Here is a 140443-nt window from a genome sequence, read left to right on the forward strand (position 1 = left end):
CGGCCTCGCTGGCCCCAGCACCGGCCTAGCCCCTTGGCAGGCTCTTATCCTGGCCTCGGAGGCCCCAGTACCGGACTTGCCTCACGGCAGGCTCCTATGCCGGCCTCGCTGGCCCCAGCACCGGCCTAACCCCTCGGCATGCTCCGATCCCGGCCTCGGAGGCCCCAGCACTGGTCATGCCTCACGGCAGGCTCCGCTGCCGGCCTCGTTGGCCCCAGCACCGGCCTAACCCCTCGGCAAGCTCTTATCCTGGCCTCGGAGGCCCCAGTACCGGCCTTGCCTCACGGCAGGCTCCGATGCCGGCCTCACTGGCCCCAGCAGCGGCCTAACCCCTCGGCAGGCTCCGATCCCGGCCTCAGAGGCCCCAGTACCGGCCTTGCCTCAAGGCAGGCTCCGATGCCGGCCTCGCTGGCCCCAGCACCGGCCTAGCCCCTTGGCAGGCTCTTATCCTGGCCTCGGAGGCCCCAGTACCGGCCTTGCCTCACGGCAGGCTCCGATGCCGGCCTCGCTGGCCCCAGCACCGGCCTAACCCCTCGGCATGCTCCGATCCCGGCCTCGGAGGCCCCAGGACTGGTCATGCCTCACGGCAGGCTCCGCTGCCGGCCTCGTTGGCCCCAGCACCGGCCTAACCTCTCGGCAAGCTCTTATCCTGGCCTCGGAGGCCCCAGTACCGGCCTTGCCTCACGGCAGGCTCCGATGCCGGCCTCACTGGCCCCAGCAGCGGCCTAACCCCTCGGCAGGCTCCGATCCCAGCCTCAGAGGCCCCAGTACCGGCCTTGCCTCAAGGCAGGCTCCGATGCCGGCCTCGCTGGCCCCAGCAGCGGCCTAACCCCTTGGCAGGCTCTTATCCTGGCCTCGGAGGCCCCAGTACTGGCCTTGCCTCACGGCAGGCTCCGATGCCGGCCTCGCTGGCCCCAGCAGCGGCCTAACCCCTCGGCATGCTCCGATCCCGGCCTCGGAGGCCCCAGCACTGGTCATGCCTCACGGCAGGCTCCGCTGCCGGCCTCGTTGGCCCCAGCACCGGCCTAACCCCTCGGCAAGCTCTTATCCTGGCCTCGGAGGCCCCAGTACCGGCCTTGCCTCACGGCAGGCTCCGATGCCGGCCTCGCTGGCCCCAGCACCGGCCTAACCCCTCGGCAGGCTCTTGTCCTGGCCTCGGAGGCCCCAGTACCGGCCTTGCCTCACGGCAGGCTCCGATGCTGGCCTCGCTGGCCCCAGCACCGGCCTAACCCCTCGGCAGGCTCCGATCCCGGCCTCGGAGGCCCCAGTACCGGCCTTGCCTCAAGGCAGGCTCCGATGCCGGCCTCGCTGGCCCCAGCACCTGCCTAACCCCTTGGCAGGCTCTTATCCTGGCCTCGGAGGCCCCAGCACTGGTCATGCCTCATGGCAGGCTCCGCTGCCGGCCTCGTTGGCCCCAGCACCGGCCTAACCCCTCGGCAAGCTCTTATCCTGGCCTCGGAGGCCCCAGTACAGGCCTTGCCTCAAGGCAGGCTCCGATGCCGGCCTCGCTGTCCCCAGCACCGGCCTAACCCCTCGGCAGGCTCTTATCCTGGCCTAGAGGCCCCAGTACCGGCCTTGCCTCAAGGCAGGCTCCGATGCCGGCCTCACTGGCCCCAGCACTGGCCTAACCCCTCGGCAGGCTCTTATCCTGGCCTCGGAGGCCCCAGTACCGGCCTTGCCTCACGGCAGGCTCCGATGCCGGCCTCACTGGCCCCAGCACTGGCCTAACCCCTCGGCAGGCTCCGATCCCGGCCTCAGAGGCCCCAGTACCGGCCTTGCCTCACGGCAGGCTCCGATTCCGGCCTCGCTGGCCCCAGCAGCGGCCTAACCCCTCGGCAGGCTCCGATCCCAGCCTCGGAGGCCCCAGCACTGGTCATGCCTCAAGGCAGGCTCCGATGCCGGCCTAGCTGGCCCCAGCACCGGCCTAGCCCCTTGGCAGGCTCTTATCCTGGCCTCGGAGGCCCCAGTACCGGCCTTGCCTCACGGCAGGCTCCGATGCCGGCCTCGCTGGCCCCAGCAGCGGCCTAACCCCTCGGCATGCTCCGATCCCGGCCTCGGAGGCCCCAGCACTGGTCATGCCTCACGGCAGGCTCCGCTGCCGGCCTCGTTGGCCCCAGCACCGGCCTAACCCCTCGGCAAGCTCTTATCCTGGCCTCGGAGGCCCCAGTACCGGCCTTGCCTCACGGCAGGCTCCGATGCCGGCCTCACTGGCCCCAGCAGCGGCCTAACCCCTCGGCAGGCTCCGATCCCGGCCTCAGAGGCCCCAGTACCGGCCTTGCCTCACGGCAGGCTCCGATGCCGGCCTCGCTGGCCCCAGCACCGGCCTAACCCCTCGGCAGGCTCCGATCCCGGCCTCGGAGGCCCCAGCACTGGTCATGCCTCAAGGCAGGCTCCGATGGCGGCCTCGCTGGCCCCAGCACCGGCCTAACCCCTTGGCAGGCTCTTATCCTGGTCTCGGAGGCCCCAGTACTGGCCTTGCCTCACGGCAGGCTCCGCTGCCGGCCTCGCTGTCCCCAGCACCGGCCTAACCCCTCGGCAGGCTCTTATCCTGGCCTAGAGGCCCCAGTACCGGCCTTGCCTCAAGGCAGGCTCCGATGCCGGCCTCACTGGCCCCAGCACTGGCCTAACCCCTCGGCAGGCTCTTATCCTGGCCTCGGAGGCCCCAGTACCGGCCTTGCCTCACGGCAGGCTCCGATGCCGGCCTCGCTGGCCCCAGCAGCGGCCTAACCCCTCGGCAGGCTCCGATCCCAGCCTCGGAGGCCCCAGCACTGGTCATGCCTCAAGGCAGGCTCCGATGCCGGCCTCGCTGGCCCCAGCACCGGCCTAGCCCCTTGGCAGGCTCTTATCCTGGCCTCGGAGGCCCCAGTACCGGACTTGCCTCACGGCAGGCTCCTATGCCGGCCTCGCTGGCCCCAGCACCGGCCTAACCCCTCGGCATGCTCCGATCCCGGCCTCGGAGGCCCCAGCACTGGTCATGCCTCACGGCAGGCTCCGCTGCCGGCCTCGTTGGCCCCAGCACCGGCCTAACCCCTCGGCAAGCTCTTATCCTGGCCTCGGAGGCCCCAGTACCGGCCTTGCCTCACGGCAGGCTCCGATGCCGGCCTCACTGGCCCCAGCAGCGGCCTAACCCCTCGGCAGGCTCCGATCCCGGCCTCAGAGGCCCCAGTACCGGCCTTGCCTCACGGCAGGCTCCGATGCCGGCCTCGCTGGCCCCAGCACCAGCCTAACCCCTCGGCAGGCTCCGATCCCGGCCTCGGAGGCCCCAGCACTGGTCATGCCTCAAGGCAGGCTCCGATGCCGGCCTCGCTGGCCCCAGCACCGGCCTAGCCCCTTGGCAGGCTCTTATCCTGGCCTCGGAGGCCCCAGTACCGGCCTTGCCTCACGGCAGGCTCCGATGCCGGCCTCGCTGGCCCCAGCAGTGGCCTAACCCCTCGGCATGCTCCGATCCCGGCCTCGGAGGCCCCAGCACTGGTCATGCCTCACGGCAGGCTCTGCTGCCGGCCTCGTTGGCCCCAGCACCGGCCTAACCCCTCGGCAAGCTCTTATCCTGGCCTCGGAGGCCCCAGTACCGGCCTTGCCTCACGGCAGGCTCCGATGCCGGCCTCGCTGGCCCCAGCACCGGCCTAACCCCTCAGCAGGCTCTTATCCTGGCCTCGAGGCCCCAGTACCGGCCTTGCCTCAAGGCAGGCTCCGATGCCGGCCTCGCTGGCCCCAGCACCGGCCTAACCCCTCAGCAGGCTCTTATCCTGGCCTCGGAGGCCCCATTACCGGCCTTGCCTCACGGCAGGCTCCGATGCCGGCCTCACTGGCCCCAGCAGCGGCCTAACCCCTCGGCAGGCTCCGATCCCGGCCTCAGAGGCCCCAGTACCGGCCTTGCCTCAAGGCAGGCTCCGATGCCGGCCTCGCTGGCCCCAGCAGCGGCCTAACCCCTCGGCAGGCTCCGATCCCGGCCTCGGAGGCCCCAGCACTGGTCATGCCTCAAGGCAGGCTCCGATGGCGGCCTCGCTGGCCCCAGCACCGGCCTAACCCCTCGGCAGGCTCTTGTCCTGGCCTCGGAGGCCCCAGTACCGGCCTTGCCTCAAGGCAGGCTCCGATGCCGGCCTCGCTGGCCCCAGCACCGGCCTAACCCCTCAGCAGGCTCTTATTCTGCCCTGGAGGCCCCAGCACTGGCCTAACCCCTCGGCAGGCTCTTATCCTGGCCTCGGAGGCCCAAGTACCGGCCTTGCCTCATGGCAGGCTCTGATGCCAGCCTCGCTGGCCCCAGCACCGGCCTAACCCCTCAGCAGGCTCCGGTCCCATCCTCGGGGGCCCCAACACTGGCCTTGCCTCACGGCAGGTTCCGATGCCGGCCTCGCTGACCCCAGCACCGGCCTAACCCCTCAGCAAGTTCCGGACCCGACCTCGGAGGCCCTAGCACAAGCCTTGCATCATGGCAGGCTCCAATGCCGGCCTCGCTGGCCCCAGCATCGGTCTAACCCCTCTGCAGGTTCCAATCCCGGCCACGGAGGCCTCAGTAGTGGCCCTGCCTCACAGCAAGCTCCGATGTCGGCCACTGGCCCCGGCGCCCGCCTAACCCCTCAGCAGGTTCCGATCACAGTCTCTGTGGTTAGTATTTCAAAGGTTCCAGTTGTAATGTATCAGATCTCTGCCTCCCCCGAATATTGGCCACTGGCATTGCCACTGCCTCCACCGTTTCAAATCCTTCCCAGGCTCTTTTTCCACTCTGAATGTTGTCCAGTGTTCCTAAGCATGCGTGATGGTAGCATTCGACATTTGGTGTAATTTCTCCAAAAAAATAAAGTTGGTAAGATCCGGTTTCTGCTTCTCCTGAATACAAGTCTCTACCACCATCGCGAAGAACTCTTTCAGCACCGCATTTCTCCTTGGTCTCCGCTAAACTCTCTCCTTATATGTGATGTCTGAGATTCTTAACAATATAGAGAAATAGCAGTCCTCTTTCACGGCGAATTTTTCCATAAGTTCCAGTGCATTTAGATAAGTTTTGTCTGCATCTCCAGTGTCCTGGCATCCATAACGGCTTTCTTACCACCTCTCCGATATTTTTCTTTATCTTTTTCTGTTCTGGGCCCGGTTTCTCCAGGGGTCTGGCGTGCTACTCGCAGTTCTGCCTGGGGCCCAGAGTCCCGCAACCCGGGCCCCATCTGGCGTGCCCAGCCCGCGACCCCTGCCCAGAACCCAGCGTCTTACTGGGTCTGGTTTCTCCAGGGGTCTGGCGTGCTACGCGCAGTTCGGCAGGGGCCCAGAGTCCCGCGACCCGGGCCCCATCTGGCGTGCCCAGCCCGCGACCCCCGCCCAGAACCCAGCGTCTTACTGGGTCTGGTTTCTCCAGGGGTCTGGCATGCTACGCGCAGTTCGGCAGGGGCCCAGAGTCCCGCGACCCGGGCCCCATTAGGCGTGCCCCGCCCACGACCCCCGCCCAGAACCCAGCGTCTTACTGGGCCTGGTTTCTCCAGGGGTCTGGCGTGCTACACGCAGTTCGGCCCGGGGCCCAGGGTCCCGCGACCCAGGCCCCGGCTTTTGTGCGCCGCGCGCGACCCCTGCCCAGAACCCAGCGTCTTACTGGGCCTGGTTTCTCCAGGGATCTGGCGTGCTACTCGCAGTTCTGCCTGGGGCCCAGAGTCCCGCGACCCGGGCCCCATCTGGCGTGCCCAGCCCGCGACCCCTGCCCAGAACCCAGCGTCTTACTTGGCCTGGTTTCTCCAGGGGTCTGGCGTGCTATGCGCAGTTCAGTCTGGGGCCCAGAGTCCCGCGACCCGGGCCCCATCTGGCGTGCCCAGCCCGCGACCCCCGCCCAGAACCCAGCGTCTTACTGGGTCCGGTTTCTCCAGGGGTCTGGCATGCTACGCGCAGTTCGGCCCTAAATATAAATCTTAAGACTATAAACTTTTAGGAGAAAATCTGGGTCATAAAACCTCACAACATTGAAATTGCCAGTGATTTCTTGGATATGATTTCAATGGCACAGGCAACAGAAGAATATACAAACTCCCTAAAAAATAAAAGAAAATATTGTATATCCAAAGACAATGTAGACAGAGTTAAAAGTTACTAATAGAATTGGATAAAATATTTCCAAATGCTATATCTGAAGGTATATTAATATTCCAACTAGAAATCCTAAAAATTAACAACAATAAAGGCAAACAATACAACTTAGAGATAGGTAAAAGACTAACATAAATAATGAATCTCCACAGATAACCAATCTTAGTTGTCTGTTGAATGGAAACTCTTGTTTCTCTGGTTCTGGTGAGTGTTACCTATTTCTTCTTTGTAGTTAATCTCTTTGAGTATTTTCTCTAGCGCTGGTTTTGAAGACATAAATTCCTTCCGTTTCTGTTTGTCATGGAAGCTTCTTATTTCTCCATCTAATTTGATAGAAAGTTTTGCTGGATAGGAAATTTTTGGCTGGAAGTTGTTTTCTTTCAGAGTTTGGAATATGTTACTCCAAGCCCTTCTGGCTCTCATGACTTGGTTTGGGAAGTCTGGAGTGATTCTAATTGGTTTGCCTCTGAATGTCAGTTGGCCCTTTGTTTTTGTTGCCTTTAAGATTCTCTGCTTGGCTTCCACATTGGTCATTTTGACAATTATATGGCGTGAGGATCCTCTTCTCCGATCCTGTCTAAAGGGAGTTCTATAGGTTTCCTGGATCTGTGTATCAACCTCTTGCTCTATATTTGGAAAATTTTCTGCTATTACTTCCTTGAAGAGATTGTTGATCCCTTTGGTATCACTTTCTTTTCCCTCCTCTATTCCAATTATTCTTAGGTTAGCTCTCTTAAGATGGGCCCATATTTCTTCAATGTCAGATTCCTGCTGTTGGATATTTTTTTCTAGATTAGAAACTATGCATTCATTTTTGGATTGCTCATCTTCTAAGAGCGAGATTCTGTTCTCCATGTGGTCTAATCGGTTGTTTGTGCTTTGAATTGAGGCCTTTACTTCATTAATTGCATCCTTTATCTCTTTTTGGCTCTCTCTGAGTTCTTTTCGAAGCACCTCTATTATTTCTACAGTTATTTTCCTGATTTGATCTTCTAGAAATCTCTGATTTTCTGTTTTATCAGGTTCTGATGTTGTGGGGTTGTGCACATTCATTACTCCAGTGTTATTCCTCTTTCCCATGATTTCGGAGGTTTGTGCCTTCTCTGGGTTCTTCCCTTGGGTCACTATGGCTTCACTTAAGGTGCTCTGGATCTTGAGTCTGTATTATCTCAGACCCCACTACTCCTTTACTGGGTTTTATCACAGAGTCTCCGACCCAGGGAGTCGATAGAGGCTGCTTTAAACTATGGGGGGTGCCAGGTTGCACGTTCTCCTATGGTGTGATATCTCTGCCACCACCACTCCCTCACTGGGTCAAGTCCCAGGAGGCCCAATACTGCGATTTCTCCTCTGTGGCCCGCAATTTGACTCACTGTTCTTGAGTACGCAGATGTAGCTGTACTGGACTCGGTGAATTCACTGCTGCTGCCACCGCCGGTGGCAATATGGCGCCTCTGCCACGCCCTCGGCCATGAGGCTGGCGTATTTTTTCTTCTCTGGTTTTGATTTCCACTCTGAATTCCTGCAGTGTGCTGAGCTCAGCCACTGGGAGCTTTAAATGCTGTCTGTGCCGAAAGGTCCCGCCTGGCTGTTCCGCAGCGGCTCACCTGGCTTGCTGTAGCCGTCCCTTGAGTTTGCCGCTGCCGCCGGCAGTATGGCGCTGCTGCCGCGTCCTCGGGCTCGTGTGTCTCCTCTGTAGCCCTGAGCTCTGTTCTCAGTCCACTTTCTCTCTGGAGCTTGGTGGTTTTTTTTGTTTTTCTGGTGATGGTGTTTTCTGGCTATGAAAGGCGCTCTTTTTGTGGTAATGGAGATTGGTTGTTAGCGGGAGTCTTAAGCCCCGCTTTTCTCGGTCGCCATCTTCCCGGAAGTCTTCATGTTTGTTTATTTCTTTCCCCATTCCTTTTAAAACTTTCTCATTCTAGCCTATCTACTCTCTTCTCTCAAATTTTCCTTTTTTCTCTTACTGTATCTCCTTGTTTAATATCTTACAAATTTTATCTCTTCAAACTTAAGTACTCTACTAACTATGAGAATCCTAGCAGCAAACCTTTTCTCATTCTGAACAAAATACTGCCTTACTATACTCAATGCTTAATCAACCTATTCTTATCCTCTACTTTACCCAACTTCTGTAACCATCACCACATCCCATACCTCTTTACCCAACCCTCAACATTGAATAAAAACACTGCTTACCAAATTACTAAACTAAGATTGGATCAGACATAAGATCCACAAAAGACAAGATGCCAAGGCATTAGAAAAACAAGCCTGAGGACCAACGAAAATATGAAAATTAGGATCAGTGAAGAAATAATAAAAATCACAAATACTGACCTAAAGGAAAAGCTAAAAGGAGAATTCCAAATCCTGGTCTTCAATAAAGGCCTCACAGAAAATGTACAGAAAATGAATGAGGAAATGGAAACACTAAGAATGAATCAAAAGAGGTCTGGAATGAAATGAAAAATTCAATAAGTGAAATGAAGGCAGCAATAGAAAGAAATTCTGGAAGATTAGATGAAATGGAAAATAGAATGTCACTGATAGAAGACAGTTCATTCAAAACCAAAAGCACTATCGACAGCTTACAGAATTCATTACAGCAACAAAACCTATTGGCATGGGTCGATTCTTCTTGATCTTGTCACAATGTTGTTTAGGAATAACTGAGTGGTGGCCCTGAAAATGTACAGAGAAATTTGTTAGGAGGAAATGTCCTCTTCAACACATCCAACAACTATAGGACAAAATGAAATTTCCTAACTTACAGATAAAAGGCACTGAAGAAGCAACAGAGGTACAGACCAAGGTTATTCATAATCTTTTCGGAAAATAATTTCAGGAGATTTTCCAAACATGGAAAGAGACTTAAGCTTAAATGATCAGGAGACATACAAAACAGACAGCATCAAGAAGAATCGACCGCCAATAATCAAAATGACCAACATAGAGGCCAATGAAAGAATCTTTAAATCAGTAAGAATAAAGTGTGACATATAGGAGCAAAACAATAAAAACCACCCCAGACTATACAATCTAAGTAACGAATGCCAGGAGAGGCTGATATGATGTGATCCAGACCCTGAAAGAAAACAACGTCCAACCAAAATGTTATATGTATCAAAGTTATTCAAATTGATGAAGAAATAAAAGGGTTTCAAGATAAGCAGAATCTCAAAAAAAAATCATGAATACAAAGCCAACACTAGATAAATTACTTAAATAAACCATAAAAGTGTAAGAAGAAACAAATTTCATCACCAGGGAAGATATAAAGATGATCAGCAGGGTATCAAATTAAAGAAGAAATTTCATTATACCAAACAGAAGATGGAACACAAAATGGCAGGAAACAAAAATCATATTTTAATAATAACACTGAATATCGAAGGACTTAATAATCAAAAGACATAGACTGGCAATGTGAATTAAAAACATAATCCAAATATATAGATTTTAAAACCATAATCCAAATACATGTAAGAAACTCACCTTATAGACAAAGACATTCATAGACTGAAAGTGAAAGCATGAAAAAAGATATATCATGCTAATGGAGACAAAAAACAACCAGAGGTAGCAACAATGATACCCAACAAAACACACTTTAGGCTAAAACACATCAGAAGAGACAAAGCAAGGCGCTTCCATTTATTAAAAGGAACAATCCACGAAAAAGATATAGTGATAGTCAATGTTCATGCCCCAAATGTAGGTGCACCCACATTTGTAAAATGAACCCCTTCAGGAAATCAGATGTCAACTAGACCCAAATAGAATAATATTTGAAGGCTTCAACATACCTCTTATGCCAATAGATCCATCTTCAAGAACTGAGTAAAATTATAAATCAAATGGCCCTAATAGACATATACAGAATATTTCAATCAGAGACACCAGGATACACATTCTTCTCATCAGCATATGGAACCTTCTCCAAAAAATATCACATCCTGAGCCACAGATAAAGTACCAGAAAATTTAAAACATATAATTCCCTATATCTTTGCAGGCCACAATGGAATGAAAATAGAAATCACAACAGAAAGACCAAATTAAACTATTTTGTATTTTTTTATTGGTGCATTGTATTTGTACATCATAATGGGATATAAATCTTGTGTAGACATACATACATGCATCACCCAGTTATCCCCTACCCAATCCCCACTCCATTCCCTCTTCAACCCTCCTTACCATGCTTGGCTTAGTGGTTACCATCAATATTTTTACATAGATCATGTGCTTCAGTGTTTCCTTTGTTCCCACTTCCATCTCCTCACTTAGGTTGCCTTATTTGCTCCTCCATAGTGTCTCCTTTTTCACCTAGAATTCCTCCTATGACCCACTTCTCCTTAGCTTTCACATATTAGGGAATGCATCTGACTTCTTAATTTTTGTGACTGACTAATCTCACTTAGTATAATGTCCTAATTTCCCTGAAAAATGATGTAATTGTGGTTTTTTATGTCTGAGTAAAATTTCACTGTGCACATATCTGTTTTGTAATCCATTCATCTGTTAATGGACATCTTGGCTGTTTCCATAGTTTGGTTATGGTGAATTGTCCCACTATGAACATAGATATGTATGCAGTAGTTATTTGGTTTGGAACAAATTTACCATTTAATTCAGCAAAATGAATTATTTAAATACAGAATTTGAATGATATACCAGTGAATGATGAGTGGGTAAGATCTGAAATAAAGACATACTTGGAATTAAATAAAAATAAAGATACAACTTACCAAAATCTATGAGACACTTTGAAGGCAGTGCTAAGAGGAAAGTTTATAGCACTGAGTGCCCACATGAGAACAGAGAGTTGCCAAGAAAACACCCTAATGACACATCTCAAGAACCTAGAAAAACTGCAACAGTCTAATCTCAAAGCCAACAGAAGACAGAAAATTATTAAAATCAGAGCAGAAATAAATGAAAGAGAAAACAAAAAATTAAAGAATCAACAAACAAAAAGCTGGTTTTTTGAAAGCATGAATAATATTGACAAATGCCTGGCCAAACTAACCAAAATAAAGAGAATCAACTCAAATTATTAAAATTAGCAATAAAAAGAAGACATCAACAGATACAGTGGGCAAATTCAAAGGATTATCAGAAACTATCTTGAAAATTTGTACTTCAATAGACTGGAAAACATGAGAGAAATGGATAAATTTTTAGGTTATATAAACTACCTAAATTGAAACAAGAAGACATAGAAAGTCTAAACCAACCAATAACAAGCAAAGAAATGGAAACAGAAATAAAAATTCTGCCATTAAAGAAAATTCCAAACCTAGAAGTGTTTCCAGCTGAATTCTACAAAACCTTCAGTGAAGAAACACTCATTTATGTTAAAAACTGCAGAAAACTGGAAGAGAAGGGAGGCGTTTTAATATCATTAAGGCAATATACAATAAACACATGGCCAACATCATATTGAATGGGGAAAAACTGCAAGAATTTTCTCTAAAGTCAGGAACAAGACAAAGATGCCAAGTATCACCACTCCTTTTCAACATAGTCCTTGAGACACTTGTCACAATGATAAGGCAAGACACATTCAAATAGGAAGAGAAAAATTAAAACTATCCTTATTTGCAGATGACATGATCCTTTATCTCAAAGGCCAAAAAATCTCAACCAAAAGACTACTGGGGATGATTAATTAATTTAGCAAAGTTTCAAAATACAAAAATAATATTAAAAATCAGTTGCTTTTCTATATGCTAACTCACACAATGAAATAAAGAAAACAATTCCATTCACTATAACCTCAAAATCAATTAAGTACCTAAGAGTAAACCTAACCAAAGACTTAAAAGACCTCTATGTTAAAAACTGTAAAACAGTAAAGAAAGAAATTGAAAATTGCCTTGGAAGATGGAGAGATCTCCCTTGATCATGGATAGGCAGAATAAATATAAAAATGGCCATTCTGTCAAATGTGATCTACAGATTCAATGCAATTCTATCAAAAATATGAATGACATTCTTTATAGACCTAGATAAATTACTCATAAATTTTATATGGAGAAAAAAAAGACCCAGAATAGCCAAAACAATCCTCAGCAATAAGAACAATGCAGGAGGCATCACAATCCCTGACTTCAAATTATACTACAGAGCAATAGTAATAAAAACAGCATGGTGTTGGCACAGCAACAGGCACACAGACCAGTGGAACCGAATAAACAATACAGAAATAAACCCACACACCTATAGTGAATGATTCTTTGACAAAGTAGCCAAACTCATACGCTGGAGAAAAAAGTCTTTAAAAATATGGTGCTGGGAGAACTGATTATCCATTTGTAGAAAGATGTAACTAAATTCTTACCTTTCATCATTCACAGGAATAAACTAAAAATGAATCAAAGCCTTTGAAATTAGACCTGACACTGTGAAGTTATTACAGAAGGGCATAGGCTCAACACTCCAACATATAGGCATAGGTAGTAACTTTCTCAACAAACCAGAAAATTAAATAAAAAATTAACTAGTGGGATGCCATCAAACTAAAAAGTTTCTGTTCATCAAAGGAAACCATTAAGGCCCTACAGAGAAAGCCTACAGAATGGGAGATCTTTACAAGCCAACACTCAGATAGAGGGCTAAAATCCAGAGTATACAAGCTCAAAAGACTTTACACTAGAAAAACATATAAACAAATAAAAAATGGCCAAGTGAACTGAATAAACACTTCACAAAAATCAGATACAAATGGAAAAGAGATACATGAAAAGATGTTCAACATCATTAGCCATCAGTGAGATGGAAATCAAAATTACACTGAGATTCCATCCCATTCCAATCAGAGTGGCAAGCATAAAGAAATAAAATAACTTCTGGGTGTGGTGGTGCATGTTTGTAACCCAGCATTCTGGGGTATAGACTGGAGGATCATGGTTGTTGGACAACCTCTGCTACTAAGTGAGACCCTTCACAACTCAGTGAGAACATGATTCAAAAAATAAAGAAAAAAATTAGGGCTTGGGGTATAGCTCAGAGATAGAATGCCCCTGGGTTCTATACACAGAACTGAAAAAAATAAAAATCAAATAACAAAAAATGCTGGCAAGGATGTGTGGAAAGAACTCTTTTACACTCTTGGTGAGAGGGAAGCAAAACTATGCAGATCAGTGAGAAGGTTCCTTAGAAAGGTGGGAATAGATCCACTATATGATCCAACCATCCCACTCATGGGTATCGTTCAAGAAGTATTGAAATCAGAGAAATACAGTAACGTACGCATACCCATGTTCATAGCAGCACAATTTGTAATAGCCCAGATTTAGAAAACCTAGATTGAAGGAGATATTTCATGCAAATTAATATAAAAACCAAGGGTAGAAATTTCATACCCACCAAACCAGACTTTAATCCAAAACCTTTCAGAAGAGAAAAGTACATCATCTCTTTCCAATAGAGAAACAACTCAACAAGAAGATATAGTAATAGTCAACATTTCTGCTCAAACATGGGCAAACCAACTTATAAAGCAAACTCTCTGGAACATTAAGACTCAATAATACTGGAAGACTTCCACATACCCCAGACATCACTAGAATAATCTTGCCTCAAATATGGGCAAATCAACTTTTATAAAACAACCTTTTCAGGACATTAACACTCAGACCCAATACAATAATACAGAAGAATTAACTCTACTCTGACATCACTAGAATGATCTTCCAGACAAGAGATCAGTAAATACTCTTCTGATTAAAGAACCCTGTAAACCGAATATACCTAATACACATATACAGTATATTCCAATCAACAGCAGCTGAATACTTATTCTTCTAAGCTGCTCATTGATGTATTTCAAAAATAGACCATATTTTTAGCCACAAAGAGAATGCCAGCAAATTTTTTGAAAATATAACTCTATGCATCTTTTAAAATCATATTAGATGAAAGTAGAAATCAACAAAAGTAAGATAAAAATATACATAAATGCATGCAGATTGAGTAATACTATTATTATTATTATTATTATTATTATTATTATTATTATTATTATTATTATTATTATTATTATTATTATTGTGGCACTGGGGTTCCTGAAAATCCTTCTGCCTCCGGACTACACTCTCAGACCTATTTTATATTTTTTATTTTATTTTTTTTATTTTTTTTTTATTTTTTGGTGGTACTGGGGTTCCTGGAAGCCCTTCTACCTCCGGGCTACACTCCCAGACCGATTTTATTTTTGGAAACAGGGTCTCTTAAGCCAGCACGGCTGGCTTCGAACCTGCGCGATCCTCCTGTCTCCGCCTCCCAAGAGCAGGGATTACAAGCATGCGCCACCACGCCCTATATTTTTTATTTTGAAACAGGGTCTCTTAGCCAGCGAGGCTGGCTTCGAACTAGCGTGATCCTCCTGTCTCCAACTCCCAAGGGCAGGAATTACAAACGTGCGCCACTATGCCCATCAGGTGATACTCTTTTAAATGAGGACTGGATCATAGAAAAAATTAGGAAAGGAAGAAATTACTAAAATTAAGCAAAAATAGAGTAAAAGCTTACCAAAATTAATGGGACATTTTGAAAGAACTTTTAAGTTTTAAGAGAAAAATTCATAACCCTTGTGTGTTCACATACAAAATGCAGAAAGAAACCAAATCCTTTACCTTATGCCCCTCAAAAATAAAAACAGATTAATCCCATTGCCAGTGTAATGCAGGAAATCATTGAAATAAAAAATTAAGGACAGAAACCAGAAGCCAAAGTTGGCATTCTAAAAGTGAGTATACTCGCCAGGTTTGGTGGCAAATGCTTTTGTAATCCCTGCGCTTGGGAGGAGGACTCAGCAGAAATGAGCAGGTTCAAACCAGCCTGGCTGGCTTTAGAGACCCTGTTTCCAAATTTAAAATATATATAAAATAGGTCTGAGAGTGTAGCCCGAAGGTAGAAGGGTTTCCAGAATTCCCAGTACCACCAAAGGAAAAAAAAAAAGTGAGTACAAAAAATCATATTTGGGCATAAATGTTTAATAGTATCATATCTTCTTGTGGAATGTTGAATTAGAATCAGAGATTAAGAGGATAAATCAATGAAATAGAGAATAAACACTACAAAATATAAAAATCTTTTTTGTTGCAAAGACAAAGATTGTAAAACACTTATCCATATAAGCAAAAAAGAGAGAATCAACCCAAATTACTTAAATTATCCATATAATAAAGACATAGTCATCAACATGTGGGAAACAGAGGGTCAACAAAAACAATTTTAAAGATATAGTAAACTCAATACATTAAAAGACACAAAAAACTGGAAAAAAAAGACAGAGACAAACAACCAATAGCAATAAGGAGACAAAAAATAGCAATTAAATACATTCCATCAAATTAAAATCCAGGTTCAGCAAGATTTACAGCTGAATTCTATGTAAGCCTTTATAGAACTAAAGCAAATATTTCACAATTTGTTGAATGAAGAGAAGACAAACAAGTCTACCCTTAGCTGTGAAGAACTGAGCCTCCTACACTGAGTTTGGTCAAGTAGGCATATGCCACCAATGGAGGCAGAGAAGAAGACTCCAAATCTGAGAAAAGCATGAAGGGTGACCTGTGCTTAACACTAAATCCAGCCCCATTGATACTGACCATCTGCATAGACTGAGAAAGACACAGAGAACCAGACTCAAGCAGGAAAGATGCCAGTGGAACTCAGTATCTGCACAGAGAGAGACCAAAAAGGCTCAGTCTGCTGAATACTCATTTATTTTTAGAGTTGCACTGATTTGTTGTTGAGGTTGTTTTAATTTTTTGTTATTTTTGTGTGTGTGAGTGTATATGCCTGTGGTTTTTTACCCTCTTTCCAAACCCTCTCCCAAACTTCTTCCCTCAAACATACCTACACCCTTTTCTTGATACCTTTTCTATCTTTTTTTATCTCTCCCTTTTCTTGTATGAAACCTAAATAGGGAAATAAAAATCTTCTGTGACAAACAGAAGCTGAAGGAACTTATGTCTTCAAAACCAGTGCTAGAGAAAATACCCAAAAAGATTAGCTGCAAAGAAGAAATAAGTCATACTTGCCAGAACACAAAGAATTTTCATCCAGCAGACAGCAAAGCAAAGAAGAACAAACAATACTTCAAACAAAAGTAAAATCTCAGCTTGTTAGGAATTAAAAATTATCTCTCAATAATCACATTAAATGTAAATAGTCTCAACTTCCCAATAAAAAGACATAAAATGGCAAAATGGATTGAAATCCAGAATTTATTAGTCTGCTGCTTGCAAAAACAAACTTTACAAGTAAAGATAGTAACAAACTTAAGATAAAGGGCAGGAGCAAGGTAAACCATGCCAATGAAATTCGAAGTAAAGCAGAAGTAGCAACTATGATATCATACAAGTTACACTTCAAACCCAAGATTATTAGAAGAGACAAAGAAGGTCATTTTTACTGAAAAAAGGAATGATCCAGCAATAATAATAACAATAATCAACATTTATACCCCAAACTTAGATGCAGCTACTTTCATAAAACAAACTCTTTGTGACATAAAGTCACACATAATTCTCAATTAAATAATTCTGAAAGACTTCAACTCCCCTCTCACACCATTAGACCTATTTTCTACACAAAAGGTTAGCAAAGATGCCTCAGACCAAAAAAAAAAATACCATTAATCAAATTGAATTGATAGACATATAAAAAATATTTCACCCAACTACAGCAGAGTTCATATTTTTCTCAGCTACTCATGGAACCTTCTCCAAAATAGAACACACCCTAGGCCACAAAATGAGCAATATCAAATTCAAAAAAATGTGACATACTTCCATGTGTCTTTTCAGACCCTATTGGAATGAAACTAGAAATCAACTACAAGAAGACTCAGCAAAACCACATAAACATGTGGAGACTGAACCCCACACTGCTGTATGAATAATGGGTCATAGAAGAAGTAAGGGTGAAGTCAAGAGATTTCTATAAACTAACAAAAATAGAGTTCAACATATCAAAACATCTGAGACACATTGAAGTCAGTATTAAGAGGAAAATTTACAGCACTCAGTGTTTACGTAAAAAAACAGAAAATTATCAAATAAATAACCTAATAACACCTCACAGCCCTTTAAAAACAGGTATAATCTACTGGACATGGTGGCAAATGCTTGTAATCCCCACACTTGGGAGGTGGAGACACGAGTTTTGCACAGGTTTGGTGCCAGCCGCACTGGCTTAGGAGACCTTGTTTCCAAATAAAAAAGTATAAAATAGGTCTGGGAGTGTGGCCTAGAATAGAGGGGTTTCCAGAAACCCCAATACCACCAAAAATAAACACCCCCAAAAACCAGGTGCAATCTAACCCCAAAGACAGTAGAAGACAGAAAATTATTAAAACCAGAGTAGAAATTGACAAAGTTGAAAATAAAAAAAATACAGAAAATTATAAAACCAAAAGCTACTTTCTGGAAAATTAAAAATTAGACAAACCAATAACCAAACAAAACAAAAAAATAGAGAATCAATGAAAATTATGAAGATAAGAGATGAAAAAAGAGATATTACTACTGATAATGTAGAAATTCAGAGGATTAACAGAAACTACTTTGAAAAACTATACTTTAACAAAATGGAAAATCTGAAAGATATTGACAATTTTCTAGATAAATACAACCTGTGTCAACTGAGTCAAGAATATAGAGAAATTTAAAACAACCAATAGCAATCAAAGATATGGAAACAACAATAAAGAGCTCACCATCAAAGAAAAACCCATGACCAGATGGTTTCACAAGTAAATTTTATAAAACCTTTATAGAAGCGCTTATCCCAATACTCCTCAATCTATTTCATGAAATAGAAGAGAAAAAAATGGGATTCTCCCAAATAAATCCCATAAAGCCAACATCTCATTAATACCAAAACCAAATACAGACAGTTTAAGAAAGGAGATCAACAGGCCTTTATATTTGATTAACATGGCTGCAAAACTGCTAAACAAAATACTAGCAACATGCACTCAAAACCACATCAAGAAAATTATACACCATTACCAGGTAGGGTTCACTCCAGGAATGCAAGTCTGCTTCAACGTATGAAAATCAATTCATGGAATTCATCATATAAAGAACCAAACTACAAGGACTTCCGTGAAGATGGTGATGGAGAAAAGTGGGGCTTAAGAGTCCCACTAACAATCAATATGTTTTACCACAAAATCAGCACCTTTCATAGTCAGAAAACACCATCAGAAGAGAAACAAAAACTGTAAATATAAGGGACAGAGAAAAGGGGGCTGGAAAAATGAGATACCAGAAAGAAACGAGGCCACAGTGCTGTGGCCAGACCCGCAGTGTGAAGCCACGCAGACGCCATCTTCCCTTACAACACCAGGCTCCAGAGAGGACGGGACCCAGAACGGAGCTCAGAACCAGAGAGGAGATGTGCCGGCCTCACGGCGAGGATGCAGCAGCAGTGCCTTACTAGCATTGGCAGCGGCAAATTCACCGGGCGGCTCCAGACCAACGCACTTAACAACACACCAGGCTCCATAGAGGAGGGGTACAGCAAGCTGAGCACACCCTGCAGGGACTCAGAGCAGAGCTCAAAGCCAGAGAAGAAATAATCCAGCCTCACAGCCGAGGACAATGAAGTGGTGACATATTGACAGAGGCAGCAGCAGTGAATTCACTGAGTCCACTACAGCTCCATCAGCACACTCAACAAACGTGAGTCAAATTGTGACCACTAAAGGAGAAATCCCAGTACGGCACTCCCAGGGACTTGCACAGACAGTCTTCCTGTGTCAGAGATTTTTTGCAGTCCAACCGAGTGGGGGAGTGGTGGTGGCAAAGATATCACAATATAGTCACAATTCCCTGCAGAATAATGCCAAGCCTGAAACCGCCATGGTCTAAAGCAGCCTCGATTGACTCCCTGGATCTGAGACTTTGCGATACAACCCAGTAAAGGAGTAGTGATGACTGAGATACCACAGACTCAAGATCCAGAGCACCCTAAGTGAAGCCATCGTGACCCAGGGAAGAACCCAGAGAAGGCACAAACTTCCAAAATCATGGGGAAAAGGAATAACAATGGAGCAATGAATGCCCACAACCCCACAACATCAGAACCTGATAACACAGAAATTCAGAGATCTCTAGAAGATCAAATCAGGAAAATAACTGGAGAAATAATAGAGGACTTTTGAAAAGAATTCAGAGGGTAAAAAAGAGATAAAGAATGCAATCATTGAAATAATGGCTTCAATTCAAAGTATAAACAACAGATTAGACCACATGGAGAATAGAATCTCGCTCCTAGAAGATGATCACTCCAAAAATGAACGCATAGTTTCTAATTTAGAAAAAAAAAATCTGACATCAGGAATCTGACATTGAAGAAATATGGGCCCATTTTAATAGAGCTAACCTAAGAATAATTGGAATAGAGGATGGAAAAGAAGGTGAAACAAAGGGATCAATAATCTCTTCAAGGAAGTAATAGCAGAAAAATTTCCAAACATAGAGCAAGAGGTCGATACACAGGTACAGGAAACTTATAGAACTCCCTTTAGACAGGATCAGAGAAGAGGATCCCCATGCCATGTAATTGTCAAAATGACAAATGTGGAAGCCAAGGTGAGAATCTTAAAGGCAACAAAAACAAAAGGCCAAGTGACATTCAGAGGCAAACCAATTAGAATTACTCCAGACTTCTCAAACCAAATGATGAAAGCCAGAAGGATATGGAGTAACATATTCCAAACTTTGAAAGAAAACAACTTCCAGCCAAAAATTTTCTACACAGCAAAACTATGTATCAAATTAGATGGGGAAATAAGAAGCTTTCATGACAAACAGAAACTGAAGGAATTTATGTCTTCAAAACCAGTGCTAGAGAAAATACTCAAGGAGATTAACTACAAAGAAGAAATAGGTAATACACGCTAGAACCAAAGAAACAAGATTTCCCATCCAGCAAAAAACTAAGCAAAGAAGAATAAACAGCATCTCAAACAGAAATAAAATCTTAACATGTTAGGAATTAAAAATTATCCTCTATAATCACATTGAATGTAAACAGCCTCAACTCCCCAATAAAAAGACATAAAGTGGCAAAATGGATTAAAAACCAGAATCTATCCATCTGCTGCTTACAAGACACACACCTTACAAATAAAGATAGGAACAAGCTCAAGTAAAGGGCTGGAGCAAGGTAATCCATGCTAATGGAACTCTAAGACAAGCAGGAGTAGCAACTATGATATCAGACAAGTTAGACTTCAAATCCAAACTTATTAGAAGAGACAAAGAAGGTCATATTTTACTGGTAAAAGGAATAATCCAGCAAGAGGAAATAACAATAATCAACATCTATGCCCCAAACATAGGTGCAGCTACTTTCATAAATCAAACCCTTTGTGACATGAAGTCACACATAATTTCCAACACAATAATACTGGGAGACTTCAACACACCTCTCACAACACTAGACCGATCTTCCAGACAAAGGGTCAGTAAAGATGTCTCAGAACTAAAGAACACCATTAACCAAATAGACCTGTTGGACACATATAGAATATTTCACCCAACTACAGCAGAGTTTACATTTTTCTCAGCTGCTCACGGAAACTTCTCCAAAATATATCACATCCTGGGACACAAAATGAACACTAGCAAATTTTAAAAATGTTACATACTTCTCTGTGTCATTTCAGACCATAATGGAATGAAACTAGAAATCAACTATAAGACCCAGAGAAACAACATAAACATGTGGAGACTGAACACCACACTTCTGAATGAAGAATGGATCATACAAGATGTAACAGGTGAATTCTAGAAATCGCTAGAAACAAATGAAAATAAAGATACAACATATCAAAACTTCTGGGGCACTATGAAGGCAGTATTAAGAGGAAAATTTATAGCACTGAGTGCTCACATAAGGAAAACAGAAAATCTTCAAAGAAATAACCTAATGACACACCGCAAAGCCCTTGAAAAGCAGCAAAAATTGAACCCCAAAGCCAGTAGAAGACAGGAAATTTTAAAATTAGAGCAGAAATTAACGAAATATAGAATAAAAAACAATACGGAAAATCAACAAAACCAAAAGCTGGTTTCTTGAAAAAATTAACAAGATAGATAAACCACTAGCCATCCTAACTAAAAAAAGAGAATCAACCCAAATTATGAAGATAAGGGATGAAAAAGGAGAAATTACTACTGACAGTGTAGAAATCCAGAGGATTAACAGAGACTACTTTGAAAAACTATACTCCAACAAAATGGAAAATCTGGCGGAAATCGACAACTTCCTAGATAAATACAACCTTCCTAAACTGAGTCAAGAAGATATAAACACTTAAACCAACCCATAACAATCAAAGAGATTGAAACAGCAATAAAAAGCTTACCATCAAAGAAAAGCCCAGCACCAGATGGTTTCCCAAGTGAATTTTATAAAACCTTTATAGAAGAGCTAACCCCAATACTCCTCAAACTATTTCACAAAATAGAAAAAACCAGGACTCTCCCAAATACATTCTATGAAGCCAACATCACACTAATACCCAAACCTAATAAAGATAGTTCAAGGAAGGAAAACTACAGGCCTATATCTCTGATGAACTTGGATGCAAAACTATTAAACAAAATACTAGCAACACGCATTCAAAACCACATCAAGAAAAATCATACAAGGTGACCAGGTAGGGTTCATCCCAGGGATGCAAGGCTGGTTCAATATACAAAAATCAATTCATGTAATTCATCATATAAACAGAATCAAAGACAAAAATCACATGATCTTTTCAATAGATGCTGAAAAAGCATTTGATAAAATTCAACATCCATTTATGATTTAAAAAAAACACTGCAGAGAATTGGAATAGAAGGAACATATTTCAACATTATTAAGGCAATCTATAATAAGCCCGCTGCAAACATCATATTAAATGGGGAGAAACTTCAAGAATTCCCCCTAAAAACCGGAACGAGACAAGGATGTCCATTATCATCACTTCTCTTCAATATAGTACTAGAGACTCTAGCCAGAGCAATAAGGCAAGAAAAGGAAATCAAAGGAGTACAAATAGGAAAAGAAGAACTTAAGCATTCACTATTTGCAGATGACATGATACTATATTTAGAATACCCAACAAACTCAACCAAAAGGCTATAGAACTGATGAACAACTTCAGCAAAGTATCTGGATACAAAATCAATCTTAAAAAATCAGAAGCTCTCCTGTACACCAATCATAAATCCACTGAGAAAGAAATCCAGAAAACACTTCCACTCAGGATCTCCCACAAAAAAAAAATACTTATGAATAAGCTTAACCAAGAAGGTAAAACACCTCTATAAAGAAAATTATAACACATTGTAAAAAGAAACTGAGGAAAACCTTAGAAGGTGGAAAGATCTTCCATGTTCATGAATAGGCAGAATAAATATCATCAAAATTCCCATCCTTCCAAAAGTAATCTACAGATTCAATGCAATACCCATTAAATTACCAAGATCATTCCTCACAGACATAGAACAATCACTCCTTAAATTCACTTGGAACAACAAAATCTCTGAATAACCAAAGTAATTCTCAGCAACAAAAACCATGCAGGCGGATTTATAATACCTAACTTAAATGATACTACAAAGTCATAGTAATAAAAATAAAAAAACAGCATGGTACTGGCACAAAACATATACATAGACCAGTTGATCAGAATAGAAGACTCAGAAACAAAGCTACACACAGCCAATTGATTTTTGACAAAGAGGCCAAAAATATACACTGGAAAAAAGATAGCCTGTTCAATGAATGGTGTTGGTAAAATTGGTTAACCATATGCAGAAAAATGGAAATCAATCCCAATTTCTATTAGTGCCAATCTTTTAACACATGGGCCTTTGTGGAACAAATAAAATTCAACATGTAGCAGTGACTAATTGTCATAAAAACACAAATGAAAACCATAATGAAATATTACCTTATACCCATCCATATGACCATGAACAAAAAAGTATATATGTTATGGAAAAGGTTCAAAGAAAATCTTTGTACAAAGTAGAAATATTGTTACTTAAAATTTTCAAATCTGAACTACCATATAATGTAGCTATTCTGCTACTGAGTATATCCACAGGAACTAAAATCAATATATCAAAGACAGTTATGCACTCTCATGTTGACTATAGAATTGCTCAAGATATAAAAGAAAATCATCTCTGAGTGAATAAAATGTTATATAAAGAGAGATATGTGTAATTACACATATCTATGTATACAATATATAGGTAAAATATGTAATAAAAATTATATATATATCATATATATACTTATAAGTTATAAGTATATGGCTTATAAAATCTCATTTGTTGTGACAGTAGAACATCCTAGAAACCATATACTTAGTGTAATAAATCAGACACAGATAAAAAAAATTACAATATACTTCTAGGTGGGTTTTAAAAAGCTATCTCATAGAAGTAAAGTGTACAATTACATTTAATATAGCCTAGTAAAGAGAGAAATGAAAAAGAAAGGGATGATTTTCAAGTTTTTATTTTTATTTATTTATTTTATCTTTTTATTGATGAATGCAGTCATAAATCTTAATGAAGTACAAGACAGTAGAGGCATACATGCACACATCACCCAAAGAGCCCTTAACCAATCCCCACCGTTTTCCCTCCCACTCCCTCCTTCTCATGTTTTGCTTAGTGATTGACTTTGATATGTTTGTTAATTTACATCATGAACATTAGATAATTTCCCTCTTCCTCCTCACGTCCCTCAGGTCACCTTACTTGCTCACCTATAGTATCTCCTTCTTCATCTAGAGTTCCTCCTATTTCCAATTTTTCCCTATCTTCCACATATTAGGGAAAGCATCTGATTTCTTATTTTTTGTGACTGACTAATCTCACTTAGCATAATGTTATCCAGTTACATCCATTTCCCTGTAAATGATGTAATTGTGTTTTTCTTTATGGCTGAGTAAAATTCCATTGTGTACATATCTTATAGTTTTGTAATCCATTAATCTGTTGAAGGACATCTTGGCTGGTTCAGTAGTCTAGCAATGGTGAATTATGCAGCTGTGAACATAGATACGCATGCATTCGTTTGGTAGTTTGGTTTCCATTATTTTGGGTAGATACCCAGAAGTGGTATTGCTGGATCATATGTTAAGTTCACTCCCATTCTTCTGAGGATCCTCCATACTGTTTTCTAAAGTGGTTGTATTAATTTGCAATCCCACCAACAATATAGTAGAGTTCCTACTTCTCTACATCCTTGTCAGCATTTTTTGTTGTTTGAATGATTGCCATTTTAGTTGGAGTTAGGTGAAATCTTGGGATAGTTTTGATTTGCATCTCTCTGATTGCCAATGATGCTGAGCATTTTTTCATGCATTTACTGGTCATTTGAATTTCTTCTTTTGTGAAATGTATTTAGTTCCCTTGCCCACTTTTTGATTAGGTTATTTTCTTAGTGCTGAGTTTCTTCAGTTCTCGGTATATTCTTCATGTTAGTCCTCTATCAGAGGAGTAGTTGACAAAAATCTTCTCCCATTCTGTTGGCTCTCAGTTGAGGTTTTTGGTAGTTTCCTTTGCTGTAAAGAAGCTTTACAGTTTAATGCAATCCCGTGTGTTGATAATTTAGTTTCTTGTGTCTTTGGGGTCTTGTTGGGATCATTTTTATCTGAGCTTTGGATTGCAGTGTTGGACCTATGTCCTCTTCAAGGAGACTCAAGGTCTCTGGTCTAATTTCCAAGTATTTGATTCATCTTGATTTGACCTTTCTGCCAGGCAATAAAGTGGAGTTTATTTCCATTTTTCTGCATATTGTTAACCAGTTTTTCCAACACAATTTGTTGAACAGGCTATCTTTTTTCCAGTGTATATTTTTTCGACCTTTGTCAAAAATCATTGCAGATATATTTCTGGGTTTTCTATTCTGCTCCATTGGTCCATGTATCTGTTTTTGTTCCAGTGCCATGCTGTTTTTATTACTATGGCTTTGTAGTATAGTTTAAAGTCAGGTGTTGTGATTCTTCCTGCGTTTTTTTGTTGCTGAGAACTACTTTGGCTATTTTGGGTTGTTTGTTGCTTCAAATAAATTTAAGGACTAATTTTTCTATGTCTGTGAGAAATAATCTTGATAATCTAATGGGTCTTGCATTGAATCTGTAGATCACTTTTGGGACTATGAGAATTTTTTATTATATTTATTCTGCCTATTCATGAACATGGAAGATCTTTCCATATTTTAAGGTCTTTGATTTTTTTTTCAATGTTTTATAATATTTTTTGTAGAGGTGTTTTACTTTGTTGGTTAAGTTTATTCCTAAGTATTTTATTTTTTGAGGGATATCCTGAGTGGAAGTTTTTTCTGGATTGCTCCCTCGGTGGATTTATGGCTATTATACAGAAAAACTTCCAATTTTTAAGAGTGATTTTGTATCCAGACACCATGCTGAATTTGTTAATCAATTCTATAAGCCTTTTGGTTGAGTTTGTTGGATTTTCTAAATATAGTGTAATGTCATCAGCAAATAGTGAAAATTTGAGTTCTTCATTTCCTAATTATACTCCTTTGGTTTCCTTTTCTTGCCTTATTCCTTGTCTTGTTCTTGTTTTTAGGGGGAATTCTTAGTTTTTTCCCATTTAATATGATGTTGACTGTAGACCTATTGTAGATTACCTTTATGATGTTGAGATATGTTTCTTATATTCCAATTCTCTGCAGTGTTTTTAGCATAAATGGATATCAAATTTTGTCAAATATATTTTCAGCCTTTATTGAGATGTTCATATAATTTTTGTCTTTAGTTCTTTGTTTTTAGATATTAACAAGCTGATTTGTTTTGTTTTGAAGAAATTTTTTAAATTTTTAATATATATTTTTATTGGTACATTGTAGTCATACATCACAATGGAATACAAGACTTGTGAGAATATTACAAGCACATTATCCAATTAGCCTTTATCCAATCCCCATCCCATTCCCTCCCCCCCTTGATCCCAAGCTTCATTGGTGATTAACTTTTGATACATTTGTTTACATACTTCATGAGTCTTAAAGAGATTACATCCACCCCCATCCCATCCCCTCTACTTGGACACCTTAATTGCTCCTCTATAGTGCCCTTTCTTCAACAAGATCTCCTATTACCCATTTCTTCTTCGTTTTTGCATATTAGGGAAAGCATCTGGGTTTTTTTGTTTTCTGTGATATTTCTCTGTGTATGACGCATTGCAAGTTCTGATCCCACTCCTTACAGCCCCGGCACTGGCCTAGCCACCCAGCAGACTATGATCCCGGCCTCGCTGGCTCCATCACCAGCCTTGCCTCATGGCAGGCCCTGATCCTGGCATTGCTGGGCCTGGCACTAGCCTAACCCCCTGGCAGGCTCTGATCCTGGCCTCAGATGCCCCAGCACCGGCCTTGCCTCAAGGCAGGCTCTGATCTGGCCTCACTGGTTCCAGCATGGGCCTATCCCCTCGGCAGGCTCCAACCTCAGATGCCAGCACCAGCCTTGCCTCGAGGCAGGCTCTGATCCTGGCCTCACTGGTTCCAGCATGGGCCTAACCCCTTGCCAGGCTTCAATCCCGGCCTCAGAGGCCCCAGCACCGGCTTTGCCTCAGGGCAAGCTCCAACCCTGGCCTCGGTGGCCCAGGCACCAGCCTAACCCCTTGGCAGGCTCCAATTCCAGCCTTGGAGGCCCCAGAACTGGTCTTGCCTCACAGCAGACTCCAATCCTGGCCTAGATGGCCCCAGCACTGGTCAAACCCCTTGGCAGGCTTCAATACTGGCCTCGAAGGTCCCAGCACCAGCCTTGCCTCACGGCGGGCTCCATTCCTGGCCTCTCTGGTTCCAGCACTGGCCTAACCCCTTGGTAGACACTGATACTGGCCTTGGAGGCCCCAACACTGACAGAGCCTCATGGCAGGCTCTAATCCTGGCCTTGGAGACCCCAGCACCGGCCTGCCTCAGGGCAGGCTCTGATCCTGGCCTTGGAGGACCCAACACCAGCCTTGCCTCACAGCAGGCCCCAATCCTGACCAGGCTGGCCCCTCTAACAGCCTCACCCCTCAACAGGCTCCAATCCCAGCCGTGAAGGCCCCTCCACTGGCCTTGCCTCACGACAGGCTCCAATCCCAGCCTCACTGTCCCTGGAACTGCCCTCACCCCTCAGCAGGTTCTGATCTGAGTACCCTCATCACACAACATGTTGTCTCAAGTTCCCAAATATGCACGTTGATAGCATTCTGCCTCTGCGGTTGTTTCTTCAAAAGATCCAGGTGTGCTGCATCAGATCTCTGCCTCTCCTAAGTACTGGCTGCTGCCATTGCTGCTGCCTCCACCATCTCAATTCTTTCCCAAACTCTTTTCCCACACTGCATGTTGTCCAGTATTCCTGAGCACAAGCAATGGTAGCATTCCACCTTTGGGGCAATTTCTTCAGAAGATCAGGGTCGGTTGGATCAGATCTCTGCCTCTCCCAAATACAAGCCTCCACCATCACTGCAGCTGCCTCTGACAACACTGCCTTCCTCCTAGGTCTCTGCTGAGCTCCCTTCTTACAGATGATGTCCAGGATTCTTAAGCATGTAAGGAAGAAGCAGTCACCCTTCATGGGGAATTTTTCCAAAAGTTCCAGGTCAGTTGGATATGTTTTGTCTGCATCTCCAGAATCTTGGCTGCTGCCATGCCATCTTGACCTCTCCCCAATATTTTTTTTAATAAGAGAAGACTGTATGTGTGGTTTGAAGAGCTTGTGGGATCAGGCACTAAGTAGCAATGAATTTTTTCTCCCTTTCAAGAGTGGAGTCCCACAGCCTCCCCGTGCAGAGCAGGATCTGCTGTTCTAAGTGCAACATGGCCGGGTGCAGCACAGCAGTGTTGAGTTCCTCGGTATGCACAGCTCAGCCTCCTGCCCAGCACTGGGCTTTCCCGGGAGCAGTTTGGGCCACCCAACCCCATCCAGCACCAGGCCTTCCTGAAAGTGGGCTCTTTAGTTCTTTTTATGTGATGAATTACATGGATTGATTTCTATATGTTGAACCAGCCATGCATCCCTCCGAAGAACCCTACTTGGCCATGGTGTATGATTTTCTTGGTGTGGTTTTGAATGCATGTTACTAGTATTTTGTTTAGCAGTTTTGCATCCAAGTTCATCAAAGATATAGGCCTGTAGTTTTTCTTTCTTGAGATGTCTTTATTTGGTTTTGGTATTAATGTAATGTTGGCTTCATATAATGTATTTGGGAGAGACCTGCTTATTTCTATTTGATAAAATAGATTGAGAAGTACTGGGATTGGCTCTTCTATAAAGGTTTTATAAAATTCACTTGGGAAACCATCTGGTTGTGGGCCCTTCTTTGATGGTAAATTCTTTATTGCTATTTTAATTTTTTAATTGCTATTGGTTGGTTTAAGTTTTCTACATATTCTTGACTCAGTTTAGGAAGGTTGTATGTATCTAAAATTTTGTCAATTTGTTCTAGAGTTTTCATTTTGTTGCAGTATAGTTTTATCAAAATAGTTTCTTATATCCCCTGGATTTCTACAAAGTTGGTTGTAATATCTCCTTTTCATCTCTTATCCTCATAATTTAGGTTGATTCTCTTCTTTTTTGGTTAAGTTGGCTAGTTGTTTATCTATCTTGTTAATTTTTTTTTAGAAACTAGCTTTCAGTTTTGTTGGTTTTCTATACTTTTTTATTCTCTATTTCATTGATTTCTGCTCTGATTTTAATAATTTTTCATCTTCTACTGGCTTTGGAGTTGGACTGTTTCTGTTTTTCAAAGACTTTGAGGTGTGTCACTAGGTTATTTATTTGGAGATTTTCTGTTCTTACGTGGGCACCTAGTCCTATGAATTTTCCTCTTAATACTGACTTCAAAGTGGCCAAGAGGTTTTGGTATGTTGTATCTCTATTTTCATTTGTTTCTAAAATCTTCTTGATTTCATTTCTTATTTCTTTTATGACCTATTCTTCATTCAACAGTGGGGTTCAGTATTCACATATTTTTGTAGTTTCTCTGGGTCTTCTTATAGTTGATTTCTAGTTTCATTCCATTATGGTCTAAAAAGACACAGAGGAGAATGTCACCTTTTTTGAATTTTCTTTTTTTACTCACTTTGTGGCCCAGGATGTGATTTATTTTGGAGAAGGTATTGTAAGCAGCTGATAAAAATGTGAACTCTGCTGTAGTTGGGCAGATTATTCTATATGTGTCTAACAGGCCCATTTGGGTGATGGAGTTCTTTAGGTCTGAGGCATCTTTACTGACCTTTTGTCTAAAGATTGGTCTAATGGTGTGAGAGGAGTGTTGAAGTCTCCCCATATTATTGTATTGGTATTTGTGTGTGCTTTAATGTTGAAAGAGTTTGTTTCACGAAAGTTGCTGCATCTATTTTGGGGGCATAAATGTTGACTATCACTACTTCTTGCTGGGTTTTTTTCTTCTACTAGTAAAAACTGACCTACTTTGTCTCTTCTAATAAACTCAAGCATAAAGTCTAACTCTAATATGATAGTTGCTACTACAGTTTATCTTTGAGTTTGGTTGGTATGGATTACTTTGCTCTAGACCTTTACCTTAAGTTTGTAACTATCTTTACTTTTAAGATGTGTTTCTTGCAGTAAGCAGATAGATTCTGGATTTTAATCCATTTTACCACCTTTTATCTTTTTATTGGGGATCTGAGGCAGTGTGATTATTGAGAGATGGTTTTTAATTTCTAACATATTGAGATTCAACTTCCATTTGAGGTAGTGTTTGTTCTTCTATGCTTATTGGTTTTCTGGATGGAGATTCTTGTTACTCCAGGCCCTTCTGGCTTTCATGATTTGGTTTGGGAAGTCTGGAGTGATTCTAATTGGTTTGCCTCTGACTGTCACTTGGTCTTTTGTTTTTGTTGCCTTTAAGATTCTCTCCTTTCCTTCTACATTGGTCAGTTTTACTATTATGCAGCAAGGTGAATCTTTTCTCTGATATTGTCTAAAGTGGGTTCTGTAAGTTTCCAGTACCTATGTATTGGCCTCTTTTCCTATGAAATTTTTATTATATTTTTTCTTTGAAAAAAAATTGGTGATCCCTTCCAGGCATGGTGGTGCATGCTTGTTATCCCCACGCTGGGAGATGGAGACAGGAGGATCATGCAGGTTTGAAGCCAGCCTCGCTGGCTTAAGAGACCCAGTTTTCAAATAAAAACATAAAATAGGTCTGAGCATGTAGCCTGGAAGTAGAAGGGTTTTCAGGAACCCCAGTACCACCAAAATAATTAATTAATTAATTAATTAATTAATTAATTGTTGATCCCTCTGTTTTTACCTTGTTTTCCCTCCTCTATGCCAATTATTCTTAGTTTTGTTCTCGTAAAATGGGCTCATATTTCTTCAATGTCCAATTCATACTGTCAAATTGTTTTTTCTAAGTTATATACTATGTGTTTGTTTTTGGAGTGATCATCTTCTAAAAGCAACATTCTATTCCCCATGTGGTCTAGCTAATGTTTTATAGTTTAAATTGATGTGTTCACTTAGATTATTGCATTCTTTATTTTTTTCAGACTCTTTAAATTCTTTTCAGAATTCCTGTATTATTTCTATAGTTACATTTCTGATTTGACTTTCTGGAGTTATCTGCAATTCTGTGTTGTCACAGAATCTTTTACTGTTGAGCTGTGGGAGCTCATTGCTTTCTTGTTATTCCTTCTCATAATTTCAAAGTTTGTTTTTTTAATAAGTATATTTAATTTTTTCTCTTTTTTAATACTATAGCAATTTGTCCAAAATTAACAATGATAATCTCACATGACAGATTCATTTGTCTGATATCAAATTTTTGATCACTTAGAGATAACATTTCAATATTTCTTTCTTGTTTTCTTTCTTACCAGAGGATATCTTTTTCTTTTTCTTTAAGGTGAAACTATCAAACTTTTTTTCAGAAAAAAAAAATCTATCCTAACATAAAATATGAACTCTAAACACCCAAAACAATCTCAAAAAAGAACACATCTAGAGGATGTACATTTTCTGATTTTGATCCTTATAAAGCTACAATAATCAAAACAGTGTAGTACTGCTATAAAGACAGATATATAAACCAGTGGAGTAAAATAAAAAGCCTAGGAATAAATTCTTCCATATATGGTCAAATTATTTTTGACAAAGTTTCCAAGAACATATCTGTTGCTTTGGTAGATTTTTCTCGGTCTCTAGGTGTCAGCTGGTGTATTTAAGTGCAAGGTGTGTTCAATTCAAAAGTGAAGGTTGAATGAGGAAGTAAAGTCATAAATTCAGAAATAGGGTAAAGCCACAGATAAGATCAAATAAAATGAGAGTGTGAGTTTGGTAAGGTAGTATACAATAGATATTAGAGATAGTATTTAGTAATAGTCTAGTAACCAATGTAGAGTTTTTAGTATAATGGTATGAAGTGTATTTAACACAAGAAAAGAAGAGAGAAAATAGGTATGTACAAGGGAATATGCTTGGAAGAGGGGTTGGGAATAGAGCAATCAAACAAACATAAACACACAAAAAAGCAATTTAATGTAACCCTACAAATATATGAACATTCAGCAGACAAGGCCTCTCCAGTCTCTCTCTGTGCAGACACTGAGTACCACTGACACCTTTCCTGCTGCAATCTTGGTTCTCTGAGTCTTTAACAGTCTATGCAGATGACCAGTATAATGGGGCTAGATCTAGTGTTAAGTGTAGATCTACCTCCATGTTTCCCACAGATGTGGAGTCTTGGTCTCTTCCTGCCTTAATAGGTGGTGCATGCCTCTGAAACCAAACTCAATCTAAAAGTCTTTTCTCCAAAGCTAGGGCTAGGCTGGTCTAACTTTCCCCTTTTACTATGATTGTGTGGTCTGTGGTAATCCTGGAGATCCTACTAGTTGTAGCTAGTGTTAAATGTAGGTCTCCTCCCACACTTTCTACTGCTGCAGAGCCTGAGACTGTCCAAACCTCTGCTATGTCCAAAAGTAGACTCCATCCCCACCTTCACTGGGTTGAACCACAAAGTCTCAGAACTTGGGAATTTATCACATTTGCATGAGTTCCTCGGGTGACAAGCAGGGTGTTCTCTCAGAGGAAGAGTGGCTTCATTTACAGTGTTGCTGAGTGCTGGTCTGGATCTCTAGAGCACATGGTAAATTTGGCCACCACTGCTACAAATTGTAGCCAGTGTTTTTGCAGAAGGAACTTATGGTTTACAATTCCAATTATCTGAAACTGCTTACTAGAAGTCCTTGGTTATTTTCTTGTTTGTCTCTGGAGTCAGGTATAGTGAGGGAATATGGTGCTTCCATGGTGCCTGCAGCTGGGAGGTGGGGAGGTTTCTTTTCTGGTGTTTTTGAATGCTCCTTTGGATCTCTGAAGTGCGTGGTGAGCTAGGCTGCCACTGCTGGAAGTTGTAACCAAAGTTGGACAAGAGGCCACTTACTTTAGGTCCTTGGTTGTTTTCCTGTTCATCTCTGGAGTTGGCTGCAGTGAGATAAGATGGTGCAGTTGAGGTACCCATAGCCACGAGGAAGGTTGGCCACTTCTATGCTCTCTTATCAGTCTTCTAGCCTTCTTTTCCTGCCACCTTTGTTCCTTTTAATATTGTGGTGTTTTCTGGATTTTGCAAGAACACTGTTTTTAAGGCAATGGATATTGAGTTTTAGCAGGACTGGTATGTTCTGCCTCCCTCAGTTGCCATCTTCCCATAAGTCTCAAGTTTTTAGATTTTTACAAGTCATCATTTACTATATGTTTTGAGGTTCCATGTAATATATCTATTCATACACAAAAATATTAATTATCAAAATCAACTCTACATTTTACACTCCACTCCTCTCACCAACTCAACTTCCATTAATCACAATTTTATTTTTATGTGAAATTTTTTATTTTAGTTTCACCTATGAGAGAAAATATGCAGTTCCTGTCATTCTGTGTCTGTTTTACTTTAAAAAGAAAACTGATGTCCTCTAGTTTCATCTAACTAGGTGCACATTTAAAAATATTATTTTTAGAGCTGAAAAATAATATTCTGTTATGATTTTGTAGAACTTTCTTTATCCATTCATCTTCTTATGAAAAACAAATAGATTATTAATAAACCTTTAAAAACATGGTAGTACAGGTATCTCTTTGGTGTGCTATGTATGTATATATACATACATCTATAGATAGATAGATAGATAGATAGATAGATAGATGATAGATGTGTGTGTGTGTGTGTGTGTGTGTGTGTGTGTGTGTGTGTGTGTGTGTGTAGAAAGAGAGAGAGAAAGGAAGGGGTAGAATAGCTGTATCATATGAAAAATCTATTTTTTGGTTTATTGATAATTATTTATAACCTTTTTCATAATGTTGAATCAATTTATACTCTCACCAGTCAGTCAAATACATATGATTCTCTCTCTTGCATGCTCCTCCCTCTCTTTCTCTCTCTCTGACTGAGATAAGATGGTATTTCATTATAGTTTCCAAATTATTCATTTTAGTCAGCACGTCCATCTTGTGGGAATGAAATAAATTTCTAGATTGAGCAGCTACCTCACAGCCACTGTGAGTTCTCTGGAGAATGTTACTTTCTCTCTGAATAGCTTTGCAAATCTCTTCAAGGGTCTTTTTGGCAAAAAATAAATGCACATTATAAAGCAGCCAAGAGAAATGGGGCAGGCCAGTGGGCTTGACACAAAATCCAGTAGCTATTACAGAACTTTACCCTCAGAAAAAATGGCATTTTCTGGGTCTCTAAGCTTTGCAAACACAAACTAGTGCATCAAAACTGGTGAGGCAGAGTAAGCCCACACATACAGTCCAGTGTCTATGAGGCAATTCTGGTTTGTGGGGATCCCCTGGCCAAGGAACTAGCCCAAAATCGAATCCCCTCCAGGAAGTAAATTCTTTAAATAGCATAGGGCAGATGAGAAGGAACTTTGAACCCTCTCCCAGCTTACTAAAGAGGTTCCGTGACTGTCAGTACACAATCTGGGATCTGTACCCCTTGAAGGTAAGATACTCATGGCCTACTGCCCACATGAGGGGTGCAGGGCCACTACTTGGTTTTTATTGAGGCTTCAAGGAAACCCACTATTGTCTTGTAAGGTCAAAGTAGAAACTGAAAAAAGTGCCTGTAGATGGCCACATCAGATCTCTTGTAAGGCCTGGGTTTCTATTCCCACGAAAGTTGTGGTACATTTTCAGGGAGGCAAATTAATGAGAATATTTTTGAGAAATGCTGTATTTTCTTTCTTTCTTTTTTTTTTTTTGGTGGTACTGGGGTTCCTGGAAGCCCTTCTATCTCTGGGCTACACTCCCAGACCTATTTTTACATTTTTATTTGGAAACAGGGTCTCCTAAGCCAGCGCACGGCTAGCTTTGAACCTGCGCGATCCTCCTGTCTCTGCCTCCCAAGCGCGGGGATTACAAGCGTGCGCCACCACGCCCGGCAGAAATGCTGTATTTTCTTAGTTATGGAGAACCTCATCCAGATAGAGGACCCACAGTCAGAGAGGATTAAGGTGGGACTGGAGTAAGAGTGGCAAAACTTCAAGCCCATAGAAACTCTACTGGTAGACAGTGAGGCCACTCTCACCATGTCCACACACACAGGCACCCAGGGTCACTCAGTTTCACAGGGTACAAGGAAGGAGGGCAACCTTCTGTGCACTCTCCAATCACACCCTCTCTCAGAGGGATCCTAGTGGTCTAAAGTGGAAGCCAAACCTCCACTAAAAAAGCTCTCTTTTTTTTTTTTTCTGCACTTAACCCTGGCCACAGTCCAGTCCATCCCAGGCACAGCTCCAGCAAGTTGGGATCCTCAGGGTCCTATCACCACCAGATTAGCCTACTGCTTTCAGTGACCTGAGGTTCTCAGGTCCTATTGCTTCTGGATTAGCCTCCAATCAGCTCTGCTCATATGCATATGCTGTTAATGACCCCCATAAACAATTTAAAACACTCTGCTGTTGGAAGGCTGAGACAGGCGGATTGCGCAGGTTCGAAGCCAGCCTCAGCTGGCTTAAGAGACCCTGTTTCCAAATAAAATATATAATAGGTCTGGGAGTATAGCCCGGAGGTAGAAGGGCCCTGGGTTCCATCCCCAGTACCAAAAAAAAAAAACACAAAAAAAACCACTCAAACCTGGCTACCACACTGGCTACCACAGGATCTTTCAGTTAGAGTTGTTCTGCAGGATGAGGGCAAATACAATGAGTTTGGTGTTTGTTTGTTTGTTTGTTTGTTTGTTTGTTTGTTTGTTTACTATCTCCAGAGCCACTCAGACTTGTTCAATGGTTGCAAACCTGAAGCAATTTGGCAGCAGTGGAGGCAAAACCCAAGACCAGGGAGCCCCAGCAAAGTGGCCCAGAGGGCTAAGAGGAATGTTTCCCCTAACAGCAGTATGTGTCGGGAGGGAGTTTTTTATTTATTTGTTTGTTTGTTTGTTTGTTTGTTTATGTATTTATTATGGTGGTACTGGGGTTCCTGGAAACCCTTCTACCTCTGGGCTACACTCCCAGACCTAGTTTATATTTTATTTGGAAACAGGGTCTCTTAAATCAGCGTGGCTGGCTTCAAAGCTGCACAATCCTCCTGTCTCCTCCCAAGTGCGGGGATGAAAAGAGTGTGCCACCACGCCTGGTCTGGGAGGGAGTTTAAAATTCAAACTGTCCATAAGCTGTTTTTACTGGCTGAGCTTAAAATAATTAAAAGTGATCTTGGTAGTTATACCACTGACTTAAACAATAGGTGCTGGCATTCAGGTTGCTCAATTCTCTATCCAGTAGAAGAGGAGGGTACACTCAGATATAAAACTCAAAAAACTGGGGTCAGAGTCAAATAAATTTAATCTAAAATCACTACACAGGCTTCCAATTCAGTTTATAATAATTGGGACTTGAAAAGGGAAAAACAAGGGCAAATGCCATTAAAAATTCTGGCTGAGTACTAATCCCACAGAAGCCTGGACTCGATTCTGTTTAAAGTGTGGAAAATCAGGTCATCTCCTGCATGAATGCCCTCAACCAGGAGACTGGAAAGGCCCTCAAAGCCTTGCCCATGGCACAAGGGGGCCATTAAAAGTCCCCCAAGGTTAGGCCGGTGCCGGGGCCACTGGCTGGCATCAGAGCCTTCCGTGAGGCAAGGCCGCTATTGAGGCCTCTGAGGCCAGGATCGGAGCCTGCTGTGAGGCAAGGCAGGTGCTGGGGCCTCCAAGGCCAGGATCAGAGCCTGCTGAGGGGTTAGGCCGGTGCCGGGGCCAACGAGACCGGGATTGGAGCCTGCCAAGGGATCAGGCCAGTGCCAGGGCCAGCATGGCCAGGACCAGAGCCTGCTGTGAGGCAAGGCCACTACTGAGGCCTCCAAAGCTGGGATCATCAGCCGAGGGGTTAGGCCGATGCCAGGGCCAAAGGCTAACATCAGAGCCTGCCATGAGGAAGGCTGGTGCTGGGGCCTCCGAGGCCGGGATCAGAGCCAGCTGAGGGGTTAGGCCATTGTGGGGCCAGCGAGGCCAGAATCGGGGCCTCCCATGAGGCAAGGCCGTTGCCTGAGCCAGCGAGGTCTGGATCCGTCCACCGGGTAGCCAAGCTACAATTGGGGCCATCAAGAGTGGGATCGGTACTTGCAACGCGGCATGCACAGAGAAATATCGCAGAAAATTAAAACCAGATGCTTCCCCTAATCAGCAATAACTAGGAGGAAACAGGCAACCGGAAGTGGACGAGCTATAGAAAGGGCCGTATAGTGAAGCAATTAAGGTGACCAATCAGAGGGTATGGAATAGGGGAGGATGGAGCCTCTTTAAAAAGCAGGAGGTACATAAACATATGTATCAAAGTTAATCACCAAACAAGGATGGGATAGAGGGAGGGGGAGGGAATGGGATGGGGCTGGATGAGGGCTGATTGGATGATGTGTGCTTGTATATCCTCTCAAGTCTTGTATTCCAGTGTGATATATGATTACAATGCACCAATAAAAATAAATTTTTAAAAAAAGTCCCCCAATCAAGGTTCCCAGTGATGAGTTTCAGGTTCATTCCTCCAGGCTCCCACTACCAAGTCAAAACTGAAGAGCCTTAGGTGATCCTCATGGTGGGATCTCAGACTGTCTGGTTCCTCATAAATACTTGATCATTACCCATCTCTCCTGGCCCAAGGTCCAAATGTATAGCTAGACTAAAGGGCATATCAGGCCAGCCCCTAAAGTGTTTCTCTACTCAATAATTAGCCCACTCCTGAGGGTAACCTCCAATTCTCTTATTCTTTCTTAGTTGTACTAGAGACTCCAGCTTCTCTATTTAAAAAGAGATATAACGCCGGGCGTGGTGGCGCACGCTTGTCATCCCCGCGCTTGGGAGGCGGAGACAGGAGGATCGCGCAGGTTCGAAGCCAGCCGCGCTGGCGTAAGAGACCCTGTTTCAAAAATATAAAATGGGTCTGGGAGTGTAGCCCGGAGGAAGAAGGGCTTCCAGGAACCCCAGTACCACCAAAAAAAAATTAAAAAAAATAAAAATAAAAAAAAGAGATATAATCAGCTGGGCGTGGTGGCCCACACTTGTAATCCCCGCGCTTGAGAGGTGGAGACAGGAGGATTGCGCTGGTTCGGAGCCAGCCTCGCTGGCTTAAGAGACTCTGTTTCCACATAAAAATGTTTAAAAATAGGTCCGGGAGTGTAGTCCATGGGAGTGTGTCCTGGAGGTAGAAGGGCTTCCAGGAACCCCAGTACCACCAAAGAGAGAGAGAGAGAGAGAGAGAGAGAGAGAGAGAGAGAGAGAGAGAGAGAGAGAGAGAGAGAGAGAGAGAGAGAATGTCAGGAAACCAACTAACTTCTAACTTGGATACAAGCCTCTCCCTAGGTCTTATTTAAAATTATACCATATTTTGTCTTATCTTTCTAGAAAAGCCTCCAAAAGAAAAAAGAAAAAAAGAAGAAACTTGCACTTTTTTTTTCTCTTTTTGCTAGCTGTAATAATACAAGGTACTGTTCAAGGTTTCTTTTTCTTTCTCAACCAGTCTTATCTAAAACTTCTAAAAAGCTATCCAGACCATCATAAAAATTAGACCTCTGTGAAATGTGATTAAATATGATATGCATTGCCTTTAAAGTTATTTTTTCTTTGGCAGGATTAATGTTTAAGACACAAGTAATGCTTATCTGATGTCTTAGTTTTCTGTGGTAATCTAATACAGTTATTAAGTTATGTAATCAAATGCAATGTGTATTGCCTTTAGTTTTATTAATTTTGCAGGATTAATGTTTTAAGGTGCTAGTATTAATGTTTTAGGTGTTTAAGGTGCTTACCTGATGTCTTAATATTTTATGGTAATCTATAATTCAATTATTAAATTGGGTAAATGTAAAGCTTTAAAATGCTCTTAACTTTATAAAGTTTAAAGTAACCCTTAAGTCTTTTGAATGGATTTTTAAACTGTTGGTATGAGAACAACATTGTAAAATGGTATTGTTTTGGGATTAGCTCATATATAGGAAAGCATTTGTGGAATGTTTGTGTGCATATTTGATGACAATGGTTTTATTAGTTAAAAAAAAAAGTAAGTTTCTATTAAGCCTACCTCTTTTAAGATGTCTGCAGGCCCATGGTTTCTTTTTTTTTCTTTCTTTCTTTCTTTTCTTTTTTTTTTTTTTTTTTTTTTTTGGTGGTACTAGGGGTGGAACCCAGAGGCTTTCTACCTCTGGGCTATACTCTCAGACCTATTTATACTTTATTTGGAAATAAAGGGTCTCACTAAGTTGCTGAGAGCCTCACTAAATAGCTGAGGTTGGCTTTGAACTTGTGCGATCCTCCTTTCTCAGCCTCCCAAGCGTGGGGATTACAAGCATGCGCCACCACACCCGGTTTCTAAATTATGTGATTAAACCTGTCTTCAACAGAGTTAAAGCTATCAAGCTCTAGGATGATGCTCCAGATTAAACTTAAGATGAACATTTATCAAAACCTCTTGGACAGCCATAGAGACTCAAGACACTCACCCATCTGACTCCCTCAAGCCAAAGTGCTTGCATACACTCTAGAGCTGGGGCTCCACTCTATTCTCAGCATTTAAGAAGTTAATGACCGATTTGACATCCCTATTCCTTTGGTATGGGTGCATGCAAGTAGTAAAAGTAGGGGAGATTGATGGGAACTGAACTTGTACTGATTGTTAATAAGAGCTATAAAAATAAAATTGTATTTATTATGTTTACCTTTGGCCTGATAGGTCTTAGGAGATTACTAGAAAGATAGGGTAATATACTAGTATTGGGAAAGAGCTTTTTTTTTGGGGGGGGGGTACTGGGGTTCCTGGAAGCCCTTCTACCTCTGGGCTACACTCCCAGACCTATTTTTACATTTTTATTTGGAAACAGGGTCTCCTAAGCCAGCGCGCACGGCTGGCTTAGAACCTGCGTGATCTTCCTGTCTCAGCCTCCCAAGCGCGGGGATTACAAACGTGCACCACCTCGCCTGGTGGGAAAGGGCTTTAAAATGTAGTTAAAAGCCGGGTGTGGTGGCGCACGCTTGTAATCCCTGTGCTTGGGAGGCAGAGACAGGAGAATTGTGCAGGTTCAAAGCCAGCCGTGCTGGCTTAAGAGACCCTGTTTCCAAATAAAAAATATAAAAATAGGTCTGGGAGTGTATCCCAAAGGTAGAAGGGTTTCCAAGAACCCCAGTACCACCAAAAAAAAAAAAAAAATGTATTTAAAAATAGCTTGGGTATAAATGTGCCAATATGGAAAATGGTTTTAAAATTTATTTGAAAATAATATTGGTATTAAAAAGCCAAAAGCTTCAGGGAAAGGGCTGCAGAATTTCAGGTGCCAAGCACAATTAGCAAGAAAATAGAGGAAACCCAGGGTTTTTTACATTTCTAAGAGAAGCAAACTTCCCCAAGGATATGGGAGGATGGCTCATGAGGAAGCCCAGAGTCTTTTACAGTTTAAAAATAAACAAACTTCCCAGACTCTGATAATCCACTAATAGATTTTGGTGTATAACAAAAGACTTTGGGTTTGTGCCAGAGACAGGGCAGGTCTACAGGAAGGAATTCCTACTTCAAAAGTCAGAAGACCTAATATAAAATGTGCTGAGTCCAGAAAAACCTTGATGACTTATTTTCAAGTCACCCCCCTATACTGTCCTATTTTCCATCTTTATAATTGATAGACAGGTCAGGCTGATCCCCAGAAAATGTTTCTGTCTTAGGACAAATCTCTGGGCCTGCCTCGAGAGATTTGTGGTTTCCTGAAAACCATGCAGTCTCCTTGCGTGCTACCCTGTTCCCACACATGCCATTCCTACTAGCCAATGATTTTATACTGCTAGTCTACTTACCCCCAATGGGACACTACTTCTGGCTGTCACTGACCTATGGCAATTCACTAGCCCAGCCTCCAGCCAGGCCGACCTATGGCAACCCAACAACTCAGCCCACTCCCTGCAGCCATTTGCGCTCTCTCTCTCTCTCTCTCTCTCTCTCTCTCTCTCTCTCTCTCTCTCTCTCTCTCTCTCTCTCTCTTTCTCTCTCTCTCTGTCTCTCTCTCTCTCTCTCCTCTCTCCTCCTCCTCCTTCTTCTTCTTCTGACCCCCCCACCACTCCCCTGAATACTGAATAAGTCTCTTGGCTGTATGGTTGTCTCCAGTGGAGTTTTTCCCCTACATTGGTGACGTGACTCATCTGGGTACCCCCACTTTTTGGTAGGACCTTGCTTCGAGTTGGAGGGCAATACTGAGACATCACAGCCTTTGCTCACCATTTTGATCACCTCCCTCACATCCAACACAGGCTATTTAGTCTTTCCCCAATCCTGCAGTTTCCTAAATATATTGGGTCTCTCACTGGATGCTAACTATTGATAGTCCTCAAGCATTGACCTATACAGGAAGGAACATGCCCCACTCAGAACTTCATTATCATGGTGGACCTCTTGTAGTCTTATTTCTCAATTCTAGCCCTTACTGAAACCTTGTGAGCATTTCCCTTTCCTGGTCAGACTTGAGTTAAGAAGCTGCTGTTAGCTCTCAGTTGCAGATAAAAATCCTGGCCCTGCAGCAGTGAGTTCTCACTCCCCATTGTTCACAGCCAGTTGCAGATTAAACTCCTTGTCATAGATTAAACCCATAGGCTACATCTATTGTTAGACTCAGGTTCTTATCCTGTGATCCTTTCCCCCTGCCTCATCTGCTAGCATGGAGAGTTCCCTCCCTCGACATGGTTCTTCCCTTTCTCCAATCCTGGACCTGGGTAAAATCCAAGCATTTGGTGATCCACTGTCCCTAGGCCCCCGGAAGGGCCACTTGCCCATCAGAACTCTGGTGATGACTAGATCTTCAGATTGAGATCTGGTGTCTGGTTCTAGGGGAATACCTCCAGTGAACACATATTATATCCCAGGCATACAATCCTTACCATGAGATCCTCCTCTTCCCTCCTGGCCAGTTCTCCTCTAAAATGCCTTCTCAGCAACCTAAATACTCTTGGTCTTACTGCCAATGTAAAACCTAACTATTACAGTTTAAGATGTTATGGTTTGGGGTGAGGGTTACTATTCAAGGGAACTGTCCCGAGGGACCTCTGTAGGCTCCCGGAAACAATTCCCATAAAACCGTGGGTTCTTGTCTCAACTCAGGACAGATGTAGACTGGTCAGGACTCTTGCTGAAGATTTAAAGGAGTTTATTAAAAAGACAGAAACACAGAACAGTTACACCCCCATGCCATTCAGTAGTGGCAAGGAGTAGGGGGTGGTTCGAATTAATTTATCCAAGATTCCTGGATATGGAGTATCTTTATAACCAGCCCAACCAGATCTGTGGCAGGTGATTTGATATTTAGATATCCTGCCCTATCTCTAACCCAGGTATCCTGCTCTGTCTCCAGGCCAGATCTTCCCAGGCCTTTTGTTACACTCCAAAAGCCATTGGAATGCTTGCCTGGAGTCTGGGGTTTCCCCAAATCCTTGAGGAATTTTGCTTCTCTTAATAAATGTAAAAATAAAAGGCCCTGGGCTCTTATGATTCTTCTATTCATTTTCTAATTACCCATGGCAACTAGAAATCTGCAGCCCTCTCCCTGAAGCTCCTTGCTTTCTTCACTACCAAAGATATATTTTAAAATTAAAAATTCTTTCCCAGTACTGGTACATTAATACATTTTGAAGTTTCTTCCCAATACTGGTACATTTCCCCCTCTGTCTAGTAACTTTCTGACACCTGTCAGGCCAAAGGTAAATATAGAAAATACATTTTGACTTTTTTTTTTTTTTTTTTTTTTTTTTTGGTGGTACTGGGGTACTGGAAACCCTTCTACCTCCAAGCTATACTCCCAGACCTATATTTTTATATTTTTATTTGGAAACAGGGTCTCTTAAACCAGGGAGGCTGGCTTTGAACCTGCATGATCCTCCTGTCTCTGCCTTCCAAGCGTGGGGATTACAAGTGTGTGTGCGGCCATGCCTGGCTACATTTTGACTTTTACAATTCTTATTAACAATTTACTTGAGCTTAATTCCCATCAATTTTCCCTTATTTTTACTACATACATATATCCATAGCAAAGGAATAAGGATGCCAACTCAGTCATTAACTGTTTCTAGCTGAACAGGGGTGACATGGGGTGGGGGCCAGCTTTAGGGTACATGTATGCAGTTTGGCAGTGAGGATTTCAGATGGGTCCATGTTGTGCATCTTTAAGGCTGTCTAAAGGGCTTCAATAATTTTTTTTTTGTTAAATAAATTTTTATTGGTGCATTGTAGTCATACATCTTAATGGGATAAAAAAAAAGTTGTGGAGATATTCATGCACACATTACCCAATCAGCCCCTACCCAATCCTTAGCCTTCCCTCCCCCTCCCTCCTTCCCATGCTTGGTTTCCTGATTAACTTTGATATGTTTCTTTTTCTTCCATAGATGGTCAAGTTATTTTTGAAATGGGTTTCCAAGAACATTTGGTGAAGGAAATAATAATCTTTTCTCTAAATATTGTTCAAAGATTATAACTACATGAAAAAGAATAAAATTGGGCCCTTACCTAACACCATATATAAATATTAACTCAAAATAGATAAAAGACTTAAATGTAAATCTTAATACTATAAACTTTTAGAAGAAAACCTGGGTCACAAAACTTCACAACATTAAAATTGGCAGTGATTTCTTGGATATGATTCCTAAGGCACAGGCAACAAAAGAATAAACAAACAAACTTCATAAAAAATAGAAAAATATTGTACATCCAAAGACAATGTAAACAGAGTTGTTACTGATAGAATGGGATAAAATATTTCCAAATGCTATATCTAAAGGTATATTAATATTCCAAATAGAAATCCTAAAAATTAGCAACAATAAAAGCAAACAATATAATTTATAAATAGGTAAAGAACTAATAGATAATAACTCTCCAAAATTTTTTATATGACCAATAAACACATAAATATCACTTATCATTATCATAATATAACTAATCATTAAGGAAATAAAAATAAAAACTCTAGTGAAATACTACTTCACATTTGTTAGGATGGCTACTTAACATGAATTACCTTGCCCCATCACTTTACCTTGAATTTGTTACTATCTTTACTTATAAAGTGTGTTTCTTGTAAGCAGCAGATTCTGGGTGTTAATCCATTTTGCTACTTTATGTCTTCTTATTGGGGAATTGAGAGATAACTTTTAATTTTAACATGTTAAGATTTTATTTCTGTTTGAAATACTGTTTATTCTTCTTTGCTTAGTTGTCTGCTAGATGAAAAAATCTTATTTCTCTGGTTCTGGTGTGTGTTACCTACTTCTTCTTTGTATTTTCTCTCTAGCGCTGGTTTTGAAGACATAAATTCCTTCAGGTTCTGTTTGTCATGGAAGCTGCTTATTTCCCCATCTAGTTTGATAGATAGTTTTGCTGGGTAGGAAATTTTTGGCTGGAAGTTGTTTTCTTTCAGAGTTTGGAATATGTTACTCCAGGCCCTTCTGGCTTTCATCACTTGGTTTGGGAAGTCTGGAGTAATTCTAATTGGTTTGCCTCTGAATGTCACTTGGCCATTTGTTTTTGTTGCCTTTAAGATTCTCACCTTGGCTTCCACATTTGTCATTTTGACAATTACATGGCATGGGGATCCTCTTCTCTGATCCTGTCTAAAGGGAGTTCTATAAGTTTCCTGTACCTGTGTATCGACCTCTTGCTCTATGTTTGGAAATTTTTCTGCTATTACTTCCTTGAAGAGATTATTGATCCCTTTGTTTCACCTTCTTTTCCATCCTCTATTCCAATTATTCTTAGGTTAGCTCTATTAAAATGGGCCCATATTTCTTCAATGTCAGATTCCTGCTGTCTGATTTTCTTTTCTAAGTTAGAAATTATGCGTTTGTTTTTGGAGTGATCATCTTCTAGGAGCGAGATTCTATTCTCCATGTGGTCTAATCGATTATTTATACTTTGAATTGTGGCCTTCACCTCACTGATTGTTTCCTTTATTTCTTTTAGACTCTCTCTAAATTCTTTTTAAAAGTCTTGTATTATTTCTACAGTTATATTTCTGATTTGATCTTCTGGAGATGTCTGAATTTCTGTGTTATCAAGTTCTGATATTATGGGGTTATATTATGATATCATTGCTCTATTGTTGTTCCTTTTCCCATGATTTCAGAAGTTTTTGCCTTCCCTGGGTCACTACGACTTCACTTAGGGTGCTCTGGATCTCGAGTCTGTGGTAATCTCAGCCACCACTACTCCTTTACTGGGTTGTATCACAAAGTCTCAGACCCAGGGAGTTAATCAAGGCAGCGCAAGACTGTGGGGGTGCTGGCTGGGCATTTTCCCATGGGGAGCTGTGACTAGGGTGTGGTATCTCTGCCACTGCTACTCCTTCACTGGGTTGGACTGCAAAATATCTAACTCATGGAGATTATCAAAGCTGTGCAAGTCCCTGGGAGTGCAGTACAGAGATTTCTCCTTTACGGGCTGCAATTACACTCACAGTTATTGTGCACGCAGATCTCGAACTGTGGCTGGGCATGGTGAAATCGCTGTCACTGCTGGCAATATGGCGCTGCTGCCATGCCCTCAGCTGTGAGGCTGGCATATTTCTTTTCTGGTTTTGAGCTCCGTTCTGAGTCCCTGGAAGGCATGATGAGCTTGGCCGCTGGGAGTTTTAGACATTCCTTGTGCTGAAATAACTGCTGAATTACATCCAAATGATCTGCAGCTGCTCACTTCAGCTCTTTGTTTACCTTTCCTCTCTGGATCCTGGTGTTGTGAGAAAGGATGGTGCCAGCACAGCTCCAATGCCACACTGCGGGCTTGATTTCTGGTCTCTGGTTGTTCGTCTAGTCTTTTTTTTTTTCTCTGTCCCTTGTGTTTACATTTTTTATTTCTCTGCTGAAGGTGTTTTCTGGCTATGAAAAGCGCTGATTTTGTGGCAACAGAGATCAAGTTTTAGCAGGACTCGTAAATGCTGCTTTTCTCAGTTGCCATCTTCCCGGAAGTTCTAGATATTTTGTTCAGAGTTGGATAAGCTAATATAAGGGAGGTCAATATCTAAATATTTAAGTAATTCAAAATTCTTAACAAACAACTGATTCTCAAGAAAGTAATTAATCCAATTTATAAATGATCAAATGATCTGAATAAGATGGGCATGGTGAGCCAGGTGTGGTGGTGCCCACTTGTAATCCCAGTTTTTGGAGGCTGAGATCTGAGGATCAGTTTGCAGACAGTTTCAGCTACTTAGTGAGAACCTGTTTCAAATTAAAAAGAATAAAAAGTAGGGCAGGGGGTGTAGCTCAAAGGTCAAATGCCCCTGGGTTTCAATCCCAGACCCGAAAAAAAAAAAAAATGGGCTTGGTGATACATATCTGTAATTTTAGCTTGGGAGACTAAGACAGAAGGATTGAAAGTTCAAGGCCCAAGGGAAGCCTTAGCTACTTTAGTGAGACACCCTCAGCAGTTTTGCTTTATTTTTTTTAAATAAAGAATTTAAAAATTAAAAAAGGGATAGTGGTGGAGCCAAGAGGTAGAATGTTCTTGAGCTCAATCTCTAGTAACCCCCTCATAAATCTAAATAGGCCTATATATAAAGAAACACAAATGAGCAAAAATTTATGAAAATTATCAATATTCTTGAACACTGGAAATATAAAAATATTTTAATAGTTAAGAGACTAAGAAAACTGAACACAAGTATACAAAATAGTTGATTACCAATTTATATTGAAAGCAGGATGAGGTTCCTTTACACCAAATAGAACCCATTCTGGATAAATGTAACAGCTCTGGCTTTTTCAGTGTTTATCAAAATACAAAAAGAAAGTAGAGGTTGTCTTTTTCAATAACAAATTGAACCCTTGCAGGCTATTATAGGAAGCTACTTCAAACATGGAGATGGGGTGCTCCAAGGATGAGGGGTCTGAAGCCAGAGTCCAGGCTATTGCATATCTATCCTTGGCTATATATATATATATATAGGCTTAGCTATATATATTGGCTTAGCTATATATATATTGGAGATATACATACATATATATATATATATATATATATATATATATATATATATATATATATATATATATATATATATATATATATATGACAAGACCCTGTGGTTTTACAGGAATAATCTCAGGGAGTCTAATAAGGGTTCCCAGAGACTGTTCCCAAATGCAGCTACAGAAAAAAAGAAATTCACTGCCATTTAGAAATGGGTGCTGGCTTGCAGCTACTGTTTGGGGAGTTTTCTGAAGGTGGGCTGTGGGCATCTCTATATAGATTTAACTGTGTACAGGGCTTTTAAAAGAGTGTCCCATCATTGATGGGGGCAGACTGGATGGGGCACTGATTGGGCCTATCAAGCCTACACTATTTACAGGGAAATTTCCCCCTCCCCTGGAGATTCTACTGTAGCTAGGCAGTGGTGGGTTGCGGAGGGGTTGGGGAGGTCCATGGTTCCAGAGAGCCAGTTGGCACCAGTAATCCAGTCATCCACCAGAATCTGGTCCCATTTTGGGGAGGGTTACTAACCTTTAAGATGCAGTGATGCAGTGGCTGAAGATTTAAAGGAGTTTATTATTATAAAAATATTATTACAAAGATAAAAATACAGGTTGTAGCTATTATGGCCCCATTAGAAAGAGGGAAAGATAGAGCTTAGAGTAAAGCACCATGCCACAAAGTGACAGGTCACTTGATATATAGATATCCTGACCTATCTCTCACCCAACCAGATCCACCCCCTCTGGGGTGGGGGTTAGCTCTGTCTCTGGCACAGACCCCCACACCTTTTGTTATACTCCAAAATGTATTAAGTTGCTTATCTGGAATCTGGGATTTCCTCACATGGCACCTGGAAATCTACAGCCCCCTCCCTGAAACTCCTGGTTTTCTTCACTACCAAAGATATATTTTTTAAATTGGAAATATTTCCCAATACTGGTACATTAATAAATTTTGAAGCCTCTTCCCAATGCTGGTACAGAAAGTAGGGTTTTGAGTAAGCCAATCTCTTGTAAACTAAGCTTCAAGGTTGTTTATAGGAAAACAGTTACAGGAGACTGAGTCGTATCATACAGGGATTTGAAATTTGCCTTAGTATTAATCCCCCAAAATAGCTTGTTAAGTCCATCAGGCAACCAATCTAGAGGGACATGTCCAGGTGAAGACTGGCAGCTTGGTTTCACTCATATGCAAGGGGAAACTTTTAGATTTTTTGACTGAGACATAGTTCTAGATAACAATGTTACCCAAATGTCAGCATACTGGCAAGTTTTAAATAAACTTCAAATAGTGCCAGAAGGAAAGGGTAAGTTTGTTTTGTCCAGGTGACTTGGTACTCATCAAATCATCTAAAATCTTTATTCAAATTACTGCAAAGCCTATTTCAGGTCTCCACAGCACTAATTTCTGGGTTCACATGGCACAAATATACTAAATACGTCCCACTTCTGTAGGTTTAAGCCAAAGTCACCAGAACAGGTTTTAATGTCTCATTTAATTGGTTTAGGCCTAACTAAACAGAATATCAAAAGGTAAACAAATCTCAATTTAATGTCATTTCTAAGTTTTCATGGTTATAAGTCTAATAAAAATGTTCAGTGAAAAACCCTATTCCAATCTCAGTAGTTGTCCTGGAAGACTGTTTGTGTGTGGGACCCATGGCATGTAATCTCAAATACAGTACAGTCTGGTCCCAGCATCAGACTTACATCTCCCCTTAAGCTGGTTGGTTTTCTGTTTGTTTGGGGGTGTTTGTTTGTTTGTTTGTTTGTTTGTTTATTTGTTTGTTTTGTGTGTGTGTGTGTATGAGAGACAGACAGACAGACAGACAGACAGACAGACAGACAGACAGACAGACAGACAGACACTTGGGTTCCTGGAAACCTTTCTACTTCAGGGCTACACTCCCAGACCTTTTTTATACTTTTTATTTGGAAACAGGGTCTCTTAAGCCAGCACGGCTGGCTTTGAACCTGTGCAATCCTCCTGTCTCCACCTACCAAGTGCAGGGATTACAAGTGTGTGCCACCATACCCAGCTGTTTTAAATTTTTTATTCCATCATCCCTAAAGGTTTCCAAGGCTGCTGTTACTAGCCATCCCTGGATTAATAAATGGCTCATCATGGATAGCATGGCTAATGCCCTTTGTAACTCTTCTCATTCTTGTCATGATTTTTTGGGCCATATCTGCCAAACTGTATTGTGAGTGTTGTCTCTTATAGGCTTGAAGCTTTCAGACTTCAGATGGTGTTACAAATGAGAGAAACATTTATTGAACTTCCAGGAAGATGGTGACTGAGAAAAGCAGCATTATGAGTCCTGCTAACACTCGATCTCTATTGCCACAAAACCAGCACTTTACATAGCCAGAAAACACTATCAGCAGAGAAATAAAAAATGTAAACGCAAGGGACAGAGAAAAAGAAGACTAGAAGAACAACCAGAGACCAGAAAAGAAAGCTGCCAGCATTGCAGAGTCGCACTGGCACCATCATGCCTAATAGCACCAGGCTCCAGAGAGAAAAGCTAAACAAGGAGCTGAAGTGAGCAGCTGCGAATCATTCGGGTGCAATTTGGCAGTTCTTTCAGCGTAAAGAACATCTAAAACTCCCAGTGGCCAGGCTCAGCACATCTTCCAGCATAAAGAACATCTAAAACTCCCAGTGGCCAAGCTCAGCACATCTTCCAGGGACTCAGAACGGAGCTCAAAAACAGAAAAGAAATACACCAGCCTCATGGCTGAGGGGGTGACAGTGACATCATATTGCCAGCAGCGGCAGCAAATTCACCATGCCCACGACAGCTCCAGATTAGCACACACAATAAACATAAGTGAAATTGCGACCCCTAAAGGAGAAATCCCAGCAATGCACCCCCAGAAACTTTGGGCAGCTTTGATAATCTCCCTGGGTCTGAGATTTTGCAGCCCAACCCAGTGAAGGAGTAGTGGTGGCAAAGATACCACACCCTAGTCACAGCTCCCCATGGGAAAACACCCAACTCAGCGCACCCATGTTCAAACGCTGCCTCAATTAACTCCCTAGGTCTGAGACTTTATAATACAACCCAGTAAAGGAGTAGTGGCGGCTAAGATTACCACAAACTCGAGATCCAGAGCACCCTAAGTGAAGTTGTGGTGACCCAGGGAAGAACTCAGAGAGGGCACAAACTTCTGAAATCATGGGAAAAGGAACAACAATAGAACAATGAATGCCCACAACCCCGTAATGGTGCACACGTGTAATCACCGTGGTTGGGAGGCGGAGACAGGAAGATCGCAGAGGTTTGAAACCAGCCACCCTGGCTTAAGAGACCCTGTTTACAAATAAAAAAGTACAAAAAATAGGTCTGGGAGTGTAACCTGGAGGCAGAAGGGTTTCCAGGAACCCCAGTACCACAAAAAAAAAAATTAAAATTAAAAAATGGTGAGAGTGGACATACCTTTCTTGTTTATGATCATATATATTATTCTTTGTCTTCATTCTTCTGATGTGATGTACTACATTTACTGATTATATATGTTGAGCAATCCTTGTATCAATGAAACAAAACCAACTTAGTTATGTTAAATTAACTTTTTGTGTGTGGTACTGGGGGTGGAACCCAGAGGCTTTCTACTCCCAGACCTATTTATATAGGTCTATTTTAAATAGGTCTGGGCTATACTCCCAGACCTATTTTATATTTTATTTGGAAACAGGATCTCACTAAGAAGCTGAGAGCTTCATTAAATAGCTGAGGCTGGCTTTGAACCTGTGCAATCCTCCTGTCTCAGCCTCCCAAGTGCTGGGATTACAAATGTGTGCCATGACGCCCAGCTCCAGCCCTATTTTTATTCTTTATTTTGAAACAGGGTCTCATTGAGTTGCAAAGGGCCCCACTAAGTAGCTGAGGCTAGCTGGGAACCACGATCCTCCTGTCTCCACCTCCCAAGTGCTGGGATTACAAGCACGTGCAACCATGCCTGGCTCTAAATTAATTTTTTTTTTTTTTTTTTGGTGGTACTGAGGTTCCTGGAAACCCTTCTACCTCCAGGCTATACTCCCAGAGACCTATTTTTTGTACTTTTTTATTTGGAAACAGGGTCTCTTAAGCCAGCAAGGCTGGCTTAGAACCTGTGTGATCCTCCTGTCTCCACCTCCCAAGTGTGGGATTACAAGTGTGGGCCACCACGCCCGGTCTAAATTAACTTTTCAATGTGCCATAGTATTCAAATTGTTAGCATTTGTCAGTAATTTTCACATCTCTACTTATCATGGATGTGGTTTTTGGTGTGTGTGTGTGTGTGTGTGTGTGTGTGTGTGTGTGTGTGTGTGTGTGTGTGTGTGTGTGTGTGTGTATCCTTATCTGGCTTGGGTAACATGTAGGAAAAAATTTATCCCATCTCATTTCTTTGGAAATACTAGTGTTAGTACTTTTTAAAGATTAGTAAAATTAACAGTAAAGTCAATCTGTAACTATCATATATGCTGTGTTAAGTACATAGCTTAACTCATGTGTGTGTGTGTGTGTGTGTGTGTGTGTGTGTGTGTGTGTTATACACATTATAATGTTATATTATCATCTCTGTTACATCTAATAGTTTTTCTTCTGTAAAACCTAGTAGCTCCATCCTCAGGAACATACAGATTTACAATTTGTGTAAATTCTTGAATTGTTTCCTTAATTTTTATACAGAGACCTTGTCTCTTCCTACAGTTTTAAGTTTAGGTAGGTCATATGAGCCCAGCAATTTATTTATTACAGTAACTAAGCATATCCATGTCAGGGTTCTATTGGTTTGAATATAATTTCCATCAGTCCCTGTGTATCTTTAATGGTGATTTTCTCATATGCAAAATAGTTTGATTTTAAAAATTCCTTTTCCTTAATTCAACCAGTTTGTCTTAAATGAAGGATTCAATTCATTTATCTTGAAAGTTACTATCATTTTGTTGATTTTTTTCAAGATCTTTTTAAACTGGTTTTTTTTTTTTCCTCTCTTATTTATCTTCATGGTTTAGTGGCTTATTGAAGCAATGTTTGGATCTACTTCTTTTTTGTGCATCCAGACTTCCAGAAGAATTGATACTTTCCCATGCTATCATAATGATAGTTATTCATTTCTGATATATGACTACTGGCTTCAACATTTTTTTGGGGGGGGGGAGTGATACTGGGGTTCCTGGAAGCCCTTCTACCACCGGGCTACACTCTCAGACCTATTTTATACTTTTTATTTGGAAACTGGGTCTCCTAAGCCAGCACTGCTGGCTTCAAACCTGCGCGATCCTCCTGTCTCCGCCTCCCATGGCTTCAACATTTTTAAGGCTATTCTTGTGCATGAATTCCCCCAAGTATAGCATGTCTTGGAAAGTCATCTTTGTTATCTAAAGGTTAATTCTTGGTTGGTATAGTCGATTGGCAGTTTTCTTCCAGGACCTGAGATATACCACTTCATTCCCTCATAACCCACCTGATTTCCGTGGATAAATTTGTGATTAGTGTAACATTAAATGTGAAGAACTTGCCTATTTTAAATTTTTTTGTATGCTGTAAAGATCTTTCTAGTAATGTTCCTTTAGGGTCCTCTATTATCTGTTGTACAAGAAATCTCATTGACTTGGCCTTTTTATGATCTTAACCTTTGGGTATTCTAATCATGTGGATGTTTGTTCATTTAATGGTGTGACAATCTCTATTTTTTGTTTTTATATTTTTGTCAGAGTTTTTTCACAAAATCTGTCCTTAAATTCAGAAAGTATTTCTCCTACTTCATAGTCTGTTGTTGAAGTTTTCAATTATGTTTTAAATTTGATATACTAAGCTCTTCATTTCCAATATTTTGCTTGTTCTTTTATCAAAGCTTTTATCACTGCTTGATTTGTTATCCATGTTCTGTATTTTCTTTCCAACTTCTTTTAGCTGTTTGTTTATATTTCTGAATCTCATTAGGTGTAAAAATATCATTCTATTAAATTATCAAGAAATTTCCTCCATTTTGATTCTTTGGGTCTGTTGAGTTTTTATGCAATTTTGGAAGGGGTGTGTGTGTGTGTGTGTGTGTGTGTGTGTGTGTGTGTATGTGTGTGTGTGTGTGTGTGTGTGTGTGTGTGTGTGTGTGTGTGTGTGTGTTCCAACACTAACATCTGTACTTTACTGGATCAGGTTTTTTTTTTGCCACTTTTATAGTTTCCTTCTTAGTAAGTAGCCAGTTTTGGGGGGGCAGCATTTCCCACTGGGCACTACTGCATGGTTTCTTTACAGCTTCTTTACTTATGATTAACAAAATTTGACAGTGCAAACTGTGGCAGAGCTGGAGAGACCCACCTGTGAGTATTTTAGCATTCATTCCTGTAACCAAAATACTTAACAAGAACAACTTAGAGGAAAAAAGTTTATTTGGCTCAGTGTATGAGGTTATGTCCATGGATGAATGGCTTCAAAGCAAAAGCCACATAAACAAGGAATGTGGAGAAAAGCCACTCATAGCTCATGCTGGTTAGGAGTGGAAAGATCAAGAGGAGGAAGCCAGGAACAGAAGTAGTCCTCAAGGTCATATCCCTAGTAACCCATTTCTTCCAGCCACATCCCTTCTTTATACCTTTTTACAATGCCAACACAGGAGTTTCTCTGGGTGACAATGTATGTCCAAACTAAACATTTCACCCTAGGTCATTGCCATCTTCCAATTCAAAATACATTCAGTCCATATCCAAGTGTTCCTACAGTCTTAACAACTCCAGCATTAAACTCAAGCTAAAATCCAAACTCTGCTCTGAGATTCAAGGCAAACTTATCAGTGAGCCCCTGTTTAAAAAAAAAAAAAAAAAACTTATATATAACCAATATACAACAACAAGGTGAATATTTCCATTTCAAAAGAGAGAACAAGGAGCATAAGACAGAATGGGATCAAAGGAGAACTGAAGTCTAACAAGAAAAATATTAAATCCTATAGTTTCACATCCAGTTCTGAGGCTCACATAGTTAGATGTGACCTAGAAATCTGGTCCTATGGCTTTGCTGATTGTAACCAGTGTGGCTACTTTCTTAGCCTGGCTACTCTCCTGCAACCTTCTTCAGCAGTTATTCCTGTTCTTTAGTCATTGCTTAATTCCTGGTGTCTCCATTAGTTTTACTCTACAACTTCACAAATTATCCCTCAGGGCATGCCACAGTGATTTTAACTCTGACACATGCTGCTTGGCTTCCCAGGTCTTCCTTTAAAATCTTGGTGGAAAAGTCCATGATCCTGTAACTCCAGCATTGTGCATTCTCAACACCATGTGAACAATGATTGCCAAGGTTTGTTACCAGCTGAAACAATAGTTGGGATCCAATGGTCCAGGGTTGGGGTGGTCTCTGCCTGGGTTCCTGATCATGGTGGGGGAAAAAATCCTGGGAAAATAACTTATTGGGCAGCATGTGACCTTCTCAAAGGATCTCTTTTCAAGAAAATTTTCATAGTTCCACCATTGAGATTGTAATTCTTAACATGTCTTTAGGGCATCTTTCCTATCTTCTCAATGCAAAGTTCTTAACCTCTCTTTGAAAGAGATAATTGTGTTAGCAGTCACACCCTCCACGGCCCCAATTTCTCACACATTTTTCTAGCCACACTGCAAATTAAAAAAAAATTTCTGCCCTTTTTGCTCTCAATTTTCATAGTAATCCTGATTAAAGCCACCAGCAAAATCAATGCCACTGCCTGAATTGTATGCTTCTTTGACATTTCCTCTGCCAGAATCCATCACATTTAAATTCAGCCTCACTGAAAGTATACAGGTATGGAAGAAAGGTAAGTTAACACATTTGACCTCTACTCCAATTCCCTTTGAAGTCCTTGCCCTCTGAAATGCCTCTAGCAGAATTTACTGTCTGCCTTTCTAACAGCATCCTGGTTATCTGACCTCCCATCAGAATTGGCCATTTATCTCTGCTAACATCTGAAGACTTTCAAGCCTACATCTCCATCTTTCCAAACACCTTCCACAAACTAGTTTCAAAAGCTTCTGAGCTGCTGGGCATGCTGCACATGCTTGTAAGCCCTGCGCTTGGGAGGTGGAGATAGGAGGATAGCGCAGGTTCAAAGTCAGCCATGCTGGCTTAAGAGACCGTTTCAAAAAAAAAAAAAAATAAGCTTCAGACCCTTCTAGTACCAGTTTTTAGTTTTTCCATAGCTGTGACTAAAAATACCCAACAAGTACAATTTAGAAAAATGTTCAGTTCCAGAAATTCTGTCCATGGTTGGCCAGCTCATTAGAAAATGCAGCAGCAAGGCACATGGCAGAGAAAAGCAACTCTCAATTCATGGTGACCAGAAGCAGAGAACTTAAGAGGAGGGTGCTGAAGATGCAAATAGCCCTCAAGCGCATACTCCCAGTGAGCCATCCCCTCTAGATATTTACTCAACTAGCTGCTCAAGTTAGCTGCCTCCTCACACTAACAAAAGAGGTTTGGGAGGGAAAGTTGTGGTGCAGACAGCAACAGTTGTGTTCATTGTACAGCTACTCCTACAATGTAGTGGTAGTACTTATCAGGCAGCAGAGGCTTTGGTGGCATTAATGATGCTAGGTCTATAGCACAGTAGCACCACCAATGAAGAGGACTTATACATTTCCCCTCCAATCCACAGTATGGTTGCACTTAAAATGCACTGACTAGAGCTGGGCGTGGTGGCACACGGTTATAATCCCAGCATTTGGGAGACTGAGACTGGAGGATTGCAGTTTGTGGACAGCCTCAGCTAGTTAGTGAGGCCCTCTGCAACTAAGTAAGACCTGGTTTCAAAATAAAGAATAAAAAATAGGGCAAGGGGTGTAGCTTGGAGGTTGAATGCCCCTGGGTTCCATCCCCAGACCTGCAAAAAAAGAAAAGAAAAAAGAAAAAGAAAATAGCAGAAGCCTGTCAATGATAGAGGGGTAGTGGAAACTGCATGGCCACCTACCTTAGTGCAACCACCGGTTCAAGTCCACAGGGAGATGCCCACACTCATAGTCTCAGAAGGCAGGCCCTCAACTCTAATGAGCTGCAATATTTTTTCCTACAGCTTGGGTACCTAACATGGTTGAGTTAGTCATATAAAATAAACTGGGTTCACAAAGAACTAACCCCTGAGCCAATACATTGGAGTATCATCTATGTAATTCCCAAAATGGAAATAGGCAATTTTTACTCCTAAACCAGCCCAAACTCAGATAATAGGACATTCATATTCTCTCTCTCTCTCCCTCCCTCCTACGTCCAAGTTACATCCTCAGCCCTACTTTAAAACTTTTTTTCTTTCTTGTGGTACTGGGGGTGGAACCCAGGGGTTTTCTACCTCTGGGCTATACCCCAGACCTATTTTATAATTTATCTGGAAACAGGGTCTAAGTTGCTGAGAGCCTAAGTAGCTGAGGCTGGCTTCGAACCTGTGCGATCCTCCTGTCTCAGCCTTCCAAGCACGGGAATTACAAGCGTGCGCCACCATGCTCAGCTACTTTAAAACTTTTGAAACAGGTTTGTATGTTTGTTATCAGCCTTGGCAATTTAAAGACTGTGTTTCAAAATAAATACAATCGGGCTGGTGGTGGGGCTCAGAGATAGAATGTCCTTGAGTTCAATCCTCAGTACTATATACACATACACATGCACACACAATAAAATTGTTCTGAAACAGGGTTTTGCTTCTTGGTTAGGTTGTTGAGATTGTCCTTGAACCAGTGATGGTCCTGTTTCAGCCTCCCAAATACTGGGATTATAGGCATGAGCCACAATACCCAGCTAATAGTTCCCTTTTCAAGATGGCTTCTGGCTACAGGAATCTTGAGGTTCACTGGGAGATAATGTAAGATTCTTTTCCATAGAAAACCTAGATTGAGACTTCCGGGAAGATGGCGACCGAGAAAAGCGGGGATTAAGAGCCCCGCTAACAACAAACCTCCATTACCACAAAATCAGCGCCTTTCATAGCCAGAAAACACCATCACCAGAGAAACAAAAAATCACCAGGCTCCAGAGAGAAAGCGGACTGAGAACAGAGCCACAGAGGAGATAACCGGCCTATCGCCCGAGGACTCGGCAGACGCGGCGGCAGCAGCGCCATACTGCCGCCGGCGAATTCACGGGACGGCTACAGCAAGCCGAGGTGAGCCACTGCGGAACAGCCAGGCGGGATTTCTCCGCGCAGAGAGCATCTAAAGTTCCCAGTGGCCGAGCTCAGCACACGCTGCAGGGATTCACAGTGGAAACCAAAACCAAGAAGAAAAACACCAGCCCCACAGCCGAGGGCGTAGCAGCGGCGCCATATTGCCACCGGCAGCAGCAGCACCGAATCCAGCGAGGCTAGTACAGCTACATCTGCGTACTCAAGAACAGTGAGTCAAATTGCGGGCCACAGAGGAGAAATCCCAGTACTGTACTCCCTGGGACTTGACCCAGTGGGGGAGGGGCGGTGGCAGAGATATCACACCATAGGAGAACGTGCAACCTGGCACCCCCCACAGTCTAAAGCAGCCTCTATCGACTCTCTGGGTCGGAGACTCTGTGATACAACCCAGTAAAGGTGTAGTGGAGTCATAGTGACCCAAGGGAAGAACCCAGAGAAGGCACAAACATCCGAAATCATGGGAAAGAGGAATAATACTGGAGCAATAAATGCCCACAACCCCACAACATCAGAACCCGATAAAACAGAAAATCAGAGATTTCTAGAAGATCAAATCAGGAAAATAACTGCAGAAATAATAGAGGTGCTTCGAAAAGAACTCAGAGAGAGCCAAAAAGAGATAAAGGATGCAATTAATGAAGTAAAGGCCTCAATTCAAAGCACAAACAACCGATTAGAACACATGGAGAACAGAATCTCGCTCTTAGAAGATGAGCAATCCAAAAATGAACGCATAGTTTCTAATCTAGAAAAAAATATCCGACAGCAGGAATCTGATATTGAAGAAATATGGGACCATTTTAAGAGAGCTAACCTAAGAATAATTGGAATAGAGGAGGGAAAAGAAAGTGAAACCAAAGGGATCAACAATCTCTTCAAGGAAGTAATAGCAGAAAATTTTCCAGACATAGAGCAAGAGGTCGATACACAGGTCCAGGAAATTTACAGAACTCCCTTTAGACAGGATCGGAGAAGAGGATCCCCACGCCACATAATTGTCAAAATGACCAATGTGGAAGCCAAGCAGAGAATCTTAAAGGCAACAAAAGCAAAGGGCCAAGTGACATTCAGAGACAAACCAATTAGAATCACTCCAGACTTCCCAAACCAAGTTATGAGAGCCAGAAGGGCTTGGAGTAACATATTCCAAACTCTGAAAGAAAACAACTTCCAGCCAAAAATTTCCTACCCAGCAAAACTTTCTATCAAATTAGAAGGAGAAATAAGAAGCTTCCATGACAAACAGAAACTGAAGGAATTTATGTCTTCAAAACCAGCACTAGAGAAAATACTCAAAGAGATTAACTACAAAGAAGAAATAGGTAACACACTCCAGAACTAGAGAAACAAGATTTTCCATCCAACAAACAACTAAGATTGGTTATCTGTGGAGATTCATTATTTATGTTAGTCTTTTACCTATCTGTAAAGGGTATTGTTTGCCTTTATTGTTGTTAATTTCTAGGATTCCTAGTTGGAATATTAATACACCTTCAGATATAGCATTTGGAAATATTTTATCCCATTCTATTAGTAACTGTTAACTCTGTTTACATTGTCTTTGGATATACAATTTTTTTTTAGGGAGTTTGTATACTCCTCTGTTGCCTGTGCCTTTGAAATCATAACCAAGAAATCACTGCCAATTTCAATGTTGTGAGGTTTAATGACCCAGATTTTCTCCTAAAAGTTTATAGTCTTAAGATTTATATTTAGGTCTATTATCTATTTTGAGTTAATATTTGTATATGGGATTAGGTAAGGGTCCAATTTTATTCTTTTCCATGTAATTATTATTTTTTAACAATATTTAGTTAAAAGATTAATATTTCCACCACCAAATGTTCGTGGAAACCTTGTCAAAAATAACTTGACAATATAGGGAAGAATTTAGCTCTAGGCTTTTATTTAACTCCAATGGTTTATATGTCTGCCTTTAGAATAGTACTACACTGTTTCAATTATTGTAGCTTTATATGGTTTGAAAACAGAAAATATATATCTTCTAGCTTTGTTCTTTTTCAAGATCGTTTTGGGTACCTAGAGTCTATATTCCATATTAGGATAGATTTTTTTCTGAAAAATAAATATATAAATATATGATAGTTTCACCTAAAAATAGAAAAAAAAATATTCTCTGGTAAGAAAGAAAGCAAAAAGAAATATTGAAATGTTATCTTTAAGTCGTCTAAAGCTTGGTATCAGACAAAGGAAACTGTTATGTGAGATTATCATTTTTAATTTTAGATAAATTGCCGTAATACTAGATGTCAACTACTAAGCCAAGCATGGGAGGGAGGGATAGGGAGAGAATGGGGTGGGGATTGGGTGGGGGCTGACTGGGAAAAGTGTGCATGTATGTCTACAAAAGTATGTATCCTACTATGATGTATGAATACAGTGCACCAATAAAAATAAATAAATTTTAAAAAAAAAATAAAATAAAAATAAAAAAATAAAAATAAAAATAAAAAAAAAAAAAAAGAAAAGAAAACCTACTATGCATATTTCAGGTTATTTTTCTAAATAGGCTGCAAGACTGTAAAGACTATGACACTATCTGGTAGTTATAATTAACAGCCCCCACATTTGATAGAATTTACCGGGACACACTTTCATTTTTACCCCTGCAAAGGACCATCATCCATTATCACACCCAATTGGGGTGGCATGTGCGAAGTGTGTTCTCTTTCAATGCCATTATCTCTGGTCTCTGAATCTTATAACATTCCAGTTTCTCTTATTAACATCCAGTGTTTTCCCATAGTCTCAAAATGCATATATACAATTGTCACTTTTGATTCTTTTATGTGGAGGGGCAGTTTGGGTGCTGGACATTTTTATTTAGTCAAAAGGTAGATGTTGATTAAAGCACATAGTTTCAGTTAGACAGAAGGAATAGGATTTGGCCATCTTTATATACAATAATAAAAACAATAAACAGCAATCATAATCATATGTAAGGCCAAAACATTTATAACTACCAGGAAAGCAAATCACAGCAGAATTTGTTCACAAAATAAAAAGGGTACAAGAACAAACTTCCAAAAAGCTCATGTCACATAATAAGGCCTTTATCTTTGCTGAATTTATTCAATCAGCTGTTTGATTTTTAGCAGCAGCAGAAGAAATCCCAAGAAAGCATCCCAAAAAAATAAGCTTATTTAATACCAATTAGACTTTCAGAAAGAATACTTGTTTGTAAAATTGAGAACATGGGAAAAATAATAGTTAATGAAAACAAGGCAAATGATTTCAAATAGATTTCCATGATATTTAAGTTGACAGATAATTCCGGTACTGAAAAATTAGCTTTTATGTACAATTAATACAGAACAACTATTGGTAATGTTAGTCCTTATGGGCTGTTATAGAAAATTAAAATATATGAAGTGGTCAATAAAAAACAAATGTTTTTCAAGATTCTAGAGCCTGAAAAAGTCCAGTCTAAGGGATGGCTGAATTAGTATTTGCTGACAGACCTGCTTGCTGTTTCAGAGAGTGGACTTGCTTTATCTTCACATGATATGGTAAGGAAGGACTCTTGGGTCTTGTTTTAAAACTAATCAATTTAGCCGGGCATGGTGGCACACGCTTGTAATCCCCGCGCTTGGGAGACAGAGACAGGAGGATCACACAGGTTTGAAGCCAGCCGTGCTGGCCTTAAGAGACCCTGTTTCCAAATAAAAAGTATAAAAAAGTAGGTCTGGGAGTGTAGCCTGGAGGTAGAAGGGTTTCCAGGAACCCCAGTACCACAAAAAAAAAAAAAAAAAAAACTAATCAATTGTGTAAGGGCTCAGTCCTCATGACCTAGTTATTCTCCAAATCCCTACCTCCAATTTATATGAAATTAGGAATAAAGTCTCAACATGTGAATCTGTCTATAGAGTACAAGACTACTTTTTTAAAAGTTGTAAGTACAACATCAAATAAAATCTACTAAGATGACAAAAAACTGAGTGTACTAAAATATATATTGATCAGACAATTTATAAAGCAGAGAAAAATATCAGGTGTTTGAAATCATTAGTCTTTCATATATTACTTATCTGAAAGAATAATGCAAATAATATCTGAATCCTAATATGAACTGCTGTACCACTAAAGACAATAGCAATATATACTAAATTCTGAGGAACTTAATCATTCAAAAATTGTAACGATCAAAAATAAAAGTTGGATATCCTACTTGCCCTACAACACAGTAGTTAATGGTCTATTTGTGTTCTCTCCAGATTCATGATAAAACTTAAAAATCCAATGTGACATTAGTAAGAGGGGAGACTTTAGCAGGTGATTAAGAAACTGGTCTCTTATTGGTAACTCAATCTGATGCCTTGATCTTGGAAATTCTGGCCATTACAGCAATTGAGAAATAAATTTATGGTATTTATAATTTATGCAGTCAAATGTACTTATAATTACAGAAATGAATTAAATTAATAGTTTAACAAATACGGAAAATGTAAAGCAGCTTTACATTTGGCTAAAATTTGAAGAAAGAAACAGAACAGGGAAATTCTTTGCCTAGACTGGTAAGAATCACATAACATATTCAGGAGAAAATGTAAAGTGTATGGTCAAGGAAATATTTGAGAAAGCAATTAACATGAATCTGGTCACAGTGACACACATCTTTTATCCCAGTCTTTGAGAGGCTGAAACAAGAAGATTGCATGTTTGATGCCAGCTTTTGGTTACTGAGACTCTATTTCAAAATAAAATAGGTTGGGGGTTGAGTATGGCTCAGAGGTAGAATTCCCCTGGGTTAAATCCCTAATACAACACACACACACACACACACACACACACACACACACACAATTGAGGTAATGGGAGATGACTAAGAAAGCATTTTGAAAGGCCCAAACTACTAGGACTTTCAATGTAGAAGCTTGCTCTCTGGTGCTTCTTCAAGTGAACTCAGGTGTGGCTCCAGCTGTACCTAGAAGATATAGGCTGTAAGCCTTGGTGCTGACAATTGTGAGCAATAACTATGTGATGTTTATATATTAGTCAAAGGCATTCTGTTATACCAGCAGAAATAAAATCAACAAATAGCATAGCAGGGGTAAAGCTTTTGCATTTTTGAATCCCACAATAAACCATCATTTAAAGACAAAACATAATTCATGTACAAAATTTATGGTTTCTGTAGTATCAGAACTTCCTTCCCTAGTAAAAATAAAAAGGGCACTAGTACGGGTGGCCCATGAAAAGATACAACCATTCTAACTTTGGGTTGCTTCCTTATTACCAAGTAGGTAAGTAATTGTGGTTTAGAACACAAAGTTCCCAATACTTTTACTACATCAGTAATTATTTTCCATTATAAACTTTCAGAGGACCTAATTAGAGCACCATAGGCCTTCCCTAATAAATGTACAGGAAGATAAAACACAAAAATTCAAAAACTTTTTTTTACATTTAAATAAAATATCTTAAAACTTTCTGTTTTAACTGATCTCTATGTTGTTGTAAGGTAAAGAACGATTGTTTTTGAATTATGAAGGAACTAAAATTGGGAAGAAGACTTTGATTAGTATGACTTAGTAACAGAGTTATATGTAGTGATGACTGTGCCAATAAAAAAGGAAGTTAAAAAAAGAAGGGTGGAAATGAAATATAGGCATGAGCCCTGCGAGAGAGAAATACTGTGGTCTACACTGACAATAGTGTAATGTTTAAAAGATTCAAATCAAATTGACAAAATTTGATGAATGAAAAGAGAGGTTAAGAAAAGTATCTTACAGTTTATATGATCCAATCATCAAGAAACAAAGAGCCTGGATTGATTAATAGGCCTATTAATTATCATGGTTAACTAACCTTAATTAGTTAGTAGGTTAACTATTATTAGGGTTAACTGATTTTCCTCAACATATTTACACCAATCTCACTAAATATTACAAATAATAAATTAGATTAGATATATTTAGTAATTTTAGAAAAGGAAGAGATAAAATAACTTGTTCAAATTTAGTACAGATTTAGGGCCCAAAGTCAACGACATACAGAAAAATGAAGGTTGGTGTAATATAGCTATAACAATTTGAAAAAGAATAGGATCACTCTATCTTAAGATGACACTGGTGATGCCAAATGGATGGATACATAAATCGATTAGCAAAAGAACTCAGACAGACACATACCCAAGTCCAACCAATAAATTTTTGACAAAAGGGCACAAAGTAATTCAACAGAGAAAGGATAACTTTTCACCTAATGGTGCTAGAGCAAATGAACAATCATGAGGAATTTATAAAAGAAAGTCTGAACTGATTCCTCAAACCTTACATAAAAATTACCTCCTATCCCAACTTCCAATAGTATTAACATTATTGAAGTGTTTTCCAGTGTCACTTCTTTTATACTCCAAGCACTAAAAATAAGACCCATAGTTTCAAAACACAGCAACTGCTTTATTTTTAACAAAAACAAAAGGAAAAATTTAAATTAGATAACAGTTGGAACCAAGCCTTTCTTGTTTTACTCTATTATTTTTTTCCTTAACAAGTATTACAACCAAAGCAAAAAAGAGAAAATTAAGGTAGAAGCCTTGAAGCACCAAAATATGTTAAAGGTACAAGATCGAGGGGAAAAAGGGGGATTAGAAAAAGGAGGTGGAGAGAAGGACATACATGACCTTTCCCCAAATTTTGTTTGTCTCTATCCAGATTAGAATGTAGATAGATTAAGGGATTTGTTTTCTGTATGCTAATCCCAGATAAATTGCTTACAAGAGACTTGTGGAAAAAGGAATACAGAACCATGGCCTTATAAGCTGAATTTTTATATCATATCATTATAAGGATAGAAAAATCTGGTGATAAATTCTAGAGAGGGAATAAGTCTATCTAGAAGTTTTGGCCAAGAGGGAGTGAGATTAAAAAGAAAAGGAAAAAATAAACATTTGTGGTACTGTCATAACTCTTGCTGGTGAGAGTAGGACAAGTGTAACAAAGGCATCAAAGAAGGAAAAGTAGCTGAGGGATCTTTCTGTTGCAAACTATTCTGGTTTCCTTTCAAGATGGGGTCTGTAGATGATGTCAGCAAAGTATTTTCATGTTCTGCTTCCTTAAACTGTTCTTTCTCTTGGCCCTCCTCAGGCTTAGTCCCTAAGTTCCGGGCCCTTTTTGATTTTAGGTCTTCTGGAATAAAATCCTCACCCTTCTTAACCTGATCCACTTTTCGCCTCTGTTGCCGCTGTCGTCGTCTTTCCAGTGCCTGAACCCTTGTCCGATTCCCTTGATGTGCAGGGTTCTCAAGCTACAATGCCAAAAAAAAAAAAAAAAAAAACGGTAGAAAGAGGTGTGGCTCCCTGCCTTCTCCTTGAACCCAGACCATGACCTCTCTCTTACCTCCATAAGTGTGCGGATCCGCTGGAGGTCTGGAGGCTGTCCAGCTTGTAGCAGCTGCCAGATGCTGTGATTCTCATCCAGGGACACCTCCAGCAGGTCCCCTTCCAACATAAGCTCTTCTAGGGGGGCCCGCATTGCCTCAGGCAATTGCAATACAGGACCAGTCAACTGTGGCAATAATGAGGACAGCAACTCCAGATCTAGGGAGTTAAGAGAACAAGATGTGTCACATGTTGCCATCAGTCTTACCCCACCACCACTACAGAACTGAAGATCACATAGATAACTTTACTGTTATTCAGTCAACAGCCTACTCACACCTAGACCTACCACTTTTACCAGAGATCTCCCCTGAAGCTAACACCTCAGGACTTCTCACAGTGTCTCCATTTTCCAGCAATCCCTGAACCTGCCAAAGAATGCAAGAATGAGTAACAGTAACTAAACTGAAGAAACAAGCCCTATTTTTCCTTCCCCTACTCTAACCCTGGGACCCACCACCTCCTGCAAAGAGAAGACAGAAACAGGCTGCTGGAAATACCCAACATTTAGGGACCTAGAATGAATGATACAAATAGGGTGGTGGGCTGATGCAAAGAAGAATGAAAGGAATAGAACCTAAATAGAATCCATGTTAGAAGATAAAATTTGAGGATAAGAAATTGGGGTGGGAAGCTCACCTTGGGCATATTGCTGCCACTACTATCTCTGAGAGAGTCAGAGGCAAGGACTGAAGAGTAGGTATGGGGTTCCTTAAGCCTGGGTTCAGCCTGCAGCTGCTGGCGGAGCTCAGCCAGTTGTCCGAAAAGAGCAGTCACATCCTCAGAGGCCAAAGCCTGTCTGGCACGGCCTTGCCAACCAATAGCCCTCTCTGTGAGGCACTGTAGAGCTTCACCCTCAGGCAGCCGAACAGGCAGTCTCTGCAGAGCTACCAGCAATGCCAAGATAGTTTCTAGGCGTGGGCGCCGTGAGCGCATGCACAGAGGACACAGGAATTTGGTGTCCCATTCCCACCAGGCAAGTAGTGGGGGTGAGGTAGGACTGGCCCGCAGGGAGCTGAGAAGGCGGGGTACTGTCACACACTGCCCATGGAACCAATCCTGACAAAGGTCACACTGCAGTGCTCCCACCCTGGCTGGCACCTGCCCACACACACAGATGGAAGTTGCAGAGACTGTGGTCGAAGACGCTGGTGGACTGGACTTGGCTGAGTTAATGCGTCGCAGCCGTAAGATACCTTCCTTTTCCTTTTGTTCACCCTCCTTGAAGGCTATAATCTATTGTGTATGAAAAGGGGGAAAGTAGGTCAGCAGCTCATCCTCTCCTTTCTAGGTCCCCTTAATATTACACTCCTAAGCCAGAACTGTGGCTCTGGAAGCAAACTGTCTATCCATGGGCATTCAGCTTATATAACTTGTCATGGCTAGGCTATATTTTTTTAGTTAAGAAAATACCCAGAACCCAACTTCTCCCTGTGTCAAGTTGCTTACCACAGATCCTGGGTCCCTAAGGTCCTGTGCAGACAGCCCTAGTAGCTCTGTGTCAGATTTGTACAACCCCAGCTCCTTTTCCATCCACCGACTGCGTTTGATGTTGTCTGAGCCAGCATCTACACATGGGCAGAGCACCTGAGAGAGAACACAGAGTGGTAATAACATGTTTTTCTTCCCTGGTGCTCTCCATAAGCTCTTATCCTCTTATGAGCTGTCTCAAAACCCAGAGCCAGAGCAGAAAAGATTTGTGGTCAAGATTCCAGGTCTCACCTCCAGCAGTGTGTAGCAAGAATTCTTTCTGAGGAAGGTTTTAGATGCCTTCTCCTTCCAGGAATGTGCTGTGACTACCTGAAGCTCTAGCTGTTTCAGCACCTCCAACCCCACAGGTAGATCTCGGCCCACAGCTACAAGGCCTTCCAAGTCATCCAAACATGGATAGTGGTCACCATTCTAGTATAAAGTAAGGGGAAACTCAGTTAAATTCCTTAACATTATTATGTTTAGTTTTGTGTTGAGCAAGACTGATATTAATCTGTATAATAATAACATATACAATGTACAGACTACTCCAAAGAAGAAAAATGAGATAAAAATTACTTTTATCTTATAGATCTTACTTTCTCTAATAACCAAAAATCCAATTTGGGCCAGTTGCTCTTCTATACTTTGCTTTAGTTTTTCTTCTATTTTGGGAGACTCTGCTAACTTCTTGGTTCATATGCTTCTCCTTCCTCTCTGTTCTTATCCAGAATCCTCAGCTTCCTCATTAAACCCTCCAACCTCCCATCTTCACTTTCTAGCACAACTCAAATGAAAAAGTAAAAACAGAGAAAAAAAGTTGTCTCTTTTCTATTCTGCAGTAGGAAACAGCAAACATATCCTCACTTGAATCTCATTCACATCTGCAACCCAAGCCTGTGCCTTAGTTAGAGCTTCTTTGAGTGCCTGGATGTTAGGCAGGTAAATAGGAATATTTTCTGTTTCACGAATTATTGCTTCCAATGTGGCTGGTGGATGTTTCTGCCTAAAAATGTTTAAAAAAGAGAAACCCATTATCAAATGTTACAGGTGTATACAAAGGTATAAATATCATACATACATTTTTTTTGGGGGGGTCCTATCTGTCCTTGTTAAAAGTATAAGACATAAAAAATCTGATAAAGAGAACGACAACAGTCCAAGTCTGAGGAATTCTTCAAACACTGAAGGGGATTATAGGCAACTATAAAATATATAATGATGTCTATGATCTGAGAATAAACTCAGCTAAAAATACTTAATTAGTGCCTATCATAAAAGACTATCATGACACAGAACTATGACATGACAATTCTTTAGCAGATGCTTCACTGGTAATCTAGTGTCCAAGGTCACCATGAAAAGTGTACTTTGGATCACTCCTAAAAGTTAAAATCAGAGAAAGGGTATAGATTGGGAGAGGCTGGATCGCACCTGGACTCCAGGCAGAAATGAGCCTTTTCTTCCCAGCACTCTGCGATAGTCAACAGTTCTTGCAGCTCAGCCAGTGCCTTGTCCACAGAAGGGCTGGAGGCTATCTTGGCACCCATAACCAAAAGTCCCTGCATGATGACCAGAGAGCCTTTCTGGGCTGAGGGAGACAATGCCTGCTTTACTTTATCAAGCCATTGTGCCTGTTCCACCTGCTGCTGGAGCTGATGGGCTTCAGGTACCTCCACACCCAGTTGCTGCCCCTTCTTCAACAGGGACTGCAGCTGCGTTAGATTATACGGCAGTGAGGTCTGAGCCTTAATTTCAGCTTGGTAGGCTTCCACCTGTTTCAGGATATCCTGCAAGAAATTGTAATTAAAATGAAAATCTTTAGCCATCCAGACACTCAAACTACCTGGTTATGACCCATTCCCCATCTTCTCTAACAAACATTTACTGTTGTTTAATACTTATCTTCAGTAGTGTCCTAAGACATGACCATTATGGCTTTATAAACTGCTAAAGGTTTCTTTTTCTAATCTGAAAAATCCCTCATTTTTTTCTTAATCTAAAATTTACTTTTTCAAGCCTACTGTATTATCATCTTATTACTCTGGAAAGCAATCAGATTCCAAAACCTGAAAAAAAAAAAACTCCCTCTCCTCACATTCTCTTACCCTAAAGACCAGACTTTCATGGATCTTTACTGTCTGCCTAGTTTCTTTAGTAATTTTTATTTTGAAGGATATCTCCAACTTCCGGGAAGATGGCGACCAAGAAAAGCAGGGCTTAAGAGCCCCGCTAACAACCAATCTCTATTACCACAAAATCAGCGCCTTTCATAGCCAGAAAACACCATTACCAGAGAAAAAAAAATCACCAGCCCCAGAGGGGAGGGAATCTCATAACAGAGCTCAGAGCCACAGAGGAGATACGCCAGCCTCACAGCCGAGGACGCGGCAGCAGCGCCTTACTGCCGGTGGCAGCAGCGAGCTCACCGAACGGCTACGTCTACAGACCAATGCACTCAACAGGCCACCAGGCTCCAGAGAGGAGAGGCGGACAGCGAGCCGAGGTGAGCCACTGCCGGAAGAGCCCGGCAGGATTCAGCAGATTTTTTGGAGCAGGGAGAATCTAAAGCTCCCAGTGGCTGGGTTCAGCACATGCTGCAGGGATTCAGAGCGGAGTTCAAAAACAGAGAAGAAATACGCCAACCCCACAGCTGAGGGCGTGGCAGTGGTGCCATATTGCCACCAGTGGCAGTGGCAGCAGCAGCGAATTCACCGAGTCCACTACAGCTCCATCTGCGTATTCAACAACAGTGAGTCAAATTGCGGGCTGCAGAGGAGAAATCCCAGTACTGACTCCCAGGAACTTGACCCAGTGGGGGAGTGGCAGTGGCAGAGATATCACACCATAGGAGAACGCGCAACCTGGCACGCCCCATAGTTTAAAGCAGCCTCTATTGACTCCCTAGGACTGAGACTTTGCGATACAACCCAGTAAAGGAGTAGTGGTGACTGAGATACCACATACTCGAGATCCAGAGCACCTTAAGTGAAGTCGTAGTGACCCAAGGGAAGAATCCAGAGAAGGCACAAACTCCTGAAATCATGGGAAAGAGGAATAGCAATGGAGCAATGAATGCCCACAATCCCACAACATCAGAACATGATAAAACAGAAATTCAGAGATTTCTAGATCAAATCAGGAAAATAACTGTAGAAATAATAGAGGTGTTTAGAAAAAAATTCAGAGAGAGCCAAAAAGAGATAAAGGATGCAGTTAATGAAGTAAAGGCCTCCTCAATTCAAAGCACAAACAACCGATTAGACCACATGGAGAATAGAATCTCGCTCTTAGAAGATGAACAATCCAAAAATGAACGCAGAGTTTCTTATTTAGAAAAAAAAAATCCAACAGCAGGAATCTGACATTGAAGAAATATGGGCCCATTTTAAGAGAGCTAACCTAAGAATAATTGGAATAGAGGAGGGAAAAGAAGGTGGAACCAAAGGGATCAACAATCTCTTCAAGGAAGTAATAGCAGAAAATTTTCCAAACATAGAGCAAGAGGTCGATACACAGGTCCAGGAAACTTAATAGAACTCCCTTTAGACAGGATCAGAGAAGAGGATCCCCATGCCACATAACTGTTTTTTTTTTTTTTTTTTTTTTTTTTTTTGGTGGTACTGGGGTTCCTGGAAGCCCTTCTACCTCTGGACTACACTCCCAGATCTATTTTCTGTATTTTTGAAACAGGGTCTCTTAAACCAGCGCGGCTGGCCTCGATCCTCCTGCTTCTGCCTCCCAAGCGCAGGAATTACAAGCGTGCGCCACCACGCCCGGCACGCCACATAATTGTCAAAATGACAAATGTGGAAGCCAAGGTAAGAATCTTAAAGGCAACAAAAACAAAAGGCCAAGTGACATTCAGAGGCAAACCAATTAGAATCACTCCAGACTTCCCAAACCAAGTCATGAGAGCCGGAAGGGCTTGGAGTAACATATTCCAAACTCTGAAAGAAAACAACTTCCAGCCAAAAATTTTCTACCCAGCAAAACTATGTATCAAATTAGATGGGGAAATAAGAAGCTTCCATGACAAACAGAAACTGAAGGAAATTATGTCTTCAAAACCAGCACTAGAGAAAATACTCAAAGAGATTAACTACAAAGAAGAAATAGGTAATACACGCCAGAACCAGAGAAACAAGATTTCCCATCCAGCAGACAACTAAGATTGGTTATCTGTGGAGATTCATTATTTATGTTAGTCTTTTACCTATCTCTAAATGGTATTGTTTACCTTTATTGTTGTTAATTTTTAGGATTTCTAGTTGGAATATTAATATACCTTCAGATATAGCATTTGGAAATATTTTATCCCATTCTATCAGTAACTTTTAACTCTGTTTACATTGTCTTTGAATATACAATATTTTATATTTTAGGGAGTTTGTATACCCCGTTGTTGCCTGTGCCATTGAAATCATATCCAAGAAATCACTGCCAATTTCAATGTTGTGAGGTTTTATGACCCAGATTTTCTTCTAAAAGTTTATAGTCTTAAGATTTATATTTAGGTCTTTTATCTATTTTGAGTTAATATTTGTATATGGGATTAGGTAAGGGTCCAATTTTATTCTTTTTCATGTAATTATTATTTTTCAATAATATTTAGTTAAAAGATTATTATTTCCACCACCAAATGTTCGTGGAAACCTTGTCAAAAATAACTTGACAATATATGGAAGAATATATCTCTAGGCTTTTATTTAACTCCAATGGTTTATATATCTGACTTTAGAACAGTACTATACTGTTTCAATTATTGTAGCTTTATATGGTTTGAAATCAGAAAATATATATCTTCTAGCTTTGTTCTTTTTCAAGATCATTTTGGGTATTTAGAGTCCATATTCCATCTTTAAGTTATCAAAAGCTTGGTATCAGACAAATGAAACTGTTACGTGAGATTATCATTTTTAATTTTGGATAAATTGCTATAATACTAGATGTCAACCACTAAGCCAAGCATGGGAGGGAGGGATGGGGAGGGAATGGGGTGGGGATCGGGTGGGGGCTGACTGGGCGATGTGTGCATGTATGTCTACAAAAGTTTTTTGTATCCCACTATGATGTATAAATACAGTGCACCAATAAAAAATTAAAAATAAAATAAATAAAATAAAATTTAAAAAAAAAAGGATATCTCCTGTATACAGGCAGGATATAAGACCACCCACTTCCATAGCTTCTATGAAAGAGCATAGTATTTTAAAGGGCTCCTTAAAATAATCAGGTTTTTAAACTTCTCTAGTAACTCAGCGTCGTTTGTTAACAAAAAATGCATCTTGTCAGGCCCCTTCTCACCTTAACAACTCCAATCTGATGCATGATACAGGGAAGGCTGCCCATCTGCTCAAGAAGAACCTGGACCTCAGTCAGAGTAAGTTTTGGGGTTTTCATCCTAAGAACCAGAGAGGAAGGACTTGCTTAATGAACCTGATAATCCCACACTAAACATCTTTGATTCTCTTCCATGTTATAGCAAATTCTGTAATGATCTTTCTTTTGATCTTAAGAAACACTGAATCAAAAGCTTAAGATGAAAAAAGATCTAGAGATATTTTTATAGCTGATATAAACTGTTGGTATAAAAGAAACTAAAGCTATCAAGAAAGAATTCAAGTTTCTGAGGAAATGCTAAAATATAAATGTTGATACCAATTAGATTCATGGTTAGTAACATTAGACAAAATAATAAACCTTAATAGAAATAGGATTTTTTTGGTTTGTTTGTTTTGAGGGGTATTGGGGTTCCTGGAAACCCTTCTACCTCTGGGTACACTCCCAGACACCTATTTTTTTATATTATTTGGAAACAGTAAGGCTGACTTCGAACCTGCACAATCCTCCTGTCTCTGCCTCCCAAGCGCAGGGATTACAAGCGTGTGCCACCACGCCCAGCAAATAAGTTTCTTTTTAAGGGAAACAAAAATGTAAAAGTCTCTAGACAGCTTATACTTCTATAAAAATTAAGTGAAGTATAAAAATGAATGAGTCATAAAAATAAACAGCCAAAAGAATACAGGAGTATTAATTTTTACCAGTGAGACTAAAGATGATGTCTATTAAACCAGAAACTGAAGAAATTATAACAATTTTTAAAGAAAATACAAGGAAGAAATGAGAAGAAAAATATGTACAAAAAATAAACGTCTGAAGTGGAACAGTTATAGTCATTGGGTTAGATAATTAAAACAAAACTATAAGCTAGAGATAATGCACTACAAAGCAGCTGGAAGATAAGATTTTGCAGTATTATCACAAAAAAATTGGTAAATGTTTGAAGAGATAAAATATGCTCATTCTGATTTGATCGTTAGGCATGTATGTGTGTGTGTGTTTGTGTGTGTATATATTTTTTAATGTGTAAATATATATATATATATATATTTACACATTATATACACACACACATTAAAAATTAAAAACAAAATATTGCCGGGCGTGGGGGTGCATGCTTATAATTCCTGCACTTGGAGATAGGAGAATCGCAAAGGTTTATAGCAAGCCACGCTGGCTTAAGAGACCCTGTTTCCAAATAAAAATATAAAAATGGGTCTGGGAGTATAGCCCAGAGGTAGAAGGGTTTCCAGGAACCCTAGTACCACCCCCACACACAAATATATATGTTTACAAAAATTCCCAAGTCTTAAAAAAGTTTGGTGATATGAGTACAATGGCATCAAAGAGAAAAACATTTTATCTTTTTTTGAAATGTAGCAAAAAAAGTTGTCTAAAGGAAATTATATTAAAAATTTTACTATTTCATGTTATAAAAAATTCAATAATGAACAAACAAGTTAGAAAAACTAAGCAGGGATATATGAAATAATGATTCTAAAGTATGATAGAGAAAAACAAAAACAAAAAAATAATGTGTTTAGTCTAAAGTATGGTAAAGATAAAAACAAAAACAAAAAAAATGTAAATGTAAATTGGCATTACAACTTTTGTGTGTAAATTAAAAACAAAATATTTACAAAAATTCTTAAGTCTTAAAAACCAAAGTCTGATGATATGAGTACAATGGCATCAAAGAAGAAAACATTTTTTTCTGTGAGAAAAGCAGTCTATTTTCTTAATATCTAGGTTTTAATTATAGCTAAATTTGCCGGGCGTGGTGGCACACACTTGTAATCCCTGCGCTTGGGAGGTGGAGACAGGAGGATCGCGCAGGTTCAAAGCCAGCCATGCTGGCGTAAGAGACCCTGTTTCCAAAATATAAAAAAAATAGGTCTGGGAGTGTAGCCCGGAGGTAGAAGGGCTTCCAGGAACCCCAGTACCACCAAAAAAATAAATAAATAAAATAAATAAATTATAGCTAAATTTTACCTTATTGATCATCAATCTCTGTTTTTTTTTTAAATCAGGTCCTGTCCAATCTTGTTTGATCTGCCCTTAAAACTGGTCTGAAATAATCAACTTTATTTGTCTTACTATGTAATTCTCAACTTTAAATTTTTCTGTTTTCTCAGTCAGCTGAAAAAATTATCCAAATTTTTAGGTAGAAATGGTTTCACAATGATATACACAGGCTTTACTTTCTTGATGCTCTTATTCTAACATAAACCAAATGATGAAAATCTTCAAAAATTTCTTACAATTACCAAATCTTTTTATAAAATTTATTTAAAAATTTTAAAGCATCTGACTTCACATTATAATCATTCATTGCTCTACATTTACCTAAAATATATTTATAAATCATTATTTAAATTTTAACTCTTCTGCCAGGTGTGGTGGCACACACTTGTAATCCCCGCACTTGTGAGGCAGAGACAGGAGGATCATGCAGGTTTGAAGCCAGCCGTGCTGGCTTAAGAGACCCTGTTTCCAAAAATAAAATAGGTCTGGGAGTGTAGCCTGGAAGTAGAAAGGCTTCCAGGAACCCCAGTACCACACACACACAAAAAAATTTAACTCTTCAGGAAGTTCTATTGTCCTACTTGACAATCAAAAGCTAAATAGAACTTGAGAAATTTTTAACCACTAAAATTTTATCCAATTGTACAGCCAAGAATAAAATTTACAGAAATTATGATGACTGGGTAATTTTGTGAGATGTGCTAATAAGTACAGCAATTGTACTACTGACTCTTTATTTTTACTATCAGTTATGTTTTAGTTTAAACTACATCATAGTATGTTTAAAATTATCCATTTCAATGATTTCTAGTTCATACTGCATTGTTTACTGTTTATGAGTTATGTATTCATTCTATGACTTACCTAATTGTGAGATTAGATTCAGAAACTAATGTTAAATTTCAGTTAGCAATATGGCCAGATATACTACTTTTGGCAAACTCTCTATTATAGCCTATACATGTTTTATTTTCATACATTGCTACCTTCTATGTTCTCTCATCTAACATACCTGGCTTCTTGGCCACTGACCAGGCCCAAGGCTTGGGAAACACAAGCCTCTGCCTCACTCAGGCAGTTCTTCAGTCGTTGAAGCAGCTCACTATTAGGAAACCTCCTTTCACGGGCCTCAGACTCCAGTGCCCTTAGCTCTTCAACACCTGAAAAGTACAATTTGTAAGACGTAGACAGTATTATGGAAAGCAGAAAGGATGTTTGGGAGTACTGAAGAGGAAGAAAGAGAGCTTGCTTAAAATGTCCTTCAATTCCCCATTACTCACTGCGCTTCCGGCCATCTTCCACCTCCAGGGCCACTCGCACTTTGTTGGCCCAGTTGTCAAAAGACTCAGCTCGGACCTTCAGCTTATGCAGCATGGCAGGCAGCTCATCCAAAGTATACCGATACCTGGAGGAAGAAAGGAAGGAAGAACACATCTGGTCCAATTCTATAACCTCCTCTTATTTCTTTCATGTAGGATCCACACTCACCGTAGGTATTGCCGGCTACTTGAACACTTGCAGAGATCATTGATGTGGGAAAGGCAGACAAGGCCATCTGGGCAGTCATAGCAGGCCAGAGCTGATAGGAAGCATGTGGTCTTGCACTTGATGCATTGACGCTCATCATCAGGAAGCAGCTCAAAAGCCTCTCGCTCAGCCTCCGTGATGCCCTGGGGGTGTTCAACCCACATATACTGTAAAGACTAGGAGCAGGGTTGTGGACACCCCACCTCAGCCAACACTGAGCCCTGTTGTGGGCTCAACCTTGTAAGGACAGCTGTAGAGAAATTGGAAGAAAAAAATATAAACATATACAAAGTCTGCCCTTCAATTTTAAAAAGCATTACTTAAAGATAAGGCATAGAGTGATTCTCAATGTTGATTTGTGTCTTCCTACCATAGAATATTTGCTGAATCCATAAGCCCTGCTCTTTACCACCCACCTTCTCCAACAAGGCCTTTCGTAGATGTCGCTCCTCCTGCACCATAATGAACATCTCCTTGTGTACAGCTACTGCTAGATTCAGATCCAGTTTCTCTGGGAAGGCAGCCATCTTGCAGATAAGCTCCTCATGCGAGAAGACACAATAGCGCCGGAGTCGGCGGTAGTGTTCAATACACTGGCGTCCAGCAGGTAGCTGCAAGTGCGTTCAAGATTGTGTATGGCTAGCTGAAAACCACAACACTTAGTTTCTCCACAAAGACCCCTCCCCTGTTCTTTATACCTTTCTACATTGAAGGCCACTACATTTTACACTCACCCAGTCAGCAGTACAAAAGTTGACAGCTTCAGCAAAGTTGTAACCTTGGTTAAAACCACTGTGGTAAGCACGAGGGAAAGTGATAACAAATTCCCCTGCACACTGGTTTGTGCGCACAACCTGAACAGAAGAAAAATTGGAATGCTGGTAAGAACTAATGCTGGGATGTTGTAATGTCCCTAATAAAATGGGACAGTAAAAACAACCATGTTCTTGAATGTTCCTTTTCTGATTCCCAAAATCTAGCCACATAAATGTAACAATGAGAGCAACCCTGGGATGGAAAGTTCATATACATATTATCTTGAAGGACATTGGCCTTTTCTTGTAAATACTGAGAACTAGGACAACTTAGTATTATCTCAATAAAGCCATTTTCTTGAACACATATGAGGACAGCTGCTCCTTGAAATACTGGTCATACAAGCAAACTAAACAATCTGGTGCAAGATGATGTTACTGCTCTACAACCTAACATATAAAATCCCCAAGTGATAATGGGCATGAAGCTGAATGCACTGTGCAAGAGGATACAGATCACTATCCAGCCAGCTGCCACTGGAAAAACACTCTGAGAGGAGATGCTGCTTACCATATTACCTTGAGAGATCAGGATGTTATTAGCAGCTTAATGCTCACTGAACTCTTCTTGGGTAGTCTCTCATCTTCTGTGTGCTTTTCCTAATATACCATATATGCTTCATGCCATGTCTGGGCACTTTCTTTGGCCTGTCTGCAACCTACCTCACTATCTTGGCATGACTGGGCTGTGAATATTACAATTAGCCAGGAGAGAGGCCAGAGAAACCACCATAATTACTGAAGACATAGCAACAATTAGAAAGAGGAAACATAGAGAAGGAAATCCTAGGATGGCCTTGTACCCTTATGGAAAGGGCTAGTGGCTATTATGAATATCTATGGGCCATCACATGAATATGGTGACACCTCTAGATATTATGGAACATGTGATTGTTTGTGGGCATGGAATATGGTCTAAAGAAAAGAGCTGTTTACATGATGGCAATAGCTATAATATGGCCCTTCCTCATGGCAGAGTTAAAAGCAACAGAGGTAGAATTGGTATATATAAGAAACAAGTTTATGCAGAATGCCAGAAAAAAATGTAGTAAAAGGCCTGTATTGGCTTTCAGACAGGGTATAGAAGTCATACTTGGCCCAATATAGGGAATTACCCATTACCTTACAAGATTTGGAGTATTTATATATAGAGAGACTGCCATTACAGGTTTCCAGCAAACTACACTGGTCCAGATGGTGAATCATCTCAAAGGAGGATGTTTCCAAAATTTCTACCCTTTATTAAAAATGCTTCCTAATTCTCAAGCAACACAGGCTGTAAATTTTTGTAAAACACTAAAAAGATCAAGAAGCAATGAACAGGGAGTATGGATCAAAAGTTGAAAGAGAACAAAGGAAACTATAAGGGGTCTAATTAAAAAAAGAAAAACGCTATTGGATTTCACATGGAAAGGGAAACACTAAATGTTCAATGTCTCCCCCCAAAGGTATTTAAATAACTTAATCCTATGTTGTAGTATGGTGGTGGTAGCTCTAGCCCAGTAGACAAAATGTGACACTGTTAATGTTTCATTACATTAATGATGTGAGGTTAACTTCTAAATCTTTTTCCCACATGGATGATGCAGCTCAAATGGTCTCTAAGAAAAAGGATGGGTTTTCAACTTTTCTATATCACAAAGACTGGACTGGCTCCCAAGTACTTGGATTAGTCTGTTTGAGCACTGCTGTTGAATATGTTTTTCCTGTATCAACAACATCTGTTAGGAGTATCTTACATTTCATCCTTAGCTAAGTATTTGCAGAGTAAGCAAATACCACTGTAGACGTGCAGAAATTTTAAAAATTAGATTGATAAGTATGCACTCAGCTGCCACTATCCTCCACTATTCTCCAAGCAGCCAACTGAGTCCAACGGAGGTCATATGCAGTGGTAAACAAGTGCAACATGGGAGAAAATGAAAAGTTTCTTTTTGTATAAAAAGAAACAATGGCAGTAACACTTCTCAGCCTTCTGTTGAGTCCTTGTAGAAGAACTAACTTAACTATTATATTAAAAAACAATGAAAACTTACTATGATAGAGCTGAAATACATGTGGAAGTATATAGCTCCCTTGGGGAGTAGTTATGCACATGAGGTACCAATAGGTGGTTATACTTGTTTTATAACTGGACTGGCCAATTTTCTTAGAAAAAATTTATATTGCAGTCTGCATATTTTCCATTTTGTCCAAAATCCCTAATTTAAGCTTAATAAAAGCCGGGCATGGTGGCGCACGCTTAGCTTGGGAGGAGGATCGCGCAGGTTCAAAGCCAGCTGCACTGGCTTAAGACACCCTGTTTCCAAAAATAAAAAAGTATAAAATGGATCTGGGAGTATAGCCTGGAGGTTCAGGAACCTCAGTACCACCAAAATTAAAAAAAAAAAAAAAAAAAAAAAAAAACTAAACATCTGGTGACTTGAATAGGTACTTGGTCAATTTACTTACTTGCTATACTTTCTAAGCATACTGCTGGCTTATAACACTCATAATCAGGACTTTTCTTAGTGAGGAAACTACAAAAATGTGAAAAGTGGTACTTCATTGCAGAATAATGCTGAATATGCTAAATGCAGCAAAGACAGGTACTTGTATTATTTATTAAAAGAATGTTGTATGTATATCCCCAAAAATTACCTCTATCTTTTGCTATAATTAAGTTGCAAACTCTTATTTCTGCCATAAGTAAACTTAGTATTGATCCTGTTTCTGCTTGGTTACAATCTCCTCATGATACCTGGGGAATTGTATTCAGTCTGCCGGTTCTTATAGTAGAAGTTATCACATTCTGTTGCTCACTGCATTGCTGCTGTGCAGTTACAGTATATACCCTGATGTGCTGCTTGAAAAATACTGCAGTAGATGAGAGTGATAAGACTGTAATGATATTTGGCATATGGCAGGTGGAAGGTATAGTTCCTAAAGGAAAGGAAGATAGTAAACATCAAGTCAATGGGTATCCCCTACCTGTTTCTATAAACCTAGTCACATTGAGAGAACAATAAGAGCAAGCATGGGCTAGAAAGTCCAGATTATCTGGACTTACTATCTTCAAGAATGCTGTCTTTTTCTTTTTTTTCTTATTTTTCTTTTTCTTTTTTTTTTTTTTTTGGTGGTACTGGGGTTCCTGGAAGCCCTTCTACCTCCAGGCTACACTACCAGACCTATTTTTACATTTTTTTATTTGGAAACAGGGTCTCCTAAGCCAGCGCGCGTGGCTGGCTTCGAACCTGCGCAATCCTCCTGTCTCTGCCTCCCAAGCGCGGGGATTACAAGTGTGCGCCACCACACCCGGCAGAATGCTGTCTTTTTCTTGTGTACATGGAGAACTAGTACAAGCTAATGGTATCTGTAGAAAGCTACTTTCATATATACATGCCAGGAAAATAACTCCTTAGGAAAAAGCAAACTAAACAAGCTGATGTTGATGGTGTCACTGCTCCTGTAACCTAAAAAAGTAAGCCCTCTCTGAGTGTAGATTGGGTGGGACTTAGGGTATATGTCAGTCATCTAGCAAAAGGATTTTCAAGGAATATGTCACTCATCTAGCCAGTTGTTACTAGACAAAACAACATGAGGGAGAAGAGGCCCTACTTGGTGAAGCACTGTGAGGGACAATGTGCTATCTGTTGCCACTGAACTCTTCTTGAAGCAGCCATTTATCTTTTATAAGTTTTCTCCAATAAAACAAATGTCTTCCATGCTATCTCCAGGCACTTTCTTTAGCCTTCATGCAACTCACCTCACTGCCCTGGCATAACTGGGCTTTGAATAGGAAAGATATGAATTGAGAATCTCACGAACACTGGTATAAATGTTGAGAAGAATAAGAAAGGTTCTATCTTCAAATATATGGATTAAAGGGAGAGAAAGATTTTTTTTTAATTTTTAAGTGGTATTTGAAGAGAAAACATCACCCTTGACTTTCTGCAACTGAGTAATCTTAGTATAATATTCGCTAGTTCCACCCATTTTCATGCAAATGATGTAATTTTTTTGCACATTTCCATTCAGTAAAATTCCACTGCATACACATACACACACACACACATACACACACACACACACACACACACACACACACACACACGTGTGTGTGTGTATATATATTTGCTAGGCAGAAAATAGGAAAAAAAGAAACTTTATACAATTGAGGAAGGTGACCAATAGATGAATGGAAGGGTTTAGGAGAGAAATGAGGAAAAGAAAGAATTGAAAAATGAAACAGTTCAAATTATGCTGTGTCCATAAATAAAGATATCACTATCAACCTACCTAATATGTATGGGGAGAAGAGGGTGAAGGAAATCATACCAAGATATGTGTGGATATTGTTTGTATAAATTTGAACCCGGGACTTCTGGGAAGATAGCGACCGAGAAAAGCGGGGCTTAAGAGCCCCGCTAACAACCAATCTCCATTACCACAAAATCAGCGCCTTTCATAGCCAGAAAACACCATCCCCAGAGAAACAAAAAAATCACCAGGCTCCAGAGAGAAAGCGGACTGAGAACAGAGCTCAGAGCCACAGAGGAGATACATCGGCCTCACGCCAGAGGACGCAGCAGCAGTGCCATACTGCCGGCGGCAGCGGCGAATTCACTGGACAGCTACAGCAAGCCGAGGTGAGCCGCTGCGGAACAGCCAGGCGGGATTAATTAAGCGCAGGGAGCATCTAAAGCTCCCAGTGGCTGAGCTCAGCACACGCTGCAGGGACTCGGAGTGGAACTCAAAACCAAGAAGAAATAAGCCAGCCTCACGGCTGAGGGCATAGCAGCAGCACCATATTGCCACCGGCGTCAAGAGCAGCGAATTCACCGAGTCCAGTACAGCTATCATCTGCGTACTCAAGAACAGTGAGTCAAATTGCGGGCCACAGAGGAGAAATCCCAGTACTGTACTCCCTGGGACTTGACCCAGTGGGGGAGGGGCGGTGGCAGAGATATCACACCATAGGAGAACGCGCAACCTGGCACGCCCCATAGTTTAAAGCAGCCTCTATCCACTCCCTGGGTCGAAGACTCTGTGATACAACCCAGTAAAGGAGTACTGGGGTCTGAGATACTACTGACTCGAGATCCAGAACACCTTAAGTGAAGTCATAGTGACCCAAGGGAAGAACCCAGAGAAGGCACAAACTTCCGAAATCATGGGAAAGAGGAATAACAATGGAGCAATGAATGCCCACAACCCCACAACATCAGAACCCGATAAAACAGAAAATCAGAGATTTCTAGAAGATCAACTCAGGAAAATAACTGTAGAAATAATAGAGGTGTTTAGAAAAGAATTCAGAGAGAGCCAAAAAGAGATAAGGGATGCAATTAATGAAGTAAAGGCCTCAATTCAAAGCACAAACAACCGATTAGACTACATGGAGAACAGAATCTCGCTCTTAGAAGATGATCATTCCAAAAATGAACGCATAGTTTCTAATCTAGGAAAAAATATCCGACAGCAGGAATCTGATATTGAAGAAATATGGGCCCATTTTAAGAGAGCTAACCTAAGAATAATTGGAATAAAGGAGGGAAAAGAAAGTGAAACCAAAGGGATCAACAATCTCTTCAAGGACGTAATAGCAGAAAATATTCCAAACATAGAGCAAGAGGTTGATATACAGATCCAGGAAACTTATAGAACTCCCTTCAGACAGGATCAGAGAAGAGGATCCCCACGCCACATAATTGTCAAAATGACCAATGTGGAAGCCAAGCAGAGAATCTTAAAGGCAACAAAAACAAAGGGCCAAGTGACATTCAGAGGCAAACCAATTTGAATCACTCCAGACTTCCCAAACCAAGTCATGAGAGCCGGAAGGGCTTGAAGAACATATTCCAAACTCTGAAAGAAAACAACTTCCAGCCAAAAATTTCCTACACAGCAAAACTATGTATCAAATTAGATGGGGAAATAAGAAGCTTCCATGACAAACAGAAACTGAAGGAATTTATATCTTCAAAACCAGCGCTAGAGAAAATACTCAAAGAGATTAACTACAAAGAAGAAATAGGTAACACACACCAGAACCAGAGAAACAAGATTTTCCATCCAACAGACAACTAAGATTGGTTATCTGTGGAGATTCATTATTTATGTTAGTCTTTTACCTATCTCTAAATTGTATTGTTTGCCTTTATTGTTGTTAATTTTTAGGATTTCTAGTTGGAATATTAATATACCTTCAGATATAGCATTTGGAAATATTTTATCCCATTCTATTAGTAACTTTTAACTCTTTACATTGTCTTTGGATATACAATATTTTTTTTATTTTTTAGGGAGTTTGTATACTCTTCTGTTGCCTTTGCCATTGAAATCATATCCAAGAAATCACTGCCAATTTCAATGTTGTGAGGTTTTATGACCCAGATTTTCTTCTAAAAGTTTATAGTCTTAAGATTTATATTTAAGTCTTTTATCTATTTTGAGTTAATACTTGTATATGGGATTAGGTAAGGGTCCAATTTTATTCTTTTCCATGTAATTATTATGTTTCAACAATATTTAGTTAAAAGATTATTATTTCCACCACCAAATGTTCGTGGAAACCTTGTCAAAAATAACTTGACAATATATGGAAGAATTTAGCTCTACTAGGCTTTTATTTAACTCCAATGGTTTATATATCTGCCTTTAGAACAGTACTACACTGTTTCAATTATTGTAGCTTTATATGGTTTGAAATCAGAAAAGATATATCTTCTAGCTTTGTTCTTTTTCAAGATCGTTTTGGGTATCTAGAATCCATATTCCATATTAGGACAGATTTTTTTCTGAAAAATAAATATATAAATATATGATAGTTTCACCTAAAAAAATAAAAAAAATATTCTCTGATAAGAAAGAAATCAAAAAGAAATATTGAAATGTTATCTTTAAGTCATCAAAAGCTTGGTATCAGACAAATGAGACTGTTATGTGAGATTATCATTTTTAAATTTGGATAAATTGCTATAATACTAGATGTCAACCACTAAGCCAAGCATGGGAAGGAGGGATGGGGAGGGAATGGGGTGGGGATCGGGTGGGGGCTGACTGGGTGATGTGTGCATGTATGTCTACAAAAGTTTGTATCCCACTATGATGTATGAATACAGTGCACCAATAAAAAAAAAAAATTTGAACCCAAAATGTATAATTAGAACAATAAAAGCATAAAGATGATATGCAGATAAAAGCATAAAGAAAACTGTGATAATTTTAGAAAGAAATGCAAAATGTTCAAAATAAGATACTTAGCTCAGGGCAAGGCCAGGTCTGGAGCCAGTGAGGCCAGGCCCGGAGCCTGCCACGTGGCAAGGCCGGGTCTGGAGCCAGCAAGGCAGGTCCCAGAGCCTATTGAGCAGCAGCCCTGGAACTGGGGCCTGCTCCACAGCAAAGGGCCAACGGGTTTCTTCACCTATGTGGCCAGGAAGCACTAGAAGCTGCTGCTGCCTCACCTAATCTCTCAGCAGATTTCCAGATCCAAGTGACCTCTATTTTTAAAAAATTGGCTGTCACCTTCTAGCTTTCAGGTTTTCAGTAAGTAGGAATAACTGTTGAAAAATAGAAGCTCTAACACATTGTTGGTGGGATTGCAAGTTGGTGCAACCACTTTGGAGAACAATATAGAAGATCCTCAGAAGAAGGAAAAGGAACTTACCTTATGATCCAGCAATACCACCTCTGGGTATCTACCAAAAAGAATTAAAACCAAAATACCAAACTAATGATGTATAACCATGTTTGTAGCTGCACAGTTCACCATTGCCAAACTGTGGAACCAGCCAAGATGTCCTTCAATGAATGAGTGGATTTCAAAACTATGGGATATGTACACAATGGAATTTTGCCCAGCCGTAAGGGAGAACAAAATTATGACATTTACAGTGAAATGTCACAAAAAAATAAGAAATCAGATGCTTTTCTTAATGTGCAAAATATTAAGGAGAAATGGGTAACAGCAGGAACTCTAGGGACCCTATAGAGGAGCAATTAAGATGATATATCTAAGGAGATAAGAGGTAGGATAAGGGAAACTCTTTAAAGCACATGATGTACTTATCATATCAAAGTCAATCAGGAAGCCAAGCACAGGTAGGAGGGAAGGGGAGGGAAGATGTTAGAGATTGGATAGGGGCTGATTGGCTGATGTGTGCATATATATATCCACAAGTTTTTTTTTTAATCCCATTGAGATGTATGACTACAATGCACCAATAAAAGTTTATTTAAAAAATATATATATGTTACCGGGTGTGGTGGTACATACCTGTTATCCCAGCTATCCAAGAGACTGAGGCAGGAGGATTGCAAGGCCAGTCTCAGTAGTATAGCACCTGCATCTAACTTATCTTTACATGGCATGTACATAATATATTATTTTTCATTTTATTTAGACACATAGGCTACTATGTGTCTAAAACAAGAGGCACACTCAGAAAAGACCTAAGAAGACTCTAAACTCTCAACTCTAACTTGCAAGCTCTACCTAAGCAGGTGAGGGCTAAATCAATTTTAAAGAGTACTAACAATATTTCCCAAAACAATCTGAAAAGACTGAACAACAACTGCTGGCAAGGATGTGGGGAAAGAGGAACTCTTTTACACTGTTGGTGGGAGTGCAGAGTAGTTCAGCTGCTATGGAGATCAGTATGAAGATTCCTTAGAAAACTGGGAATAGATCCACCATTTGATCCGGCTATACCACTACTGGGTATCTTTCCACAGGGTTGAAATCAGAGAACTACAGTAACATATACATACCTATGTTCATAGCAGAACAATTTGTAATAGCCAAAATATGGACCCAACCTAGGTCTTCTTCAACAGATGAATGGATTGCAAAATTAAGGGAAATATGAGTAGCATATGGAATTCTTCTCAGCAATAAGAAAGAACAAAATTATGTCATTCGCAAGAAGATGAAAGACCTGGAGAACATTATGTTAAGTGAGATCAGGCAAGCACAGAAAGAGAAGGGACATATTTTTTCTCTAATATATCATATTAGTGAGTATTGGGGATACCAGAAGGATTACATCCAGATAATGAAGATAAAACCTCAGCAAAGCTAGAATGGAAGGGTAGAAGAGGAAGAAGGCTGAGGTTGATTAAGGGAGGAGCTACACTATTGGGAGGGGGGAAAGTAGAAATGAAGGGGAGGAGACTAAGGATTGTGTGAATGTATGCCATTTTCAACATGATCCACATTAAAATAAAAATAAAAAAGAGGATATACATAGTAAACAATAAAATGGCACAAATAACTCTGCATTCCAATAATTACATTAACTTTAAAGTTACACTTTTAAGAAAGAAAACATTGGTAGACTTAATAAAGAGCATGATCCAACTACCTTGTTTATAATATAGATAAGACACAAATAAGTTGAAAATAAAAGAATGAAAAAAGATAGTCCATGCAAATTGTAACCAAAAGAGAGCTGGAGTTACTCTAGTAGTATGAGACAAAATAAAAACTGTAAAAGAGATAAAGAAGGTCACTATATATTAATTTAAGAATACTGATACCCAATTTATATAAATACAAGTGATACTATAAACAAATATATACCAGTAAATAAATTTCCCAATAAAAGAGAAATTCCAATCCAAAATATGCATGAGAATTTGTGCTAAGCATATATGACAAAAAAAATCTGCTAAGAAACAAAATAACTAGAACTACAAGGCAAGACAAGTAGCATAACCACATATAGCTGGATGATTTAATTACTAGCAATATTCAGGTTTATCTTTTCCTTTTGAGACAAGAGTGCTATTAAAAAATAAGCCGGGTGTGGTGGTGTATGCTTGTAATCCCTGCACTTGGGAGGCAGAGACAGGAGGATCGTGCAGGTTCAAAGCCAGCCTCGCTGGCTTAAGAGACCCTGAAAAGTATAAAAATTGTAGTCCGGAGGTAGAAGTGTTTCCAGGAACCCCAGTACCACCAAAATGCAAGTTAGAGCTTGTACAATGTCACAGAGATGTTAAGTTCATTTTGTTCAGAGAGAAAAACTTGAGGAAATGGTCATATACAAATTATGGAAAGTTGTATAGTGATTACTCAAAACTTATAAAAATTTAAATGAGAAAAAGTGTAGAGTTACAAAACAAAGTACTCTATTTCATTGATTCTAACAAAATGCTTCTTTTGTAAAACAATCTGATAAAAATCAATCCTGGAAAAATCTGAAAAGTTGACAACCATTCCCTCACGTATGTGTTTTATAAAATAAGAATTTATACCTAGTAATGGGAAAAGGTAACAGATTGCTTCTTTCTTTTTCTTTTTTTTTTTTTTTTGGTGGTACTGGGGTTCCTGGAAGCCCTCCTTCCTCCGGGCTACACTCCCAGACCTATTTTATATTTTTGAAACAGGGTCTCTTACGCCAGCGCGGCTGGCTTCGAACCTGCGCGATCCTCCTGTCTCTGCCTCCCAAGCACGGGGATTACAAGCGTGCGCCACCACGCCCGGCGGTAACAGATTGTTTCTAGGCTTGGATGGAGATGTAGTATGAAGGTTTTGCTTTTTATGTTATCAAGGAGTTATCTAATGTCTCCCTTTCTTTATTAGATATTCCACAAGATTTATATAAAAGGCTACAGACTGACTGCAGCATAAGAGGAGATATATGATGCTAAAGTCAGCATAAAGATATATGATGTTCATGCCAAAATGCATATAACTTGATTTCCTCTCCTTTATTCCCTAGGGTAAACATTACATTTGTCCTTTCCCTTGTGCTTTCATTCCAGATACTCACTGGCACACCATGTGACATGAGGGTATTGGGATTCATAAGGGTGACAAGTTGATGCAAGAGATCTGGCTGGCTATCAAACAACTCAGGTGTCAGCCTCTTCATCACTTCCTCCAAATGTTCTGCTGCCAGCGAGGGTACTCCATACCAGGTCTTTGGCTCACCCCTGCTCAGGTAAAGAGGAGACAGAGAAAGTCTGCACACGACTGCAGTAGGGGTTGTTTTAATATCATCCCAATAATTCAGAGCCCTGCTCACCAATGCAGGTAGTTAATGGAGTAACTCCAGTGGTCTTCAATATGCCAACAAAATGCTGAAAACACCATGCCCACATAGAGCCAGGGCACTTTCATGCCTGAGATGTCTGCATTAATGTGGCAGAGAACAGACTGATCCAGCACTGGCATCACATTCAGGTTCCAACCACTGGTTGCATATTCCTGTTGGGTCAGAGATTTGTCAAAGATGTTAGGGAGCAGGATTAGGTAAAGAAAGGCAAACTGAGATAAACATACAGAACAATATACTTGTGTCCTTAGAACATGTTGCATATTAGTATTTATGGACTATCCAAAGAACTATGCATATAAATCTTTTCTTTTAGGGAAAAAGAGTACTGAAGCCCAAAATTCTAATTTTCCTTAATGCAGATTAAGATTCATTTGTCTAAAAATACTGTTTTGTTTTTGTTTTGGTTTTGGTTTTTTTGGTAGTACTGGGGTTCCTTCTACCTCCGGGCTACACCCCCAGACCTATTTTATATTTTTATTTGGAAACAGGTTCTCCTAAGCCAGCGAGGCTGGCTTCCAACCTGTGCGATCCTCCTGTCTCCACCTCTCAAACTCAGGGATTACAAGCATGCGCCACCATGCCCGGCTAATACTTTTTAAGTTTGTTAAGGTTACTTTATCAAATTTATAATCTACCTGCTATTCTCCAGATGTTCTGTTAATCCTCTTAATACTGATAGCCACTACAATGTTTCTTAACTATCCTTTTCATCTCAATGTCATAATCATATTTCCCTTTAACATGCTTCTGTCAAAAGTATTTTGCTCTACATTTTGCACAAAAATTTGGAGTATGTACTCCTTGATACAAAATTATTAGTTATAATGCAATTCATTTTTTCTTTCTTGTATCTTGAAACTATAGTTATAGATGAATTTTTAAAATACGAAAAATGTTTGCTAGCAAGAATGTCAGTGAAATCAAAATTAGGAAACTCTAAGGACCCATCTCTACACAGAACCACTAAAATAAAAACAGGCATTCTAGCATATGCCCTATTGTCTTAGTGCTTGGGAGGCTAAAACAGGAGGATCACAAGTTTGAATCCAGCCTCAACAACTTCATGAGATTCTCAACAGCTAAGCAAGACTGTTTCAAGAAAAAATAAAAATAAAAGGCTGGGAGTATAGTTCAAAGGTATAAAGTCCCTGGGCTCAATCCCAAGTCAACAAACACATATACAAGACAAAATTCTAATTCAAATTTACCAGAACTTGAGTCAACACTAAAACTTTTACTTCATCATGAGAAATATCAATATAAACAGCAGAAAGGCTTCATGCCATTTTAATTTAAAATCAATAGAAACAACAGAAAGGCTTCATGCCATTTTAACTTAACCTTGCCCATCCCATACTCTCTGGATTAATGGAGTTAAAAATGGCAATTTATGGGCCTGGTGTGGTGGCACACGCTTGTCATCCCCGCGCTTGGGAGGCTGAGACAGGAGGATCGCACAGGTTCGAAGCCAGTCACGCTGGCTTAAGAGACCCTGTTTCCAAATAAAAATATAGAATAGGTCTGGGAGTGTAGCCAGAGATAGAAGGGCTTCCAGGAACCCCAGTACCACCAAAAAAAACAAAGGCCTTGGCTTCCTTTGAAATAGAGGAGACTCTTTCTTTCTTAAGCAATTATGTTTGGATCTACTGAGACCATGCTCTATACTAATGCCAAGGACTTACTTTTATTTTTCCTGGCTTGTTATCACAGAATTGAAAAACAGTTACTTGGAAGGCAAAATATTGTAAGGTAAATGAAATAGCCATCCCTTCTACAACAAAGAATAGTAACTGGAGCAAAATGACATGACAAAAAGCCTGAGAATAAAAGGCTGTGGGATAAAAAAAAAAAAAACTCTAAAATGCTTCCATATACATTACAAAGAATCTAAGAGGCCTCATCTAGGATAAAGATTAAGCTCAAATTACCCTAGAGGTCTAGGTCTATAAAGTTTCACCTGTAGGCGGCCTTCAAGCAATGTTTCACACAGAAAGTTAAAAAAAAAAAAAAGTTGTACATGGGTCACACACAGAGCCAATCTACCAAGAATAGAAGGAAGACTGCTTATCACCAAAAATAGTTTAGAAAAGTCACTATGAAATATAAGCCAGAAAAGAAAGAAATACCAACTCAGAGGCCCAACTCTTCTCTTTCAGTGTTATCAAATTAATCCTGGGAAGTATGGCCCATTAAAAAAAAAAAATTAAATCACAGGCCACTGGTGATGGCACATACTTATAATCCCTGTGCTTGGGAGGTTGAGCCAGGAGGATTTCACAGGTTCAAAGCCAGCCTCAGCTACTTAGTGAGGCTCTCAGTAACTTAGTGAGACCCTGTTTCCAAATAAAATATAAAATAGGTCTGGGAGTATAGCCCAGAGGTAGAAAGCCCCTGGGTTCCAACCCAGTACCACAAAAAAATATAAAAATTTTAAAAATCAAGTCAAAACAACAAAACAAAAATAATAGAAACTGTCCATTTAAAAAAATCAAAAATTTTCAATTTTCTAAAAAAACTATTAAATTTGATGTGTTAAGTGTACAAAAATTTAAAAGGATTCCGATCAGTATATTTCCAAACAAAATCTCAAAGTATAAAAAGGCATAAAATAATTCTAGAGCTGAAAAGTATCATAACTGCAGTAAAAAAAAAATTATAAGCAAATCTGATATTAGAATTATCAATTAGGATTATCCACTCTGAGGACAAAAAGAATAATGGTTAATATATTGACATAAGGTACTTGTGAAACACATTAAAGGAATCCTAGGATAATAAATTAAGAACAAAGCAGAAATAATATTGAAGAATTAATGACTGAAATTCAACAAGTCATGCATCTACCTGTAATAAGTTCAATATATCTCAAGCAAGTATAAACTCAAAAAAGACTTCCATGCTAAAATAGCATAGCCAGACTGTTAAAACTTAAAGAGACTATTACAAGCAACAAGATAGAAATTATCTTTCTTTTAAGTTATTCTCAATATGTTTAACAGCTTTTTTCTCATTAAAAAAAAAAGAGAGAGAGAGACATTAAAGCAGAATGACAAGCCAGGAGTCTGAAAAAAAAGTAAGAAAAAAAATCCTGCCAATCTGAATTCTATCTCTGAATATATACTAGTTTCTAAGCATGAAGGATGAACTACATTTTCAAAAAAAAACCAAAATCTGAGGGAATCAGATACCAGTATATCCATATTAGAAGAAATGGTAAAGCCGGCGTGGTGGCGCACACTTGTCATCCCAGCATTTGGGAGGCTGAGACTGGAGGATCGCAGTTCGCGGACAGCCTCAGCTACTAAGTGAGGCCCTCTGCAACTCAGTGAGACTCGGTTTCAAAATAAAGAATAAAAAGTAGGGCAGGGGGTGTAGCTCAGAGGTCAAATGCCCCTGGGGTCCATCTCCAGACCCACAAAAAAAAAAAAGAAGAAGGAGGAGGAGGAGGAGGAGGAGGAGGAGGAGGAGGAGGAGGAGGGGGAGGAGGGGGAGGAGGAGGAGGAGGAGAAATGGCAAAGAAAGATATTTGGACAAAAATGAAAAACAAACAAACTACAGAAAAATTCAAAACTACACACAAAAATATGGAAGACATAACTATTATGCCTATGTAAAAGCCACTACTATTAAATTTTAAGTCATTCTCTTAAATAGTAAAAGAATTAATAAACATGGAACATATGCCCTATATACATTATTGTCTATACCACTTTTTTGAATTACCAAAAAAGGCCCTTCTATGGCAAGATCTACAGAGAAAGTGGATCCCTCCAACTTTGATAAGTATACAATGTATTATAACCAACTAAAGTAAAGAAACCACAGTGAAATTATACTATAAACCAAATTAGAATTAAACTCAATAGTATACAACAAATAAATAAGACATATCACTGAGAGAACAATCCTTGATAAGAAGGTCCACACATAAAAGGGAAAAAAATACTCACCAATTTTAACATCAATACAAAAGTATGAAAAAAACAAGACAATATGATAACTATTAAAGTTCATAATTCCTTACTAATAGATGCTTCTTAATATATAAAAGTGAATGCCAAAGAATTTTTAAAAATAGCTTTTAAAAGATTAAGAAAATGCAGAAAAAAATGAACAAATTAAGGAAGACAGAGTAGCAGATAAATAAAAATTCCATGAAGAGATTTTGAGCAATAAAAAGTCACAAAAGAAATCTTGGAAATGAAAAGCTCAATAAGTCAGATTAAAAAAATTCAGAGGAGCCAGGTGCAGGCACATGTTATAATCCCAATATTGAGGAGGCTAACACAGGAGGACTAAAGGTTCAATGCCAATCTTAGTAACTCAGAGCTCCTTTGCAACTTAGCAACCACCTGTTTCAAAATAAAAATAAAATAGGGTTGGGGTGTAGCTCAGAAGTAGACTGCCCTTGGCTTTAATCTCAGCCAAAGAACAACAAAAACAAACAAAAGCCCAAGGGGGTGGAGACTCAGTGCAAAGCCTCACAAATAATTCAAATGAAGAAAGAAAATGAGATCTGGGAGCCAAGGTTCAATTATCACATTCAAACAATAAGGAAAATTTTAAAAATTTTAATCAACAGAATATTCAAGATCTCTGGGATAATAATAAAAGATCAAACATGCACATAAGTGTAATAGCATGGGAAAAGACCTAAAGGCAATGAGAATCAATTCAGTAAAATAATAGCAGAAAATGTTTCCCAATTGTGAAAAAGACATAGACATTAAAGTACAAGAGGCATATAGAACCCAAAGTAGACTGAACAAGAAAAGAACCTCTCCATGCCATATTATAAACTACCCAAATATTTAATTAAAAGCTTCCAACTCACTGTTAAAGGTAAATAGTAGATTTCCTAACATAAACCCTACAGGCTAAGAGGGCACAGAATGATGTACTCCATGTCCTGAAAGTATTCCACTGGAAATTAAGACTACTAAACTAAACTTATGCTATTGTTCAGAATCAAAATATAAATAAAGACCTTTCAAGATAAGCAAAAGCTAAAGGAATTCATAATTATCAATCATTCAGTGGTCCTACACCCAGATGTGCAAGAAAGATAATTACCATTATGATAATTGTATGTAAAAGTACCAACCCCACTGAAAGAACACTTATACAAATGAGAAGCATAAAAGAATCAGATTTCTCCATTTACTGAACCACCAAAGCCTAAAAATATAAATAAGAAAGAAGAAAATGAACAAAGACTATTTTAAATAACCAGAAGAAATTCAACAAAATTACAGAAAGAAGTCTATAGATTTTATTAGTAACTGGATATAAATGACTTTACTTTTCCAGTTAAAGTAGGCAGATAGGCGAAACGAATAAAAAAACAACACTCAATAACATGTTGGGGGAAAAAATACTCACTTTACTGGGAAAAAGACACATAGACTGAAAATGAATAGATGAAAGCCAGTGGCATATACCTATATTCTCAGTACTTGGGAGGTTGAGATGGGATGATAATAGGTTTAACGCCAGCTTCAGAAACTTAAAGAGATCCTGTTTCAAAATAAAAGGGAATACGTGGAAAAAGACATTCCAGTCAAATGGAAATCTGAAAGCAAGAGGGAGTAATTAATCACATCAGATAAAACACACTAAGCCAAAATTTGTTAGACACAAAAAAGGTCACTATATCTAAAAGAAATAAATTCATCAGGAAAAAAAATCATCTTAGCCAGGCATGGTGGCACACGCTCATAATCCCAGCATTTGGGAGGCTGAGACTGGAGGATCGCGGTTCGCGGACAGCCTCAGCTACTTAGTGAGGCCCTCTACAACTCAGTGAGACCCAGTTTCAAAATAAAGAATAAAAAATAGGGCTGGGGGTGGAGCTCGGAGGATGAATGCCCCTGGGTTCCACCCCCAGACCCACACACACAAAAAAAATCATATTAAATATATGAGTCAAACTTTGGAATTTTTTCCGAAGAGACCATATTTTTAGTCATAAAGCAAGTCTTAAGTACAAAAAAATACCTGAAATACTTTTGACTATAAGAGATTAATAGGTAATAATAGAATGAAACTAAAAATCTACTAACTATAATCAACTGCAAAAACAATAAAAACATAATGGAAATTGAACAACATACTTTTGAACAATGGGTCACTGAAGAACTCAAGAGAGTAATCCAAAGCCCCAAACCAGTAGAAAGAAAGAACTAATAAAGATCAGGGCCAAAATAAATGAAGAGAGACTAAAAGAACAGTTCTTTGAAAACATAAGATTTACAAACCCTTAGCTAAACTAATTCAAATAGAGGACCCAAATAAAATTATATTTGAAAAGAGGAATATAACAGAGTATCTCAAAGGACCATTAGCAGATGTCTTTACTACTACATGCCAATACATTAGAAAAGCTAAAAGAAATGGAGAGATTCCAGAACACACAGGACCTTTCATAACTAAACCAAGTTTATATTAAAAATCTAAATAGACTTGACTACAAGCAATTAGATTGAAATAATAATAAAACACTTTCCAATGAAGAAGAGCCCAAGGCCAGATGAATTCACAGCTGAATTTTACCAGATACTTTTTTAAAAAGAAAAAGTAATAGCAGTGACCCCTAGACTTTTTGAGATAGAAAGGGAAGGATATTTCTAAACTCAGTATTCTATTAAATCAATTGATACAAAAATTAGAAACAAAAAACTACATACCAATATCCTTGATAAATAGAGATGCAAAAATCCCAACTAAATCCCTACAGTTTTAATACCTTGCACATTTAAAAAACCATATTCCACGATCTAGTTGGTTTTTATTCCAGGGAAACAAGGATGATTCAACATATGCAAATTAGTAATGTAATAAATACAAGAATAGAATCAATGATAAAAATAATATAATTCAAACAATGGATGCAGAAAAAAGAACCTGGTAAAAATTCAACATTCTAATTATAAAAAGCCCTGACTGAATTAAGGTTTGGAGAAAATGACTTCAACTTCATAAAGGCTATGTATGATAACCCAAAACCCAAAACCTTACTGAATGGGGAAAAACAAGAGTATACATTCTTACCATTCTTATTCAATATATTTCTAAAGGCTTTAGCAGGAGCAATTAGGCAAGAGAAAGAAAGATACAATGAAGAAAGGAGGATATCAAAATTATCTGTTTGCAGATGGTATGACTATGTTTAGAAATTGCTAAAACTCCACAAAAAGACTCAGAACTAACAAATTCAGTAAAAAAGTTGGATAAGAAATCAACATACAAAAGTCAGTAGTTCCTCTATATACCGATAACAAACTTCCTAAGAAACAAATGGTTAAAGTAATTCCATTCCCAAAAGCATTAACAAATATCTCTCCCACACACAAGCAAACAACAAAAAACAAACACAAAAGAATTAGAAAACCTAGGAATAAAAGGAATAAATGTAACCCAGAAAGTGAAAGACCTGTGAAACAAAATGACAAAACACTGATGAAAGAAACTTAAGAAGACACTAAAAGATGAAAAGATCTCCATGTTTATGGACTAGGAGAATTAATATTGTTAAAAGGGTCATACTAATCAAAGTGATCTACAGATTAAATGTTATCCCCATCAAAATATCTGACATTCTTCACAGAACTAGAAAAAAAATATATTAAATTTCATATGTTAGCACAAAAAACCTGAGTAGCCAAAGCAATTCTGAGCAAAAAGAGCATTTGGGAGGCTAAGAAGAGAGGATCTCGGTTCGAGGACAGCCTTAGCTAGTACATAGTGAGGCCCTTTGCAACTGACTGAGACCCTGTAACAAAAAAAAGGAAAAAATAGGGATAAAGGTGTAGCTCAGAGGTAGAATACCTCTGGGTTCCATCTCCAGTACTGAAAACAAACAAACAAACAAATAACAAAAAAAAAACAGCAATCAATACACCTGATTTTAAAATATTCTACAGACCTCTAACAAAAACAGTTTAATAAGTTTATTATTAACATAAATACAGACACACATAACAATTGAATAGAATGGAGGATACAGAAATACACAAACACATGATTAGCCAACTGATTTTCAAAAAGGTGCCAAAAACATATATTGGGAAAAAAGATAGCCTCTTCAATAAATAGTGCTGGAAAAAGTGGGTATCTATATATAGAAAGTTGAAATAGATCCCTCTCTCTCCTATAAGAAAGTCAACTTACTAAAATAAAACATAGAGGAAACATTTCAAGATAGCATCATAGGCAACAATTTCTTGAATAGCATTTATTTAACTCAAAAAACAAAAGCAAAAGTTAACAAATGAGTTTATCTCAAATAAAAGTTGCTGCACAGCAAAAGAAACAACAGAGTTAAGAGTTAGTAAGACTGGAGAAAAATCTTTGCCAGCTACTTATCTGAAAAAAATTAATGTACAGAATATGTATGAAGAAGTTTAAAAATGAACAAAATAAGTAATCTAATAATAAAAGTGGGGAAATTATTTGAACAAAAATGATGTGTTGAGAAAACACATCTGGCCAATTATATGAAAAAAATAGTTTAATAAGTTTAGTATTAACATAAATACAGACACACAGAACAAATGAATAGAATGGAGGATCCAGAAATACACAAACGCATGATTAGCCAACTAATCAAGATTACATTACAAAATCAAGATTAATCTACATTAAGATTCTTATCCCAGACAGGATCATTATTATTAAAAAAAAAAAAAACAATATCCCAAAACAAATACTGGCCAAGATTCAGAGAAAAAGGAACACTTATACACTGTTGATGGGAATGTAAATTATTACAGCCCTTATGGAAACAAGTTTAGAGCTTCCTAAACAAACTAAAAACAGGACAAGTAAATGACTCAACTTTACCACTCTTGGTCTGCATATAAAGAAATCAGCATATAGTGATATACCTGGGGGATTTGGGGTTTTTTTTCGGTGGTACTGGGGTTCCTGGAACCCCTTCTACCTCCGGGCTACACTCCCAGACCTATTTTTTTATATATTTTTAAAATTTGGAAACAGGATCTCCTAAGTCAGCAAGTGTGGTTTTGAACCTGCGCAATCCTCCTGCATCTGACTCCCAAGCACTGGGATTACAAGCGTGTGCCACCACACCCAGTAGATATACCTGTTTACTACACTAATATTAATAACATCCAAGATCCAGAATCAGTTTAGGTATCTATCAACTGAGGAGCTGATTAAAAAAAAAAACATATGGTATATAATGCCAGGCGTGGTGGTGCACGCCTGTAATCCCTGCTTGGTAGGTGGAGACAGGAGGATCGCTCGTTCGAAGCCAGCAGCGCTGGCTTAAGAGACCCTGTTTCCAAATAAAAATATAAAACAAGTCTGGGAGTGTAACCCAGAGGTAGAAGGTTTATATATGGTATATAAACAATGGAATGTTATTCTGCCATTGAGAAGAATGAAATTATGCTGTTTGCAAGAAAATGGAATAAAATAAGCACAATGTTAAGCAAAGTGGGTTCTCTTGTGTGTATGTACGTGTGTGGGTGCATGCATATGTGTATTGGAATGAAGAAGAGAATTGGGAAGGAAAGAAGAAAACTTGAAAGTAGAACTATTAGAAAAAGAAAAAGGTACTAGGAAAAAGATGTACTAGTGGATTAGACTGGTAGGTATAGCTTAGTGGATTAGACTGGTAGGTATAGCTTAGTGGTAAAGCATGTGTTTTGCATGTAGTAAGGTCCTGGGCCCAAGGCCCCACATCTGAAAGAAAGACAAACAAACTGAAAAGGTAGATGTATTTGTATCTTTATCTGTAGACCACATACTTTAGTTTTTAGAGAATTTATATTGTACATGTATTATGCTACACATGGTGAGCTAATAAATGAACTGAACAAAGTGTAGCATACATAATCACAATAATCTGTGTTACTAATGTTTGCATGTAATAAATTGCCCTATATCCCATAAATATGTACAAATATTTTGTCAATAAGAAAACTATTAAAAAGAAACCTCAAGCTGGGTGTGGTAGTTCATGCTTGTAATCCCAGCATTTGGGAGGCTGAGACAGGAGGATCGCAGTTCGAGGACAGCCTCAGCTACTTAGCAAGGCCCTCTGCAACTCAGTGAGACCCTGTTTCCAAATAAAGAATAAAAAATAGGGCAGGGGCTGTAGCTCAGAGGTAGAATGCCCCTGGGTTCCATCTCCAGACCTGCAAAAAAAAAAAAAAAAAAAAAAACCATCATTGTATTTCTATTTACCAGATACAATCTGAAAATAAAACATAAAAGACAAATCCACCTGCATCATAAGGAGCAAACTACCTATGAATAAATTTAAACTGACATGAAAGACTTGATACAAGGAAACTCACAAAACTTGCTGACAAAATTAAAGAAATTAAAAAGTAAAGAAATTAAACATTCATGGATTTAAAATTTTAAGGTGGCGATACTATCCAAAACAAAAAACAGGTTAAATGCAATTCTTATCAAAACCCCAAAGACTCTTTTGATAGTAGTGATAAGTTCTAACACTCAAACAGAATTTCATAAGACCCTGAAGATTCAAAGATAGACTATGGATATTAAAATCTAGAAAAAGAATAAAAAGTTGGAAGATTCACACTTCCAAATTCCAAAATATACTCAAATGGAAAATTAACTAAAACAGGGTAGTATAGATATAAGGACAGATATACAGATCAAAGGAACACAAATGAGAAATTTAACAATAAGCCATTCAACAAAGAAAGACTAGGCTTCAAAAATGGTGTTGAAAAGTGGTGCTGGGAGAACTGGCTAACCATTTGTAAAAAGATGAATCTAAACCCCTATATCTCACCAAACACAGGAATCAACTCAAGATGGATCAAAGACTTAGAAATTAGACCTGAGACTGTGAAGCTAGTAGAGGAAAGCATAGGTTCAACACTACAACATATTGGCACAGGCAGTAACTTTCTCAACAAAACCTCCAAAGCTCAGGAAATTAAAGCAAGAATAAACAAGTGGGATAACATCAAACTAAAAAGTTTCTTCTCATCAAAGGAAACTATCAATAACCTAAAGAGGAAGCCTACAGAATGGGAAAGGATCTTTACCAGCCACCATTCTGATAGGGGGCTAATATCCAGAGTATACAAAGAGCTCAAAAGACTCTACACTAGCAAAACAAACAACCCAATCAAGAAATGGGCAAATGAACTAAATAGACACTTCACAAAAGAAGAGATACAAAGGGCCAATAGATACATGAAAAGATGTTCTTCATCACTGGCCATCAGGGAGATGCAAATCAAAACTACACTGAGATTCCATCTAACCCCAGTCCGAGTGGCAAGAATAAAGAAATCAAACAACAACAAATGCTGGTGAGGATGTGGGGAAAGAGGAACTCTTTTACACTGTTGGTGGGAATGCAAACTAGTTCAGTCACTATGGAGATCTGTGTGGAGATTCCTAAGAAAGGTGGGAATAGATCCACCATATGATCCAGCTATACCACTCCTGGGTATCTTTCCAAAGGGGTTGAGTTCAGAGAAATACAGCAACATATGCATACCTATGTTCATAGCAGCACAATTTGTAATAGCCAAAATATGGAACCAACCCAGATCTCCATCAACAGATGAATGGATAGCAAAACTGTGGGAAATACACACAATGGAATTCTATTCAGCCATAAAGAAGAACAAAATAATATCATTTGCAAGCAGATGGAAAGCCCTGGAGAGCATCATGTTAAGTGAGATCAGTCAAGCACAGGAGAAGGTACATATGTTTCCTCTAATATGCCCAAACTAGGAAACACAAAGGATACCAGTGAAACTCCAGATAATGGAGGGGAAATACTAGCTAAGTTTGAATAGAAAGATAGGAGAGGAGGAAGGCTGATCTTGAATAATGAGGGTCTACATCTGAACATGTGTAAAATTATGAATAAGACATGGTTAACCTGGACAACCATTGGTGGGAGGGGGGAAGGGAAAACGGGGGCGGGGGGGAGAGGGCACCAAATATAGTTTAAATGTATACTATTTATGTTCAATAAAAAATTGTTTTAAAAAATGGTGTTGAAATCAGTGACTATCCACATACAAAGAATAGAGCTGAACTTTTTTTCTTTTTTATGCAGTACGTGGGATTAAACCCAGTAACACTATTATTAAGCTATATCCTCAACCCTTTTTGAGACAGAGTCATGATTAAGATTCCCAAGCTGGCCTCAAACTTGAGATTCTCTGGCCTTGGCCTCCCATATTACAGGCATATGGCACCACACCCAGATGGTTGGACTTTTACTACATACTTTATATAAACATATATGAAAATGCTATAAAGACTTTTATATAAGAGCAATGAGTTAAAAACTATAGAGAGGGATGTGTTGTAGCCGAACATATACATATACATATACATATACATCATATACATATACATATACATATAACCTGGGTTCCAGCTGCAATACCCCAACCAAAAACAAAACAAAACTTTAGCCATGTGTGATGGCACAGTATTTGGGAGGCTGACACAGGAGGATCACAAGTTTGCAACCAGCCTCAGCTACCTAGTGAGGCTTTCTGCAACTTAATGAGACCCTGTTTCAAAATAAAGAATAAATAATAGGGCTGGGAGTTAGCTCAGAGGTAGAATACCCCTGAACTCAACCCCAGATACCACAAAAAAAGAAGAAAAAAAAAAAGAAACAAGAGTTAATAATTCTATTACTTTCAATCTAGTACAGATCAAATATGGCAACAAAAGTACAATAGGAGAAAATAGTACTGTGCTTTTTTTTAAAAAGTAAACTTTTGTGAACAAAGACTATTAACAAATATAAGAAGACACCTGTAAAGTGGTAAACACTTCTGTAAATTATCTGGTTGATGATTAACCTGGCTAAATTTAGTATTCCAGTATTTGGTAAATCTCACAATAGTAAGAACTCTTGTTATCAATGCCAATCCTCTGCAAAATATTAGCAGAATACTGACCAATAATTTCAGTCAGTAAATGAAGAGACACATGATAATTAAAATCACTTTTCTTGATAAAAACACTAAAAAAATTTGATATAGAGGGCCAGGTGTAGTGGTGCACACTTGTATTCCCAGCAATCAGGATGCTAAAACTGGAGGATCGGGGTTCGTGGACTGCCTCAGCTACTTAGTGAGGCCCTTTACAACTCAGTAAAACCCTGTTTCAAAAAATAAAAAGACTAGCCGTGCATGGTGGTGCAAGCTTGAAATCCCAGCGCTTGGGAGGCGGAGACAGGAGGATGGCACAGGTTCAAAGCCAGCCGCGCTGGCTTATGAGACCCTGTTTCCAAATAAAAAAGTATAAAAATAGGTCTGGGAGTGTAGCCCAGAAGTAGAAGGATTTCCAGGAACCCCAGTACCACCAAAAAAATAAATAAAAATTAAAATTAAAAATAAATAAAAAGACTAAAAAATAGGGATGGGGGTGTAGCTTGGAGGTACAGTGCCCCTGGATTCCATCCCCAGTACCACAAAAAAAAAAGAAAGAAAAAAATTTGAAATAGAAGGAAGCTTCAACAAGATAACTAAAATTACTTCTAAAAATCCCTAACTCTACATCATACACAATATTAAAATACTAAAAACAAAGAATTGTGACTAATAAAAAATATCCAATTTTGTCATCTTATTCAACATAAAAAACAAGACATCAAAATTAATCAAAAATATATAAAATTATTGCTATTTACAAGATGGCATTATCCTCTATGTAGAATACCCTAAATATCTGACACACCAATAAAAATAAACCCCAACACACACCACACATGTATACACTTGCACATGTGCACACACACACAAGCACACACACTTGAGAGCTAATACACACACTTAACAATTTGTAGGATATGAAATAAACAACAGAAATGAATTGTATTTTTATATGCTAACAATGAACCTATAAAAGAAATTATGAAATATTTTCACTTACAATAGTATTAAAAAGATTTAAATATTTAGAAATAAACTTCGTCAAGGAAGTTAAAGACTTGTATAATGAAAACTATAAAATGTTGATGAAAGAAATTAGTAACAACATAAAAGTAAGAAATCATTATCATATTCATGGATTGGAAGACTTAAGATAACATTATCAAAGTGTTCTATTTATTCAATGAAGCCTTTACCAAAATTCCAAAGAAGATTTTTATAGAAATAGATTTTTTCCTGCTAGGTCCATGGTGGCTCATGCTTATAATCCCAGCATTTAGGAATCTGAGACAGGAAGATCAAGGTTTGTGGCCAGTCACAGCTACTTAGCGAAGCCCTGTTTCAAAATAAAGAATAAAAAGTTAGCCTGAGAAGGTGTACCTCAAAGGTAAAAACCCTTGGGCTCAATCTTCGCCATCACCACAAAAAAAATAGAAGATATGATAATAACATTTGAGCAAGGTAGATTCACATTGTGCCCCTGGGTTCCAAGTCTTTTCTTTTGTGGTATTGGGGATGGAACCCAGAGGCATTCTACCTCCGAGCTATACCCCAAGCCTTATATTTTTTTATTCTTTATTTTTTGAAATAGGGTCTCACTGAGTTGCAAAGGGCCTCACTTAAGTAGCTGAGGCTCTCCTTGAACTGTGATCCTCCTACCTCAGCCTCCTGAATGCTGCGCTTACAAGGGTGAGCCACCATGCCCAGCCTAGAAATAGACTTATCTTGAAATTATAAGGACCCTTAACAGCTAAACAATCTTGAAAGCAAAATTCAGAGTTCTCAAATTTCCTGATTTCAGGAAACTATAATAACCAAATAATCAGCACTATATTCTAAGGATTATAAACCATGACCAAATGGAATTTCTGACCTAAAAAGAACCCCTTTTATATACAATAAATTGATTTTTTTTTTTACAAAGATGTCAAGAATTTTGGGGTAATAGTACTGAGAAAACTTAAAAGCATTACAAAAATATTACATGCCAAGAAATAAACAAAAGAGTAATATTGCTTCAGAAGAGAAAAATACTAAATAAAATTAAATGTTAAATTATACTTCCAGTGTTAAGAAAAGGTGGGTTTAGTGCTTTGTGCTTTTAATCCCAATACTTGGAAGGCTTAGACAGGAAGATCGCAGGTTTGAGGACAGTCTCAGTACTTATTGATACCTGGTTTCAAAAGAGAAAATTAAATAGTGCTGCAGGTATAGCACACATATAGAATGCCTCTGGCTTCAATTCCTAGTACCACAAAAAACAAAACAAATAAAATAAAAATCAAGATAAGCTCTCCTGAAGACCTTCTCCAAACCACTATTGCTATTTGTATCAGCTCTCATGAAGCCAATTTAAATACAAAGCTAAATACTAATTATTTTAGTTCTAGTCAACATGACAAAGCAATAATTACAACAGAAATAACTCATTATTCAAAATAATATATAAAGAGTATAACTTTTTTAGCTTTAATTTTTTTTTTTTTTTTTTTGCAGTATTGGGAGTGGAACCCAGGGGCTTTTCTACCTCCAGGCTATACTCCCAGCCCTATTTTATACTTTATTTGGAAACAGGGTCTCACTAAGTTGCTGAGAGCCTCACTAAGTAGCTAAGGATGGGTTGTTTGTTTGTTTGTTTGTTTGTTTGTTTGTTTTGGTGGTACTGGGGTTCCTGGAAACCCTTCTACCTCCGGGCTACACTCCCAGACCTATTTTATACTTTTAATTTGAAAACAGGGTCTTTTAAGCCACCACGGCTGGCTTTGAACGTGCGTGATCCTCCTGTCTCTGCCTCCCAAGCGCAGGGATTACAAGAGTGCGCCACCATGCCCGGCAGCTAAGGCTGGCTTTGAACCTGTGCAATCCTCCTGTCTCACCCTCCTAAGCACGGGGATTACAAGCGTCCACCACCACACCCAGCTCTTAGCTTTATTTATTTTATTCATCATAATTTTGGTTCACTGAAGGAAAAAATTCTAATGTTATCAGATTTCAAAACATCTACATAGTCTCTGACTGACAAAAGAAATCAAATTGTATTAAAGGATAAAATCAGATGTTTCTGTATTACTCTTTACACTGTAGATGTATGCAAACATTAAACTTTATGAGGGTACTTCTTTTTTTGTTTTGTTTTGTTTTGTTGTTTTTTGTGGGTCTGGGAATGGAACCCAGGGGCATTTGACCTCCGAGCTACACCTCCTGCCCTATTTTTTATTCTTTATTTTGAAACCGGGTCTCACTGAGTTGCAGAGGGCCTCACTAAGTAGCTGAGGCTGTCTGTGAACCGTGATCCTCCAGGTCTCAGCCTCCCGAATGCTGGGATGACAAGCGTGCGCCACCACGCCCGACTATGAGGGTAGTTCTTGAGACCTTACTAGTTCTTTGAAAGTATAAATATAAATAACCTGGTCATAGCACTTGTTTCTTTCCTATCACAGAGATAACCAATGCACATTACCAATATTTACATTTAGAAAAAATGAAGAAATATTACAGTTATCAACTAATTATATCAAGCTACCCTATTATTCTTTGTGTGTATCACTTCAGAAATACATATTGAAAGAAATGATAGTAAAATCCAAATTTGTGGTCACTCACAGATCCCTTAATAGTATTAAATCTTATCTGTATTCCTAATTATGTAAAAACAGCACCATGTAGGAGAACAAGAGGACAAACATTTTAAGTTCTAAAATAGTTGTCTCTATTCACAATGTTAATATAAATTACCAACCATATTACCTCTTCCTCGGGTGATAGGTTTCGTGTGTTATTGCTGACAGGAAAGCCACTGCCAAATTCTTTGGAATGAATATCTGCTCCATACTCAACTGTAACATCCTCCTCAATGCTGCTCACCAGCCTCCAAAATTCCTTCTCTACAACTTCTGTAGGTACCATCTAAGAAAACAGGTGAGAAATCATCAGAGCCTAAGATATTTTGTCCCTATTTGTTCATGAGAACTAAAATCAGAAGACATTAAATAAGCCCTACTATCCCAGTCCTAAGTCACATACATGTACAGGCATGTTGAAGTAGTCAGCCTTGAAGGAATCAGCCATCTCACCAAAACTCTGCAAAGTGTACTCCTGGGTAGCCTGCTCAAAACCAAAAGCTTCAGGGGGCCGCTTACACTCCTAAAAATAAAAAGTATTTCAGTAAGATAATGTCAACAGATGAAGAACCCACAAAGTGCAAGTGATAAGAAGAAAAGTTTTTTCATGTTGAACTCAGTATCTTATGCTAAAACTCCATCGTTTTTTATGTTTCCAGGTAGGATAGTTTCTTGAGTATCTACTAAACACGTGTCTTTGCTCCCACATTTCACACCATCTGGATTACTATTCTTCAAGCATTACTGAAGAATTATTTTAAATATAGTCAGAAAAAGATTGGAACTATCACTTATTTTTAGTTTTCCTGAAGTTCAAGAGGCTAGATGAGACCAAATTACCAAGAACTGAAATTAAAACATTTATGATGAACAAACCTTACCGCCAAGATACACTTTGGACACCTCCACACCCCTCTGGGGATTTCAGGAAGGGGTGGCAATAGGCAGAAGATATGGTAATTGTCTTCACACCCATCACAGAGAAGAAGCTTATCATCCTCATCCCCTCTGGAGCATATTCGGCAAACATATGAATCAATCTACAAGAAAAAAAAGTAAAAATATAAGATGCTTGCTCCCTAATACCTAACTCCAGGTTCTAGATCATCCCTTCTGAACACCTAGCACTGAGCAATGTTTTACCCATGAGCTCACTATCCAGTGAAAAAGAGGATATAATTAAAATAATGCAAACTGTTAATAAATGAACCATGTTTGAGGTGCTCTGAAAGCAATAATAAAGACTTTTGAACTTTTAGAAATCCAAATCATGAAGGAAGGGATAAACTAGCATGGATCGATCCATTTAGGAAATTTATATTATTTAAAACAGCAGTTTGTAATTTAAAATACAGCCAGGTGTGGTGGCGCATGCTTGTAATCCCCGTGCCTGGGAGGCGGAGACAGGAGGATGGCGCAGGTTCAAAGCCAGCCTCGCTGGCTTAAGAGACCCTGTTTCCAAATAAAAATATAAAATAGGTCTGGGAGTGTAGCCCAGAGGTAGAAGGGCTTCCAGGAACCCCAGTACCACAAAAATTAATGATAGATAGATAGATAGATAGATAGATAGATAGATAGATAGCAGTACAAATGGCAAGATAAACAAAACAGGTTAAGTGACTGAATAGCTATACTTATTTTTTTTGGTGAATAGTAGATGTGCATTTTCATTCTAAAATGTCTGGTTTAGAAGACATTAAGTAAGTCAAGTAATAAGTCACAAGAACAAAAATTAAGACAAAGCTAAGGAATCTGTATTGTTAAATACTAGGAAGAAAATTATTATTAAGTACTAGTTAAAAAGAGGGTACAATCAGGGTATGGTGGCGGTGGTGCACGCTTGTATTCCCAACACTTGGGAGGCTAAGACAGGAGGACCACACAGGTTTGAGGCCAGCCTCAGCTACTTAGTGAAGCTCTCAGCAACTTAGTGAGACCCTGTTTCCAAATAAAATAGAAAATAGGTCTGGGAGTATAGCCCGGAGGCAGAAAGCCCCTGGGTTCCATCTCCAGTACCACAAAAATAAATAAATAAATAAATAAATAAATAAATAAATAAATAAATGACTCCTATTACAGAAGAAGAAGCAGGAGGAGGAGGAGGAGGAGGAAGAAGAAATAAGAAATAATAAGAACAACCACCACCACCAAGCTAGGCATGGTGGCACACACACAAAAACAATAAATAAAAGCCGGGTGTGGTCCCGCATGCTTGTAATCCCAGCATTCGGGAGGCTGAGACCTGAGGATCGTGGTTCGCGGACAGCCTCAGCTACTTAGTGAGGCCCTCCGCAACTCAGTGAGACCCGGTTTCAAAATAAAGAATAAAAAATAGGGCTGGGGGTATAGCTTGGAGGTAGAATGCCCCTGGGTTCCATCCCCAGTTCTGCAAAAAAAAGATGATAGATAGATAGATGATAGATAGATAGATAGATAGATAGATAGATAGATAGATAGATAGATAGATAGATGATAGATAGATAATAAAGGACTCACATTATAGAAGAAGGAGGAGGAAGAAGGGGAGGAGGAAGAAGAAGAAATAAGAAGAAAAAAGAAAGAAGAAGAACACGAACAACAAGAACAAGAAGAAATGAGAAGAAACAAACTAGGCATGGCCACGCACTTGAAATCCTAGTACCTGGGAAACTGAGACAGGATGATCGAACATTCATGGCTAGCCTCAGCCATTTAGACCCAATTTCAAAATAAAGAATAAAAAATCGGGCCAGGTGAGGTGGGTATGCTTCTAACCCCCACGCTTGGGAGGCGGAGACAGGGGGATAGCAAGCCAGCTGCAATGGCTTAGGAAACCCTGTTTCCAAATAAAAAATATAAAAAATAGGTCTGAGAGTGTAGCCTGGAGGTAGAAGGGTTTCCAGGAATCCCAGCACCACCCAAAAAAAAAAAAAAAAAAAAAAAAAATCGGGCTGAGGAGAATAATCTCACTAGGAGAATCCAGAAGTAAAATTGTCAGATTACAGAGGGTAAAAGTAAGGCTTTTTAACATTAAAATATACTATGTACACACAAATACAAGTAAGTTAGGTTTACTAATTAAAACTAGAGAAAAACTGCTCAATCTGTGGAGGACCATATATAAATAGATATACACACACACATACACACACACACACACACACACACACACACACACACACACCATGTATACATATGTACAACCACACCTAACAAATCAGAACACTGAAAAACAAGAGAACAAAATATCCAACAGAATTATGAAAAAAAGACTTTATACAATAAGCCTCAATAAACATGAAAGGTAAATTTACACACAAAATAATTACTATGCAACTTCTAGAATAAAGTGAAAAAAATGTCAATTTTTAGTATTACTGAAGACATGCAACAACTGGAATTGTCATTTATTGATGGCAGGAATACAAGAGCAAGTCAATCATTTTGAAAAGTCTTACAATAGCCTTTTTTTTTTTTTCTTTTGCAGGTCTGGGAATGGAACCCAGGGGCATTCTACCTCTGAGCAACACCCCAGCCCTATTTTTTATTCTTTATTTTGAAACAGGGTCTCATTGAGTTGCAGAGGGCCTCACTAAGTAGCTGAGGCTGTCCGCGAACTGCGATCCTCCTGTCTCAGCCTCCCAAATGCTGGGATTACAAGCGTGCGCCACCACGCCTGGCACAATAACCTAATATTGAAAAATGAGCAGCCTCACATGCCGCGCGTGGTGGCGCATGCTTGTAATCCCAGCGATTGGGAGGCGGAGACAGGAGGATCGCGCAGGTTCGAAGCCAGCCGCGTTGGCTTAAGAGACCCTGTTTCCAAAAAATAAAAATAGGTCTGGGAGTGTAGCCCGGAGGTAGAAGGGCTTCCAGGAACCCCAGTACCACAAAAAAAAAGAAAGAAAGAAAAAATGAGCAGCCTCAGTAACAACTCTAAATTTGTTTATATATAAAACATAATGGGTTTTTCAAAGACACATACTTTAATCATGTAGTAGCATTATTTTTAGTAACCAAAAACTAGAAACTACCAAAATAACTATATAAAATGTGATGTTTGAGAGTTCTTAAACATTTACAAAGAAACAGTTTTTTCACATAATTTATAGTTAATGGTATTATCTTTACAACAATAAAATGCTTACTGTTAGAGTTGAAAAGAAAGAATAATTTGGTAGAAAATCCTAATCAAAGTCAAGTTAGAGAGCCAGATGTGGTAGTACATGATTGTAATCTCTGCTTGGGAGGCTGAGACAGGAAGATCTGGGTTTATGCACAGCTTCAGTTATTTAGTGAGGCCCTTTGTAACTCAGTGAGACACTTCAAAATAAAAAATAAAAAAACAGGCTGGGAATCTAGCTTGGAGGTAGAATGCCCCTGGGTTCAACTCCCAATATCACACACACACACAAAAATTTAAGATAGAAATTCTGCTTCTGATTCAAATACCTTGAATAATTTTCTTCCCCTCCCTGCATATTAGTCTTTTCATATAAAATGAACTTTAGAGTAAGTAGAAGGCAGAGGAAAATAAAGTATGACAAAGTTTTAAATTCACTCTAAACTCAATAATTCAAAGCAGCATTATAAATTACATGTTCATTCTTACAAACTGAGTACTGGTGTGGTTCCTCCTCAGACGCATGGTCATCTTGGTGCAAGGTTCTAGGCTGTGACTCAAGTCCTCCTTAGAAAACACTGATTCCAATCTCTTGTCTCCACTGGGTTCCTCCTTCACTGTAACAGTTGGGGGACACATGACCCCTTCTTTATCTATGAAAGTTAGAAACAGTCTAAAAATAATACTTTCCTGCATCAAGATTAATAATTCATCTCTCCCATGATATTGCAGTATTTTATTCCTCACATTGCCCCAGTCTATTAAACCTTACCTTTCTTCCGCAAAGACTTATCCTTAGCCATTAGGCCCAAACCCATCATCTTGGGGCCAGCTCCATATATTTGTAGCTTCTTTAGCTCTGGATTTTTCTCAATGTCCTCTTCTGTGGGCTCTGGCTATTGAAAGAAGGTTCAAACAAAGAAGTGAGTTTTACATACCTTATAGCACATAATACTTCATAGGTAACATTCAGATATTAGTATCTGCAAAACATTCTACATCCTATTAAAGCAAAAGAAATAGATTAAAATTAGCCAGTGGTTTTTAGCCATTTTAAATATTTACCTGTGGTAAGGTATGGCCATGTGGGGAAAACTAAATATTTGGAAGGTTTATCTATTTCATAAAACATGGGTATTTTGAAATACCCATGTTTCAAGGCTAGGGACATTTATAGACCATAAATTATATAGTAAAAATCCAATAATAATAAACAATCCCCTTCTATAATTGTATAACATTAAAATATGAGATAGGTTTCCATCTCATATTTGATTATGACATATTCAATTTAGAACTTTTTTTTTTTTTTTTTTTTGCGGGTCTGGGGATGGAACCCAGGGCCATTTGACCTCCGAGCTACAACCCCTGCCCTATTTTTTATTTTGAAACAGGGTCTCACTGAGTTGCAGAGGGCCTCACTAAGTAGCTGAGGCTGGCTGCGAACCGCAATCCTCCAGGTCTCAGCCTCCCAAATGCTGGAATGACAAGTGCGCCACCACACCCAGCAACTTAGAACATTTAGAAACATAATATTTTTCTCCCCAAAGTATAAATCAAGAGACTTGGTAAAACGAAAATCCATTACACACACACACAATTTCTTTTTCTAATACAAGTAAATAATCTATCATTATAAGCATATATCTGTTTTCAGTCGATACTATAAGGTGAATTTTATTATATTTCAGTGCTCTATTTTTTAATTAATCCTATTATATTTCTCATTTCTATGTAACAGTGAGGTTTGTTTCTTATAGATTTCCTTCTATATGTATACTTAGATACATTTAAGTCTACATAAATTTTCTTTCACATAAAACATATATTCAGCCGGGCGTGGTGGCGCACGCTTGTCATCCCCGAGCTCGGGAGGCAGAGACAGGAGGATCACACAGGTTTGAAGCCAGCCTCGCTGGCTTAAGAGACCCTGTTTCCAAATAAAAATGTAAAAAAAATGGGTGTCTGGGAGTGTAGCCAGGAGGTAGAAGGGTTTCCAGGAACCACAGTACCATCAAAAAATAAAAAATAAATATTCACACATACATAGTAAAATAAATATATATATATATATATATATATATATATATATATATATATATATATATATATATATATATTGTTTGTTTGTTTTTAAAATACTGGGGATGGAACCCGGGGACAGTCTACCTCTGAGCTATAACCCAAGCACTATTTTTTATTCTTTATTTTGAAACAGGGTCTCACTAAGCAGCTGAGGCTGGCTGCTAACCTGCAATTCTCCTGTCTTAGCCTCCCAAATACTGGTATTAAAACACACACCACCACCACACCCAGCTAGTAACATACTTTTTAATCTGTTTAATCCCATAGAAATGTATGCAACTCACAACATATACTGTATCACAGTATCTATGTATATACATCCACCAACAGCTATTAAAATAGTATTCCAGAAAGAAATAACCAAACCTATTTTTTTTTTTTTTTTTTTTGGTGGTGGTACTGGGGTTCCTGGAAACCCATCTACCTCCGGGCTACACTCCCAGACCTATTTTTTAATTTTTGGAAACAGGGTCTCTTAAGCCAGCACGGCTGGCTTCGAACCTGCTCAATCCTCCTGTATCTGCCTCCCAAGAGCGGGGATTACAAGCGTGCGCCACCACGCCCGGCCCTATTTTTTATTATATAGTACTAAGGCTGTTTCTGATTTCTTTCACATTATAAACAATAATTCAATTAACTATTAATTTTTTTAACATTCTATGTTATAACATGCTGTGGTTTTGAGGGGGCCTGTTGGCTGGTAAACAATCCCATGCAAAACTAATTTCCAAAGAATATAAACAACTTTTTGCTAAGTTTGTTTTTCATATATAAACCAATGTACCTTGGATCATAAACCCACTAACCAATTATTTTATCTGACTCACAAAACCACTGTTTCTCTAATGGAAAATCAAAACTCAGGGCAAGACACCAAAAAACTAGAGAAGTCTCCTATGGTCCAAACCCATAGGAATTATTCAAACTAATCAATTCCAAAATGGTCATATTACCATACTGCCTTTCTCTTCCTGTAAAAACCCTAATAAAGGCTGTGGTCTATCTTTCTTTCTTTGTCCATCCTGAAAGAATTGGTATTTATCCTTGTAATCTTGTACATCATGCTATATTTCTCATCTTGAGACCTATCAACTACATTAAATTTTTTTTCAATATCATTGATCTCTCTGTACCACCACTGAGTAATTATTATAAATTAAGACACAGATATACAATTCTTCTCAAACTAGTCAAAAAATGAAGAGGGAATGATCCCTTTCACCCTCATTTCTATAAGACCAGTATTATTCTTTACCAAAACTAGACAAGGATATAAGGAAATAGAGACCTATATTCCTGATGAATAGAGATGCAATAATTTTCACCAAAATACTAACAAGTTTAATACATCAAAAAGACCATATACCACTGGGCGTGGTGGTACACCCTTGTAATCCCAGCATTTTGGAGGCCGACACAGGAGGATCAAGGTTCATGGACAACCTCAGCTCCTTAGTGGGGCCCTTTGCAACTCAGTAAGACCCAGTTTCAAAATAAAGAATAAAAAATAGATCTAGGGTATTGCTCGGAGAAAAAATACCCCTGGGTTCCATCACCATTATCGGGGGAAAAAAAAAAAAAAAAAAAAAAAAACCATATACCGCAATCAAGCTGGTTTCATTTCAAGGTTATAAAGATGGTTAAACACATGTAAATTAATAAAAACAGAATGAAGTATAAAAATCACATTATGACCTCAATAGATCGAGAAAAGCACCCAATAAAATTCAGTATCTTTTTATGATATAAGCCATAAAAAATAGGTACAGAAGGCTCATATCCCAGAATAAAAGAGTGACAAACCCATAGCTAACATCAAAAGAAAAAAAAAAAAAAACAAGGATTCACTGTGAACACACTTATTTAATATAGTACCAGATATTTAAGCCAAAGCAGTTATCCAAGAGAAAGAAATATAAGGTATATTAAGAAAGTAGACAAATTATCTATCTGGATATGATATAATTCTCTATTTAAAAAAAAACCTACATATTTCATTTAGACTATTATACCTGATTAACAAACTTAATAAAGCTCCAAGTTACACAAATAATGTAAAAAGATCACTAGTTTTTCCATGAACCAATAAATCTCCTGAGAAACAAATCATGAAAGCATGCCCATTGAAAATAGCTACAAAAAAGGACAAATAAATTTAATCAAGGATCTAAAAAACCACTGCAATAAAATTTTAAAAACAATTATGAAATTGAGTAAGATGATAAAAACCAAAAAGACTTCCCAGGGATTAAAAGCATAGTTAACAAGCTAAAGATTCAATTCAATCTCAATAAAAGCACCAATAAGATTCTTTACAGAAGTAGAAAAACATTTATCCCAAAATTCATATGGTAGCAAAATGACCCTGAAAAGCCAAAGCTAGTCGGGCGTGGTGGTGCACACTTATAATCCCAGCACTTGGGAGGCTGAGGATCGTGCAGGTTCAAAGCCAGCCTCAGCTATTGAGTGAGGTTCTTAGCAACTTAGTGAGACCCTGTTTCCAGATAAAGTATAAAATAGGTCTCGAAGTGTGGCCCAGAGGTAGAAAGCTCCTGGGTTCCATCCCCAGTACCACCAAAAAAAAAAAAAGAAGCAATATTAAGCAAAAAAAGTGCAAAGCTGGAGACATCAATGTAAGACATACTACAAAAAAATCTCAGCGTGGTGTCAACATAAAAATATACCAAGAAACAAATTAGAAATCTCAATAAAAAAAACTGTGTATATAGCCAACTGATTCTTGACTAGGCACCAAAAACATATTCTGAAGAAAGAACCACTTCTTCAACAATAGTACTGTAAAAACTCACTATTCACATGCAGAAGATTACAACTTCACTACTTTATCTCACTGTGTACAAAAATAGATCAAAATATATTAAATATCTTAATGTAAAAAAGAAAAGAACTGAAACTCTTACAACCACTACACAAAAACTTAGGGAAAATATTTTAAGACATTTGTATAAGAAATTAATTTCTGGATTGGATTCCAAAAGCAAAATGAACTCATGGAAAAAAATGTCAAAAATGTAGAGAAAAAGAAATTCTAGTAGATGGCTTAGTAGTAAATTGGTATAATCTCTATATTTCTCTATGTCTCATATTTCTCTGTAATGAGAAAGTATGGGTGTTCCTCAAAAAACTATAAACAGCCAGGCGTGGTGGAGCACGCTTGTAATCCCCATGCTTGGGAGACAGAGACAGGAGAATCGCGCAGGTTCTAAGCCAGCCATGCGCGCTGGCTTAGGAGACCCTGTTTCCAAATACAAATGTAAAAATAGGTCTGGGAGTGTAGCCCAGAGGTAGAAGGGCTTCCAGGAACCCCAGTACCACAAAAAACTATAAACAGAACTACCATATGATCTAGATATCCCACTTCTGGGTATATATCCAGAAATGAAATTAGCACACCAAAGAGATAGTTACCAGATTATGTTTACTGCAGTGCTAATAACAATAGCTAAGATATGAAATCAGTATTATTCTGCCTTAATCACCTGAGTCAGGTGCCAGGCAACTAACAGGCCTGTTATACTAACAGGCCATATAGGTATTCCCTATATGGCCTGTTAGTATAATTCTAAGAAGTCAATCCTAAACTGCTTCATGACTAACACCTCCTGATCAAGACTAGTGTTTCCCCAATATGAGGTGAAACTCCCTCTCTAGGACCGATTATAAAAATAAACTTTGTTGAGCCACACTAGTAATCCCAGCATTCAGGCGGCTAAAACCAGAGGATTGCGGTTCGCGGACAGCCTCGGCTACTTAGTGAGGCCCTCCACAATTTAGTGAGGCCCCGTTTCAAATTAAAAAGAATAAAAAATAGGACAGGGGATGTAGCTCGGTGGCTGAAAGCCCCTGGATTCCATCGCCAGACCCACAAAAAATAAATTAAATTAAATTAAAATAAATTTTGTTATGTGAGCCTATCCTGTATCTTTCCCTGCAGCCACACTTTACTGACCATCACATAAAAGATCACATAACAAAAAACAAATGAAAAAAACAAATTCATATAATGTGCTATATAAAAACTATCTTAAGAATATATTTTCTTTTAAAATGTAAAAAAGCAAAACTGCAAAAGCAAAAATAAAAGGGGTGCGGGATAGCTGCAGTGGAAACCAAAGGGAAAAACACAATGAATGTTGCAAGCATGAATTTGTCACTCTAAACCTGTACGATTATAACTCTAATACACTAATAAAAAAATTAAAGAAAAAAAACAAAAATACTATAAACCATAATTGTTAATATAACCACATTCAATTTCAATTAATTTCACCTATTTTTTTTTCTTTTTTCTTTTTTGTGGGTCTGGAGATGGAACCCAGAGGCATTCTACCTCCAAGCCACACCCCCCACCCTATTTTTATTCTTTACTTTGAAACAAGGTCTCACTGAGTTGCAGAGGGCCTCACTAAGTAGCTGAGGCTGGCCACGAACCACGATCCTCCAGTCTCAGCCCCCCAAATGCTGGGATGACAAGCGTGCGCCACCACGACCAGCTTTAATTAATTCCATCTTGAACCAGCTTTATATTTTAAAAAGATGAGAAACACAAATGCTTTTTAGAAATGGATTTTCACCAAAAGCAAGTTCCAGATGAACCTGCATAGCTCATAAAAATGAAAAGGCCACTCACTTCAGGTTGCAGTCTTTTTGCCCGACGACTATAGCTGCTGAATTTTGAAGGTTGCACAGACTGTCTAAGGGGGATGCTGTGGGGTTTGTATTCCTTGTCCTTTTCCTCGTTGTCAAATGGGTGTGTATTACATTGCTGAGTAGAAAAAGGAAATATGAATAAGATTTGAATCACCTTTGCAATTGGCAAATTATTAAATTCTAAACCTCTGGCAAAAAAGTTATAAACAACACCAGCCTCACGACCGAGGACGCGGCAGCAGCGCCATACTGCCGGCGGCAGCGGCAAATTCACCGGACGGCTACAGCAAGCCAAGGTGAGCCGCTGCAGAACAGCCAGGCGGGATTTCTCACCGCAGGTAAAATCCAAAGCTCCCAGTGGCTGAGCTCAGCACACGCTGCAGGGATTCAGAGTGGAAATCAAAACCAAGAAGAAATACGCCAGCCTCACAGCCGAGGGCGTAGCAGCAGCGCCATATTGCCACCGACGGCAGCAGCAGAGAATTCACCGAATCCAGTACAGCTACATCTGCGTACTCAAGAACAGTGAGTCAAATTGCGGGCCACAGAGGAGAAATCCCAGTACTGTACTCCCTGGGACTTGACCCAGTGGGGGAGGGGCGGTGGCAGAGATATCACACCATAGGAGAACGTGCAACCTGGCACCCCCCACAGTCTAAAGCAGCCTCTATCGACTCTCTGGGTCGGAGACTCTGTGATACAACCCAGTAAAGGAGTAGTGGGGTCTGAGATACTACTGACTCGAGATCCAGAACACCTTAAGTGAAGTCATAGTGACCCAAGGGAAGAACCCAGAAAAGGCACAAACTTCCGAAATCATGGGAAAGAGGAATAACAATGGAGCAATGAATGCCCACAACCCCACAACATCAGAACCCGATAAAACAGAAAATCAGAGATTTCTAGAAGATCAACTCAGGAAAATAACTGTAGAAATAATAGAGGTGTTTAGAAAAGAATTCAGAGAGAGCCAAAAAGAGATAAGGGATGCAATTAATGAAGTAAAGGCCTCAATTCAAAGCACAAACAACCAATTAGACCACATGGAGAACAGAATCTCGCTCTTAGAAGATGATCATTCCAAAAATGAATGCATAGTTTCTAATCTAGGAAAAAATATCCGACAGCAGGAATCTGATATTGAAGAAATATGGGCCCATTTTAAGAGAGCTAACCTAAGAATTGGAATAGAGGAGGGAAAAGAAAGTGAAACTAAAGGGATCAACAATCTCTTCAAGGAAGTAATAGCAGAAAATATTCCAAACATAGAGCAAGAGGTTGATACACAGGTCCAGGAAACTTATAGAACTCCCTTCAGACAGGATCAGAGAAGAGGATCCCCACGCCACATAATTGTCAAAATGACCAATGTGGAAGCCAAGCAGAGAATCTTAAAGGCAACAAAAACAAAGGGCCAAGTGACATTCAGAGGCAAACCAATTAGAATCACTCCAGACTTCCCAAACCAAGTCATGAGAGCCAGAAGGGCTTGGAGTAACATATTCCAAACTCTGAAAGAAAACAACTTCCAGCCAAAAATTTCCTACCCAGCAAAACTATGTATCAAATTAGATGGAGAAATAAGAAGCTTCCATGACAAACAGAAACTGAAGGAATTTATGTCTTCAAAACCAGCGCTAGAGAAAATACTCAGAGAGATTAACTACAAAGAAGAAATAGGTAACACACACCAGAACCAGAGAAACAAGAGTTTCCATCCAACAGTCAACTAAGATTGGTTATCTGCGGAGATTCATTACTTATGTTAGTCTTTTACCTATCTCTAAATGGTATTGTTTACCTTTATTGTTGTTAATTTTTAGGATTTCTAGTTGGAATATTAATATACCTTCAGATATAGCATTTGGAAATATTTTATCCCATTCTATTCGTAACTGTTAACTCTGTTTACATTGTCTTTGGATATACAATATTTTTTTTATTTTTTAGGGAGTTCGTATACTCTTCTGTTGCCTGTGCCATTGAAATCATATCCAAGAAATCACTGCCAATTTCAGTGTTGTGAGGTTTTATGACCCAGATTTTCTCCTAAAAGTTTATAGTCTTAAGATTTATATTTAGGTCTTTTCTCTATTTTGAGTTAATATTTGTATATGGGATTAGGTAAGGGTCCAACTTTATTCTTTTCCATGTAATTATTATTTTTCAACAATATTTAGTAAAAAGATTATTATTTCTACCACCAAATGTTCATGGAAACCTTGTCAAAAATAACTTGACAATATAGGGAAGAATTTAGCTCTAGGCTTTTATTTAACTCCAATGGTTTATATATCTGCCTTTAGAATAGTACTACACTGTTTCAATTATTGTAGCTTTATATGGTTTGAAATCAGAAAAGATATATCTTCTAGCTTTGTTCTTTTTCAAGATCATTTTGGGTATCTAGAGTCCATATTCCATATTAGGATAGATTTTTTTTCTGAAAAATAAATATATAAATATATGATAGTTTCACCTAAAAAAATAGAAAAAAATATTCTCTGGTAAGAAAGAAAGCAAAAAGAAATATTGAAATGTCATCTTTAAGTCATCAAAAGCTTGGTATCAGACAAATGAAACTGTTATATGAGATTATCATTTTTAATTTTGGATAAATTGCTATAATACTAGATGTCAACCACTAAGCCAAGCATGGGAAGGAGGGATGGGGAGAGAATGGGGTGGGGATTGGGTGGGGGCTGACTGGGCGATGTGTGCATGTATGTCTACAAAAGTTTGTATCCCACTATGATGTATGAATACAGTGCAGCAATAAAAAATAAAAATAAAAAAATAAAGTTATAAACAAATCTATTCTTCTTGTTCTTTGGAGTGACAATAACCCATAAACTGATAACTCTCCTGTGCTTTATTCATCAATAATAAAGAGCACAGTAGAGGAATGTGACTTTTAGATGATTTAGATTTGAACCTGAATTTTACAAACCATCCAGCCAGAATCTGATTCATAGAAAGACCTTAGACACCAACCTAAGATAAGAGGAAAAGGACCCTACAGTACTCATCCTATTAGCATAGCAACTATAAATTTTCTTTACACAAACAAGTTGCATAGGGCCAATTGTTGGTTTACTGATTTTATCAATAGATTTTTAAACAGCCAAATTTCACAAAAAAGCCCAATCTAGAAATGAATTAGAACAAAACAATTAAATCACATCAGGATCCAAACCAGCTAAGGACCCTCACCACAAGGTTGGCTCCAGACTGAAACATTTCATAGGGATAAATGATGCGTTCATAGTGAGATCGTAGCAAAGAGCCAATGTTTTTGCCTGGTGGGTAATTAAGGCGCTGGGCAATTCGGGCCCACCGACGGTCCTTGCAGATGGCTTCATAGCCACCTTCCTCCATCACAATCTGTAAGGATAAAAAAAGTATAAATTGTGAGCACATTGAAAAGGCTTGAAAATAGTAACTTGGCTTGAAATTAGAGAAATGTATCCTCCCCTCAATACCATTTTAGGCCCCTAATATTAAATAAAGCAATACTACCAGGCTGTGTGGCTGTGTGCTTTCCTTTTCTGCAACAGAGATACAATGCCCAGAAGAGAGTATTTTTAGCCAAGGTCATATAGTTTATATTTCATATTATTTACTTATTTATTTTCAGTCTGGGGATGGAACCCAAGGGCATTCTACCTCCAAGCTACACCCCCAACCCTATTTTTTAGTCTTTATATTGAAACAGGGTCTCACTAAGTTGAGGAGGGCCTCACTAAGTAGCTGAGGCTGTCTGCAAACCTCGATCCTCCAGTTTCAGCCTCCTGAGTGCTGGGAATTCAAGTGTGCGCCACCACGCCCAGCTATGTATGTATTTTAAATACAGAACACTCTTACCTTACTAAGGCTGTAAAGGTCCAAGATCCTCCGCTCCACATTGGGAATCTTTAATGAAGAGCCTTGAATTTCCCAAAATTTTGCAATCTGATCCAAATAGTTGAGTTTCACTCTGGTCTGAGCCTAAGGAGGAAAAGGCCCTATGAGACTGGCTTACTCTTTAACCTAACATTGGTCAGTATGAAGTAGATGAAAAAGTATTGTTCTATAGACTGTGCTATAACTCAGGTTCTACTGCTTAACTCCCAGTGAGTATCCACAAGATGCTCAAATAAGCTGAGTCGTTAAGAACAGCAAAGGAGCCAGGCGTGGTGGCCAATGCTGGTAATCCCCACGCTTGGGAGGCGGAGACAGGAGGATCACGCAGGTTCAAAGCCAGCCGCACTGGCTTAAGAGACCCTGTTTCAAAATATAAGAAAAAGTATAAAATAGGTCTGGGAGTGTAGCCCAGAGGTAGAAGGGCTTCTAGGAACCCCAGTAACACACACACACACACACAAAAAAAAAAAAAAAAAAAAAGAATAGCAAAGGTGGTGCTTTAGATTAAAATCCTCATCCCTACATTTAAATAATTATACTTAGGTTTAAAGATGGCTTGACCAAGACTACTTAGGCTCAATTTAATATTTACTTTATGCCAGGCCTGGTGGCATACGTTTGTAATCCCAGCATTCGGGAGGCTGAGACCCGAGGATCGCAGTTCGTGGACAGCCTCAGCTACTTAGTGAGGCCCTCCACAACTTAGTTGAGACCTTGTTTCAAACATAAAGAATAAAAAAATAGGGCAGAAGGTGTAGCTTGGAGGTCAAATGCCCCTGGGTTCCATCCCCAAACCCACAAAAAATAATAATAATCATAATAATATTTACTTTATGATTATTCTATGTCAAAAACTTAAGAGGCATAAAACCTGTTTTTGAATAATTCCTTTCTTACCTTAGTCATATGGAACTTCCAGCCACAAATCATACTTTAATCCTAATAGAAAATGTTAAATTTTTCATAGGCTTTTTCTATTTAATATCATATTGAATATGAGAACTTTTTGAGTGCTTTTATACAAGAATATTCTTTTTTTTTTATTTTTATTTTTTGGTGGTACTGGGGTTCCTGGAAGCCCTTGTACCTCCGGGCTACACTCCCAGACCTATTTTTACATTTTTATTTTGGAAACAGGGTCTCCTAAGCCAGCACGCGTGGCTGGCTTCGAACCTGCGCGATCCTCCTGTCTCTGCCTCCCAAGCGCGGGGATTACAAGCGTGTGCCACCACGCCTGGCCTATACAAGAATATTCTTTAAAGACTCTTTCTGCCGGGCGTGGTGGCGCACGCTTGTAATCCCCGCGCTTGGGAGGCAGAGACAGGAGGATCGCGCAGGTTCGAAGCCAGCCACGCGTGCTGGCTTAGGAGACCCTGTTTCCAAAATAAAAATGTAAAAATAGGTCTGGGAGTGTAGCCCGGAGGTACAAGGGCTTCCAGGAACCCCAGTACCACCAAAAAATAAAAATAAAAAAAAAATAAAAAAAATAAAGACTCTTTCTGCCTTGAACTTTTTGTTAAAGAAATGAGTAAAAACTCAAAATGATAAAAAAAAGATTAAAAAAAAAACCAGAAAAACCAGTATTTCCTTACTATTTTGATAGCTCCAACCTTAGACCAGTCTATGGTAGAAAAATACATGAATCATCTTTTTTTTTTTTTTTTTTTTTTGGGTGGTACTGGGGATGGAACCCAGGGGCCTTCTTCCTCTGGGCTATACTCCTACACTCCCAGACTTATTCTTTAATATTTTATTTGGAAACAAGGTCTCTTAAGCCAGCGAGGTTGGCTCGAACTTGCCCGATCCTCCTGTCTCTGCCTCCCAAGCCAAGATTACAAGCATGCGCCACCATGCCTGGCAACATCTATCATTTTCAGAAATTAAAGCTCTTCACATCCCACCAATTTGCAAACAGTAATAATGTATTTTACAGAAGACTTTCTCAAAGGTCAGTGTTCTGAGAAATAATGAAGCTGAGATTTAAATTAAGCTTATTGATTTCAATACCTATATTCTTTACTACAAAACTATGAGAGCTAAGGTTTCCTTATAAACGTGTAATTCTAAACCTTACCTCCAGTTCATTTAGTCGTTGGATACGAGGAGTAAATCTGAAGTTATCAACTTCTACAGCAAAAGGAGGCTGCCAGTCCTATAAAAAATAAATAAATAATAAGAGAAACTGGTAGATGATGATGAGAACTAGAACCCTTTGTTTCCACATTCAGATTCATCCTTGGCTTTTGTTGTGTTCTCAAAAAGTTCAGATGTCCTTTAGAAAAAAAGGTAACTGGAACCAAACACAAACAAAATAAAAACTTAATTCACTTCTTTTCTTGGTATGTCTCAAATAAGCCCCAAAAATACAAAACAAAATATCCCTTCAAGTTCTAACCTAAAAGTTGACTTAAGAAGGTACATACTTGAATAAAAATAGTATACTTGCATTATGTAGTATTTGTTATATACAAACCAAATTCATATAATCCATTTTCATTTTCTAGCTTAATCCAATATCCCAAAAGTCTGAAAAGCTGTATGTAATAAAATTACCATACTGATGGGAATATAATAATATAAATAGAAATATACAAATGAAGATTTGCTAAGTATTTGGGAAAAGAGTAGTATGCTGTACAAAAATCCTGACATCTACTGAAGTTACGTTATTAAATATAATGGTTTGATTGTTTGCATTTTTAATTCAGGTAGATTTCTACCAGTTTCAATTAGTAATTTTGAGCAGTAAGGTGGTCTGGCAGGACTCTCAGTGTAAAATATAACTGGCAGGAGGAACTCCACATCCCTATTTTTTTCCTGTTTTTATGCACGGTAGGTCATGTGAAATAATAAAAACCAAATAAGGGACGTGGTAACAATATAAATTGGTATAATTTTTTCAGTTTGTTTTAGGTTTAGTACTTCTGTGTACATTTTTCTTTAAATATTGATGTGGTTAATGTTCCAAGTGCTAATAGTATTGTAGAAACGTATTCAGTCGGATTTTTAGAACCACAACTGGACAATTTGGTAATTAGGTCAAGTCGCCTGCGAGTTCCAGTCAAGATAGTAAAATTAAAAATGAGCTAGTAGAATTTTCAAGCTGATTATGGGTTTGTGTCTCAGGCCTTGTCAAATGGTACCGTAACCCATTAGGCAAAGAAGCACCCGTTTCCAAATGTTACCTTAGACACTTACCGCTGGTGGGCGAATCTTACAAATGCCTGACTTCTCGGCGATGGGCCTGATTTTGGCTATGTAACCAAGAGGATCTCGGAATTCAGACCAACTGGGCTCGAACACTGGACACTCCGGCGGCGGTAAGAAATCGTCAGAACCAGGCTCCATGCTGGCCTGAATACTACTATGTTGTAAAATAAGATTCAGTCTTGCTCCAACGGTGCATGGAAGTTCCAGTCAAATATAGTGGCCGGTAGGAATTTGATGTTTCAAATTTCAGAGTTATCAATGTCGCGTCTTAAGATTCCTCATGGCTCTCGATCTCACAACCACCATCTTAACCTTACAGTTTACCTCTGTCTATGCTGTATCACTCCGCGGATCGCTTTTTCAATGGTGATCTACAAACCCGGAAGTCATTTTGGGAACCGGGTAAAACCTGAAGATGCGTGGGCGAGTCCACAAGGGTACAACAATTATAATCTGACCACTTAACTAACTAAATTAATTAGCTAGCTCTCCAGCGGAACAGAAGTTAGTTATAAATAGTATCGCCGGATCTTTTTTTTTAATGGAACCACTGCGCTTAGTAAAACGATCAAGTGTGGTTGAGCTGCGAATTTTGCCTAAAAATTGTCTTACGGTCCTTCCGCTTTTTCAGCCGATACTAGCTGCACCGAAATCCCACGCGAAAGTCCTTACTAAAAGCATCAGAAGAACTAATGGGTTTCTAGGTTCTGACCTTGGCATTGTAAGAAGATAACATGAGACTACAAAATCGCAACTCTAGTATGTAGCGTTTATTTTCGCGCACATTATTTCGCTTACACATCTAGCACATTTGGTGCCGTATTTTCACAAATTAAAAATTAAACTTTGTACCAAGAAATACGTACTAAAACCCCCTACCAAACATACGGAAAGTACGGTATTTATAAAATTTTACATCTGTGTTAGTGACTGAAATACACAGTAGTTTCCTAACTCTATTACAATTAATTTCTTGCTTGTATTTTCTTTTGCAAACGCTGAAAATAGAACCGAAAGCCTGCATGACTAGCCAAGCATTCCATAGTTCTCTCACTATCACTTATCCCCTCCAATTTAACACTTCTAAAATTGATTTTGTACTTTATTTTATTTTTATAATGTATTGCTGTATTAATAAAATATAGATTTAAAATCACGCATTTACACGCACACCACTTATCTACTGTTTGTTCCAACAATATGAAAAAGAAAGTACTTTAAAATTTTAACTTTTAGGCCTAATTTTAAAATTAACTAGGAACAAATCTGTTGGCTTGATTTGTTATATTTTATTTTTATTTGTTATTTTACTCTTGGCATTTATTACAGAAGTTTATACACTCCAGATTATAAACTTCATAACTTTATTATCTTAAGTATATAACTCCTATTGAAAATGTATCTTTCTCAACTTTGTTTTTATTTTCCTAGAGTTTTATCTTCATTTTATTTCCTCTTATTTCATAAAGTCAGACTTATGTTGGTTGGGCAGGGGATATAACTCAGAGATAGAAGGCCTCAGACCCCCCCAAAAAAATTATATAATAAGCCCTTTGCTAATATCACACTGAATGAAAAAAAAAAAAACTGTACACATTCTAAAATTTGTCAGAAGACAGGTTTTGTTTGTTTGTTTGTTTGTTTGTTTGTTTGGTTGGTTGGTTGGTTGGTTGGTTGGTGGTACTGGGGTTCCTGGAAGCCCTTCTACCTCCGGGCTACACTCCCAGACCTATTTTTTATTTTATTTATTTATTTATTTATTTATTTTTATTTATTTATTTATTTTGGTGGTCCTGCGGTTCCTGGAAGCCCTTCTACCTCCGGGCTACACTCCCAGACCTATTTTTTATTTTATTTATTTATTTATTTATTTATTTTTATTTATTTATTTATTTTGGTGGTCCTGCGGTTCCTGGAAGCCCTTCTACCTCCGGGCTACACTCCCAGACCTATTTTTTATTTTATTTATTTATTTATTTATTTATTTTTATTTATTTATTTATTTTGGTGGTCCTGCGGTTCCTGGAAGCCCTTCTACCTCCGGGCTACACTCCCAGACCTATTTTTTATTTTATTTATTTATTTATTTATTTATTTTTATTTATTTATTTATTTTGGTGGTCCTGCGGTTCCTGGAAGCCCTTCTACCTCCGGGCTACACTCCCAGACCTATTTTTTATTTTTATTTGGAAACAGGGTCTCTTAAGCCAGCACGGCTGGCTTCGAACCTGCGCAATCCTCCTGTCTCTGCCTCCCAAGGCCATGGATTACAAGCGTGCGCCACCACGCCTGGCAGAAGACATTTATTCTTACTTGTACCACTTTAATTGAACAAAGTACCAGAAATCCTAATTGAAACAATTACATAATAAATAAATAAGTAAGTAAGTAAGTAAATAGAAACACACAGAGCCGGGGCGTGGTGAGCACGCTTGTAATCCCAGCATTTGGGAGGCTGAAACTGGAGGAGCACAGTTTGCAGACAGCCTCAGCTACTTAGTGAGGCCCTCAGCAACTCAGTGAGACCCTGTTTCAAAATAAAGAATAAAAAATAGGGCAGGGGGTGTAGCTCAGAGGTCAAATGCCCCTGGGTTCCATCCCCAGTACTTAAAAATAAAAGAAAAGAAAATACCAGAGGGAAAATAAAAAATGTATTGAACAAATAAAAATGGAAACATTCTAAATAGAAACTTGTAAGATATAGTCTCCCCTATACCACTTCCCTCATGCCACTGGGGTTTCTCCTTCATTATCCCAAAGTCACTCTTGTTTTACTCTCCCTAACTTACATGATAGTTATTCTTGATGATTGTCATTCTGACTGGACTGAGATGTAATCTCAGTGTAGTTCTGACTTGCGTTTTCCTTAATGTCAAGGCATATACAAATATGCCTTAATATAAATATTTATTTATTTATTTATTTATTTATTTATTTATTTATTTATTTTGGTGGTACTGGGGGGTGGAACCCAAGGGCTTTCTAACCTTCAGGCTATACTCCCAGACCTATTTTATACTTTATTTGGAAACAGGCCCTCACTAAAAGTTGCTGAGAGCCTCACTAAACAGCTAAAGCTGGCTTCAAACTTGTGCAATCCTCCTGTCTCAGCCTCCCAAGTACTGGGATTATAAGCGTGCGCCACCACACCTGGCTTCTATATTGTATTAATGAATATGTTGGCCGTTTCTATTTCTACTCTTGAAAATGTTTACTTACTTCAATTAGGGAATAATTCTCAACAGAAAAAGAAATTAAACTTCAAAAGAAAAAAATGAATATTTTATTAAAGTCCATAATATTTTAATAAAGGGAAGCTTTATCCAGTAGCAGTTATTTAAGTTTATTTTCAAGAAGATTAAAATGTCAAACAGTGAGGCCGGGCGTGGTGGCCCACGCTTGTCATGCCCACGCTTGGGAGGTAGAGACAGGAGGCTCACACAGGTTCGAGCTTAAGAGACCCTGTTTCCAAATAAAATATATATATATATATAAAATAGGTCTGGGAGTGTAGCCCAGAGGTAGAAGGGTTTCCAGGAACCCCAGTACCACCAAAAAAAAAAAAAGTCAAAGTGACAATTAAATGTAATTAATAAAGAGAAAAATTTCCAGATGTCATAAACTAAGTTACCACCCAGAGAATGGAGAAAAAATATAAGAAAAGATCACTTTAACTCACAGGTTCAAGATAAGTAAACAAAGAAAAATTTTTAAAACCGGCTCCATATCCCTTTTACACAAACTAAAGATTACTCATCAAGACCAGATCTTTCTTCTTTTAGAACTGACCAACCAAAGAAAAAGCAAAAATATTTCTTTACAGACTTTAGAATTTTACATCATTCTTTTCCATAAAATCATATTTATTTACTTATTTATTGATTTACTTATTTATTTGCGATACTGGGGATTAAACCCAGGAATGTATTCCTTTCCAGGCTACATTCCCAGATCTATTTTGTTTTTTTACTTTGAAGCAGGGTCTCACATAGTTGTGAAGGGCCAAGTGCTGAGGCTGGCTTTAAACCTGCAATCCTCCTATCTCAGCCTCCCAGGTACTAGGATTACAAGCATACACTGCCTTGCCATGCAAGACAAAGATACTTTAAACATATATGTTAGGTATCATTCTTGATCCTCCACGTTTCCTCAAATTTAATACAGCAATAGTTTTAAGTATTTTATTACATTATATATTAACCAAAAAATTTTCTAGTTAGTTTTAAATTATGTTAAATTATATGGCCTATCCTAACTTCAAGGATGATAATATACTACAAAATGATTGATGTAAAATTTATAAACTAGCTGGGCGTTGTGGCGCACGCTTGTAATCCCCGCGCTTGGGAGGCGAAGACAGGAGGATCGCGCAGGTTCGAAGCCAGCCGCGCGCGCTGGCTTAGGAGACCCTGTTTCCAAATAAAAATGTAAAAATAGGTCTGGGAGTGTAGCCCGGAGGTAGAAGGGCTTCCAGGAACCCCAGTACCACCAAAAAAAAAAAAAAAAAAAAAAAAATTATAAACTAAAAATTACGGTGATATCTTGAAGGCATTTGAATTTTATTTTTCATTCTGTAACTGGTTTATGTGGTTTCATTATTTGTCACATCACAGTTTATTTTGTCATTTCATCAACTTAGAGTCATATTTTCTTGATAGAATCTGAAGGCATAGGTCTGTATAGTTTAAAAATTAAATCCATCTGATTTGAATATATGTTTATACAAGATATATATTTAAATTTACATCCTTTAAAATACTAGTGCAATTATATATTATAGCGATGTTCAATATAATAAAACATACATGAAAGCAGCTCTTGATGCATTTCTTAACACATCTCACTTTAATCTCTTTTCCTCCCTTTCCACAAGTGTTAGTGAAATTAGTGGTAATAGCTTCACATATTGCCATAGTATTATTTTTTTCCTCAACTCTACCCATCCCCTTAATTCACTTTCACTACTCTAAAGGTTCCTCTCCACGTTATTTAAAGTTCTTATGTCTATTTTCTCTCTAGCTTGCATAAGTGAGAGAAATATACAACCCTTGACTTTCTGAGATGCACTAATTTTACTTAGCATAATATTCTCCAGTAGCATTCATTTTCTTGCAAATGACATAATTGTGTTCTTATTTTGTGGGTCTGGGGATAGAGCCCAAGGGCATTCTACATCCAAGCTACACCCTAGCCCTATTTTGGGGAGGGGTGGTCCTGGGGTTCCTGGAAACTTTTCTACATCCGGGCTACACTCCCAGAAAAGGGTCTCTTAAGCCAGGGAAGCTGGCTTTGAAGCTGCAAGGTCCTCCTGTTCTCCGCCTCCCAAGCGTGGGGATTACAAGCCTGCGCCTCCAGGCCAGGCACAGCCCTCTATTTTGTTCTTTATTATGAAACCGGGTCTCACTAAGTTGCAAAGGGCCTCACTAAGTAGCTGAGGCTGTCTGTGAACCCCAATCCTCCTATCTTAGCCTCCCAAATGCTGGGATTACAAGCTAGCGCCACCACACCCGGCATTTTGTTCTTATTTATGACTGAGTAGAATTCCACTGCATGTATATATTACATTTTCTTCATCCATTCATCAGTTGATAAACACTAGGTTTAGTTTTGTAATTTGTTTACTATGAACTTTGCTGCTCTAAAACATGTATATATGTGTGTTGTTACAATATTCTGACTTTAGTTCTTATTGAAAGGAGTGGTTTAGATATGTCATATGGTGGCTCCATTCTTAGTTGTTCTTTTTTTTATTTTTCTACCTCTGGGTTATACTCCCAGACCTATTTTATACTTTATTTAGAAACAGGGTCTCACTCAATAGCTGTGGCTGGCTTTGAACCTGTTCCATCCTCCTGTCTCAGCCTCCCAAGTGCGGGAATTACAAGCATGCGCCACCACGCCCGGCTTTCCACATGAAGTTATTTTAATAGCTGACTAGTAAGTGTATTTTTTATAAAATGTAATATTATAGGCCAGGCGTGGTGGCGCACACTTGTCATCCCCGCTCTTGGGAGGCGGAGACAGGAGGATCATGCAGGTTCAAAGTCAGCTGTGCTGCCTTAAGAGACCCTGTTTCCAATTAAAAGATATAAAATAGGTCTAGGAGTGTATCCCGGAGGGAGAGGGGCTTCCAGGAATCCTAGTACCATAAAAAAAAAGTAATATTATTATGCATATGTTGTAGAAAAATTATACCAATTATACTATTCTATACAAAATAGCATATCTATCACTTCACCAAATTAATGTGTACTATATTTGGTAAAATTAAAATATATTCTTTTAGTTATTTAAAAGCATATTATTAGCTGGGTGTGGTGTATGCTTGTAATCCTAGTACTTGGAAGGAAAGACAGGAGGATCTGTGTTCACAGCCAGCCTCAGCTACTTAGTAAGTTCCTCCACAATTTAATAAGACCCTTTTCCAAAATAAAGAATAAAAAATTGAACTGGGATGTAGCTCAGAGGTAGAATGCTCCTAAGTTCAGTTCCTGGTAACACACACACACACACACACACACACACACACACCATATTATATGGTCACTCTCTTGTACAATAAATCAAAAAATTATTTCTTGAGTTGAATTAAAGTTTGTATACTTTGATCATTAAATTGCCTTTACCAGCTGTCTCTTCATCTCTATCTCTCAACTATCTTTCTACTCTTTTTTTCTGTGGCACTGACATTTTAGATTCCATTTATGAATAAGACCATACTGCACTTATATTTTATGTCTGTATTACTTTGTTTAACACATTTCTAATTTTATTGTTGGTGTTACTTAACACATTTCTAATTCTATTGTTACTGTTACAAATGGCATTTTCTCCTTCTGTAAAATCAGTATTTTATTTAGAATACTTTTGTAGTCTGGATATCAAAAGTGCCTTGAAGAGCTAATTTGTTGTTGATCAGAGGTCATATAAATAAACCATGGGGGTCCTAATCACATCAGTGGATGCTGGGTGAATCTTAGGCAACTACAGATGTGTCTATGAGCCTATCTCACGAAATTCTTCATCTTTGGCCCTTGTGATGTGAAAGCAGATCACTGGCTCTCTTCTTTCTTTGATCCCTGCACTTACCATCAACTCTGCAGACTTCAACTAACCTAGCATGAACTGAGCTTGTAAAATATTCATAACTTTGATATTCAGAAACTTCCTTCCTGAAAGTTGTGTTCATCAGGTTTTTGGAGTCACAGCATTGAAACTGCTGACAGAAATATAAACATTTAAAATAGATTTAAAAAATCTATTTACAGAGTCTAAGTTGCAGAAGGCCTGACTAGTAGCTGAGGCTGACAGAAAACCTACAATTCTTCTGTCTTAGCCTCCCAAGTACTGCCAATGTGCCACCATGCCTGGCCTGTCCAATTATTTGAATGACATCTACCTTGGTATCTAATTTGACCCAGTTCTTAACCTCTTAGGATTAATGTCACATGATACAGGCTAATGCTTAGTTCCACAATAAGCTTGTCTATTCAGATATTATAAAAGCAATAATTTTACCTGTATGGATGATGACTAGATAAAAATCATGGTTCTCAAAAATTGGGGTCAATTACTTAATCAGCATGGGTCATTTACCTGGCTGTTCATTTATACTGTGTGATATCCTTTATAACAAATGCACAAAATCCATATAACAAATGCACAAAATAAGTAAACTGTTTCCTTGAGGTGTGTGAGTTACCTAAGCACATAACAGAACCTGAGTAGGATATCAGGTCAATTCCTGATTTATAGCCAATTAAGAAGTTCATGTCTCAACCTGTGACATGTGACTGGCATCTGAAGTGAGGTCAGCACTGTGGATCTGCAACTTCAATCTGTGGATCTGATGCTAATTCCAAGTAGTAACTGCCATATCTAAATAAAATTGCAGAGTGCAAAGTTGGTGTCTTAAAAAGAATCACTTGCTGATGAGAAACCCTCACACATTTAGGTTACCAAAGCTGAAGTATTCTCTACTGAGTGCTCACTGTTTAATTGTACATGAGAGTAGAAAAAATACTTTTGTTTTCTCTCATCTCACACACTCACCACAAAACATACCATTCTAGTAAAAGGAAATAAAGCACCCTACATTTGATTATTACCCTACAATTGAATGAATCTAATCAGTGCCTCTGGCTAAATACTATACATCTAGGGAGAAAATTACAAAACTACTGTCTACAAGGTCTGAGTATTGTTAAATTATTGACACTAGTGTTTAGCAATCTTTTCCCTTGGCTATAGAGTTCTGATGCACAATTCTATATTATCAAGATAGAAATTAACAACTTTACAACTTCATTACTGCATACAAGCAAATCACTCATTAAGAATCTCCCTCTCTCTTCATTTTTATGTGCTTTCTTAACTTATTTAGAACATCTCTGTCATTTTAATTTCTCTCTGTAGTTCTTTATTTCTTTTCAGGCTTTTCAGTTTAGGGTTTTTTTCTTATTTTTTCTCCTCTCTTTGCTGGCTGTTTCTTCCCTTTACCCTCTGTTAATGTTGTAGTAACTCTTCTTCCTTATTCTTGAAAACAGATTTAGCATTTATAGTCTTTTACCCAGTCTTTTGATTTTCCCCATGTATTTCTACCTCTCCTCCCTGCCTTTGTTCTCCCTTTTATACTTCCTGTTTCAACCCTCTTTATCCTGCCTGTGATCTGTCTTTGCTAGCCCTAACATTAACACAAAACACTAACCCTTAAGAAAAGCCCCAATAATAAAACTAATAAAAAATATACCTCTGCTTTAAATCTTATCCCAAATAAGAACTTCACTCTAAACCCCAAATGTTAATAACAATACTAAGCTCTAACCCCTGATCTTAACACCAACATAGACCCTTACAAACCCCATATATCTCAAATCATTGCCAACTGTAACCTTAAACATTAACATCTTAAGTTTAACCAGTACCACAACCACAACCACAAATTTAACTCCTAATACTAAACTAACCTCAACACCATCTATAATATTAACTCTATTACTCAATACCACCCTAAACATAAAATTACCCCAAATCCAGACCTAAATTCCTAAACCAAGCCTAATTCTAAACCTGAGCTCTAGCCCAAAGCATAAACCCCTAATTTTAACTCATTCTGCAACCTCTTCTCTTTTTTTTTCTTTTTTTCCCTTTTTTGCATTGCTAGGGATTGAGCCTAAGACCCTCATGAACCCTAGGTGAGTGCCTTGCCACTGGGCAACACCTCCAACCCCCATCCCAGAAGAGCCTTGTCCCAGCAGCCAACATTCATGATGAGCCCCTTTCTTCTCCTCCACCCCACTCTGCCTTATTAACAAAATTGAAAACCCAGCAAGCAGGAAAACAGGAAAACCAGAACTTTGGAGCAGCATTCATGTTTCTACAAAGTAAGCCTAATAAAAACCTAGCAAGAAACCATCTAAAGTCACAAAATGATTCAGCTCTTCTCCAACAGGATATTTACCTCACTCTCTGTTAAACAAATCTTAAGTTCTTCCCTTTTCCTCTTCCATTTTTTATCTTTTTTCTTCTTGTGTATGTTATATAAGAGATTGTGTAGCCGGGCGTGGTGGCGCACACTTGTCATCGCCACGCTTGGGAGGCAGAGACAGGAGGATGGCGCAGGTTCGAAGCCAGCCGCACGGGCTGGCTTAGGAGACCCTGTTTCCAAATAAAAATATAAAAATGGGTCTGGGAGTGTAGCTCGGAGGTAGAAAACCTCTGGGTTCCACCTCCAGTACCACCAATAAAATAGAGACTGTGTTTGTCTGACAGATTTCCAGTTCACCTCTTTGCCTATGACTACAAAGACAAGCCTATCACAGCTGACAAACAGAGCCACACAGTACCCACACACAGAAGTTTAGAAAAGCACAGGACACAAACTGCACTGGCCCTCATCTCAGAGACAACTCTCTAAGAAGGAGATAACAGGCAGACCCAGGTCTCTAAAATGTGTAACCCATCAATGCCATCATTGTTGTAGGCAGAGAGAGTCCTAGAGTAGCTGCAGCCAAGTGCTGGCAACAGAAGGGTAATATGAACCAAAGACTGATAATATGACATTGTTGGGTGGTAAATTCTCAACAGAAAGCTGCATATATCCATATGGCTGAGACTATTCACTTTTAAGACATACCTTAAGGTGAATATTTATCTCCAGAAAATAATATCATAGAGATTTGACAAAAGAAATGAGAGAGAGAGAGAGAGACAGAGACAGAGAGAGAGAGAGAGAGAGAGAGAGAGAGAGAGAGAGAGAGAGAGAGAGAGAGAAAGGAAGAGGGAGAGGAGGAGGAGGAGGAGGAGGAGGAGGAGGAGAAGGAAGAGGAGAAGAAAAAGAAGAAGGGGGGGATACAAACATAAGAAGTTTAGACTTCCAGGAAGATGGCGACCGAGAAAAGCGGGGCTTAAGAGCCCCGCTAACAACCAATCTCCATTACCACAAAATCAGCGCCTTTCATAGCCAGAAAATACCATCACCAGAGAAACAAAAAAATCACCAGGCTCCAGAGAGAAAGCGGACTGAGAACAGAGCTCAGAGCCACAGAGGAGATCCGAGGACGGAGCAGCAGCGCCATACTGCCGGCGGCAGCTGCAAATTCACTGGACGGCTACAGCAAGCCGAGGTGAGCCACTGCAGAACAGCCAGGCGGGATTTCTCGCCGCTGGTAAAATCTAAAGCTCCCAGTGGCTGAGCTCAGCACACGCTGCAGGGATTCAGAGTGGAAATCAAAACCAAGACGTAATACGCCAGCCTCACAGCCGAGGGCGTAGCAGCAGCGCCATATTGCCACCAGCGGCAGCAGCAGAGAATTCACCGAATCCAGTACAGCTACATCTGCGTACTCAAGAACAGTGAGTCAAATTGCAGGCCACAGAGGAGAAATCCCAGTACTGTACTCCCTGGGACTTGACCCAGTGGGGGAGGGGCGGTGGCAGAGATATCACACCATAGGAGAACGTGCAACCTGGCACCCCCCACAGTCTAAAGCAGCCTCTATCGACTCTCTGGGTCGGAGACTCTGTGATACAACCCAGTAAAGGAGTAGTGGGGTCTGAGATACTACTGACTCGAGATCCAGAACACCTTAAGTGAAGTCATAGTGACCCAAGGGAAGAACCCAGAGAAGGCACAAACTTCCGAAATCATGGGAAAGAGGAATAACAATGGAGCAATGAATGCCCACAACCCCACAACATCAGAACCCGATAAAACAGAAAATCAGAGATTTCTAGAAGATCAACTCAGGAAAATAACTGTAGAAATAATAGAGGTGCTTCGAAAAGAACTCAGAGAGAGCCAAAAAGAGATAAAGGATGCAATTAATGAAGTAAAGGCCTCAATTCAAAGCACAAACAACCGATTAGACTACATGGAGAACAGAATCTCGCTCTTAGAAGATGATCATTCCAAAAATGAATGCATAGTTTCTAATCTAGGAAAAAATATCCGACAGCAGGAATCTGATATTGAAGAAATATGGGCCCATTTTAAGAGAGCTAACCTAAGAATAATTGGAATAGAGGAGGGAAAAGAAAGTGAAACTAAAGGGATCAACAATCTCTTCAAGGAAGAAATAGCAGAAAATTTTCCAAACATAGAGCAAGAGGTTGATACACAGGTCCAGGAAACTTATAGAACTCCCTTTAGACAGGATCAGAGAAGAGGATCTCCACGCCACATAATTGTCAAAATGACCAATGTGGAAGCCAAGCAGAGAATCTTAAAGGCAACAAAAACAAAGGGCCAAGTGACATTCAGAGGCAAACCAATTAGAATCACTCCAGACTTCCCAAACCAAGTCATGAGAGCCAGAAGGGCTTGGAGTAACATATTCCAAACTCTGAAAGAAAACAACTTCCAGCCAAAAATTTCCTACCCAGCAAAACTTTCTATCAAATTAGATGGAGAAATAAGAAGCTTCCATGACAAACAGAAACTGAAGGAATTTATGTCTTCAAAACCAGCGCTAGAGAAAATACTCAAAGAGATTAACTACAAAGAAGAAATAGGTAACACACACCAGAACCAGAGAAACAAGAGTTTCCATCCAACAGTCAACTAAGATTGGTTATCTGCGGAGATTCATTACTTATGTTAGTCTTTTACCTATCTCTAAATGGTATTGTTTACCTTTATTGTTGTTAGTTTTTAGGATTTCTAGTTGGAATATTAATATACCTTCAGATATAGCATTTGGAAATATTTTATCCCATTCTATTCGTAACTGTTAACTCTGTTTACATTGTCTTTGGATATACAATATTTTTTTTATTTTTTAGGGAGTTCGTATACTCTTCTGTTGCCTGTGCCATTGAAATCATATCCAAGAAATCACTGCCAATTTCAATGTTGTGAGGTTTTATGACCCAGATTTTCTTCTAAAAGTTTATAGTCTTAAGATTTATATTTAGGTCTTTTCTCTATTTTGAGTTAATATTTGTATATGGGATTAGGTAAGGGTCCAACTTTATTCTTTTCCATGTAATTATTATGTTTCAACAATATTTAGTAAAAAGATTATTATTTCTACCACCAAATGTTCATGGAAACCTTGTCAAAAATAACTTGACAATATAGGGAAGAATTTAGCTCTAGGCTTTTATTTAACTCCAATGGTTTATATATCTGCCTTTAGAATAGTACTACACTGTTTCAATTATTGTAGCTTTATATGGTTTGAAATCAGAAAATATATATCTTCTAGCTTTGTTCTTTTTCAAGATCGTTTTGGGTATCTAGAGTCCATATTCCATATTAGGATAGATTTTTTTTCTGAAAAATAAATATATAAATATATGATAGTTTCACCTAAAAAAATAGAAAAAAATATTCTCTGGTAAGAAAGAAAGCAAAAAGAAATATTGAAATGTTATCTTTAAGTCATCAAAAGCTTGGTATCAGACAAATGAGACTGTTATGTGAGATTATCATTTTTAATTTTGGATAAATTGCTAAAATACTAGATGTCAACCACTAAGGCAAGCATGGGAGGGAGGGATGGGGAGAGAATGGGGTGGGGATCGGGTGGGGGCTGACTGGGCGATGTGTACATGTATGTCTACAAAAGTTTGTATCCCACTATGATGTATGAATACAGTGTACCAATAAAAAAATTAAAAAAAGAAATTTAAAATCCCTGATAACAAGAGAAAGGGGAATATCAAGGAAAAAATGAGCCCCCACAATTCTACAACAGACTAATCAAGTCAGAGTTGCAGAGAATGCCAGAAAGGGAATTCAGAAATGCAGTAGTCCAAATGATTCAGTATGTTCAGGTAGAGCCTAAAAGAAACAAAAGATTATATCAACAAAGAAACTGATACCCTTAACAGAAATAAGAAAGAAACTCTGAAGTATATAAAGGATGTAATGACCAATAAATACATTTTTAAAATATTCAATATCATTAGCAATCAGAGAGATGCAAAACAATACTATTCTTGAGATTTTACCTAGTGCCAATTAGAATGACAGTCACTAAAAACACAAACAGTAAATAGTGCCAAGGATGTGAAGAAGTAGGAACTCTGATACATTGTGGGGAACATTGCAAATTAGTGCTATCACTTTGGAAAGAGTGTGGAGGGTCGTCAGAATAATGGGAATGAGCCTACCATATGATCCAGCTATTCCACTCTTAGGTATTTACCCAAAAGAATTGAAACCAGAATACCAGAGTAATGCATGCATATCTCTATATAAGTTTTGCAATTTATCATTGTCTAGTTATGGAACCAGTGTGATTTCTATCCATGGATTATGGATAGTTGATGAATAAATTATAAAGTTATGGGATATATATATTCATATATATACACAATGGAATTCTACTCAGTCATAAAGAAGAACAAAATTATGTCATTTGTAGGGAGATGGATGAAACAAGAATATTATGCTAAGTGTGTCACAAAAAGTGAAAGGTCAAATGTTCTCCCTCATATGCAGAAGTAAAGTAAAGGAGAAGACATGACAGAGAGATGGAAGGAGAGAGAAAAACTTGAAGAGGAAACAATTCAATACACATGATGAACACACAAACTTATCAAAGCAATTTCTGTGTTGAGCATGGAATGGCATTTAAAGGTGTCCCATTGAAAAAAAAACCTAGGATTTCACAGTGGTGTGTGTGTGTGTGTGTGTGTGTGTGTGTGTGTGTGTGTGTGTGTGTGTGTGTTACTGGGTATTAAGACCAGGGGCATTTGCAGGGCGCTGTGGGCACGCTTGTCATCCCCTTACTTGGGAGGCAGAGACAAGAGGATCGTGCAGGTTCGAAGCCAGCCACACTGGCTTAAGAGACCCTGTTTCCAAATAAAATATAAAAAATAGGTCTGGGAGTGTAGCCTGGAGATTTAAGGGCTTCCAGGAACCCCAGTACCACCAAAAAAAAAAAAAATAGGTCTGGGAGTGTAGCCCTAAGGTAAAAGGGCTTCCAGGAACCGCAGTACCACCAAAAAAACAAAAAACAAACAAAAAAAAAAAACAGGGGCATTTTACCTCTGAGCTATAGTTCAGTGTGGAGATTTGTTTTTCGGGACTTGGGAGAGAGAGACCTGAAATGGACACGCAAACAGCTGCCTGATGAGCAGCTGCTTTGAAATGAAAACACAGACCAATTGCCTGATGGGTAACTGACAACTTTATTCTCTAGGACTAAGTTTTTATACCCTTTTTCAGCTATGCTAAAATCATGACTTCATGAGAAAGAAAACATCAAAGTACAATACAGTGATTGATATAGAACGTATGTCATGTGCTTACAAAATACAATTATTAAAGGGAAATTACAAGAGTAAGGGGGAACAAAGAGACCTGGTTAAAGATTATTAAAAGTGTGATTGTGGCCAATTCTCACTCTCACCAGTGGGCCAAGGGCATGAAATTCCAGAAAGAACAGGAGTCACCCAGAGTATCAGAAAGTTTGGCCTTTTGCCAAACCACCTTAACTCTCTCCGAACCTTTCGTACCTCATGCTTTGTCCATGTCCTCCATCAGTCCAGCCTATACTTTTTTTTTTTTTTTTTTTTTTTTTTTTTGCGGGTTTGGGGATGAATCCCAGGGGCATTTGACCTCCAAGCTAAACCCCAGCCCTATTTTTTATTCTTTATTTTGAAACAGGGTCTCCTTGAGTTGAAGAGGGCCTCAGTAAATAGCTGAGGCTGGCTGTGAATCACGATGCCCCTGTCTCAGCCTTCCTAATCCTGGGATTACAAGCGTGCACCACCACACCCAGCCTTAGCCTATATCTTTTTTTTTTTTTTTTTTTCGGGTCTGGGGATAGAACCCAGGAACATTTGACCTCTGAGCTACAGCCCCTGCCCTATTTTTTATTCTATATTTTGAAACAGGGTCTCACTGAGTTGCAGAGGGCCTCACTAAGTAGCTGAGGCTGTCCGCAAACCACGATCCTCCTGTCTCAGCCTCCTAAATGCTAGGATTACAAGTGTGCGCCACCACGCCTAGCTATTGGGCTATTATATAATGTAAGATGTCCATGTTTTATTTTGTCATTATAAAAATTCTTTTTATTTATTTATTTTTAATTGGTGCATTGTAGTCATATATCAATCACATTGGAGTACAAGACTTGAGAGGATATAAAGCACACATTATCCAATTAGCCCTCATCCAGCCCCCATCACATTCCCTCCCCCTCCCTCCATCCCATGCTTCTTTGGTGATTAACTTTGATACATTTGTTTATGTACCTCCTGCGTTTTAAAGAGGCTCCGTCCTCCCTATTCCATACCCTCTGATTGGTCACCTTAGTTGATCCACAATAGGGCCCTTTCTATAGCTCAACCACTTCCTGTTGCCCCTTTCCTCCTAGTTATTGCTGATTAGGGGAAGCATCTGGTTTTAATTTTCTGCGATATTTCTCTGTGCATGCTGCATTGAAAGTACCGATCCCACTCTTGACCGCCCCAGTAGTGGCCTGGCTACCCGGTGAATGTATCCAGACCTCGCTGGCTCAAGCAGCGGCCTTGCCTCATGGGAGGCCCCGATTCTGGTCCCTCTGGCCCCGACACCAGCCAACCCCTCAGCTGGCTCTGATCCCGGCCTTGGAGGTCCCAGTAGCCGCCTTGCCTCACGGAAGGCTCCAATGCCAGCCATTGGCCCCGGCACCGGCCCAACCCCTTGGCAGGCTCCGATCCCAGCCTCGGAGGCCCCAGTACCAGCCTTACCTCATGGTGAGCTCCGATCCCGACCTTGCTGGCCCCAGCACCAGCTTAACCACTCGGCAGGCTCCGATCCCGGCCTTGAGGCCACAGCACTGGCCTTGCCTCACAGCAGGCTCTGATGACAGCCTCCCTGGCCCCAGCCCTAGTCTAACCCCTAGGCAGGCTCCAATCATGCCTCGGAGGCCTCAGAAGCGGCCTTGCCTCACGGAGGCTCCGATGCCGGCCTAACCCTTCAGCAGGCTCTTATCCTGGCCTCGGAGGCCCGAGCACCAGCCTTGCCTCATGGCAGGCTCCGATGCTGGCCACACTGGCCCCACACTGGCCCAACCCCTCAGCAGGCTCCGATCCCAGCCTCGGAGGCCCCAGCACCAGCCTTGCCACACGGCAGGCTCCGATGATGGCCTCGCTGGCCCCAGCCCTGGTCTAACCCCTCAGCAGGCTCTAATCCCGGCCTCAGAGGCATCAGTAGTGGCCTTGCCTCACAGAAGGCTCCGATGCTGGCCATTGGCCTCAGCAACGGCCTAACCCCTTGGCAGGCTCTTATCCCGGCTTCGAAGGCCCCAGCACCGGCCTTGCCTCACGGCGGGCTCCACTGCTGGCCACTGGCCCCAGATTCGGCCTAACCCCTTGGCAGGCTCCAATTCCAGCCTTGGAGGCCCCTGTAGTGCCCTTGCCTCACAGCAGGCTCCAATGCCAGCCATTGGCCCCGGCACCAGCCTAACCCCTCGGCAGGCTCTTATCCTGGCCTCGGAGGCCCCAGAACCAGCCTTGCCTCATGGCAGACTTTGATGCCGGCCTCACTGGCCACAGCACCAGCCTAATCTCTCAGCAGGTTCCAATCTCGGCCTCGGAGACCCCAGTAATGGCCTTGCCTCACAGCAGGCTCCAATGTCGGCCATTGGCCCCAGCACCAGCCTAACCCCTCAGGAGGCTCCAATCATTGTCTTGAAGCTCCAGCACCAGCCTTGCCTCACGGCAGGCTCCGATCCCAGCCTTGCTGGCCCCGGCACCAGCCTATCCCCTCGGCAGGCTCTGATCCTGGCCTTGAAGGCCCCAGCACCAGCCTTGCCTCACAGCAGGCTCCAATCCCGGCCTCGTTGGCCCCAGCACCGGCCTAACCCCTCGGCAGGCTCCGATCCCGACCTCGGAGGCCTCAGCACCTGTCTTGCCTCACAGCAGGCTCCAATCCCGGCCTCGCTGGCCCCAGCACCGGCCTAACCCCTCGGCAGGCTCTGACCCCGGCCTCAGAAGCTCCAACACCGGCCTTGCCTCACGGCAGGCTCCAATCCCAGCTTTGCTGTGTCCGTCGCCAGCCTCACCCCTCAGCAGGCTCCAATCCGAGCACCCTTTGTGCCCAACCAATTGTCCCACGTTCTCGAGGGTGCATGGTGGTAACATTCTGCCTCTGGGGTTATTATTTCAAAAGTTCCAGGTGTAATGCATCAGATCTCTGCCTCCCCTGAGTACTGGCCACTGCCATTGCCACTGCCTCCACCATTTCAAATCCTTCCCAGGCTCTTTTTCCACTCTGAATGTTGTCCAGTGTTCCTAAGCATGCGTGACGGTAGCATTCGACATTTGGTATAATTTCTCCAAAAAAAAAATAAGGTTGGTAGGATCCGATTTCTGCTTCTCCTGAATACAAGTCTCCACCGCCATCGCAGAGACTTCTTTCAACACTGCCTTTCTCCTTGGTCTCCGCTAAACTCTCTACTTACAGGTGATGTCCAAGATTCTTAACAATATAGAGAAACAGCAGTCCTCCTTCATGGGGAATTTTTCATAAGTTCTGGTGCATTTGGATAAGTTTTGTCTGCATCTCCAGTGTCCTGGCATCCACAATGGCTTTCTTAACTCCTCTCCGATATTTTTCTTTTTCTTTTTCTTTTCCTTTTTCTTTTCCTTTTTTTTTTTAATAAGAGAAGACAGTATATGTGGTTTGAGGAAGTAGTGGGATCAGGAACTCAGTAGCACTGTGACCCAGTCGGTTTCCCCATGGGTCCAGCGTGCTCCTCACTACTCTGCCTGGGGCCCAGAGTCCCGCGACCCCGGCCCAGTTGGCGTGCCCCGCGCGACCCCTGCCCGGGACCCAGGGTACTGGGCCCGGTTTCTCCAGGGGTCTGGCGTGCTGTGCGCGTTCCAGCCCAGGGCCTAGAGTCCCGTGACCCGGACCTCAGCTGGCATGTCCCGCGCGACCCCTGCCCAGGACCCAGGGTATTGGGCCCGGTTTCTCCAGGGGTCTCAAGATGTCAATGTTTAAACAATAGACATCATTCTGTGTATCACTGCAAATATACTGCAACCTAAACTGTTACTTTCTCAACAAAAGAAAAAGTATTGATGAACTTACTTTTATGGAAGCCACAAAATAAATTTTGACACATTCTAAATTTGATATAAATAGGACATTTAAATTTTTATAGTTTTTGAGTTTTAACATGCCTAGTCTAGAAATGACCATTAAAATATGCATAGAGGCAAGTGGGCGTGGTGGCGCACTCTTGTAATCCCAGAATTTGGGAGGCTTAAACAGAAGGATCATGATTCACAGACAGCCTCAGCTAGTGAGGCCCTTTACAACTCAGTGAGACCCTGTTTCAAAATAAAAGGATAAAAATAGGACTGGGGATATAGCTAGGAGGTAGAATGCCCCGGGGTTCCATTCCCAGTACTGCAAAAAAAAAAAAAAAAAAAAAAAAAAAAAGCAAGTATGTTCTTCAGAGGACTCTGGACTCATTGATGACTCACTGGATTCTTCCCATTTCTCTGTTCCCTTCACAATGCATATCAGCCAGAAGTTTTCCCCAGAGTAATTTTTGGATTATTTGTAAAATAATATAAGCCTTGCTAAAATATTATGCAAGACTCATCCCTCAGCTCTGGGCCATAGATGGAAGGATTTTTCTTTATGCCTGTCCTTCCCCCCTTTTCCCTCAACTTTTTCTCACTGCAGTTGATGAATATAAAGCTCTAGCCAGACATAATGACACATGCTTATAATCCCAGCATTCAGGAGGCTGAGACTAGAGGATCGTGGTTCGCGGCCAGCCTCAGCTACTTAGTGAGACCCTCTGCAACTCAATAAGACCCTGTTTCAAAATAAAGAATAAAAAAAAAATAGGGCTGGAGATGTAGCTCGGAGGTAGCATGCCCCTGAGTTCCATCCCCAGTACTGCAAAAAATAAATACATAAAAATAAAGTTATAGCCTTGATGGAGAGGTCCCACAGATATCCAGAAACCTGCATCCCCCTAGCTGGCCATGAGAAGAAAACTTCAGTTGTGTCACTGAAAATGAAATAGGACATAAGAAATGGAATATGGCCAGGCGTGGTGGCGCACGCTTGTAATCCCCGCGCTTGGGAGGCTGAGACAGGAGGATGGCGCAGGTTCAAAGCCAGCCTCAGCTACTTAGTGAG

General features: G+C 39.6%; 1 protein-coding gene across 4 annotated transcripts; it reads right to left on the reverse strand.

Moving 5' to 3' along the window:
- Positions 1-63626: 63626 nt before the first annotated feature.
- Positions 63627-120981, reverse strand: LOC308279555 (lysine-specific demethylase 5D; the record flags this gene model as incomplete). Of its 4 annotated transcripts, none has more annotated exons than XM_080719686.1 (26): positions 63627-63971; positions 64064-64263; positions 64403-64472; positions 64744-65340; positions 65554-65691; positions 65827-66006; positions 66442-66580; positions 67009-67364; positions 70882-70978; positions 73955-74102; positions 74223-74347; positions 74431-74612; positions 74886-75080; positions 75204-75323; positions 86039-86201; positions 86294-86475; positions 103000-103158; positions 103276-103395; positions 103754-103912; positions 107464-107627; positions 107747-107870; positions 113711-113845; positions 116944-117114; positions 117595-117717; positions 119708-119785; positions 120832-120981. In XM_080719686.1, 26 exons carry the CDS (start codon positions 120979-120981, stop codon positions 63627-63629), a joined length of 4620 nt encoding a protein of 1539 aa, XP_080575812.1. The 4 variants fall into 4 exon arrangements, with proteins under 4 accessions (XP_080575812.1, XP_080575811.1, XP_080575810.1 ...); XM_080719685.1 differs by having other exon boundaries at positions 64394-64472; XM_080719684.1 differs by having other exon boundaries at positions 86294-86535; positions 102970-103158.
- Between the last annotated feature and the right edge of the window lie 19462 nt (positions 120982-140443).

Source organism: Muscardinus avellanarius (assembly GCF_963383645.1).
Source record: "Muscardinus avellanarius genome assembly, chromosome: Y".
Taxonomy (NCBI): Eukaryota; Metazoa; Chordata; class Mammalia; order Rodentia; family Gliridae; genus Muscardinus; species Muscardinus avellanarius.